We start from the raw sequence: 144,179 nt of genomic DNA on the forward strand, positions 1-144,179 counted from the left end.
TAAATGAAACTCCAAGTGCCACTCATCAGCCCATAGGCCCATCTGATCAAGATCCCATTGTAATCTGAGGTAACCCTCTTTGCTGTCCACCACACCTTCAATTTTGGTGTCATCTGCAAACTTACTAACTATACCTCTTATGCTCACATCCAAATTATTTATATAAATGATGAAAAGTAGTGGACCCAGCAGCGATTCTTGTGGCACTCCACTGGTCACAGGCATCCAGTCTGAAAAACAACCCTCCACCACCACCTCTGTCTTCTTCCTTTGAGCCAGTTCTGTATCCAAATGGCTAGTTTTCCCTGTATTCCATGAGATCTAACCTTGTTAACCAGTCTCCTATGGGGAACCTTATCGAATGCCTCAATGAAATCCATATAGATCATGCCTACCGCTCTGCCCTCATCAATCTTGTTACTTCTTCAGAAAACTCATCAAGTTTGTGAGATATGATTTCCCATGCACAAAGCCATGTTGACTATCCCTAATCAGTCCTTGCCTTTCCAAATATATGTACATCATGTCCTTTAAGATTCCCTCCAACAACTTGCCCACCACCAACGTCAGGCTCACTGGTCGATAGTTTCCTGACTTGTCCTTACCACCTTTCTTAAACAGTGGCATCATGTTAGCTTAACTCCAGTCTTCTGGCACCTCACCTGTGACTATCGATGATACAAATATCTCAGCAAGAGCCCAGCAATCATTTCCCTAGCTTCCCACAGAGTTCAAGGGTACACCTGATCAGGTCCCGGGGATTTATCCACTTTTATGTGTTTCAGCACTTCCTCCTCTGTAATATGGACATTTTTCAAGATGTCACCATCTATTCTCTACACTCTATATCTTCCATGTCCTTTTCCACAGTAAACACTTGCTGGAAATTAGAAACTAAAAACCAGAAATTGCTGGAAAAGCTCAGCAGATCTGGCACCATCTGTGGAGAGAAATCAGGGTTAATATTTCAGGTCCAGTGACTCTTCCTCAGAGGTGGAGATAATGGATAACAGGCCAGGACAATGAAAAATCTATAAAAGAAGAGCTAGAGTGAGAAAGTGGGTTAGGTGTGCTGAATGCAATCTATGCAGTATGATAATGGGCCTTGGAGTATGTGGGAATGGATGACTGTACTAAAAGCAAACCATGTCAAAGCAGGACCGGGTGTGCAGTGGGTAAAACACCTAGAAGGATAGAATCAGACATGGAAGTTATTGAACGCGATGTTGAGTTGTAGAAGCTGCAGGGTCCCCATGTGGGAAGTGATTTGCTGTTTCTCGAGCTTGCACCGAGGCTTCCTGCACCAGTGCAGCATGCTTTCACAATTTCAGTTTTTCTAAATAACAATTGCACTTGTAATCAACAAGGCATGATAGCAAGAAACTGAAATGCGAATAAATATTTCATCAAAATTAATTTATGGTTTAATTAAAGGCTTTGTTTGCTGGTTGAACATATTTTGGATGCATAGTCCCTTCAATTAAAAAAAAGTATAAATACATGAGAAAATAGGTATATACTTCACTAACTCTGGAAAAGTGGCTTGACAAGCAAATGCAACAAAATCAAGCAATGAACACAAAATAAACACACATTGTATGTTTTCAAGGTAACAAATCATTCTAAAGCATTCACAGGGTTAGGCTTACATGTCATGGTTCAAATTCTATTTTCAAGTGAGTTAGTCATGAAAATAACAGTAAAGATATTTCATGGTAATGGATGTCTTGCTGTTTAATACTGTCTCTTTTTTAACTTTGCTTTAAATAAGTGCTACACAAAATCTATGTGTCTTATTAATGTTCGTGATCAAAGTGTTTCTCTGTGAGGTTTGTGTGTTTTCTTACCATCAAAGTGATTTGATCCAATGTAAAAATCAGCAGCAAGCTTATCTGAATTTAAAATAAAGATGTGTATTCATTACTACATATTTTCCCTGGATGTTTAAAATGTAATTTCACATAGTACCACACACAGAGAGATTTACTACAATTAAGAAGTGGTTATATAAAGGAATGACTGTATTTCAGTCACTGTTATAAGAGCTCTGAATTCATGTTATAGCTAGAGTGGAGGTTTGGAAAAGCAGATGATTCTCAGTGAGCGGCAAGGCTTCTTATTGTTAAACTGTCAGGTCAGCCAAGAAGTGAGCTTGAAGTTTAAGTAGATTTGGAGGAGATGGGGTAATTCTTTCTCCCATTTTCTAGAAATAGCTGTTTTATCTAGACTGTGTAGTTGTCTTTCAGATGGCTCAATGCTTTTCAGATATTATCTTCCATGTGTTTGTGTAAGAATAGCTTGTGCTGTTATTTTTAAAATCATGCAACTGACATAGCTACCTTACACGTGCCCTGTTACAAATCCAAAGTCCTTTTCCACGTAAAATGGTGTACTTGGCCACTAAACATCATGTGTTGGAGGTTTTCCCCATTTGAGACAGCCAAAGTGTTTGTGTTTGGGATGAGGCCCATCATAATGCAACAAAGGGCTAATGAAATTCATTTCATAATTGTGCAACATGGCATGACAGCTCAGTGGTTAGTACTGCTGTCTCACAGCACCAGGGACCTGGGTTCCATTCCACTTTTGCGTGACTATGAGGAGTTTGCACATTTTCCTGATATCTGCATGGTTTTCCTCTGGCTGCTGTGGTTTCCTCCCACAGTGCAGAGATGTTCAGGGTAGGTGAATTGCCCAGTGTCCAGGGATGTGCAAAGTAGGTGCATTAGACATGGGAAATGAAGGGTTATAGAGGATGGGCCAAATGGCCTGCTTCCACACTGTAGGGATTCTGTGACTACCCATTGACTTTCAATATCTCTATCATCTATGGTGAAGTAGAAAAAGGAGTCAGCTGATATGTTAGTCTTCCTTGTTGACGGTCTGACATTAACAAATGAATGTGTTAATTTCATAAGTGACTGTAATTGTCCATATGTAATTTGGTTCATATCAGCTGACTGAAATTAATATTGCCAAAGTCACATGACAAGCTATTAGCCATCATAAAAAAAAATTGTGTCTAATTTATACATGCATAGCTTTAAAGTCGGTAATATCTCCACGCTTGTACCAAGTACCACATTTTTAGGACTGTGCATATTTCTACTGCAACTAAAACAAATTGATAGTGCAATGTAAGCCTAGCATCATCTCAGGAGCAACGAGATATCTAAAATATTGAACACTATGACTTCAATAAACAGTAGAAAACACTCTACAATGTAAAAGCAATCTGCAAACAGCTAGTAAAGTAACAAGCATGTGGTGAAAGGGTTAAAATTATGTCCCAATACATGTGTGAATCTTATTATGAATATGTTACCGGAATGGAAGGTGTTGCTTAGTCTTGCCCTGTTGTTCGCATGAATATGTTACTGGAATGGAAGGTGTTGCTTAGTCTTGCCCTGTTGTTCGCATGAATATGTTACCGGAATGGAAGGTGTTGCTTAGTCTTGCCCTGTTGTTCGCATGATTATGTTACCGGAATGGAAGGTGTTGCTTAGTCTTGCCCTGTTGTTCGCATGAATGTTTAGATCTCGAAAGAGTATATAAGCTGGGAAAGTCCCCAGTTCGGTAGAGTCTGCTCCGGGTTACGTTTAACCGCCGAGCGTGGGTTGTTGGCAACCGCTCTACGAGAACTGACGGCTCCCAGTTCCGGTAACATGTAGAGTGAGTATAAACCAGACCCGTTGTAAGTACGAGACCTGGTTGAGGCGACACTGCGGGGAATAAAATACTCATATTCTAGCAAACTCGTCTCTCAGTTCTTTTCTCCTGGTCTGTGTCAGACTACTCTCCTGCGAACCCGATCCTTGAGAATTTATAAAACATTTTGGCGTAGTCGGCAGGATCAATCGCAATTGGGGAGAGATTTTGATACAGAACAATGTTTGGGAAAAGGACTAAGAAACCAGAAGAACAAACTGTGGAGGTCCCAACCGTCCCAGGATGGCAGGGACCGTGGCATGACGTGGCAGTTTGTTTGAGGAATGGTGGGGGGGCGACCGGAAAACTGGGAAGCCGAGGGCGTAGGAACCCCAGTGTTGCTGCTGTCTACCCTTGAGAGGATCCCAGTCCTGCCGAAGAACCCCTTGCCTGGGGTGCAGCGGAGGATGTGGGCATGTGCGGCGGCTTGTAGACAACAGTCAGACAAGCGCCAAAAAGCCGAAGCGGAGTTAGCTCTACTGAAACATGAGCAGGGGCTCAGTTCAGGAGATATCTCTATGTTGAGGCAGGAGATTATGAAATTAAAGGCTGAATTGACAACCTTGACGGAACTGGCGGGACGAACTATTATGTACTTGTCCGCCAAGAAACGGGAAGAGAAAAAGAAGGTCCCTCGAACCCCGGACCCAGTACAAGTGCGGGCATTTGTTGCACAATTAAATAATGGGGATCGATGGGATATCGACCATTGGGACGGAAATATTTGGGGAGATTCAGATGATCAGTATGAAGATGACCCACCCGTACTCCAGGCTAAACCAGTAGTTAGGAGAAAACAAGTCCAGAGACGCCTCCCGGTGCAGCGGGAAGTAATGTTAGATGGGGAAGGGAATCCCATACGGAATGAACAGGGGGAGGCAATTATGCATGAATTACCGCGGGCTCAGCCTCCTGCGGAATTGGGATTTTGGTCCCGGAAATTGCCCCCGGCAGGGGAACGATACACCCCCTTTGAGAAACAATTGTTATCATGTTACTGGAGCTTGGTGGAAACTGAAGCTCTAACTATTGGACATGAAGTGATCATGAGAACAGCTATTCCTATCCTCCCGTGGGTACTCAGTGACCCCACTACCCACAGGATAGGAACCGCCCAAGAGAGCAGCATTATCAAATGGAAATGGTACGTGTCAGAAAGAGTGCAGACTGGACAAAAGGGAGTGTCAGTCCTGCATGAGCAAGTGGCGGAGGCCCCTGAGGAAGGGGAAAAGCGGTTTGAGGTGATTGAGTATAAAGAATCACCCGTCAAGATGGGCAAACGGTATGATGAACTGACCCTGGATGAACAAACCACGGCTTGGTTTGTAGATGGGTCAGCCCAATGGAAGGCAGGACAACGTAGATGGAAAGCTGCCGCTTTTAATCTGAAACAAGGTATAACTCTAGAAGAACTAGGCGAGGGGAAAAGTAGTCAGTGGGCAGAATTAAAAGCAGTACATATGGTGGTCATGCAAGCGGGGGTCATGGGAGTTTATTTGTTTTCTGACTCCTGGTCAGTGGTTAATGGCATGACCCAATGGATGCCAACTTGGCAGGCCAATCAGTGGATGATTCAGAATAGGGAGGTATGGGGTAAACAATTATGGGAAGATATATTGGAGAAGGCTCGACATCTAGATATATATATTACCCATGTAGACGCTCATACATCCCGAAATGATGCGGAAGCTTTACATAACCGATATGTAGACGGCATTGTCCGAGCCATGAGTGTACAAAGGGGCACCTCAGTGGACTTGGCTAGATGGGCACACCTTAAGGCCGGACACTGGGGAGTGCAAGGAACCTTGCAGTGGGCTCGAGATCGGGGAATAGATCTTATGGTAGATGATGTCAAGACTGCAGTAAACCAGTGTGAGCAGTGTCAGCATCAACGGCAGGGAGTGCCCCAACATATGATGGGACATATACACCGAGGAGAGGGACCGGGACAGAGCTGGCAAATGGACTTTGTGGGTCCATTACCTTCCTCACAAGGATGTAACCATATATGTACAGCTGTGGACACTATGTCTGGGGTTTTGGTAGCCCATCCCTTTCGACATAACAACCAACAGGCTACCTTACGGTGTTTAGATTTGATCGAACAATTTTAAGGATTGCCCATACAGGTCCAGAGTGACAATGGCTCCCATTTCACAGGAGGGATGGTGAAGCAGTGGTGTCATGATAACCATGTGGAGTGGATTTATCACGTGCCCTACCATCCGCAAGCTGCGGGACTTATTGAACGAATGAACGGGCTTCTAAAATCCTCCCTGCGAAAGGCAGGAGGATGTAATAATTTAACAGGTTGGAAGAAACAATTGATTCGGGTAGTAAAGCAAATTAATAACCGCCCATTGGGAAACGGGGTGACGCCCTTGAATCGGATGATACGGGTGTGTGATACCCCAAAGGCACAGCCTATTAAAATGTGGAAATTTGCTAAGGAAGCTAATATTCCCGTAAGGGCCACACCGGCTTCGGCTGGACTGGACTTACGAGCGTTAACTACACAGACTTTGGTCCAACAAAAACCTACGGTGATTAAGACCGGATTAGGATTGATTTGTCCCCCTGGAACCTATGGGCATATCCTCCCGCGATCGGGATTGTCACTAAAGGGGATTGATGTAATGGCAGGAGTAATTGACGCGGACTACCAAGGAGAATTGGGAGTAGTCCTGGTCAACATCACATCTGAACCTTATGTGATACAGAAGGGAGACAGAATAGCACAATTAGTTATTAAACCATGTAACCTTACAACGGTGGAAGAGACGGGAGCTCCCGTTAAGGTTACTGAGCGTGGGACGGGGGGATTTGGGTCTACTGACACTAAGGGTGCCAAGGTATGGGTACGCCAGACAACTGGTCCCCCCAAACCGGCAGAGATCATAGCCCAAGGAAAAGACAGTCTGGTCACCATTATGTATCCTGGGGAATCAGTCTGGAGGAGTGTGCCAGCTCAGTCGTTGGTACCCTTATCGAAACAAAATGTAGGTTGGAAAATTAATAGTGAGGAATGACAGCAAGATGATTTTAAGTGCGCGGCAAATCAATGATGTACAATTTTAGATCTCACGAGTGATTGTCAAATGTATACTTGTGTACGATGTTATAAGGGGAGAAATGTAACTTTGATAACCCCTAACTGTACATTGATGTTGAATGCAACGGTGAATATGTGTCATTGGAATATAACCGCTCGTGAATGTGAAAGCTCAAACGGGACACGATGGAACATCACGACTGGAGATGAGGACATCTGGATCAGCAATGGAACAGTTATTCAAAACCGGACTCGAATGTTATGGCTGATCTTGGTGCGCCCTAACGTCTCTGACGCGCACCGCACACAGTTGGCTCCCATTATGTCAACTTGTCAGCAGATGGCCCAGGCAGTACTGCACACTGATGTTCACTGGCAGGTGCGGCTGCCGGCTATCCCAGAATGCCAACATAAGAGGAGGCGGCGTGCATGGTATGACACTCTACTGGGAGGTGCAGGAACTGTCATGGGTATCTCAAATGCTATTGACTCTGAGGTAACCCGTACTAAATTATCCAACACAGGACAGGCTACTTCACAAGGGCTGCACACCATCGGGAGATGGATGCCTTCTGTGATGATGACTCAAGAAGAAACAGCTAAAATATTGATGCAATCCCTACAATGGGAACTGAATGTTTGGAACGCTACTCAACAACTGTTTGAAAACATTACAGCTCAATTAAATTGGACTGCCTGTCATATTAACATGTTGCATGCACAGATGCAGAAAGAACGATTCTTGCGCACGGTAACATCCCCTAATGTACAAGCTTGGAGGGGAATATGGAATGTATCCGAGAAACTGTGGATGATGACACATCTAGAGAAAACATGGTGTAATACAACTATGTGTAGAGGGCATTTTGTTACCATGAATGTAACTCGAACTGTTACGGTCTGTCAATATTATGTATTACCGGTGAGTACGTCTTCTGGATACTATTTCCTGAAAACAAAGGGGCAGTGGTTTAGCCCAGATACCAATATTACCTATGATCTGTCTGCCTGTGAACAGACTGATCAAGGTAAAGCTTGTCTACTGATGGACAGATATCGAGACCCTTGTTTGACTAAGGGAACGGCCCTGTGTGAATGGACTGTTGAAGCTTCAAGGGACATGATGTGGCAGATTGGGCCACACACACTCTGTGTGGCTACCAAAAACCCGCATCCCATGCTCCCCACGGTACCGTTCTCAGGATGTCTCTCGAATGTCTATCAGTGGCAATGGCAGAATCAGACTTACCTGTTGACCAATTATAGCAGTGACCATCAACTTACCAAGGTACAGTGGAAAGTGCTGATAAATCCTTGGAACATTTCCCTGGATCGATTTGAGCAAGCATTGGATCGGTCAGAGGAACTTAAGCAGATATTACGAAAGCATCAAACCAATGTCACCAAGGTTACAGTGTCTACCTTTATACATGGACAGGAGGTAGTACACGCTGCCCATGTAGTGGAAGTAGAGTCAGCTCATCATTGGTGGGATATGTTGAGTGGTATGTCCTCCACTGCGGGGAAGTTCCTATTCCCACCCTTATCGATCCTGGTAGGAGTCCTGGTGATCTTAACATGCTGTAATATCCTGACTTGCTTGTATATTTGGCGTGTACGTAGACGCTTGTTGGAAAAAATATATATGGGCATGATGTAACACATGTATTGGGCCAATCAGTGGAATGTGGTGAAAGGGTTAAAATTATGTCCCAATATATGTGTGAATCTTATTATGAATATGTTACCGGAATGGAAGGTGTTGCTTAGTCTTGCCCTGTTGTTCGCATGAATATGTTACCGGAATGGAAGGTGTTGCTTAGTCTTGCCCTGTTGTTCGCATGAATATGTTACCGGAATGGAAGGTGTTGCTTAGTCTTGCCCTGTTGTTCGCATGAATGTTTAGATCTCGAAAGAGTATATAAGCTGGGAAAGTCCCCAGTTCGGTAGAGTCTGCTCCGGGTTACGTTTAACCGCCGAGCGTGGGTTGTTGGCAACCGCTCTACGAGAACTGACGGCTCCCAGTTCCGGTAACATGTAGAGTGAGTATAAACCAGACCCGTTGTAAGTACGAGACCTGGTTGAGGCGACACTGCGGGGAATAAAATACTCATATTCTAGCAAACTCGTCTCTCAGTTCTTTTCTCCTGGTCTGTGTCAGACTACTCTCCTGCGAACCCGATCCTTGAGAATTTATAAAACAAAGCACAATGTGAACATGAATGAAGGATAGCATTTTTGCACGTGTAAGCAAAATAGACAGATGTGTATATCTGGATCTTAATTTTATTTTGTTTTGGACAGTTGTTACAGCAGTTAATTTATACAGAATACATGTCAGCATACTAAAATGTATCATAAATACTGTGTTATTAAAACGTGAATGAGTGTTAAGACATTTCATTTTTGGGGTAAATAAGACTTTTTTGTTATTGTTTTATCCATTTAAGTATTTAAAAATCAATAAACTTGTTTTCTTACTCATTCTTAATTGATGTTCTATTCACCATTTCAGATTAAAATCATTAATAAGCTGTTTCAAACCCTTCACCAATACTGCTCGGACCTGAGCTGCAAAAAATGTAAGCGTCACTGGGAAATGACTGTTTCTCTGATATAGGCCAGTGATGCCCTATAACTGAAATGGAGACATTAGCAGGTAGCATAAAGCCACAAACAATTCCACAATGCACCAAAACATGGTATAACTTCCTAGACACTACACTTTTCATGGAATCTAGTATTTGTTTTCTTTTTTGCAGAGAATAAGCAGAATAATCACAGGCAGATAAAACTTACAAATGCAGATAATTACACGTTACAATTTAATTGAGATGTAGACATACCACAAAGGTTATTCAATGAAGTGCAAGAAGTCTGGCCTCAGTGTCAGAATGATTTTACTTAGTTGAAAGTGAATTATGGAACGAGCTAGTCACCAAAACTTTAAAGTAATATCATTAATGTGTAAAATGTAGACAATGATACAATTACAAAACATATAAACTAAAAGCACGAATAAGGAAATAAATGTGCTGCTATGAATCGTATCTATTGTAAGATTCACCAAACCAGTCAAAATATTAGATTGCAGGAAAAACAGGAGTTGGTTTCTGCTTACAGCTTCAATAAGACAGAAATGTACAGTGGTTTTATCTAACTTTCCAAAAGAATGGCTTTTTAATAATTTCCTATCTTTCGTCTTTTCAGAAGAATCTGGTAAAATGTTCCATGAACTTGGCACATTAACCATCCCTGAGATAACCTTGACAAATACTAAAACAAGATCAGCTAGCAAGTAAATCATCAGAAAAAACAAACTCTGTCCAACTGTCCATAAAACAAAACTCAAGTTGGCCATCCGGCGGGATACTGGATCTGTGAGAGCCTCAGACACATGCAATAGCAGCCACAAGATCAGAAAGCTCATCAGAAGGAAACCTTGAACTTTTATCCAGTCTTTTACCGATGTCCTCGTCTTCATTATGTAAACACCAACCTGTACACCAGCCATGTAAATGGCTATGTATCCAAACAATGAAAAGAGTCCTTCTCTGTTGGCATTAATGAATCCAAACCTTGTGCCTTTGCCATCACTTCCATGTAATATAAATTGCTTCAGATTTGTAGTTTCAAGGAGCAACTGATAACAGATAGCAATGCTAGCTGACAAGATCCAGGAACTTCGCACAGGGCATAATATTAAAAGAAAAGATGATAAGACCCTAACAATTGCCAGGGTGAAAAAGAAGTTCCAATGTAAACCATATTCGGTTACATGCTCATGATAGTCCACTGTTTTAACACTTATTAAACGAGCTAATCCTAAGAAAACCAAAGGCCAAACTGCTATGATCTGTTTAATCACAAAACTAAATTTGGAATATGATATAGTTTTGTTCTTTTGTCTTGCTTCAGGAGATACAACAGCATTTGCAAATACAAAAGCTGCCACTCCAAAATCCATAATGCCAGTTCCATATGTTTCAGCTTTGGCATAGCGTCTTGGAAATATTGGAAAGTCCACGGCTAGAATGCTGATGCCAGTCTTTATGTTAATGAAAACACGAAACAAAGTGACAAAAGGAATATAATTCACATCTAAGTTGGTTTCCAAAAAAGATTTTATGACTTCTTTTAACTGCTGATGAGAGTGCTGTTTTCGTTGACTGTATATTTTAAATACAAATAATGCAAGTACAGCTGCTAGAACCAACACCAACCAGTGAAGCACATTTGCCAAAACTGTGCAGGACAATATAAGAAATGCCACTAACACAAAAAAATCAATCAGCAGAAGTCTTTTCCACGATGATGTTACACTTTCTCCAACAAAATACATTAATATCAGTCCTCGATAGGTGATACATAATGCAGACAGAATTAAACCCAATAAATTCTCAGCTAGAGTAGTACCACTCAGATTACTGATAAATTCTACTTTCAATTCTTTTTCTGCCATATTAGGAATGTTTATTTTTCTGAACAAGACTCCTTAAAATATGCTGTATTTGGCATTAATAGAATTAAAAAACGATTTAATAAAGACACAAAGACATTGATCAGAAACATTCAGTCTTCCTAGATGTTGCCTGACATGTTGAGTATTTTCAGAATTACAATTGGGATGGTTGTTTCTGTTAAGTTAAATAGATCTTACGAGATCAAACGTGTTTTAAAAGGAATCCAACACGTTATCAGATGATTATTTTGAAGGCATTCTCATTTCCTGACACAGTTTCTAATAGTTTCTAAAAGATGTTACGCCTGATTTGAGAGGAAGGGTCACTGGACTCGAAATGTTAACTCTGATTTCTCTGTACAGCTGCTGCCAGACCTGCTCAGCCTTTCCAGCAAATTCTGTGTGTGTCTGAGATTGTTTTGGTTATGCATTCGCGGCGCTCAGAAATGGGATTGAGCACATCACCCACAACGAGGAAAGTTACTCAATGTCTTCTGTGACAACACAAGCGAAAACAAGCAGTCTACTTTGTCAGGCATGATGTGGAGGTGCCGCTGTTGGACTGGGGTGTACAAAGTCAAAAAGCATCCTTTGTTAGGAACATCGGGGGCATAATCCCCGACCGTCACGGTCTCACAATGTTATCCCCACAAACCCGCTGTTTTGAGGATCCAGTTGAGCCAGTGACAGGGCCACAAGAGGGAATCCATTACCCGAATCATCTCGTCCTTGTCCCTCCAAAGTTATCGAAATATTAAAATCGTTCGGATGAGGATTTATTCATTTGCTCACTCCCGTAACCTTTAACAACCAAGTTCTTCGCGACGGTTCAGGCTGAGGCCTAGGCCTGAGCGGCGGGACTCAGCGTTATGACAGCGCCAGACACCTTCCCAGACACTTGCGGTGCAGGGGCCTCGCGGGAGCAGGGACAGGGTGAAAGGTCACGGCGAACACCAACGGCCGCCAGAGCTCACGAGCTGGGAGACCAGACCAGCTTAGCCGGGCGCGCTCCCGCCAGTCCCCGCGAGCCAGGCGCGCTCCCGTCATAGCCCGCCCGGGGAGGGAGAGCGGGAATGGCAGCTTCCACTGACTACGCTCGGCGAGATCCGAGGGAAGCTCATCGCAAGCGGGGAGCTACCCCCTCGATAGAGGGGAGTCAGGTAAGAAGGAGGGGCTCTGCAAGGTTCGAGATGAGGGGCTGCTGGTCTCTGTAACTGCCTCTAACAGCCCTTCATTAACATGAGGCGGCGAGTTTTATTTATCCCACAGCAAAGAGTGATATTCGTGTGTCTCATTGCACTGCACGCTCTAACTACAGCTCTTCTTCGATTGTGAAGCGAATCGCAGCTTTCTGTTCGAATACTGTATTAAAAATGTGCCAAGGCGATGAGAAATATGTCAAAAGATACTGTGCGCTGGCGGAAAGAAATGCTGCCAGTCTTGGGAATTTCAAATATCATACAATCTCAACCACATTGATAGTCACCAAGCCTGGACTAGATTTGATTTGCTGCAGTGTGTTTGAAGTCGGGAAAGGGATTGTGTAAGTGCACGTTATTTTACTGATCTCACGTCTGGTCACTAAACTCTAAAAGACTCCTGATCTTCAGGGAAACGAGTCTGGATGATTATAATTCGGGGTTTTCCTTTTACTTCTTGGGACAAAACTGGCGTTATCCAAACATTTTTAAGAGGCAAGATTGCTGTGATAGTGGCGCCGTTAATTAAATACTTTTAATTTTTGGTCGTGAGAAGTCTGGACAAAAGAGGGAAATGAATCATCCACGAGTCACAACTGTAATTCGCTTTCCCTGATGTCCAAAAATATGATTGGATTTGAATTTCCATCGTATTTCCAAACCGACTTTCTCAAGCCTTTGTCTGTGAGTGTGTAGGACGGTTAAACGGGCAGGATCAAGCTGGGCTGTGATGCAACCATCGCTGAATAGTTTGCTATCTGAGTTAATGGCTGAGCAATGACAGTTTGTGCTTTATTGTCATGACTCCTAATAATGAAAATACACTCCTGAAAAACTTGCTTATTTTTTTGAAAAAGAGGAAATTCTAAAATGTTTTGTTTTTAAATGGAGAGAAAACTTTGAACCTTAACAGTGACCTGTCACCAAGATCATCAAAATGATAAAGCTGATTGCGTTTCATTAACAGTATCCCAAGAGCACCCCGCCGATTCCTTGAACATCTTAGAATTGTACTTTTTTTATTATTGTGTTGGCTTTCTTTCTGCTTTACTAGACTGGGAGCGATAATCACACGATGTAATGGTATGTTTGAACTTGCATTGCTGGATGTTGAGTAGTTTTATACAGCCTGTTGCAATGCTGATTGATTTCAAATTGACCAATCCCTTACAGCTAAAGAACAGTTTTAAGTTTGGTTGAAAATAACGTACTCTATTAAATTCGACCTTGCCGGGGAATAATACACTAACTGTAAAGGTTGTGTCAGAACATTTATAGGTGTAATTTTCCTAGGCATAATAGTTGAACCATTAAATTCCTAGGTGCACAGCAATAATATTGTTCCTAGGATGTATTCGCTGAGACAGCAAGAACAGGCTTGTGGCCCTTACTGACTTGGATAGAGTAATCTTGCGTCTGACTTTGTGGTAACAGTCAAGCCTTTCACAGATTTTTGTGTTTAACTCCACCCTGTTGAAAAATGCCATGCTGGCATTAGGATTATAGAAATTTACAGTTGGCTGTGGTGTGTTTTGTTACAAAAGTAGCAAGCTAGAAATAACTCACAGCCAAGATGTGTACTGTGAAGTCACCATCCTGGCTTGTGAACAATGCTTGGGCCACAGTGCTTGGATTTCATTATAGCAACTTCCAAGCTGTAACTATTAGTTGTAACTTCTTACATTTTCATATTTGCTTTTTGGGTATGCATTTAGACAATTGTAAAATACTGTTCTTGATAAAACAAATCGCTTTAAAAAATACGCAGATGTTGACAATTTAGTATTTACGGAAAGAATACAACAGTATGGATTATGGTGCGGCAGTGGTAGTGTCCCTAGCTCTAAACCAGGAGACCTGGGTTCAAGTCCCATCTACTCCAGTGGTGTTGGGTATGTGGTGCTGGAAAAGGACAGTCGGTTAGGCAGGATCTGAGAAGCAAGAGAATCACCGTTCTCCTGCTCCTTGGATGTTGCCTGACTGGCTGTGCTTTTCCAGCACCACACTCTCGACTGGTCTCTAGCATCTGCAGTCGTCACTTTCACCTACTCCAGAGGTGAGTTTAATATCTGTGAACAGATTGATTGATTAGAAAATATAGAAAATACAATAGTAAGGACACTTGTGGTGCAGTGGTAGTGTTTCTGCCTCTGAGGAAGGAGGCCTGAGTTCAAGTTCACCTGTTCTAGAAGTGTTCCTGAACAGGTTAGTTAGGAAATATCGAGAATACAGCAGTTCAACTAGAGTCATAGAGATGTACAGCACAGAAACAGACCTCTCGGTCCAACTTGTCCATGCCAACCAGATATCCCAACCTAATCTCGTCCCACTTGCCAGGGCCTGGCCCATATCCCTCCAAAACCTTTCTATTTATATACCCATCCAGATGCCTTTTAAAGGTTTCAATTGTACTAGCCTCCACTGCTTCCTCTGGCAGCTCATTCCATACATGTAACTCATTCTGCGTGAAAAAGGTGCCCTTTAGGTCTCTTTTATATCTTTCCCCTCTCACCCCACGCCAGGAAACAGACTTTGTCCATTTATTCCATCCATACCCCTCATGATTTTATAAACCTCTATAAGGTCTCCTCTCAGCCTCTGATGTTCCAGGGAAAACAGCCCATGCCTGTTCAACCTCTCTGGATAGGTCAAATCCTCCAACCTTGTCAACATCCTTGTAAATCTTTTCTGAGTCCTTTCAAATTTCACAACATATTTCTGATAGGAAGGAGAGCAGAATTGCACACAATATTCCAAAAGTGGCCTAACCAATGTCCTGTAAAGCCACAATATGACCTCCCGACTCCTGTACTCAATACTTTGATCAATGAAGGAAAGCATACCAAATGCCGCCTTCACTATCCTATCAACCTGCGACTCTGCTTTCAAGGAGCTATGAACTTGCACTCCAAGGTCTCTTTGTTCAGCAACACTTCCTAGGACTTTACTAGTAAGTGTATAAGTCCTGCGAAGATTTGCTTTCCCAAAGTACAGCACCTCGCACTTATCTAAATTAAACTTCATCTGCCACTCCTCAGCCCATTGGCTCATCTGATCAAGATCCCATTATAATCTGAAGTAGCCTTCTTCACTGTCCACTACACTTCCAAATTTGGTGTCATCTGCAAACTGACTAACTATACCTCTTATGTTCATATCCAAATCATTTATATAAATGAAGAAAAGTAGTGGATCCAGCACCCATCCTTGTGGCACTCCACTGGTCACAAGCCTCCAGTCTGAAAAACAATCCTCCACCACCACCCTCTGTCTTCTTCCTTTGAGCCAGTTATGTATCCAAATAGCTAGTTTTCCCTGTATTCCATGAGATCTAACCTTGCTAACCAGTTTCCCATGGGGAACCTTGTCAAATGCTTTACTGAAGTCCATATATATCAGGTATATCACTCTGCCCTCATCAAATCTCTTTGTTACTTCTTTAAAAAATTCAATTAAGTTTGTGAGACATGATTTCCCACGCACAAAGCCATGCTGACTGTCCCTAATCTGTCCTTACATTTCCAAATACATGTCCTCATGATTCCCTCCAACAAGTTTCCCACCACTGACGTCAGGTTCACTGGTCTATAGTTCCCTGGCTTGTCCTTATCGCCTTTCAGAAACATAAGGTGAAATTTTTCTGGCACTGGCGGGAACTTTGGAAAAATACGGCAAGAATGGAAAACCCAATTCTTGACATTGAGAAAAACAGTCCCTTAAGTTAAAACAGTGAGTTTTAAATTTAGCTATACTGTAATTGGTGACCACCTTATTTCCAGGTATTTGCATCTCATTATTAGCTAATCTCACCTCATTTAGGTGTAGTTTGTGCTTCTCCCATGCACTGGTGAGAAACTAGACAATGTCAGTTCCTGATGAAGGACTTATGCCTGAAACACCGACTCTCCTGCCACTCGGATGCTGCCTGACCTGCTGTGCTTTTCCAGCACCATACTCTCGACTCTTATCTTCAGCATCTGCAGTCCTCACTTTCTCCGCAATGTCAATTCCCAACTTGAAAGTTAGACCAATACCATTAAAACTTTGCAATGTAAGTTGTCCATGAGTTCCAGTGCCCCTTTCAGGTTGTTCTGTGTGCAGAGACACGGACCTACCATGCATCTGCATTAGATGCATTTTATGGCTTTTAGATTGTTTTTCATTAGTGCTGACTTACTTCATGCTTGCTTGGACACTCAGCATCTGTGGCTACCCTTGCCTTTTAGCTCATTACTGCTTCAAAGAGAATATAGAAAATATTGCTACGTCAATATCACACCAATAGCATGTGCGAGTAGCTTATCTGCCAGCACACACATGTGCTTCAACAAATGGATAGCTCCGAAAGTCAAAGGTGACCAGTCTTTAACGATGTGAAGCTATCAGTCACAAATGTCAATCAAGAGCATCACCATATCTCAGTTTGGGGCTTGGCCACATGTGAGTCATGTATTTGGTGTGAGCAGGGTCTAGGGATCCATGACTTTTCACTCTGAGCCTTGGGCCATGGTCAGTTCTGCAGATCATAAAAGCAGCCTGGGCATCACATATAAGTCATTTGTGGTGTTGTAGAGACATCGGTTTTGGGCCGGACTGTAACATTTCAGTTGAGATCGGCCAAGGTTAGAATTGGGGTTTGGGGCAGTAGACAACAAGGAAGGTTATTAGAGATAACCTGTGCAATGTATTGGAAAGTGGGCAACTCAGGTTTGGGAATGGCATGTATTATGCTCTGATGCAGAAGGGGTATTGACAGTGAAGGAATCAACACAAATATAAAGGTGGATCTGATATATCTCCCTGTGTCTGCGTGGGTTTCCTCCGGGTGCTCCGGTTTCCTCCCACAGTCCAAAGATATGCAGGTCAGGTGAATTGGCCATGCTAAATTGCCCGTAGTGTTAGGTAAGGGGTAAATGTAGGGGTGTGGGTGGGTTGTGCTTCGGCGGGGCGGTGTGGGCTTGTTGGGCCGAAGGGCCTGTTTCCACACTGTAAGTAATGTAATGTAATCTAATCTAATCTAAATAACATCGGAGGGTACTGAGGGGTAATTTCACAAGTATCTACCACTCTGACTTTACTGGGGGGACAATGAATATTGGAACAAGGAAATATGTTATACCAAGGGCTGTGGGGGCAAATTGGGGATATTAACTGTTGAATAAAAGGATTAGATGTGAACGTGAGGAGTCTGTATTCTGGTAGAATTGGCAGGGATAGCAACAAAATATGATGCGTGAAGTGGGGAAGAGGGAAGAGAATTTTACTAGGTAGAGCCTGAAGCCCATTCTTAGGAGCATGACCTAGTATGTCATTAGGTTAGGTTAGATTAGATTAGATTACTTACCGTGTGGAAACAGGCCCTTTGGCCCAACAAGTCCACACCGACCTGCCGAAGCGCAACCCACCCATACATTTACCCCTTCACCTAACACTACGGGTAATTTAGCATAGCCAATTCACCTGGCCTGCACATCTTTGGACTGTGGGAGGAAACCGGAGCACCGGAGGAAACCCACGCAGACACAGGGAAAATGTGCAAACTCCACACAGTCGCCTGAGGTGGGAATTGAATCCAGGTCTCTGGCGCTGTGAGGCAGTAGTGCTAACCACTGTGCCACCATGCCGCCTTTGACCAAATCTCAACAGCACAATAAGGAAGATAAATGGCTGGCAACAAATTTACAGTGGGTGGAATAAAGTTTCCATCTTATTTTGGTCTTTGGGGTGGGGTGTAAATGTTTGCCTTATGAGTTCTTGTTTGGGAGGTAGTTGAGCATTGGTCATTATCTGTGCTTGAACGAGTGTGTGCTGTCTCATTAAGTATGTTGGAATGAATCTTTGCTTCCAGAGAAGAGTGTACTTACAAATGTGTCGTGCACACACAAGGTGCCCATAAATATGGAACATTAGAGGAAGCAAGCCACTATTACAAGACACTTGTTTAGCCTCTGTGATCTCCTTGTTAAAGTGCTAAGTCTTGCACACACACATGAATGTCAGGATTGAAGGATACATAACGTCCACTGCTCAGAGTTGAGCAACGTTCCAATCCTCCTTGGTGTGGATGAAGAGATTGCTGAATTCTGGCCTTGTGGTCACATAACAAGGTCCTTTATCTAAATTGACAGTCAGTGAGATGTGATAATTGAAAGTGCATATATATTTAGAGATGTGAAGGCATATTTCCAATGATGTGTCCCTGTACTACGTTGTGCCCTGGGAGAGTTTTTCCTTGCCCTCTCACTAAGACTTAGTGCAGTCCTGGTGCTTGCAGCTGGGATGGAAGGAACTTTCTCTTTAGTGGACCTTGTTGGCGTGGAGGATTTGGGTAAATGACCAAAGGGGTATTTGCAGCTAGAGGGTTCAGACATGTTGAGAGTGACCTTTCCAAATGTAGGCTCACTCCTGTTGGCTGCAAATTCTGTAGGGTTGGGGATTGCAGGGAGATCAAGGAGTCTGACACCTTTGGAATGTATTGACCCGTAACCTCTGGGGAGTTCTCTGTAGTTCCTCTGTCTGGGTGTCTGCTAGTACCACCACTTCTCCTTGAGAGGAAGGATAATCTGGAATGAGGTTGACATAACTTGGTCCCCTTTTCCCATGCCACTGATGCTGAGCACCAATGGCTAAAGTGATGGGCGCAGATATGCATGCTTTCCATGCAGCTACTGGGTCCTGCTAGCGCTGGCTTTCCACAACACTGTCAACCTGTCCATGGAGGCAGTGATGTGTGTGCATGCCGGTCCCAGCATTGTGATAATATCTGTAGACTTCTCCAAATTTCACTGTGCATCGCTGAGCAAATCTGCCTGCTTTCTGTTCTACATTTATACAATATAATTAATGGCCAGCACTATGGGTCATTTTTTTTACCTGTACTCGAACAGTGCTTGGTCTCCAGCAGTCCACAGTCCTCTGACTGTCAGTGAAAGTGTTAGCAGAGACATTCCAGTGATGTGTTCACCAGCTTGTGCTCTTGATTCTAATTTAGATAGCGAACCCATTGAGGTGAAAGACTCCCAGTGGTCACAGGAGAAAGCCTGCAAGTGCATCCTCAGGTATCTGTGGTTGCTTCCACAGAGGAGGAGGAGCACTTGGGCTGGCATATTTGGAGCAGTGGCTGCATGGGTGTTGCTGTTATATGCCATTAGTTGTGCAATAGAGGTAGCAGTTTGAGAATCTTTGTAAGCGGATAGAGTTGGTAACTTGAGAGTACAGTGCAGCAAATCTTACTGGGTTGCCTTGATGTGAATGTCTTGGCACTTGATGTGAGCAGTTTCTATCATTTCCAGCCATCTTGAGGGGTGAAGAACTGGACGTCGGCCACCATGCCACATGTCTATCTTAGTCATTTCTGCACAGTTAGGAGCCATTTTCTCTGCCGTGAGACAAAGGGAGAGCTTGACTGAGATGAAAGGAAATGGAAGAACTGTTGGTACAGGAACAGCAGAGGTGGTGAGATGACCTGAGTGAATGAGGAGCTGGAAATGTATTGCTGGAAAAGCGCAGCAGGTCAGGCAGCATCCAGGGAACAGGAGAATCGACGTTTCGGGCATAAGCCCTTCTTCCTGAAGAAGGGCTTATGCCCGAAACGTCGATTCTCCTGTTCCCTGGATGCTGCCTGACCTGCTGTGCTTTTCCAGCAACACATTTCCAGCTTTGATCTCCAGCATCTGCAGACCTCACTTTCTCCTGAGTGAATGAGGAGGAGGGGTAGGAAGGGTTTTGGAGGATGAGGTGTATGGGAGATTTTCAGTGGAGCTGCTGCATGCAATATTGAGAATTTTGGACCATTAGCCTTGAAAATATTACTGGCTGGTGGCAGTGTCAGAGTGAGGGTGAGAATGCAGAGAGAAGATGGTAGCACTTGTCCTTGCAGAACATAGAGATTATTAACCTTCCTTTGGCAAGGCTGGGAATTTCTTTTGGTCCACAAAATAGCACTCGCCCTGGCCGCAAAGACCGTTCCCTCCGTGACTACCTGATCGGTCCACGCCCCCCTACAACCCACCCTCCCATCCTGGCACTTTCTCCTGCCACCGCAGGAACTGTAAAACTTGCACCCACACCTCCTCCCTCACCTCTATCCAAGGCCCTAAAGGAGCCTTCCACATCCATCAAAGTTTTACCTGCACATCCACTAATATCATTTATTATATCCGTTGCTCTAGATGCGGTCTCCTCTACATTGGAGAGACTGGGCGCCTCCTAGCAGAGCGCTTTAGGGAACATCTCCGGGACACCCGCACCAATCAACCACACTGCCCCGTGGCCCAACATTTCAACTCCCCCTCCCACTCTGCTGAGGACATGGAGGTCCTGGGCCTCCTTCACCGCCGCTCCCTCACCACCAGACTCCTGGAGGAAGAACGCCTCATCTTCTGCCTCGGAACACTTCAACCCCAGGGCATCAATGTGGACTTCAACAGTTTCCTCATTTCCCCTTCCCCCACCTCACCCTAGTTCCAAACTTCCAGCTCAGCACTGTCCCCATGACTTGTCCGGACTTGTCCTACCTGCCTATCTCCTTTTCCACCTATCCACTCCTCCCTGACCTATCACCTTCATCCCCTCCCCCACTCACCCATTGTACTCTATGCTTCTTTCTCCCCACCCCCACCCTCCTCTAGCTTATCTCTCCACGTTTCAGGCTCACTGCCTTTATTCCTGATGAAGGGCTTTTGCCCGAAACGTCGATTTCGCTGCTCCTTGGATGCTGCCTGAACTGCTGTGCTCTTCCAGCATCTGTAGTCATTGTTTTTACCTACCTGCTATATGAATGCAGGCCGGCTGTGGTCTCCTTTGACGGCTCTTTACCTAGCACTATGTCCATAGTATCTTCAGGTCCCTTCTCTGACGTGGCGTTCCAACATATTTTACGGTGACATCCTGTTGCCAAAGCAAATGGAACAGAGTCGAAAACCGGCGCTAGAAAAAGCACAGGAGTTCAGGCAGCATCCAAGCAGCAGGAGAGTCGACGTTTCTGGTTTAAGCCCTTCATCAGGAATGTGAAAGGGGAGGTGGGCTAAAAGATAAATGCAGGGGTGGGGTAGGGCTGGGGTACAGGAGGGAAGGTGGGTGGGATGGTGATAAGTGGATGCAGGTGGAATTTGATTGTGATAGGTCAGTGGGGAGGGTGGAGCAGATAGGTCAAGTCAAGAGGGCGGTGGTGAGTTGGAGGATTGGATCTGAGATGTGGTGGGGGGTGGGGACATATGGAAATTGGTGAAGTTACTATTGATGCCATGTAGTTGAAGGGTTCTGAGGTGGAAGATGAGCCGTTCTTCCTCCACTTCGCAGGTGGTTTTGATTTGGCAGTGGAGGAGGGCAGAATTTGCTTGTCCTTGGGGGAGTTGAAGTAGTAGTCACAGGGTGGTGGGATTGTTTGGTGTGTGAGGACCAGAGATGTTCCCTGAGCTGCTCCGTGAGTTGGCGCTTGGTCTCCCCGATGTGGAAGAGGCCACGTCGAGAGCAGTGGCTACAGTAAATGAGATGGGTGGATGTGCAGGAAAGTCTCTGCTGGATTTGAAATGACGCTTTAGGGTTCACTATTTTCTATTTCATCTGCATCCACCTATTCCCATCCCACCTACCTTCTCCCCCAGTTCCACCCACCCCAACCAACACCCCCCCCTCCCCCAGTCCACTTCCCCTTCCACACTCCTAAAGGGCTTATGCCCAAAATGTCAACTCACCTGCTGCGTGACCTGCTGTGCTTTTTCCAGTGCCATACTTTTCGACTCTGACTCTCCAGCATCTGCATTCCACTCACCCCTAGTTGCTGAAAAATAATGGAACAGCACTTAGTAGGAGGTTCCTGGCATTCAGTTTTTGAAGTGATGAGTAATTGAGGTTTAAGTATGGCACCATTGGAGCGAACAGCCAAGATACTGGTGGTAGTGAGTACCTCCTGCCTCTACTGCCGTGTCATTGCATGAGAAGGGTGCCGTGGAGCCTGAAAACAAAATAATGAGGTGAATAGCAGAAAACCTTTGAGACAAGTCAGCATAAGGCATGGCGAGAAACCCTCTATGAATCTCCTTAAAAATAGCTGCCAGAAAATAGGACAATTCAGTCAATAGAATCCTTGTCATGTATACCAATCAATGTTTAGTGGTACAAAATCAAATTGTATGGTGATGTCAATTTGGGGGCAATTCACTAAAAAAGCTTTTTAGTATACTGAAACATCAGATTTTAATTTGGCTTAAGTCTGAAGTTAATGCTTGCTGGAATTAAGAATAAATTGTTATTTTTTAGAATTGATTATTTACTCTTATTTGGGAAAATTTCTGGTAGTAATTTGTAAAAAGAGCCTTCATGAGTAGAGCGTGATCTTGCAAATGATTGATAGGGCTATTGAATTGAAACTGAATCTTATGATCTGGTTGTAAATACAAGTGTTTTAGTTTGTGGAGGGAAGTATGTCCAAGAACTGGTCAGAGAACGCCATATTGTTGCCGCACGAAGTGGATAACAACATTTTTTTTGCCTTTTTGGAAATAGAAAAATTTAGTAAAAATTCTGATTTTTTCAAAAATAATTCCAGAGGATTTGTTAAAATGGTCACTGAGTGTACAATTTGCTTTGTTTATGGTATATTTTGCCATCCATGTCATGGTCCATGTCCATTCTTCTAAGAGAAAACAAAATGGTAATTTAACAAAGTGTGCAAGACCTTAAAATGCTTGACCACTTTCTGCCCAGATTGAACTGCAGCAGGGTTTTTATTAAAAAAAATTAGTTACTGTAAAAATTAATATGGTTATTTGATCATACTTCCCAGATGTTTCAATGAATTTTGGGAACAACAATTTTAATGTTGTTTCAATGCACCTTGTTACAATCTGGCAAGAGACTGTTGATGTTTAAATAGAAATTCAAACATCTCATTTTAACTAATAGAACTATGTCACAAGACTTCAGCTTCTTTTAACAAAATAGAAACTTTATTTTCAGGGAGGAAAACAGAAAACAGGGTCAATTAGCTTGCCATCTATCATAGGGAAAAAAGGACCTCCAAACGGACTCCACCACCAAGGATATATTTCCCTCCCCTCCCCTATCAGCATTCCGTAAAGACCACTCCCTCCGTGACTCCCTCGTCAGGTCCACACCCCCCACCAACCCAACCTCCACTCCCGGCACCTTCCCCTGCAACCGCAGGAGGTGCAAGACTTGCGCCCACACCTCCCCCCTCACCTCCCTCCAAGGCCCCAAAGGAAACTTCCATATCCGCCACAGATTCACCTGCACCTCCACACACATCATCTATTGCATCCTCTGCACCCGATGTGGCCTCCTCTATATTGGGGAGACAGGCCGGCTACTTGCGGAGCGTTTCAGAGAACACCTCTGGGACACCCGGACCAACCAACCCAACCACCCTGTGGCTCAACATTTCAATTCCCCCTCCCACTCCACCAAGGATATGCAGGTCTTTGGACTCCTCCATCGCCAGACCACAACAAAACGACGGTTGGAGGAAGAGTGCCTCATCTTCCGCCTAGGAACCCTCCAACCACAAGGGATGAACTCGGATTTCACCAGTTTCCTCATTTCCCCTCCCCCCACCTTGTCTCAGTCTAATCCATCGAATTCAGCACCGCCTTCCTAACCTGAGATCTTCTTCCCGACCTCTCCGCCCCCACCCCAGTCTGACCTATCACCCTCACCTTGACCTCTTTCCACCTATCACATTTCCGATGCCCCTTCCCCAGGTCCGTCCTCCCTATCTTTTATCTTAGCCTGCTGGACAAACTTTCCTCATTCCTGAAGAAGGGCTTATGCCCGAAACGTCGATTCTCCTGTTCCCTGGATGCTGCCCGACCTGCTGCGCTTTTCCAGCAACACATTTTCAGATCTATCATAGGGAAGCTGTTAAAAGCTAATATTAAAGTCATGATTTTGTGAAAGGGAAATCATGTTTAACCAATTTATTTGGTTTTTTTTTTGAGATATAAACATGCGCTGTGGATAAAGGGGAACTGGGAGGTGTACTCTACTTAGATTACCGGAAGGCATTTAAAAATGTGCCAGATCATCGGTTATTGCAGAAAACCTAAGCTCATGATGTAGCAAGTAACATATTGACACAAATAAAAGATTGGCAAGCTCATAGGGAACAGTAGTATGAATGGATTGGTTCTCTGGTTGGCAAACAATGTTCCATAGAGACCAGTGTTGGGGCCATAACAGTTTACAATTTTATGTAAATGACTTGGATGAAGAGATCAATGACTCAAAGATGGGTAGAAAAATAAGCAGTGAAAAGGACATTAGGTGACAAATTGATAGAGATGGATTAAATGGGTGGAAAAAATTTTGCAAATGTGAGAAAATGTGAAATTGTCCATTTTGGCATGGAGAATATAAAAGAAGCATATTATCTAATTGGGTGAGAAATTGTAAAAAAACCCTAAGATGCTGAAAAATCTGAGTATCCTAATGCAAGAATCTCAACAGGTTTGTGTGCAGAATCAGGAAGTAATTAAGAGTTAATAATGTTATTTATGATGAGGGAAATTGAGTACTTAAATAGGGAAGTTATGCTTCATAAAAAAGGGCACAGGTGAGACCTCACCTGGCGGCATGATGGCTCGGTGGTTAGCAATGCTGCCTCACAGCACCAGGGACCCAGGTTCGATTCCAGCCTCAGGTGACTGTCTGTGTGGTGTTTGCACATTCTCCCTATATCTGTGTGGGTTTCCTCCAGGTATTATGCGCACTATTGGTCTCTTTATTGAAGGAAATATGTAAGTGTATTGGAAGCAGTTCAGATGTTTACTTGACTAATACCTGAAATGGGTGGGTTGTCTTATGAGGAAAGATTAGACAGATTAGATTTGTATCAGCTGGAGTTCAGAAGAGTAAGAGGTGACTTGAGAAGGATCTTGGCAGGGTAGATGCGGAAAGTGTGTTTCCTCTTGCGGAGAAATCTAGAATCGGGGGTCATTTTACAAATAAGCTGTTCCCTATTTAAGATAGAGATGAGGAGTTTTCTTTTCGCTCATGGTTGTGAGTCTTTGACAATATCTTTCTTAAAGGCACTGGAAAATATCTTTGAATATTTTTTGGTCAGAGGTAAATTCGTAAGCAAAATGGTAAAGATTATTGGGGGAAGGTTAGATGACAATAAGGAGTAACCAAATCTTATCAAATGGCAGAACATGCTCAGGACCAAAAAAGTGGCCCACTTCTTCTACTAATTCGTATGTTCATATGTATGTGGAATGTGTTAGAGAAGAATATTTGAGGAAGTTAACATTATTAATACTATAGCTCCTAACTATGTGTGTTTTGCACTCAGGTTTACTTAAAATCACCCTCCAAAGTCTCTAATAAGACAAATAAACCATTAATCTGTAGAGACCACGCAAAGATGTGCTACAGCCCTCTGAAGAATCCTCCTCAGCTCCAATTATTCCAGAGGAAATACTTTCATTTGCCATTTCTTGACTGTGGATTCCTGCAGACTATCCTTTATTCTGGTTACTTTTCAATCCTTCCAAGCTAATTCAGCTGATTACTTTCTTTTTATAAGAGGTATTAGGCAAGAACTTTCGAAAGCTGATTGGAGGCAGATGTTCGCAGGTAAAGGGCCGGCTGGAAAATGGGAAGCCTTCAGCAATGAGATAACAAGAATCCAGAAAAAGTATATTCCTGTCAGGGTGAAAGGAAAGGCTGGTAGGTATAGGGAATAAAGAAATTGAGGGTTTGTTCAAGAAAAAGAAGGAAGCATATGTAAGGTAGAGACAGGATAGATTGAGTGAATCCTTAGAAGAGTATAAAGGAAGTAGGAGTATACTTAAGAGGGAAAGCAGGAGGGCAAAAAGGGAACATGAGAGAGCTTTGGTAAAAAGAATTAAGGAGAAGCCAAAGGGCTTTTACAAATACATTAAGGACAAAAGGATAACTAGGGAGAGAGTAGGGCCCCTCAAAGATCAGCAAGGCGGCCTTTGTGTGGAGCCGCAGAAAATGGGGGAGATACTAAATGAGTATTTTGCATCAGTATTTACTGTGGAAAAGGATATGGAAGATATAGACTGTAGGGAAATAGATGGTGACATCTTGCAAAATGTCCAGATTACAGAGGAGGAAGTGCTGGATGTCTTGAAATGGGTAAAGGTGGATAAATCCCCAGGACCTGATCAGGTGTACCCAAGAACTCTGTGGGAAGCTAGAGCAGTGATTGCTGGGCCTCTTGCTGAGATATTTGTATCATCGATAGTCACAGGTGAGGTGCCGGACGACTGGAGGTTGGCAAACGTGGTGCCACTATTTAAGAAGGGCGGTAAGGACAAGCCAGGGAACTATAGATCAGTGAGCCTAATGTCAGTGGTGGGCAAGTTGTTGGAGGGAATTCTGAGGGACAGGATGTTCATGTATTTGGAAAGGCAAGGACTGATTCGGGATAGTCAACATGGCTTTGTGCATGGGAATTAATGTCTCACAAATGTGATTGAGTTTTTTGAAGAAGTAACAAAGAGGATTGATGAGGGCAGAGCGGTAGATGTGATCTATATGGACTTCAGTAAGGTGTTCGACAAGGTTCCCCATGAGAGACTGATTAGCAAGGTTAGATCTCATGGAATACAGGGAGAACTAGTCATTTGGATACAGAACTGGCTCAAAGTTAGAAGACAGAGGGTGGTGGAGGGTTGTTTTTCAGACTGGAGGCCTGTGACCAGTGAAGTGCCACAAGGATCGGTGCTGGGTCCTCTACTTTTTGTCATTTACATAAATGATTTGGATGCGAGCATAAGAGGTACAGTTAGTAAGTTTGCAGATGACACCAAAATTGGAGGTGTAGTGGACAGCGAAGAGGGTTACCTCAGATTACAACAGGATCTTGACCAGATGGGTCAATGGGCTGAGAAGTGGAGATGGGGTTTAATTCGAATAAATGCGAGGTGCTGCATTTTGGGAAAGCAAATCTTAGCAGGACTTATACAGTTAATGGCAAGGTCCTAGGGAGTGTTGCTGAACAAAGAGACCTTGGAGTGCAGGTACATCTCTATGACTCTAAGAGATAGCATTACCACCGTAAGGCTACCTATTTCCAGGTAGCTTCAAATTTTGACTGTCTTTCAGGTTCTGTTCCCTCACAAGATTCAAATTGAGATTAAGCTTCACCTACCTTCCACACTTTCATGATGAAGTGGTATTTTACTTTGCTTACAGTACAGGTTAAGCTAACTACCATTTCCTTTGGCTGTTGTTCTTTTGTGAGCTGCAAACTACCCACACTGCTAATTCCAAGCTGCTACTAACTCTCAGCAAATATCCAGATAAATTGAAAGCAAATAATGCCCCAACACTCCACCGATCACCATGGTGACATAGTCAGCTCTGGAGTGTGCTCTTACTAACCTTTAGATTAATTATCTATTATTTACAATTTTTTTCTGTGATCTGAGGAAATAAATGGACTTACAACCTTTCAGGGGTATTGAATATTTTCAAAACACAAAATGTCTGCAGAATGCACTGCGGCACAAGGAAAGCAGACATAATGCCACAGGCTTTCTGTTTTAAAAAAAAAGCCTATTGGCTGCTTTCTGATCTTACCTTTCTAGCTGTGAGCCTCTTAATTCAACATGATCCCAACCTTTTAAGGGTGATAGATTGCAAATTTGTATTAATTGCATTAATCCTATTTTCTATAGTCATGACTTTAATTCCTAAAACCAAAAGCTATTCTTCAAAACACAGTGAACCATGAACGAGAGACTTGCAGCAATCACCTGAGTCCTAAATATGTATATAATCTACAGAAATATCTACAGGAAGATATTTTTGGAATAAAACATGCTGGATGTGTTCCTAATTATCCTCTTGCCCAATTTGTAGTTAATGCCACATATGATGAGAAGTTTTATCACCTCACAACCAGTGGCAAAAAAAGAAGATAGGCTTATTGAGCTCATAATATTTTGAGAGAAAACTTCTGATTGTTGCTGTGTTTGCAACACCTTTCTAATTCTTGCTCTTCTGGAAGGTGTTGTCTCCTTACTTCAAAATAGTCCTTTAGATGCTAGTTGATTTCCACTGCATTAAAGCTCGCGCTCCAAATTCATGAGATTTACTAGCGATTCTCTGCAGGCTATTGAGGCTGAACTGTTTATTGCAGCTGCGTGTGTTCTTCTTAGAACATAGAACATTGCAGCACAGTACAGGCCCTGGCCCTCGATATTTTGCCGACCTGTGAAAATAATTTGATGCCCATATAACCTACAGTGTTCCATTATTATCCATATGTATATCCAACGCCCATTTAAATGTCCTTTAACATCAGTGAGTGTACTGCTGTTGCAGGCAAGCCTAATACTCTCTGAGTTAAGAAACTACCCCTAATATCTGTCCTAAATCTCTCAATTTAAAGCTGTGTCCCCTCATGTTAGCCTTCACCATCCAAGGAAAAAGGCTGTCATTGTCCACCCTATCTAATCCTCTGATGATCTTATAGGTCTCTGTTAAGTTACCTCTCAACCTTCTCTCCAATGAAAACAGCCTCAGTTCTCTCAGGCTTTCCATGTAAGACCTTCCTTCCATACCAGGCAACAGTCTTGTAAATCTCTTCTGATCCCTTTCCAAAGCTTCCACATCCTATAATGTGGTGACCAGAACTGCAGGCAATACTCCAGGTGCAGTGTTACCAGTGTTTTGTACAGCTGAAGCATGACCTCGTGGCTCCTAAACTCAATCCCCCTACCAATAACGCCAACACACCATGTGCTTTCTTAACAGCCCTATCAACCTGGGTGGCAACTTTCAGGGATTTATGCACCAAGACACTGAGATCTCTCTGTTCATCTACACTGCCAAGAATTTTACCATTAGCCCAATACTTGGCATTCCTCTTATTTCTTCTGAAGTGAACTACCTCACACTTTTCCACATTAAACTCCATTTGCCAGTTCTCAGCCCAGCTCTCCATCTTATCTATGTCCCTCTGTTACCCACAACATACTTCGGCACTATCCACAACTCTGCCTACTTTAGTGCCATCTGCAAATTTACTAACCCATCCTTCTACGCCCACATCCAGATCATTTATAAAAATGACAAACAGCAATGGCCCCAAAACAGCACACCGCTGGTAACTGAACTCCAGGATGAACATTTCTCATCAATCTCCACAATTTGTCTTCTTTCAGCTAGCCAATTTCTAATCCAAACAACTAAAATCACCTTCAATCCAGAAACTCCGTATTTTGTGCAATAGCTACTGTGTGGAACCTTATCCAGTCATCTGGCACTACTCCTCTCGACAATGATGACGTAAAGATGAAGCCAAAGGCTCTGCAATATCCTCCCTGGATTCCCAGAGAATCTGACCCCATCTGGCACAGGGGTCTTATCTATTTTCAGATCTTCCAAAATTTCTAAAACTTCCTCTTTGTCAACCTTAATCCCATATAATCTTGTAGCCTCCATCTCCGTATTCTCACTAACATTGCCCTTTTCCAATGTGAATACTGACGAAAAGTATTCATTAAGCGCTTCCCCCATGTCCTCAGATTCCACACACAACTTTCCATTATTATCTTTGATTGGCACTAATCTTACTATAGTCATTTAAAAAAAAAAATACTGATATAACTATAGAATGCCTTAGGGTTTTCCTTGATCCTATCTGCCAACAACTTCTCATGTCCCTTCCTGGCTCTTCTTAGCCCTCTGTTTAGATCTTTTCTGGCTAACTTATAACTTTCTCGCCTTCATGCCACACGTAAGTCTTCTTCTTCCTTTTGACAAGTGCTTCAACTTCTTTAGTAAATGATGGTTCCCTCTCTCGACAAATGTGAATGACCTCCACATTTCAAGTATGTCCATCCCCTACAGTTTTCTTCCCCAACCTAAATCTTGCCTAATCACATCATAATTGCCTTTCCCCCAGTTATACCTCTTTCCCTGCCTATTGCTATTGTAAATGTAACCGAATTATGGTCACTATTGCCAAAGTGCTCACCTACCTACAAATCTCCAGTACCAAATCCAATATGGCAGCACCCCTTGTTGGCCTGTCTACATTCTGTGTCAGAAAACTTTCAATGCACAAAGTGAACAAAAACTGACCAATCTAAATTACTTGAACTATAGTATTCCCAGTCAATATTGGGGAAGTTAAAGTTCCCCCATAGCAACTACCTATTACTCTCGCTCCTATTGAGAACCATCTTTGCTATCTATCCCTTCTTGTACATCCCTGGAACAATTCGGAGGCCTATAGAAAACTCCCAACATGGTGACCCCCCTCATTTCCTGTTTCTAATCTCAGCCCAAACTGCCTCAGTGGGTGAGTCCTCAAACATTCTCTCAGCTGTTGTAATACTCCCCTTGATTGACAATGCCTCTTCTACCCCCCCCCCGCCTTTTACCACCATCTCTGTTCTTGCTGAAATATCTAAGTCCCGGAATCTGTAACAACCATTCTGTCCCTCTTCTAGCCATGTCTCTGAAATGGCCACAACATCGAAATCCCCGGTACCAACCCATGCTGCAAGTTCACCCACCTTTATTCCTGATGCTCCTGGCATTGAAGTATACACATTTCAAACCAACATCCTGGTTGCTGGTGCCCTTTCATGACCCTGTAAACCTATCCCTGACCTCACTCCTCTCAACCTCCTGTACATTGGTTGCTTGAAGTTCACTTAATTGGTCCTAGCAGTAGTTTTTGGTTAATGATTGGGAGAGATCAAGAACTATAGCTAATTTCAGTTGCTTTTTCACTTTTCATAAGCCAGTATGATCAAGTAAATTGCAGTACTGCCTCCCAAACGAAGATCAGCCAGCAGAGCACCAACTCGTAATTTTTTAAAGCCAAGCCAGATCTATGTAGTTCAGTTCTTCCTATATTTATCATTGATAAAGTTTGATTCTGACTTTAGAAGTAGTGTACTTTCCTTACCTGTTTACAAAGCAAACCGAAGATGTTAATCGAGGTAAAATCTCACAGTAACTTCAAAAATTCATTTCTGGATTTCTCAAGATGAAAAAAGTTGCTAGAGCCGTTTATAGTAGATGGATCAAAAGAAGGTGAACACAAATACAGATTTTTTTTAATTGTAAGGCTAAATGATATGGATGGGGGGTGAATTAACGTTTTGGTTTCATCAAACATGGGAGAGTTAAAGCAAGTGTGGAACTGATGGTTAATAGAAAATTGGCTCAACATCCAGCAAAAACCACTTTTTGTCATCTTTGGTCAGCATTGCAATAAACACATCTTCACTTTTTCATTTCGTTAGAATGAGGAATGCTTGATTCTGAGAAAGAGAAGTGAATTTCATCTTTCATAATGAGTGCAAACATCTGTTGGTGTTGATCTTGGGAGTTTCATAAGTTCAATGTAGATGATTGTCTTACCAAGAAGAATTGGATGTTTTGTTGGCTGGGTTTCCTACTAGTACATCGTGCAGGTCAAATGTTTTTATTTTTAGTGTAATTTGTCCCTTATGTTCTACATTAAGACATTTTAAATTCAGGCAAAGAAACAGTATGATCATTTTAGGTACCTGAAAGCCACATCTCCAGCTCCAAGTTTATTTGTTGATCCCTTTTAGTTATATCTTAACTCCAACTCAGAATAATACTCAAACAAAAACAGAAATTGCTGGAGAAATTCAGCAAGCCTGGCAGCATCTATGCAGAGAAAACAAAGTTGATGTTTCAAGTCCAGTGACCCTTCTTCACTGGACTCAAAATGTTAACTCTGTTTCTTTTTTTTATGTAGAGTCACAGAGATGTACAGCATAGAAACAGACCGTTTGGTCCAACTTGTCTATGCTGACCACAGATGCTGACAGACTTGCTGAGTTTCTTTAATTTCTGCTTTTGGTTCAGATTCCAGCATCTGCAGTTCTTTGTTTTATATCAGAATATTACTCGCTGTACTAGTTTGATCATCCTCATTAGTTCATACACCAGCCGTCCTATACCTCCTTGGAAGAGTTTGCTGACAGGGGCAATTTATTGTTGTGGTCCCACCTAGAATCCTTACAACTGATATATGGAGGAGTCTTTTGTTTGAATGGGGACTTCAACTGAGACATCAGAATTGAAAAGTAATGTTGTATCTTTTTGGGCCACCCTCCAGGCCCCTAATCTCTAAACACAGTCAGTTCTGTCGTAACGTGTGTTTCTTTGAGCAATTGAAGAATTTAGACCATTATGTGTAGAATGCGAACTGTCCTTACCTACATTGACTATAGTCTGATTCTGGCCCCACTAGTTTAAATAGTGCAGCTATTGTGCAAACTGGACTATTGCATTTATTAGAACTGCCTGTATGTTGTGATGAAGGTTCTAATAAATTATCAAGTTTTGGAACTTTGGGTTCTCAAGTGGAGGTGAATGGGTTTTTGGTCTTCAGTTCTAAGAGGATGACTTTGTTGGAAATGTTATTTTTCATTGGGACAAAACAGCATTTCCAAGAAATGTGACTTAAGCTAAATGACTAAATAAATAAATTAATTGGTGAGATAATTTAAGTGTTTACTAAGTTGAGCTTTTATGATCGAGAAAAAGAGATGCCAGAGGACAGAAGCAGGGTCAGTTCTGAAGAAAAGATCTATACCAGCAAATGTACTGTTTGACAGCCTCAAAAATATTCAAAGTAACAGGAAAAAGGCCTGATTTTCTTTCCTTGGATTTCAATAAGAAAAATCAATGAACTAACTTGTGTTGGAGTATTTCAAGGAACAACAGAGAGAATCTCACATTGTGGATGTGCAGCGGGTTTTTGAAGGGAAACACTTGCAACCTCATCATCAGAATAAAATATTAAAATGTGAAGATAGGAGGGGTTGAATGTCTATAAAGGATATTTGCTGGGGAAGAGTTGAATCTTTCTGCTGTTCTTTATATTAAATTTTCTATTACTATAAAGCTTTGGTTTTTACTTTTCTATAATAATCTGGTGCTCTTTTGTTAAAAGTACATTGGCAGCCTTGTGTGAATACGTTTAGTGACTCATCACCAAGGTAAACAAATTGCAGAAATAAAACTAATGGCCTATCAAACTAAGTTTGTCTCTGGCCTGTGCTACCATCAGCTGGGGTCATAATATTGCAAAGACCAGATGCAGAGATCAGTGCTTTCTGCACTCTAATATTCTAACTTGCTTTTTTCTTTTTATGGAATTCTGTTACCAGATTTATTAAACCTAAAAACATAATGCAACATTTTTTGTATATTTTAGATCATGTGCCACTGATCTATGTCTCATGAAAAAGAGAATGAATAAATAATTAGTGCTGAGATTACAAGTTCAGTTCAACAATATTTTCAAGTGTGTTGCACGCTCACTTCAGCAGCACATACACTAAATGATATAGAGAGAACAAAGAAAAGTATTAATGGACCAATATCTGTAATGATATCCATTCTGTAAAAACAAACATTGTATATTAAAAAAGCTGGCTCTGAGGGAGCTGGACCAGTGTGAGAAAAAAATAAACAGGAGTGTCAGAAGTTAAAAAAAAAGGAGTGTCAGAGATTCTGTTCACTCTGAGAGCTGGCTCTGAGGGAGCTGGATTAGCGTCAAGGACTTTGTGTGTAAATGAAGCATGACTTAGTAACAGGATTTTAGCCTCTGTGGAGTTTTTTTTTATATAGGCCGTTGTCTAGCACTTTCTGTTTTTGTTTCAAATTTCCAGCATCTTCAGTTCCTATTGTTTACTTTCATTTGCTAGAGAAAAAATATAATAAAAAGAGTCCCTTCTTCCGTATATACGTTTGGGCCCGGGTGTCCTTGGAGAAGGAGCATGCGGTGTCTACTAACACCCTCAAGGTTTTCAGGGTGACGTAGGCACCACAGGTGTGGAGTGTTTTATCTCCCCCTCCGACCCTATTTTGATTTAAACCCTGACCCTCTTTCACTTTTGATCACTGAGCATTGCCCTTCGTTGAGGAGGGCACTGCTTGTCACTGGCCACTCAGGTTTTCCTTTCTTCCTGGTGGTGGAATATGAAAAAGATTTATGCACTTCTTGTTTTTCACTGTGTCTTACATCTACACCCACACATGAAAAAGGAAAGAAAAAAAAAATATAAAATAAGGAGATTCCCCTCTGGTGATGTCCAGGCCCGGGTGTCCCTGGAGAAGGAACACGCAGTGTATACGCACAACCTCGAGGTTTTCAGGGGGAGGTGGGCACTGCAGGGAGTGGAAGTGTTTTATTTCCCCCTCTATTTTTATTTAGTCCCTGCCCTCCCTTTCACCTTTTTGATCACTTAGCATTGCCCTTTGTTGAGAAGGACTCTGCCAGTCACTGGCTAGTCAGGTGTTTCCTTTCTTCCTGGTGTTGAAATATGAATAAAGTTTTCTGCGCTTTTCGTTTTTTTCACTGTGTCCTATATCTGCACACACACATTGGTGCTGGTGAAAATAAGCACTATAGCTGTTTGGCGGTAGTGTCGGGGTTTATTTGAAAATATATAATAAGGAGATTAGAATCTCCTCAGGTCAGGTGACTGATTCCAAACTGGCGGGCCTCTCAGCCAATGTACTGTGGGGGAAAGAGAGTTACCTTGACTGGGAGACATTGCCTTTGTTTTTCTTTTTTTTGTGCATGTTTTTGGTTTTCTGTCCTTTCATTAGGGGGACAAAAATCTTTAAAAATATGAAAAAATATAATAAGGTGATTAGAATCTCCTCAGGTCAGACAACTGACTCCAAGTTGGCTGGCCATAGTCAATGTGCTGTGGGGAGAAGTTCCTTTGACTAGGAGATATTGCCTTCTGTGTTTGTTCTCATTAAAAAAATAAAAAATATATAATCAGGAGATTAGAATCTCCTCAGTTCAGGCGACTGACTGAGCTGACTGGCCATAGCTAGTGTGTTGTGCACAAGTGAATAAAGACTGACTTGGTGACGGGATACCAGCCTCTGTACAGTTATTTCATTAAGCAAGTGGTTTTGTACTCTAGCAAAAGTACATGCTGACTATTTTATGATTCTATTTATAGAGTAATTGTTTCAACAAGTTCCACAAAGCTTCAGATCACTCTATATTAAATCGTACTCTTGAAGAAGTAAAAGCTTTTCTCATCAATGAAGAGGAGTTACACCAGTTCGATGACCTCACTAAAGTCAACCCAGTGACAACTGCCACAGGTAACTACTTAACTGGTTACTTATCTGATATATGCAGCATAGCTGTTTTTAAAATATTGGGTGTTTGAATATGATTCTGGTATTTTGTGCATTTTTAATGGTTAGACAAAGCACATGTTAAAGTGAGTGTGATTGCAGTTGACATTAACACTGCATTTGACTACATATGGTGTCAATACCTAGCACAAAGGAAGATGGTTGAGTTATTGTAGATCAGTCATCTCATCTCCAGGATATCTCAGCATGAATTCCATGGGGTAATGTCCAACTATGTTCAGCTGCTTCATTAATGAATTTTTCTTTATCATAAGATCAGAAGTAGGGACATGTACCAATAATTCACAATGTTCAGAACATTTGTGACTCCTCCGATACTGAAGTTGTCTATGTCCAAATGCAGTAAGACCTGGAGACAATGTCTAGGTTTGGGCTGGAAAATGGCAAATAACATTCATGCCACACAAGTGTCAAGCAATGGCCATCTCCGACAAGAAAGGATGTAACCATTGGCCCTTGCATTCAGTCGCAATACCGTCACTAAATCTCCCCCATCAATGCCCTGGGAGGTGACCAGAAATTGGACTGGCCTCGCTGTATAAATATTGTGTCATCAGAGGCTAGGAATCCTGCAACAAGCAATTCACCTTCAGATTCCCAAAGCTGTCCACAATCTACAAGGTACAAATCAAGATTGAGATGGAATACTCCCCATTTTCCTAGAGGAATGCAACTCCAGCAACATTCAGGAAGCTCAACACCATTTAGGACAAAGTAGCCCACTTGATTGGCGCCACATCGACAAATATTCACGCACTCACCACTGACAGACACTAGTAAAAGTGCACTATACGATGCATTGAAGAAATTATCAAGACTCCATAGACACTGCCATTCAAACCCGTGACCAAACCATCTACAAGGACAAGGGCACCAGTTGTGTTGGAACATCTCCACCTTCAAGTTCCCTTGGAGTCACGCCATCCTGACTTGGAAAAATATCGCTGTTCCTTCAGTGTTGCTGGCTCAAAATCTTGGAACTTACTCCGCACACCAAATTAACTACAGTGGTTCAGGAAGGCAGCTCACCACCATAATGACCTGGATGGCATTTGGGACTGATTAATAAATGCTGGCCCTGTCAGTGAAGTCTACTTCCAATGAATAAATTTAAAAAACATTGAGTGATGTTAAACTATCAATGTGAAATAAGATGTCACTGGAAATACATCTCCGTACCCGTTATGTTTAGTAAAATAACTCTGATTTAAAAAAAAGAGGTGCGTCTCCACCAAAAGTACATTTACAAGAATGGGCTGATTTGATGGATTTCAAGGGACGCTTCTCCCCATGTTCATTGTCCAAGGTTGAGGAATTATTACATTATTGTAGTCTGATTGTTCTAACTTTAAAAATGCCAAACAACATTCTGGTAGAGATGTTGGGTGAACATGGGGATCTAATGTTAAATGTACATATTCTTTACAAATATTGTATTATAATTAAAATAATTTTGATTAACAGATTACTGTACAAAACAAAATACAATAGATCATTCAGCATTACAGTATTCAAAAACCTGCATAAATTCATGTCCTCCTTCTGTCTCCTAGTTTTAAAATGCCTACAAGCAAGGTATGCGGCCGGTATATTTTATACCAGTGCTGGGTGTACACTGGTGGCTCTTAACCCATTCCAGCCTGTGCCTAACTTGTATTCCCTAGACATTATGAAGGCGTACCACTCTGCGTCTCGACCGCAGGTAACTCTAGTATAGAATTCTGCTTGGATGATAAAAGGGGTTTTGAAACAATTAATTAATTTAATGCTATTCTTGATAATTCTGTAACCTAGATAATCAAAATATTAACATCCTAATTGTGCCTAGTTTATTCTAACCATTTATTAAATATAACATACACTGTAGCTACACCACAAATTGACAGAGACTGCATAAAGTAGTCTTTAAAGTTAAGTAAATGAGAAAAAAAATCCCTCTGGTACCCTGGCTATATGGGTTGAGAATTTATGAAAAACTGCTTAATTAATTTATCTAATGATGGTTATGTGATCAGAAAACTAATTTTAATCTCTACACAGACACATTAGCAGCATCTAGTTTACATTTGTACTGGCTTAAACTTTCCAGCTTTACATCATTAATAATCAAATACGTTTTGCTGTTTTTGTTGCTTTTGTGCCTATATGGATAGATAAAACCTTTTGAGAGATTAAATCTTTGTTTTTTTAGGAATTGAAGCCGCACATCTTCACGATGGCTGAGGAAGCATTCAGGAATGTGCAAAGCCACGTTGAACCAGTTAACCAGTCACTTATAGTCAGTGGGGAGAGTGGTGCTGGAAAGGTAAGAACTCAGCATGTGAAATGTAGGAAGAATTAATAAATCTACCTTGTCCAGAAGGTAACTGCTGTGGTTATAGAAAACTATGAAAAGCACCTAATCATTAAAACTGATTAAAATAATAAGATTCCATTTAATTTTCTTTATTGATCTGTCTCTCCTTTTAATAATGAGGCACATTCATGAAACAGTTGAAGGGTGTGGTGCTGGAAAAGCATAACTGGTTAGGCAGCATTCGAGGAACAGGAGAGTTGACTCTCTTGTTCCTCAGATGCTGCCTGACTAGCTGTGCTTTTCCAGCACCACGCTCTTAACTTTGATCTCCAGCATCTGCAGTCCTCACTTTCTCCTACATTCATGAATCAGTAAGTTCAAAGCATTGTGTTATATTTTTCAGTAGTGGTTTAATGGCAAATCTTATTAAAACTGATGAAGTGGGAGATGGCACAGGGCAGGGTGACATTAGGCACACAGACACACAAGATGGCTGTTGAGTCATCAGTTGGCCACTTGACACATAAGATGGCCGCCGGTCCACAATATGGAGAGAGACAGCAGTGCAAATACAGACACTGCCTGGGGCCACCAGAATGCCAGCACAATGCAGTCACAGCCTAGTTGATTAATTTGTGGCGGATGGGGGAGAGAATACACGAGTAACGTAGACTGCCCACTGAAGTGTCTAGGTCCACCCAACACCTTTGATAGAAATGCTAACAGCTTGATACGGACTCAATACAAATTGCTCATGGCCAGGGCTGCAGTAATCGTCCTTCTCGGGAAGAGCAGTTAGCGCCTATTACTACGGCAATGGACTTCTATGCAGACATTGAAACTGACAATGTCTGTATTGAAACTAACAACAACCATGCTGAAATTAACAATGCTGCACTGGAACTGACTGCATGTGGTGGCACGGTGGCTCAACAGTTAGCACTGCTACCTCAGTCAGGCAACTGTCTGTGTGGAGTTTGCACATTCTCCCCGTGCCTGCGTGGGTTTCCTCCGGGTGCTCCTGTTTCCTCCCACCGTCCAAAGATGTGCAGGTCAGGTGAATTGGCCATGCTAAATTGCCCATAGTGTTAGGTGCATTAGTCCGAGGGAAATGTGTCTGGGTGAGTTACTTTTCGGAGGGTCAGTGTGTACTTGTTGGGCTGAAGGGCCTGTTTCCACACTAGGGAATCTAATCTAATCTGACAATGACTGTATCAAAACTATCAACGATTCTGCAATGATTGCCATAAGCAAATCATGTTACAAAGACAATAATCTCATCACTGACCTATTGTATCACAAGATGTATAAAAGTATCTTGACATACTCCATCAAGAAGAATTGCTGACCACTGTGCTGTTGGTGTCTTTCTCTCCCCGGATCTCTGATATTTCCTTGAACAATAAACTCTGTCATTGAACCCTGATTCTGACTCCGAGACTGGTGATTTTCCCCATAACACTGGTATTTTAAGAGCTCCAGGATTTGGGAACACACTTTTTCTGTTGAACTTAAAGGCAGCAAAATGAGCAAGATACAACCAAGTATACTTGCTTACTTGTTATGAATGACTAAGTTTAACAATGTGAAGATTGAACTTTTGTATCATACCTTTTGGTAATATTTTCCTTTTGCAGACCTGGACATCTCGGTGCCTTATGAACTACTTTGCCACAGTTGCTACCTCATCCATTTCTGTTAAGTGCCAGGAAAACGTGGAAAGAATAGAAAAGAGAGTATTAGACTCCAATCCTGTGATGGAGGCATTTGGTAACAAAGCTTTCTGCTTTTATGTCTATGCTTGAGTAATTAATCAAATATTTTGCCCTCTCAAACCAGTATTCACATCATATTGTACATATTAGCTAACCAACATACCAGTTTCTGCACAGCAAATTCTTTGATATGGCCAGTGTTGTCTGAGGTAATTTGAAATCACTAAATATTAGTGCTGCAGTGACCTTCACTCACCACTGGCAGTGCAGTCATTGTAATCAGTGTTTGTACCTCAGTATGAAATCATAGAATCCCTACAGTGCAGAAAGAGGCCATTCAGCTTATAAAATCAGTACTGACTCTCTGAAGATCATTCCACCCAGACCCACACCCCGTAGCCTCATAACCCTGCAATCCACCTAGCCTATACATCCCTGGACACCAAGGGCCAATTTGGCATGGCCAATCCACTTAACCTGCACACGTTCAGAATGTGGGAGGAAACTGGAGAACCTGGTAGAAACCCACAGACGTGGGGAGAATGTGCAAATTCCAAGGCTAGTTTCGAACGCAGGTCCCTGGAGCTGGGAAGCAACAGTACTAACCACTGTGTCACACTCCAGCAGGAATCATAACTGCAAATGAATTCAAGGATCTGAGATGTATCAGGGTCACATGCAACTGTGTGGTTGATCAAAGAAAACCTGTACTTCTGCATTGCTGCTTTCTTCCTCCTGTATAAAATTGAACAGAAACATCCATGGCAGTTTCCAAAATCAGAATTTAGTTTCCAACAATTGAAATACCACTTTAAATACTTGCATTCTTAGAAAAGCAAAATATTACTTGCTTTTATCATTAATTTAAATGGACAAGCCAAGCATATGACAGGTTCCTTGTGAAGGATTTGGGAATCCTCATTTGAGTTTGCTTACATTTTACTTCTGTGATATTTATCATACAAATTGGTAGTAGCTCATTCTGTGCAAGTGTGATTTAAGTTAATCAAAAGCCATCATTTTAGAAGTTCAAGAACTTCTGTAATGTTACAGAATAATCAGGAGATAGAACTATATGATCTGAAGAGATTTCAATCGTCGATTTATTTGAAATCAAAGGCTTTGTCAGTACTTTTTGAAAATGGGATTTAGACAGCGTGTCTTTTAGCAATCTATGTGCTAAAACTAATGGAGATCACAAAAGTTGTGTCCACGATTTATAATATGGTGAGTTACCATCTCAGCTGAACCATTTGAGCAGAACAAACAAGTGCTTCTCCAGTAGAATTTGTAAGAAAAATATTAACAAATCCCAGATTGACAATTCTGCACCACCTAGTGGGCTACTGTAGGAAATTACTGGTTTAAGTATTGGAACAGACCACATATACTCACTCTTGTGCTCAAATTAATAATAAGGTATGTCACAGAAAGAATGATAGATAGTTGGAGTTGGGGAACAGACAGGAAGAAAACAAAATGGGGAAAGAGGAAAAGTTATTTAAAAGAATGCTAATATTTGAATTCAACTAATCTTACATGTTAGGAAACCATATTTAGCTGTAATATTTTTTGGTTAAGTCTGGATTTATGTTTTAACATGCAGATAAAAGGACATGGGAAGCAAGTTAATGAAAGTATTGGAAGCCATTATGGATGAAAAGCTGCTTATTTGAATATATATCACTGCACAAAAATTGGCAATTAAACAAAAATAAGATCAAGAATTAAATACTAGAGAATTTTTGATGTTTTAAAAACAACTTTTGGAGGAATTTTGTCTTAAATAGAAAGTGCCAGATAACAGACACTGAGCTATAAGGAAGTATTAAGTCATTTTAGCTGGGATAGCAGAACATTTTCCATTGATTGGCTTCAGCCATCTAGATTTTAACTATGACCAGAGTTTGAACAACATGTAGGCCAGCTTGAGATACAGTCATAGAGATGTACAGCACAGAAACAGACCCTTCAGTCCAACTCGTCTGTGCCAACCAGATATCCTAAAATAATCTAGTCCCATTTGCACTTCGCCCATATCCCTCTAATGCTTCCTATTCATATAACCATCCAAATGCCTTTTGAATGTTGTAATTGTACCAGCCTCCACCACTTTCTCTGCAGCTCGTTCCATACACGCACCACCCTCTGTGGGAAAATGTTGTCCCTTAGGTGCCTTTTACCGTTTTTCCCTCTCATCCTAAACCTGTGCACTCTAGATCTGGACTCCCCCACCCAAAGAAAAAGACCTTGTCTATTTACCCTATCCATGTCTCTCATGATTTTATAAACCTGTATAAGGTCTCCCCTCAGCTTCTGATGCTCCAGGGAAAGTAGTCCCAGCCTATTCAGCCTCTGTCTATAGCTCAAATTCTCCAACCCTCGCAACATCCTTGTAAATCTTTTCTCAGCCTTTTCAAGTTTCAGAACATCCTTCCGATGGGAGGGAGACCAGATATTCAGTTAATGGTCTGATCTGCTGAGCGACATGGTTTTTGAGGCATAGCCTTCGCAATTGAAGGTGTTGAATTTGTGTACTGTTGGATATTTGAAATTCAACCTGCAATCAGTGATTTTTGAGGAAAATAAAGCCTTGCTCCATTTCTTTATGTTAAATTTACACATGAAACTGAAACTTGCTAAAGACAACATAAATGATGAAGTCATTGATTATCAACAGATTTACTCTTTCATAGGAAATGCTTGTACACTACGGAATCACAATAGCAGTCGATTTGGAAAATACATCCAATTGCAGTTCAACAGGTAGCTTTTTTTTTATAGGTCAGCTGTGTGTGCATTTATTCAATTTCTTAAAAATTGTTTTCAAAAAGCTAATACGTTTTGTGACTTAAGCCAATTATCTAGTGTCTGTTGATGCATGCTTATAATATAAATTTAGAATCACTGCCTCACCTGATAAATGGCAAATCACAATTACCACTTCCCTGATGCAGGTTAGTATTAGAAGATGCTGGGGATACTGGAACAAAGTTAGACCATTTCACCCTTTTATGTCTGCTTCATCATACACTGAGATTGTGACCTAACACTGATTATCTTTCCTTTTTCCCATGTCTCTTAAGACATTTTTAAAATCAAATATTTTATCACTCCCCACTGTAAATGTAAAAACTGGTGTATAGTTAAATTGCCATTTGTGGAAGAGAGTTCCAAGGCTCTACACCTTTTTGTGTGTAGAGGCATGTTCTAGTTTCACTCTTGAAAGTTATGGCTCATATCATTAACCTATGCCCGCATATCCTAGACTCCTAAGCCAGTACAAATTGTTTTCTCAATATACTCTATTTTTTCCCCTTATTATCTTGGCAACTTTGACCAAATCATCTCTTAACTTTCTAAATTCCAGGCAATAGTTAGGAATCTCTCCTCAATCTTAACTTTTGAAGTTGAGGTGTAATCTGCTAAATTCATGTTGTGCTCCCTCAAGGCACATATATCCTTCCTAAGGTGTGACCCACACCAATCAAGAAAGTTCACCGTTTGATCCTTTTCTGTGCTAAACTAACTGATCCATTTAGTTGGATGGAAATTGACTTCTTCTGCAAATGGGTCACTCTCTAGGTAGAACAGATCTTCATGAAATTACATTTTGGCAGAAATAATTTGAAGGCAGGATTTACTTTGGCCATGATTCCTTTGTAAAAATGTTTTCTGCTTAACATTGTTTCTTTTGAAGCTTGTGCATAAAGAATGATCACTTGGGAAGAATAAATTTTAGAATTTCTGTACGCAAAACAGCTTGTTAACTTATCCTAGGTACTGTATATACTGTGGAGTTAGGTAGCTGTGAACAGAAATTGAAGACCTTTCATAAAAACTTCATGAAATCACCAATAGTATTTTGCTTTTATTGAGGACACTGCTTATTTTAGTCCTTTCTTGTGCAGCCAAAACTTTTATAATTTTGTCCTCTTTTTTCCAGACAGTCAGTTCTAACAGTTGCTTGCTTTACTTTCCAGATCACAGCAACTGGAGGGAGCATCTGTGCAGACTTACCTTTTGGAGAAAACACGGGTTGCCAATCAAGCTCCTTTAGAAAGAAATTTTCACGTTTTTTATCAGGTGAGGCAGTGATTCTAAATAAAGGTGGTTTTCACATTTACTGGATACTAATGCAAGTTTGAATTTGTACTGAAGATGTTGGACATAGCAGGTTATTGGATCCAGGGTTCATAAACTGATAGAAGCATCAATTGAACTTGATATTAAACTTTGACAAAGCCAGTATGGATTTATGAAAAGCAAATCACACTTAACTAATCTGCTTGAGTTTTTTTGAGGATGTAACTAGTAAAATAGATAAGGGGGAAACAGTAGATGTGGAGTAGTTGGATTTTCAGAAGGCTTTTAATATAGTCCCTGAAGAGGTTAATGGGATGTGGGTGCTGCTGGCTTGTCAGCATTTGTTGCCCATCGCTAGTTGTCTTTAGATTTTAAAGGCAGCGATCATACTGAATGACAGAGCAGGATCGAAGGGCCAAATGGCCTACTACTTCTGATTTCCCTTTCTATACCACACTTCACACAATAAGCGAAAAGGAAAAATGTCAATTTTTGAAGTGGTGATTCTTGTTTGAGTGGTGCACACTTTTGAGACCTATGTTGATGCAATAAAAATAATATTTTGAAACCTTTAACAGAGATTCTTAGAGCATCTGTGGATCAAATAGAGAAATTAATGTTTCAGAATATTGATGATGTATTCACATCTACCCCATTAACTTATCTGTTTGCTCCACAAATATTGTCTGACTATCTGACTGTTTTCACTTTCTTCTGTTTTGATTCAGATTCGGTTTCCATTTTGATTTTTTCATACAAATTGATGATAATCTGCAATTGGTTTATTTTAAAACAACTGATTTAGGTTAATTTTGAAAGTTTATACTGGAACCTTGGAAATACACTAATATGTGAGGTTTTGGGTTGCAATTTCTTTTTATCAAAAAAGTTAATTTGTATTTGTCACTAATGCCAAACAAAGCCCACTTACAGATGGAAATATACTGTTATTTATAAAGATTCCGAGATTGACGCCATTTGCTATGTTTAAAACCAAGCTCACATGGTCTATGATATGTTCAAGTATTTGCATATCACTACCTGTAAACATTGATGGAAAAATTGACTTTTATTTTGGAATCTGTGCTTCTAGTTTAATAATCCACATGCTGTTCTAATTCAAAAAAGCCCATATACTTGTTGGTCCATTGGAAATGATGGCCAAGTTTCTTTTACGAACACTGCAGACATTCAGTGCTCTTTTCACATCCAGTTTCTGCGCTTCTACCATAGACCTGTTTAAAAAGCTAATGAGACATTCTCCTTTCAAAGATTGCATTTGAGCATTTGATAGAGCTTTTGAATTATAATACTGGCAAACCAGAACTTTATTGCCAATGTACAATAAGGTTTGTGATCAATGTTCTTTCCAACTGCACAAGAAGACAGTCACGTAGCAATTAAAAATGTGCAATGCAGGAAACAAACCGGTCTCACACAATCTATGGTTTCTTTTTGAGATGCACCAGTACACAGCCATGCAGCAATCTTAGAAGCACTGCACAGCTAGCCATGCACAACAAAGAGCAGTTAGAGGAACCATTGGTTGTAGTGGGAGATATTCAAAAGTGAAACTAGTAGGAATATTGAAACACTTTGCTGTTTTCTTGAATATTTTGTTTTGTTTTGTTAAATCATTGCTTTAGCAAAATTTTGAATGTTGTAACCTAGCAGAGTAATTGTTCTTCAGGTAATGAAAGGAGCCACTGAGGAGCAGAGACTGGAATGGGGTCTTTCTGAAAAGGAAGAATTCTTCTGGTTACCAAATGCTGACAAAATATTAGAAGGTTAGCAAGATTTTTGAACTCTGACCAGTTTTGCATTTGCAAGTAAGGAATCCAAGAATGCACTCATTATTTTAGTACAATATACTTAACTCCTAGATCTTCTCACACATTTCTCATTGTATTGAAAGATACTCTGCTTTATCATTGTACAGCTATGTAATACATGATGTGATATATGTAATATTATGCAATATATGATTGAAGCTGATGATGTAGAGGTGTGTTTAAGCTATCCTGTTCATTTTCACATCAGAGCCAAATCCTTTGCATATTCCTGGCCTGAGATCATTCATTAAATCTTTCGCTCGGCAAGTCAGACATGAAAGAAAATTATTTATCAGGCACATTTCATGTCTGTGGCTCTAGCGAATTTTGAATACATTTTTTATTATTTTCTATACCAATTATTTTCACTTTTGTCATTTGCTTGCAATATTGATTTCTTGCTTAAATACTGACATCCTTTGGGGAGAATCAAAGGTTCTTGAGCTTTCGGCAGTGTACCCGACTAAGAAGGCGTTGTTACTTTTGAGGATTTTCAACTGGGGTATCTTGAGAGCAATCGGGTGTGAATGCCTGAATTTTCATTCCTCCTTAACTCAGTCTTTGATGTTGACACCAGTGTTATCACCTGGATTGCTGGCACTCCTCAGTGAAGCTGATACCAGAGATTCAGGAATGAACATGAAACTTTCTTATTCTTTTTGGCTTTCAGTTTCTATTTTAATGAAATATGTGAAACTGGTGCTCTTTTTGTTTTTATGTACTATGTGATAAGTTACAGAATTCTTTCACATATACCTCTGAAACAGATCTGTCATTTGAAAAGTGTTATCTTTGCCTAATGTTGCACTGAGGTTTTTGAAGGTCAGCATCTATCTTGTTTGTCTGTCTTACTGTGTAGTGATTCTGTCAGTTAATTCATGGAACAAATTTCTAAGTAACATTTTTGAACAGTTTAGTAACCAAATGACCTGAGTAAGAAGGGGAATAGAGTAATGAAGTGTGGAAGAAATTGAAGATATGAATGTTTTATGGTTTATGTGGAGAGCCTGGTTAGCTATTGAAATGACAGTCAAATTGTTTTTATTTTTTCCACCTGTGTAGAGGATCAATTTGAAGAAACCAAAGATGCGATGCTACACCTGGGTATTGACAGTTGCACACAAGACCAGGTATTCAGGGTAAGTGAACCATTAACCTTTACAATTTCTACCTTTCTAAGTTAACCAGTGACACACTAATCACTGTATTATTTGTATGTGTCATAATTATTTCTGGACTTTATAAAAAATACTTATTATGAAGTTAAAAATTTAACTTTTATAGATCCCAGTCCAACACCAGCACCTCCAAATCATGACTTATTATGAAATTAGAGATGGATGCTGCCCCTTATCCAAGACGAGTTTAATTGTTCTCTCTTAGTAATAGCTATTCAAATCTGTACACTGAAGACAAATTCATTTAAAATATTCATTGGAGTCTTGAGTCATACACCATGGAAACAGACCTGTCGGTCCAACTAGACCATGTCGATCATAATCCCAAACTAAACTAGTCCCACCTGCCTGCCCCTGGCCCATATGCCTCCAAACCTTTCCTATTCATGTACCTATCCAAATGTCTTTAAATGTTGTAATTGTACCCTAATCCACCACTTTCACAGGAAGTTCATTCCACACTCGAACCACCTGATATACAAAAAGAAATTGCCCCTCATGTCTTTTTAAAATCTCTCTCTTCACATCTTAAACTTTTGCCCCCTAGTCTTGAAATCCTCCATCCTAGGGAAAAGACAAATACCATTAGCTCAATCTATACCTCTCATTATTTTATAAACTTCTGGGTGAGTTGAAGTAGAATAGTTTAATAAAATGTAGTATCAGGTTGATTCGTAAAGTGAGAAGCTATGGTCCAACATCAGAAAGTAGCCAGGCAACGTTTTCACAAAGAGGGTGGTGCGTATATGGAATGAGTTGCTAGAGGAAGTGGTAGAGGCAGGTACGATTAGAATATTTCAAAGACATTTGGACAGTTACGTTTGCCAAACTCCGGAGAATGGGACTACTTCAGTTTAGGAAACCTGGTAAGCATGCATGAGTTGTTTCCATGCTGTATGACTCTATTACTCTGTGTACCATGCAGGGAACTATTACATCAGATTAAGGAATTGAAAATTGGGCAGAATAAATAACTGTGTTTAAAAGTAGAAAGAAGAAAAAAATACTAGAATTTGAGGACAGTTTTCATAATATTAAAATATGGGTAATATAGCCCTGTAGATTTTTTTTTCCTTGTTCACAGAATGAAAAGGAATCCAAATCAGGAGATGCAGGTGAGGAAAATGGGTCAGGAGAACTGGACATTTAGTGATAGAATTGTATTTTGAATCGAAGTGGGAAGGCATCTTAAGTTCTGAGGAAGAAACCTTTGAAGGGTGACAAAAACAAAAAAAAATGAAGGTGAATTAAAGCCTCAACAATGAATAGGAGTGTACATAAAAATCCAAAGGTACTAAAATATATAAAAGTGAATTTTAATTAATTGGATTGTGTATTTCTTGTGGTTCATTCTGTCAAACATTTTAAATATATTTAGCATGAATGTGGGAGAACTGCTTGTCAGCACAGTTCTTGTTATTCTTCCATTTGTTTTGTGCTTTTCCATTAGATTCTAGCGGGTCTTCTACATCTTGGAAATGTGCGATTTAGCTCTCCTACAGATGAGTCTCACCCTTGTGATCTTAAAGAAAAAGCAAAGTGTAAGAGATGTGAAGTGGATTATTATTTTTAAAAATGCTTCTTTAAATTCTGAAGAGGTTATACTTGGGAGAAATTTCCTGGAGTATTGAGGCCAGTATCTTGACCTTTTTTAAAAAATTTTATTATTCAATGACAAAGAAATCCAGGACGGTGTGCTTTCTGTTGGCCTTAGTTTTTTTTTCGAAACTGCAAATAGTCCGTATGTGTTCTTCTGATTTAGGCTTATCTTTGCACCAGTGTATTAATCAGAATCTATTTCCTTTAGACTTTCTTAAGAGAACTGCAAATCTACTCAAAGTTTCTGAGGACAGCCTTTTGGAAGAGCTCAGAGTCCGGACTATTATAGCAGGCAGACAGCAACAAGTGTTCAAAAAGCCGTGCTCCAAAATAGAGTGTGGCATGAGAAGGGACTGTGTGGCTAAAGTCATCTATGCAAAGTAGGTTTTTTTTTTAAACTGAGAACTTAAAGTAATGCTGTTTTCTCATTCAGTTGAGCAAAGTACTTTTCCTCTGTGAAAAGTGGAGCATTAGTAAAGTAAAAATGTTGATATTCTTCTGCAATTATCTGTGATTCCTTGATAGTTTCCCTGTTGACTTTGTAAATAGTTATAATGTCCTATGAAAACTAGATGGATCGTAGGCATTAGAACAGATGTAAATTAAACTAGGATGTTGCAAAGTGAAACATTAAGTGTATCTTTTTGTCAGAGGTGCCATCTTTTTGTTAATGACACTATTTCAGGAAAAACATAAAACTCCAAAAGGTCTTGGTCAATATTCTGCCTCATTTAACAAGAGTTAACAAGAGCCATTTATTTCATTTTCTATTTGAGAGATCTTGCTGTTGGCAAATAGGCTAGAGCAAATGTAATTAATTATAAGTATAGAACTTTGGAATATTCTGATACTTTGGATAATGCATATCTTCACTTTGCAAAGAAGAATATTGAGAAAGTGCTTGTATTTAAATCACACTGTATCACATTCTTAATATATGACAATGTTTTTCAGCCGATGGGTGACATTTGGAAAGTCATCACTTCTGGCAACTTTGGTGACCAACTTTTACTGTCAATCATGTTAATAGGCAAAACACTGGGACAACTCTTCACAGCATTCAATAATGCTAAGAGATGCTTTGCATCACCTGAGCTGGAAGATGGGTTGATAGTACTTCATTACAGCACTGAACATCTATTGACTGAGATGAACTTACATGTGTAAACTGTCACAGTATTTTGTTTTGTTTCCTTGTTATTGTTTGTTTAAATGTTTTTGTTTTGGGTATTTTGCAGATTGTTTGACTGGCTGGTAAAAATTATAAATGGTTCCATATGCTCAGATTCATTCAAGTGGACAAATTTTATAGGTAATTATGATAGTTTTATAATATTTAAATTTGGAATAGTCACTTATCTGCTCCTTTCCATGACTGTTCTAAGAGAATAGAACAGGGTGATATTCCAGATGAATTTTCAGTCATAAGGTGGATCTGGCAGGAGAATAGAAGAGGAAGAGTACTTCCTGGAAGTACACTCATTTAACAGGGAACAATATTTCACAAATTTTCTTGATTTTTAAAAACACATCATTTGTGTCTAATCTAACTTATGGAGAATGAATTTTATATTTTTTTCTTTGAGTCTAAGCACGGAGGTAAGGTTGGGGCAAGTGTCCACGGAATCAAATTGCCTCCTGAACTTTTTTTAAAGAGAAAATTTGTTATGCATTACAAGTAAGTTAAGATGCAAGCATTTTGTATAGACAATGGTAATCAGTCATAGGCTTTTGTGCTTTGCCACCTTGGCATCCCTTGCATTGCACTTTATTTATAAATTAAACATTAATTCTACAAACCTGATGGATTGCACAAGAACAGAAAAAAAACCATCTCTCAAGGGACAAGTGTTTGTAGAAATTGAAGTAAAAAGAACAAATTGAATGTTTATCTTAGAATGTTTATTGGGCCACTTTTAATTTTTAAAATGACTTCAGTCATGCATTGTTGTAAATATTTACTGCAATTGAGCAAAACAGAGTGATGCTTAATATTTTCTTGTTTGTGCAGGTCTGTTGGATGTGTATGGATTTGAGTCATTTCTACAAAATAACCTGGAACAGCTTTGTATTAACTATGCAAATGAAAAGCTCCAGCAGCATTTTGTGGCACATTATCTCAAAGCACAGCAAGTATGCATGCTTGATGATCCAATGTATCTTTAACATGATGCAACACAGATGGTTCATGTGGAATTGTATTTCCACCTATGAAGTATTACAACTAAATCTTCAATTAATCACAATGAATCAGCAAAGTTTGTTGGAATTCAATATGAAACTTGAAACTTATGATGCATTAACATAAGATGCAGGATTCCAGTTATTACCATGCAGAAAAATCTGTTTAAAGCTCAGTGATAAACTGTTGTAGGATTCAACCTTTATTTGTGTGTACCATTTTTTTTTCATAATCCCCTCTTTTAGGGTCAAGTATCTCTCAAAAGCAGTACAGAAACCTGAAGAAACTAAGTGTTTAATTGCCTGTTAGAAATGTAAGATTGTTATTCCTAAACTCAGTAATATTGAATGTATTCAGTTAAGCTTAGTACAATGAAGTCTATTACAAGTAGCTGTAATTCTGTTAATTCCACACATGAAGAGACCAGGGAAGTAGCAATAGGCTAGCAATAACATATGCAAACAACAGTTGTTACAAATGAGATTTGGCTCATTTTCAAGAGAACTTGCTATAGTTTGTACTTGATGTTTTCATCCCCTGCTGTTCTTTAGGAGGAATACACCGCAGAAGATCTGGAGTGGTCCTTTGTTACTTACCAGGATAACCAGAGCTGTTTAGATCTGATTGAAGGAAATCCCACCAGCATCTTTTCCCTTTTAAATGAGGTTGGTTGTTTCTCAAACTTGTTGTTTGTAAGCATAAGCTAAATAGAAAGTGCAGATTTAAAGGTCACAGTAGTTTGGATCTTTGTTAGTTGATTTGAATTTCTTGCCTTTGGTGAAAGTAGGAAGTAGAAAATGGAAATCTTTTGAGAATTTTCAGTGAACTAATTACCTACCATTGTACAGGACATCTCCTAATCCTTTAACACAGCTGGCATTGTCTACTTCTGAAATGAAATCTCAAGAATTTTCTAATCTTTCTTTCCCATTACCTCAAAAATTTGTTATTTCTCACTTCTTTAAATCTTTCATTTTGCCCTAAGTCTTCATACATGCAAAATTGGTGTAACCTAATAAATAACTTGTAATTTGTCCTCTTTTGCATTTCAATTTTGGTACTGCATAGGACTTGTTTAGTTCAGCAATAGTTCTTTCATCCAAGTTGGAAGGTCGATGTTCAAATCCTTTGGGATTTGAGTGCATTGAAAATTAAATACAGTGCTGAATTGTCAGTGATGCAGCTGTACAATGGAATGTTAGATGAAGATCATATGTGCCCAGATATGATCGATAGTGTTATTTCAGAAGCAACATCTCCACTGATATCTTTACATAAAATTTGTTTCAGGGAAATAGCATAACTGGTTGATTTCAATGTTCACTATCTATATGACCCCCATATTGGATGTCTTCTTGCCCTACTTCATCTAAGCATTTCTATGTAAACTTTTATTCCCTTCACCCTTCTGGTACACTCATTCAGCAGCCTTATAAAGGCATTTATACTACTTGCCTGAAGTACCCCATATGGTACAAAGCTCTGCATTCCATATTTATACACCAAACAACAACACAAAAAAAAAGATTATTGGTTTATAATACCTTGCTGTGTGCAAACTGGCTGGCCTGCTTACCTAGAAACAGTGATTGCACTTCAAAGAGTTATCCGCAGATTGCCTAATTTTCTGAGTCTCCTGAGGATGCGTGCAAAAGGGATTTTAGAAATGGAAAGAAAAATTCTGAAGAAGGGTCATTGGAGCTGAAACATTAAATCTGATTTCTCTCCAAAGATGCTGCGAGACCTGCTGAGTTTCTTCAATTTCTGTTTTTGTTTTACAAATGGAAGATGATTTTTTTTCTTTGTTTCTCTTGATTATTGAATTTCAATTTTTTTTGCACTTGCCTTTTGGTTTCTGAAAAGTTGCACAAGCTTATTTTGTACATGTTATTTGAAATTGGGAATGAAATGCTCATACCTGTATAACGTGTCAGTGCACAGACATAGGATTAATAAAATAATTTGAGGTACTGAGTTACTAGTTTACTTTTTTACTAGAATCCCAGGAAAGTATTTACACCAACAATCTAACTCTGGTAGCTATGAGGAAATGTAGACTGCACGTTATCAACTATTGTCAGGTGAAATTTCTTTCTTGAACTGAAAAGATTGTCTTTCAAATTTAGTTCCACCAATTTCACTAACTTTACTAATTCCAAGATCAGTGTTACATTTTACTACACTGACATGGTGTACAAATACCTTTTGCCTTAACTGGTCCTTGGTGGTATTCGTGTTCCCGACAGCCCCTTCCCATTCTCCTTTGCCTAACACTCCAAATATAATCTTCTAATCCTTCCTTTCTCAAGTGCTTATCTGACTTCCTCTTAAATGCAACTGTGCTTTTTACCTCAATTTGTTTTTGTGGTAATGAGTTCCACATCCTATCTGCTGTGTGCCTTTGTTTCAGAATGTTGCTCCAGTTTCCCTCGTGAATTTGTTAGTGACTATCTTATAGCATTTACTCCAAGGTTTACTCCAAGTAGAAACACTTTTATCTCAAACTCCTTCATTATCTATTGTTACAACACAATGACAGATAGCTAAACCAAATTTTACCTCTGCATTTGCAACACTGTAAAATTAAAATTTTCAAATGATCTCAAAATTTATCTCAATGGTTCCTAATCAGGCTTTTGAATAACAATCTCAGACAAAGTTGTTTAACGGTCTGTGCTTTAAACCCAAAGGCCTTTGCCTTCAGCTCCATTCACAAAAAAGAGGATAGATAAACAAATGCAGTTAAGGGATAAATAATACAAAATAACAAAACTGGCCAGGTTACTTAAGTTGTTTTTGTGATACATTGTTTCACTCACATAGATGATGGCTTCTTGGTTGATTTTCTGAAGATGTCGATCAGGGTCATCTTTACAGTTCACTCAGATACACACAGTTAAAAATCACACAACACCAGGTTATAGTCCAACAGGTTTAATTGGAAGCACACGAGCTTTCGGAGCAACAGTAATTCTTGAAACTTGGTTCTCTATTCTCTGAGCTTCCAAGAATTGATAAGGGTTAGCTTTCAAATCTTCAAGCTGTAGCAGCAACAACCTGATTTTTTTTCACAGAAAACACAGTCTAAAACTGAATTCAAACTTTGACCAATCCCTGACGCGCACACACTGTTTATTCCAAAATATCCCAATTACCATTCAACTGCCAATCTAGTTGACTATATGGTCTTTTCCGGACTTGTTGGTCCCAGTTCCCAGGTACTGACCTTGTTAGTAACCAATTTCTGTTAACTGTTTAAATATAATGCTTTCCTTGGTGTTGAAGTGTCTGCAGAACATTTTGGTTTAATAGTAAACTTAGAGTTAGAAATAGGCAGACTTTGTGACAGCATGAATGTGGTCAAAAACTCAACTCAGATTTGACACCATGATTACCACAGACTGGTTTGGTCAGTTTATCATGCAAAATAGCATTGTTTTCAGTCCTTGCTTCATTTCCTACTGCATCTTTCTCCTTGGTAACAGTATGAGATTAAACCAAATAATTGTTTATTTCCACCACTGTAACTTTAGCCCTACTGCATTCCTCATTTTTTGCCTTAATTGCATCTAGAAAATTCTCTGTACACTTGTAAAGTCAAACAAACAGCTGACTGTTCTCTCACATTCTAACCTCCATAAACTTGAATTCATCTAAAACTCTGCTGCCCTAATCTTAACTTGCACTAAGTCCCATTACATTCCATTCTTGTACTTCTCGACTTACTTTAGCTTCCAGTCAAGCAAAGTCCTAGTTTACTACATTATTGCCCTTAGTTTAGTATCTTCCATGGCTTTCTATCTTTGTAATCTCCTTCAGCCTCACAGCCCTCTTCAATATCTCCAATCACCTAATTCTTGCTTCTTGAACATTTCTAATTTTAATCATCCCACCATTAGTGGCAATGTCTTTGGTTTCGTATGGTTTTGAATTCCTTCCCAATGGCTTTTTGCCTCTCTACCTTGCTTTTCTCAGTTAAAACACTGTAATATCTACCTCTGGCCAAACTTCAATCAACATTTCCTAATTTGACTTAATATTTTGTTTTTATCTTGCTCGTGTGAAGTAGCTTGACACCTTTTGTTATATTAAAGGTACTTTATAAATCCTCGTTAACGCTCTCAGCCTCTTTTTCCAGAAAAAAAAGGCTTCAGCCTTCTCTCATCTCTATCCTCTCAGATCTGGTATCATCCCTGCAGCTTTTGCATCTTTTCCAATTCTGCATCCTTTTTTATAACATGAAGACCAGAACTACTAAGAATGTCTCTTAAATCTATTTCCTCTTGACTGGCTGGCTGCACAAAGTGTGAGATGGCTGCTGTGCAAAGGCACTCAACATTGATCATAGAATTTGAATTGAGCATCAGAACTGACCCAAAGTGCTGAACAGCCAATAAAGATTTCTAAGTGTAGTCTCTGCTGTGGTGTAGAAAATATGCTGTTTACCAAAGTACATTTGAACACAATTTGTACAAAGCGCATAATTCCTGATTTACCAAAATTCACTCAAATTGTATGTGGTGAAACTCATGTTGTTGAAAACGTTAACAAAATGATACTGCTTAAATTAAAGTTTATATCATTGTTACCAACCAGCTTAAATCTTCTCCTGCACAAACATTGATCCACTTCATTAATTCATGCTGTACATGAGTTAATGGAGGAGGAATTATTTAAAATAATGATTTTGTGAAATAAAACTTGTCTTCATACTTTCAAAACTGACTTGAATTTTTTTACCTGATTACTGCAGTTTTGTTAATCTCCGCTGCTATAAACACAGATGGATTGAGATTCATTTACCTAATAAATTGTAGTGATGGATTGTGTGAATGGTTAGTAAATGCTCAATGATTCTTCATTTAAATTTATTCAGAATCTCTCTTCCTGTAGGAGAGCCGCCTGAACCGATTTTCTGATGCAAATCAATTTAAAACTCGCCTTCAGACAGTTTTGGCAAGTAATCACTGTCTGAGCTGGAATGTGTTTAGCAAGGTTCCCAATTTTGTAGTGGCTCATTATGCAGGAAAGGTTAATTACCAGATTGAGGGAATGATGGAAAAGAATAAGGTAAGAAAAATTGAACACTTCGAAGACATTCACTAAGACTGAGTTAATGAAGTATGATGGTTTTCACACGCCATTATTATTGCACTGAAATGTCAGCCTATATTATATGAACAAAGTTCCTGTTTGGGCCTTGAACCCCACTGCCTTTTCACTTAAAATAGTGCCAGATGAATGTAATATTTGTCTTATCTTGGCTATTTTCTTTAGTAGTTCACCTAAACCATGCTTACACTGAGTTTTAAAACAAATATGTTGTGTGACAATAGTTGGGAATGATTTCCCTGGTTCACTAATCTTTTTCATCGAGGCCACTACAGGGAAGTGATGAGCAAAAGTGAGGGACTTATCCATTGTGAGGAGAACATAGAGTAGTATCCGTTAATATTATTCAATCTGTTTTGGTTTATAGTAATTGTGTGGTTGAAGGGACAGAGAAAGAATTCACTTTTACTTGTATTCAGCAAATTACTGGATTTGTTATATTTAGTAGATGATATGATACTTAACCTTTGATAGCTGAGGCATACAATACAAGAGTAAAGTGATAATGCTGGAACTATGTAAAATGCTAATTAGGCCACAACTGGTATATTGCTTGAAGTACTGGTGACCACATGTTAGAAAATATATTGCTGTCCTAGAGAGCACGCAAAGGAGATTTATCAGAATGCTGCTTGGGCTGAAGGGTCAGAGCTCTGAGGGAAGTTTGGATATACTTCAGTTGTTATGAGGGGCATCGGTAGGGTGGATAGAAGGCCCTTTATCGATAAGTGGGGAGGTCAATAAACAGGAGGTGTGGATTTAGGGTAAGAGAACAGTTGAGAATGTATTTCATTCAGAGAGTGGTCAGAGTCTGGAACTTATTGACTGAAAGACTGGTTGAATCAGAAATTCTTTTAATATTTTAGATCCTCAGTTGTAGGAGCAGATGTACGCCATTCAGCCCATCAAGTCTGCACTGACATTCAAGGAAATCATGGTTGATCTGTTGTTTGTCAACTACATTTTTCTGCCTTTTCCCCATAATTCTCGATTCCTTTAATTATTAAAAACGTGTCTGTCTCAGCCCTGAATATATACTTAACCACACAGCCTCGACATTGCTCTGATTCACAACTGCCTGAGAGAAGAAATTCCTCCTCATCTCTGTCTTTAAAGGGTCAGTATTTAGATATTTACATGCTCCAGTGGCTTCCAGCTAAAAGAGTCTTAGAGATGTATAGCACGGAAACAGGCCCTTTGGTCCAACCCGTCCATGCCAACTATATCCCAACCCAATCTAGTTCCACCTGCCAGCACCCGGCCATGTCCTTCCTATTCATATACCCACCCAAATGCCTCTTAAATGTTGCAATTGTACCAGCCTCTACCACTTCCTCTGGCAGCTCATTCCACTCTGTGTGAAAAAGTTGCCCCTTAGGTCTCTTTTATATCTTGCCCCCCTCAGTCTAAACCTATGCCCTCTAGTTCTGGACTCCCCAACCCAGGGATAAGACTTTGTCTGTTTACCCTATCCATGCCCCTCATGATTTTTTAAACCTCTATAAGGTCAACCCTCAGCCTCTGAAGCTCCAGTGAAAACAGTCCCACCCTGTTCAGCCTCTCCCTATAGCTCAAATCCTCCAACCTTGGCAGCATTCTTGTAAATCTTTTCTGAACTCTTTCAAGTTTCACAACTTCTTTGTGATAGGAAGGAGACCAGAATTGCACGCAATATTCCAACAGTGGCCTAACCAATGTCCTGTACAGCTGCAATATGACCTCCCAACTCCTGTACTCACTACTCTGACCAATAAAAGAAAGCATACCAAACGCCTTCTTCACTATCCTATCTACCTGCGACTCCACTTTCAAGGAGCTATGAACCTGCACTCCATGATCTCTTTTTTCAGCAACACTCCCTAGGATCTTGCCATTAAGTGTATAAGTCCTGCTAAGGTTTGCTTTCCCAAACTGCAGCACCTCACATTTATCTGAATTAAACTCCATCTGCCACTTCTCAGCCCATTGGCCCATCTGGTCAGGATCCTGTTGTAATCTGAGGTAACCCTCTTCACTGTCCACTACACCTCCAATTTTGGTGTCATTTGCAAACTTACTAACTGTACCTCTTATGCTTGCATCCAAATCATTTATGTAAATGACAAAAAGTAGAGGACCCAGCACCGATCCTTGTGGTACTCCACTGGTCACAGGCCTCCAGTCTGAAAAACAACCCTCCACCACCACCCTTCTACCTTTGAGCAAGTTCTGTATCCAAATGGCTAGTTCTCCCTGTATTCTGTGAGATCTAACCTTGCTAACCAGTCTCCCATGGGGAACCTTGTCAAACGCCTTACTGAAGTCCATATAGATCACATCTACCATTCTGCCCTCATCAATCCTCTTTGTTACTTCTTCAAAAAACTCAGTCAAGTTTGTGAGATATGATTTCCCACACACAAAGCCATGTTGACTGTCCCCAATCAGTCCTTGCCTTTCCAAATACATGTACATCCTGTCCCTCAGGATTCCCTCCAACAACTTGCCCACCATCAACGTCAGGCTCACTGGTCTACAGTTCCCTGGCTTGTCCTTACCACCCTTCTTAAATAGTGGCACCACATTAGCCAACCTCCAGTCTTCCGGCACCCCACCTGTGACTATCAATGATACAAATATCTCAGCAAGAGGCCCTGCAATCACTTCTCTAGCTTCCCACAGAGTTCTAGAGTACACCTGATCAGGTCCTGGGGATTTATCCACCTTTATGCATTTCAAAACATCCAGCACTTCCTCCTCTGTAATATGGACATTTGTCAAGGTGTCACCATCTATTTCCCTACAGTCTATATATTCCATGTCCTTTTCTACAGTAAATACTGATGCAAAATACTCATTTAGTATCTCCCCCTTTTTCTGCGGCTCCACACAAAGGCCGCCTTGCTGATCTTTGAGAGGCCCTATTCTCTCCCTTGTTACCCTTTTGTCCTTAATGTATTTCTAAAAACCCTTAGAATTAAGGAGAAGCCAATTTGCCAAAGCTATCTCATGTCCCCTTTTTGCCCTCCTGATTTCCCTCTTAAGTTTACTCCTCCTGCCTTTATACTCTTCTCAGGATTCACTCGATATATCCTGTCCATACCTTACATATGCTTCCTTCTTTTTCTTAACCAAACCCCTAATTTCTTTAGTCATCCAGCATTCCCTATACCTATCAGCCTTTCCTTTCACCCTAACAGGAATATACTGTCTCTGGATTCTCATTATCTCATTTCTGAAGGTTTCCCATTTTCCAGCCGTTCCTTTACCTGTGAACATCTGCCCCCAATCAGCTTTCGAAAGTTCTTGCCTAATGCCGTCAAAATTGGCCTTTCTCCAATTAAGAGCTAGAAAAGAAGCTGATTGTTGCCAGATCTTCATTTCTAGGTGCAGACATGATAGGCTGAATGACTTCCTTTGGTGTTCTAAATGTTTGCGTCATTGTTGGCATTATACAATATTATTTACACAAGATATACCGTGCAAAAATCTAAGAAACTATAGTGTTTTTGTAACTTCAAAATATATTTTTTACAATGGTGCCAGCAACTTACACACGTACTTGTGTTATTTATTTTAAAAATTAATGTAATATGGATGGCTTAATTAAAATCCATAAAATACTCATGAAATGCTTTTTTTATCTAACCATGAAAAATTGTGCATTAATGGCATAATTATATGTATAAACGTAAACACAGCATCGCACCACAACTAACAATTTAATTATTAGAATGTTGCACTAAGTTCTATTTTAATAGAACTATAGTTTTTTTTTAAGAGCTTTGCTGTTTACCTTGCTATGACACTATGCAGCAGATGGACCATTATATATCTTGTAAGTCATTTATGTTCTTGTCGTAGGATCCTGTTCCACCAGAGCTGGTGCAGTTATTAGAGAAATCTCAGGATACCTTATTGAAGGAGCTATTTCCTGTTGGAGATAAAGAACACAATGATAGTAAAGCTCAAAACAAAGCAGTCACTGTGGTCTCCAAATTTAAGGTCTGTTTGCATTAACACTGCATTGCTCTTTCTGCCAAATTCAAGATGAGTTTCAACACGTGGGCGGCACGGTGGCACAGTAGTTAGCACTGTTGCCTCACAGCGCAAGAGATCCGGGTTCAATTCCCGCCTGAGGCGACTGACTGTGTGGAGTTTGCACGTTCTCCCCGTGTCTGCGTGGGTTTCCTCCGGGTGCTCCGGTTTCCTCCCACAGTCCAAAGATGTGCACGGTCAGGTGAATTGGCCATACTAAATTACCCGTAGTGTTAGGTAAGGGGTAAATGTAGGGGTATGGGTGGGTTCGCTTCGGCGGGTCGGTGTGGACTTGTTGGGCCGAAGGGCCTGTTTCCACACTGTAATGTAATCTGTAAATCTGTATTACTGTCCTCCAATGTTTCACCATCCCTCTCTTTTCCTGCAGGGTTCACTGGAAAACTTAATGTGTATATTAAACAGCACCACACCTCATTATATCAGATGCATCAAGCCTAACATGGACTGCAAATCTCTCCTTTTCAGATCAGAGGAGGTACTGTCATAAAACAAGAAGAAAATGTTTCTGTTGGTGAAGATACAAGCAATAAATTAGTTTCATTTATTCACATTAAGGTGATAGAATTTGGATTAGTTTGATTTAGGATTGATTATCTCTATATAGGCACATCTGCTTTCAGAAGCTGTAAAATAGAGTTTTGATTTAATAAAAAGTTTTTAACCTTGCCTTGCGTTTAGAATGATGGTTTAATAAATTACTTTTGTTAATAGTTTGAAAATATAAACAATTTTAAATGGAGATTTATTTAGAATATGCTCAAGCTTTAGATGTTATGTAATCTTTAATACAGTAGTATTTCTGAGTTTAATATTTTTGTACAACTATTACTCCGCAATATTTAAAATCAATGCATTGTCTTTGTGTACAGTTTTACTGTAGGTGCACCATCCTTTTGGAACTTGTCCATGGTATAGCTAGAAGGAAATTTATATCAAATATTTGCGAGTACTTAAGCTTATTTTCATGAGTGACCTATTTGCTTTAGATTCTCAGCCAGCTAGAAGCTTGTGGTATAATTGAAACAATCAACATCAGTGCAGCTGGATTCCCCATTAGGTATGTTAGTCTATTCTAAGTTATCTTGTTCAAATGAAAAGAACTCATAACTCTTTATGTGCCAGGCATTATTAATTGCTTGTTAAGTGGAATAATGGATCTTCAATGAATTCTAGTTCTTGATGTATACCTAAGCATGATGAAACATAGTATATAGTAATTATGACTTATTTGTTCCTGATGGTTATGAATAACTAATTGTGGAAACTGTATGCTCAAGAAGCTACAAATTGGGCCAGTTATGCACAAAATACTGATTGATTTGACAGGCGATTCCTGTGGAGAAGACCTGGTGTAACATTTACATTTCAATTGACATGGATTAAAAACCTAATTTTTAATGATATGTATTGTAAACTATATTATTGTCCTCACAGGATATCTAAAGGTATTTTATTTTTTAGGATCCTATTCCAGCCTTTTGTGGAGCGCTATGAACTTCTGAAAACAGATTGGAAACTTAATTTTAAAACTGCAGCTAGCTTTAATGGATGCTGTCCTGCAAAAAAGAGGAAAGGTTTGTCATAAAGTTTTTATTAGTAACCCGAGTCATAACATTTACAATGTTAACTGTAATTGAACTGGTTTAATACTGTATTGATAATGTTGCTTTACTTAAAACATGAGTACTTATTTTTGTACTGTTGTTAGGTTTAATGTCCATACTGTTTCTACCTAGTGCTGTATTATGCGTTCTGTTAATTTTTTCTTTTCTTTCCTTTGTTTTTCCCTTCTGTCTTCTTCCAGTATTTTTGGATTTGAATTCACCAATTCCTACACTTTCTGTTTGCTGCCTTCAGTTTGCTAACTGACTCAACTTTGTGTGGTATTTCTGATGCTTTCTTACATCTGCCTGTTATGAAGGTGCTGTTGCCATGGAAATGGATATCGTTTGACTTTGCAGGTTCTTCTTCAGGTGGCAGCACTGAAGCTTTGAACATCACTGTACAAGGCATACTCACTAATGTATTAGCTGGCCAAACTGTCGTCTCATCCTTTAAGCCAACTGAGAACAGGTCATGTAGCTCATTAGTACACTGTGGCAAAACAAGAGTGTTCATGACTCACAGTATGGTAAGTTGCCTAAATTATCTTGAAAAAAATCTGATTAGAAATTTGATTTTTAATTTTCATTAAAGTAGTAGACTATTCACCTCTTCAAGGCTGTCAGCCATTCAAATCATGCAGAACAGCCATGATCTCAAACTTAATTTCCATGTCCTGGTTTCAGATTGCTTAACACCTTTGGCTAGCATAAATCTATTGATCTTAGATTTAAAATTACTAATTGAGCTTCTTTATTGCTTTTATCGGGAGCATTCATCACTTGTGTTCTCTCCTGGCACAGTGGTTAGCACTGCTGCCTCACAGCGCCAGAGACCCGGGTTCAATTCCCGCCTCAGGCGACTGACTGTGTGGAGTTTGCACGTTCTCCCCGTGTCTGTGTGGGTTTCCTCCGGGTGCTCCGGTTTCCTCCCACAGTCCAAAGATGTGCAGGTCAGGTGAATTGGCCAAGCTAAATTGCCCGTAGTGTTAGGTAAGGGGTAAATGTAGGGGTTTGGGTGGGTTGCGCTTTGGCGGGGCGGTGTGGACTTGTTGGGCCGAAGGGCCTGTTTCCACACTGTAAGTAATCTAATCTAATCTAATCTACTTTACCAATTTCTTTCAAAATTACTCAATCAAATCACCTCCTCTCAGCCTTCTAAATGCCAGAAGATCTCAAATCCAACTTGTGTATTCTGTCCTCACAATCTCTTCAGAACTTCTGCACAGCATACCAGTGGATAGGAATAAAATAAAATGGTAGATGGCAGGCGATTGTGGCTGGGAGAGCTGCTCTTAGTTTTGAGTTTTTTTTCAGTGCTGAGCTGGATTTACTCACTTCCTTGCGGCAATAATTGCTGTTTTTTACGAGTTTTGCATTGTTTTTGAAACTTGTTAAAAAAAATCAAAAACAATGAAACTTTAAAAGGGAGGAAGGAAAGGAAGCTTCGGGAGAACGACCACTTGGCAAGGTCGAAGTCCGAGGAATTGCATAAAATTCAGAGATCGGCTTTTATGATGTGGAGGTGCCAGTGATGGACTGCAGTGCACAAGGTCAGAAGTCACATGACACCAGGTTATAGTCCAACAGGTTTATTTGAAATCAAAAGCTTTCGGAGTGCTGCCCCTTTGTCAGGTGACAAGGTGATGTTTGCCTAATGAAGGGCCAGACCTCCAAAAACTTATGATTTCAAATAAACCAAATATAATGTGACTTCTGGCTTTTTATGAAGCAGCTAGAAAGTGTAGTTTCACAGATGTCAGATGAGAAGTTGCACAAGGACTCTGGATGATGGGTTTCACTGAAATAACAAACAAGCAGTGCAGTTTCATAGCCGACCTGGGAGGTTTAATATGGAGCTTTAGTACATCTGCAGAGGTATCAGTGATTTAGAAAAACAAATCAGTGCTTGAACTACAGGAGAAGAGGACAACCTTTGGTTTTTGAGCCTGATCAGCTAAGTTTTTTTATTTTTAAGACTTGTAGAACTTCTAAATCTTAGATTTTTTCTGTATGTCTATAATAGTGAGTAATGTGAGGGCATTTTATTCTTACATTTATACTGTGATCTGTCTCTTAATTGACTTTTATGTTATGGATTGATATTAAGTTATCCCAGAGCAATGTTTTTGAGCAGTAAGACTAGACTAATGCTGCATTTTGAGCAAAATATGTTCTGTTTGTTTTTATGTTATTTTTGGGTCTGTAGATTGTTAAAGGGGCAGAAGCGGCTTTTAGTAGGGTGATGTGCTTTGCCTAGTAGACGTGAGAGATCAGGGAAAATTTGAATGTTTCTGGAGACTGTGTCTGCAGGAAATATGTTTGGTGGTGAATCCTATCGGACTGCATGGATAGTTGGAGTGGCAGTTAGACGAGTTCACAAAAGCAAAGGGGTGTGCTAGATGGCAGTTTCAGAAAGATAGAAAAACCAAAGATGTAGTCAGATACATGGTTAACCGCTAGGAGTGGTTTGAGATGTAGCCAGGTAGTGCAGAAGATTCCTGTGTCCCCATTTCAAACAGATAAGGTGTTTTGGATACACTCGCAGGGGAGGGCCTATCAGAGATTGCACTGACAGCCAGGTTTTTGGTCCCCTAACTGGCTCTACTGAATGAGAGGTATGTCACGTTCCACACAATCGATTATAATTGGGGACTCTCTAGTCTAGGGTACATACAGATGTTTCTCCAGCTGTCAGCAAGGCATCAGGATGGTGTGTTGCCTTCCTGGTGCCACGGTCAAGAACATCTCCGAGAGCGTGTCTCCTCTACATTGGGGAGACAGGCCGCCTACTTGCGGAACATTTCAGGGAACACCTCTGGGACACCCGCACCAACCAACCCAACCGCCCCGTGGCTGAACTCTTTAACTCCCCCTCCCACTCCGCCAAGGACATGCAAGTCCTTGGCCTCCTCCATCGCCAGATCATGGCAACACGACGCCTGGAGGAAGGGCGCCTCATCTTCTGCCTCGGAACCCTCCAACCACAAGGGATGAATGCAGATTTCTCCAGCTTCCGCATTTCCCCTCCCCCCACCTTATCTCAGTCCCAACCCTCGGACTCAGCACCGCCTTCTTGATCTGCAATCTTCTTCCCGACCTCCCCGCCCACACCCCCTCTCCAGCCTATCACCCTCACCTTAACCTGCTTCCACCTATCGCATTCCCAATGCCCCTCGCCCAAGTCCCTCCTCCCTACCTTTTATGTTAGCCTGCTTGGCACACCTTCCTCATTCCTGAAGAAGGGCTTATGCCCGAAACATCGATTCTCCTGCTCCTTGGATGCTGCCTGACCTGCTGCACTTTTCCAGCAACACATTTTTCAGTCATTGTCTGGTGTCAATCTACCTTGTTTAAAATGTAAACCAAACTTAGCAGCTAACTATCAGTCAATATTAGCTGGTACATTCTCCCTGTCAACTTCTCTGTCAATCAGAATTCACATACTAACCAATCAACACTCCTCTCTCATACAGTATAAGTATTGTTTCCCCTTTGGAGTTTCTTGTGAATTATCCTAATGAATGCAAATGTTCTTTTTTTCCAGCAATACTTAAGTTCAGTACTACCAAATGACTAGATTTCTCGATTTTAAACATATCAGGGGATATGGGTCCAGTTCAATAAAATAAGGTAGAAGATAAGCCATGCTGTAGTTGAATGTCAGAGCAGACTTGAGGGTCTGAATGGCCTACTCTTCCTCTGAATTCTTTGTGTTCCTTTGCCAGGGGAGGTGATGACCTATCGCTATTATCGATTATTGATAAATCAGACTATTAATCTAGAGGCATGGATAATGTTTGGTCACCTCAGTTTGAATTCTGCCATGGTAAATGGTGGAATCTGATTTCAATTAAAATCTGGAATTAAGAATCAAATAATGACCAGCTAAGTGGGGAGAAATCCACCCTCTTCACTAAAGTTCTTTAGGGAGAGAATTTGCCATCCTTACCTGGTCTGAGCTACATGTGAGTGCAGACCCACAGCAATGTCACTGAATCTTAATTGGCCTCTGAGTAATTAGGGATAGACAATAAATTGCTGGCCTAGCCAGCGATACCCACAACCCATGAACAAAGATAATCTGGAAATATTCTGCCATCTACTACTGGTGCAATGTACTCACTGTTGCATTGGTAGATTGGATGTGAATGTTTAAAATGGTTAATAAATGTCTACATTATTAAATCTCTTTTAGCTCGAATTGCTCGAAAGGGCAAGACGTCAAACTCTTTCCAAGAAAGCACTTTACATTCAATCTAGCTGGCGAAGATATCGTCAAAGAAAATTAGCACGATCAAGGCGAGCAGCGACCATCATTCAAGCAGGCTAGTATTGTACCTTTATGGCTCATGTTAGCAAAGATTTTAATGATGGAATGAAACACTTTTGTGTTTGTCTTGAGCGTTTCCAACTCTGGTTTTATAATGAATACGTACAAAGGAAATCTCAAATAAAAGTAAAATACTGCAAATGCTTGAAATCTAAAACCAACACAGAAAATTCTACAATGATTGCACAATGTTCACCACCATTTGTGACTACTCAGATGCATGAGTATTCCATGACAAAATGCAACAGAATCTGGACAATATCTAAGCTTGGACTGAAAAATAGAATATATAATTCACACGATACAAATGGCAGACAATAACCATTTCCAATAAGAGATAATCTAACCACAGTCCCTGGATATTCAGTAGCATTACATCACTGAATACCCCACTATCAACATCCTGGGGGTTACTATTGACCAGAAGCTGAATTGGATTTGCCATATAAATACAAGAACAGGTCAGAGGTTAGGAATCCTGCAGCGAGTACGTCTCCTCCTAACTCTTCCAAGCCTATCCACCATTTACAAGTCTGGAATGTAATGGAATACTCCCCAACTATCTGGATGAATGCATTTCCAACAACACTGAAAAAGCTTGACACCATCCAGAACAAAGCAGTTTGCTTCATTAGCACCACATCCACAAATATTCAGTCACTCCACCACACTTGCTCAGTACACAATACTACTATCTACATGATGTACTGTGGAAATTCACTAAGGATCCTTAGGCAGCACCTTCCAAACCTATGACCACTACTATCTCGAAGGACAAGACAGCAGATATATGGAAACAATGTCATCTGCAATTCTCCTCTTAAGCCACTCACCATCCTGTCTTGGAAACCTGTTGTTTTTCCGTCAGTATTGTCAGGTCACACTCTTGGAATTCCTTCCCTGACAACATTGTGGATCTACAGATGGCACATGGTTTGCAGCAGTTCGAGAAGCCAGCTCAGCAATACCTTTTCAAGGGCAGCAGGGAGGGCAGCATAAAATGCTGGTCTGGCCAACATTTCCATGAGTCAATAAATAAAAAGAAACTCAGTAGGTTTGGCAGTGTCTTTGGAGAGAGAGAGAGAAACATAGTCAACATTTCAAATCCAATATGATTTCTGAAGACTAGATCTCTCCTTCTGCTCAATCTCTGAAAAATTATAATGACAATGAGTTAAAATTTTCAATTGATCCAGCATTCATATCCTTCTAGGAGACTGCATTCCATACTTCGCTACTTTTTTGTCTAAAATAGTGCTTTCTGACTTGACCCCTTCATGACCTAGTTCTAATCTGAAGATTGCACCCTCTTATTCCTCATGGAGAAATATTTCCTTTGTGCCTTATCCATTTGATGTTCTAAACACCGAGAAACTACCTGTCTTCTAAATTCAAGGAATTTATTAGCTAAAAGTATGCAAACATTTATCACAATTTAACCTTGTTAGGTTGGTATGATTCTGGTCTATTTGAGGTGTAGTTCTCCAAGACAAATATATCCTTATTATTACTGAGTTACCATGCCAGTAACACATATAGTATTCCTATTGAGGTGCATTGTGTGTAGAACAGAAGTATAATTTTCATCCTTTAATCAATTAGCCACCTTAATTCCTTTTTGTACATGTGCACTGCCTTTTAATATTTGTGTACATGGACATCTAAATACATGCAACATTTCCATAGTTTTTTAATGACCAGCTTTTTTTTAAAAAATTCTAATTTTTATTTGTACAATCCATTCAAGGTGACAATTTAGACTCAACTCCAGCTGCCATAATTTTTTCCCACTCACATAATCTGTCTTTGCCTCTTTTGGAATTTGCTCATCTGTCTTCACAATTTAGGATACATAGTAAATTAGATTGTGGGTAAAGTAGATTGTACAACACTCTGTTTCCTCACTGATGATAAATTGCACTAATTGCCCTACTGGTAATCTGAACCTGGCAGGTCTGAAGTGGTTCTCTCCTCCCCTTCTTCTGCACCCCCCCCCCCCCCCCCACCCATGTCTTAAATCCTGGAATCATATTGCAGCTTTTCAGTTTAAAAACAAAATTTCTTAATGTAGAGAGCTATGGAAAGTTATGATTTTTGTAATTTGCTCACCTCACCTATTTCTTTGAATAAGTTTTGGAAATTTATTAATTTAGTCTGTAATTCTGTTAAGTCAGTTTCATCATGGTCATTGCAGCAACAAAGGATCATTAATCCTGCAATAACTTCCATATGATTCTGGCTTGAGTGGTTTCAAACTAACCACTTGAGTGTCGTCAACAGCAATCACTCACTAACGGGAATAATTGTCTGCCCAGGGAATTCCAAATCACTGGTGATGCGTTCTGTGGTCCTTGTCTGGCTGATGACTCCAGTTCCAGAGTCACATATTTGGCAGGTGTTTCCAGGCGGTCAAAGTAGTCCTTGGCTTTGAGATCCTTCCTTGGTTCATTTTCTGTATTTTCTCTTGCCGAAGGGTATCCTCGAAGATTTGTGACCCTTCATAAAGGAGATTCGTCGAAGACCATTTATTCTGAATGAGGGGCTTCCATGCATTTTTGTTGCATTTTTTGAGGGAAGCCTTCAGGGAGCCTTTGAAAGGCTTCCTTTGTCTTCCTCTTGTTCGTGCCTTCCTTGAACCGGCTGAAGACTTGTTTTGGGAGTTGGAACTTGGACATTCTAAGCATATGGCCAGACCAGCAGAGTTGATTTCGGATGACCATGGCCTCTATGCTGGTACAATTGGCTGCTTCAAAGACACTGAAGCTAGTGTGCCTGTCCTGACAGCTGATGCAGACAATCTGTCTCAAATAACTTTGCTGGTACCTGTCAAGGTCTTAAGATGGCGACTATACATTGTCCAAATTTCGGAGCCATTGTAAAGAGTCAGAAGGATGACTGCCTTGTACACAAGGATCTTGGTGTCAGCCTGGATGTCTTCGTCATTGAACGTTCTCATTCTTAGGTGCTTGCAGGTCAGGTGCGATGTTAAAACTCCGCAATGGTGTCAGCCTTAGATGAGAAGTAGCTTCCCAGGTAAGGGAAATGTTTCATGTTTGGGAGGATTTCTTTCTGACCTTAATGTAGGATGGACCACAACTTGTATAATACTGCTCTGTTGAAATGTCTCTTCGGAAAGAGAAACAGTTTACATTTTAGAACTCAACATCACAGATGCTGCCAAACCTTCTGAGTATTTCCAGCTTCTGCTATTTTTATTTCAGATTTCTAGTTTTCACTAACTTGTTTCTCTGTAGGTTTCAATTTATATTAACTAAAGTGTTGCTGTTGTACTTCTATTTTTAATACAAGTAAAAAGAAGACAGACAACTCATACAACCTGGTTCCTCAACTAGAGTAATCAGTTTCAGCTGTCCAAACCAAAAACAATGCACTTAGCTGGCCATATTAGACATTTGTGTATTTGCGTCCCTCACTTCCTCCACCCTAACTTCCAAGTTTAAATTTCATTCTTTCCTTCCCCACTTCAGTTCCATCCTCAAACTAGCTCCCCCACAGTTAAACCTATTCCAGCTATTACTAACTCAATTCAATATTTTGACTGTCTCTTCTGCTGATCATAGAACTAAAGAAGAATATCAAGGTATGTAACTTCTGGTCAACTCAACAACAAACTGATTATCTTAAAAATATCCTATGCAATGCATTCAGTTTCTGTAACATATTGTGTCTTAAGATAGTGTAGAAATAATTTGATCTATCACTTAATAAAACCATTTTTAATTTGTTAGAAAATTGGAAGTAGCAGCTATAAATTTTTCTACAAATGTTCCTTGTTCAACAGAAATAGTCTTCTGCGCCTCATGCTGACATATGTACAAGTAGAACGCAATGTTAGTTTCCAATTGAATTCAAGAGGACTTTTTAAAAATATATGTAATGAAGCTAGATCAAAAGGCATTAGTTTAAAGCTTTACATACATACAGATGGTAGCACTGTATTTACAAACAGCATATTCTTTCTCATTTACAGTTCTTTTATTTGTTTCTCTACAGCAATCAGATCATGGTTGACCAGACGGTGGATTAAAAAACTTCATCATGCTGCAATGGTGCTGCAACGAGCATGGAAAACCTGGAAAGTGAGTTAGAGTATTGAACTCAAAAATGCTACTATGCCTAGTTTAAATGAATAATTTAATACAATTCATGGAAACATAGAAAATGGGAGCAGAAAGAGTCCTTTCAGTCCTCTGAGTCTGATTAGTCATTCAATATGATAATGGTTGATCATCCAATTCAGAACCCTATTCCTGCTTTATCCTCAGACACTTTGACCCTTTCAGCACTAAGAACAACATCTAACTCTTTGAAAATATTCAATAAATTGGCCTCAACTGCTTTTTATGGCACTCTCAGAGTGAAGACATTTGTCCTTATCTCTGTCCTAAATGGCGTATTCCATATCCTTAGACAGTGATCCCTTGTTTTGGACATCCTGGTCATCGAGAACATCCTTCCTACATTTACCCTGTCTTGTCCTGTTAGAATTTTATAGGTTTCTGAGTGAACTTCCCTCGTTCTTTTAAACTGCAGTGAATATAGTCCTGATCCAGTGTCATACATCGAACAAAGAACAAAACATTTACAGTCCAGGGACAGGCCTTTTGGCCCTCCAAGCCTGAGCTGATCCAAATCTACTGTCTAAACCTGTCACCCAATTCCTAAGCATCTATATCCCTCTGCTCCCCACCTACTTATGCATCTGTCCAGACACATCTTAAATGAATCTGCTGTGCCTGCCTCTACCACCTCTGCTGGCAACGCGTTCCAGATACCCACCATCCTCTGTAAAGTACTTGCCCGCTTGTATCTCCCTTAAACTTTTCACCTGTCACCTTGAAAGTGTGACCTCTCGTTATTAAATCCTTCACCCTGGGAAAAACCTTATCTCTATCTACCCTGTCTACGCCGTTCATGATTTTGTAAACCTTATTCAGGTCCCCCCCTCAATCACCTTTTTATAATGAAAACAAACCTAACCTACTCAACCTCGCTTCATAGCTAGCACCTTCTATACCAGGCAACATCCTCGTAAACCTTCTCTGCGCCCTCTCCAAAGCGTTCACATCCTTTTGGTAACGTGGCGACCAGAACTGTACACAGTATTCTAAATGTGGCCGAACCAATGTCTTGTACAATTTTAACATGACCTGCTAGCCCTTATACTCAATACCCCGTCCAATGAAGCCAAGCATATCATATGCCTTCTTGATACTCTATCCACCTGTGCAGGAACTTTCAGTGTACAATGGACCTGCTCTCCCAGATCTCTCTGCTCATCAACTTTTCTCAAGGTTCTTTCGTTCATTGTATAATTCGCTCTAGAATTAGACTTGCTGAAATGCATCACCTCACATTTGTCTGGATTGGAATTCATCTGCCACTTTTCCACCCAACTCCCCAGTCTATCTATATTCTCCTGTATTCTTTGACAGTCCCTTATGCTTTCTGCTACTCCACCAATCTTTGTGTCATCTGCATACTTGCTGATCATACCAACAGTGCCCTCTTCCAGATCAGTTATGTATAGCACAAACAACATTGCCCCAACATTGACCCCTTTGGGACACCACTGGTCATCTTTCTCATTTCGAAAAACTCTCTTCAACTACTACTTCTCTATCTCCTGTTGCTCAACCAGTTCTTTATACACCTAGCTAGAACACCCTGCACACCATGTGATTTAACTTACTCTATTAGTTTATCATGGAGAACTTTACGAAACGCCTTACTAAAGTCAATGTATATGACATCAACAGCCCTTCCTTCATCTATCAGTTTGGTCACTTCCTCAAAGAACACTAAGTTGGTAAGGCACGATCTCCCCCATACAAAACCATGTTGCTTATCACTGATAAGCTCACTTTTTTCTAAATATAAGTTGATTCTATCTCTCAGTACCTTCTCCAGCAACTTTCCCACCACTGACATCAGGCTCACTGGTCTTTAGTTACCCAGAATATCCCTACTATCCTTCTTGTACAGGGGGACAACATGAACAACCCTCCAGTCCCCTGGCACTTCACCTTTGTTTAAAGATGCAACAAAGTTATCTGTCAGGGCCCCAGCTATTTCCTGTCTCGCCTCCTTCAGCAACCTGGGATAGATCCCATCCGGTCCTGGGGATTTGTCTAGCCAACCCAACATATCTTCCCTACTTATGTCAACGTGATCTAGCCTAATCAAACTACTGTCTTTAATCTCAACATTCACCATATTCCTCTCCTCAGTGAACACTGATGCAAAGTAATCATTCAGAATCTCACCCGTTCTCTCAGATTCGACACACAGCCTTCCTTCATTATCCTTTAGTGGACCAAACCTTTCTCTAGTTACCCGCTTGCTTCTTATATAAGAATAAAATGCTTTGAGATTCTCTTTAATTCTGTTCGCTAACGCTCTTTCATGACCCCTTTTAGCCTGCTTGATTCCTCTTTTAAGACTGGTCCTACTCTTCCGATATTCCTCCAGGGCCCATTCTGTTCTTAGCTGCCTGGACCTTATGTATGCTTCCCTTTTCCTCTTGGCTAGTCGTACGATTTCTCCTGTCATTCACGGTTCACGAATCTTGCCTTTCCTATCCTTTGCCTTCAACCGCACATGCCTATCCTGCCCTATCTTTAACCTATCTTTGAAAGCCTCCCACATATCAATTGTGGACTTCCCATCACATAGCTGTATCCAATCCACATTTCACAGCTCCTGCCTAATTTTGATATAGTTGGCCTTGGCCTAGTTTAGAACTCTTCCCTTAGGACCACTGTCATCTTTGTATACGAGTATTCTAAAACTTTCTAAATTGTGGTCACTGTTCCCAAAGAAATCCCCCACCACAACTCCTACCATTTGTCCTGGCTAATTCTCCAATACCAGGTCCAATAGGACCCCTTCTCTCGTCAGACTATTGACATACTGCTCTAGAAGATTCCTGGACGCTTCTTACGAATTCTACCCCATCCAGACCTCTGACGCTAAGTGTATACCAGTCAATCTCCCATCACCACTACCCTATTGCCTCTACCTCTTTCCATAATCTGTTTACCTATTTGTTCTTCTACCTCATGCTCACTGTTGGGAGGCCTGTAATACAGCCCCAACAATGTAACTGCACCCTTATTTCTCAGCTTCACCCATAATGCCTCACTACCCAAGCCCTCCATAGTGTCCTCCTTTAGCACAGCCGTGATATCATCCCTAACCAGCAATGCAACTGCCCCCCCACACCACCCCGCCCCCCCCAACCTCTTACTTCCCTCCCTGTTCTTCCCTCCGTATATCAGTCTTAGCATTCCAGGACTGATCCTAGCAAACCTTTATTGCATTTCCTCCATAGTCAGAACATCCTTCTTTTTATTAGGAAACCAAAACTGCAAACAATACTCCACGTATGGTTTCAGCAAGGCCCTGTATAATTGAAGCAAGACATCCCTGCTCCTGTGTTCAAATCTTCTCACTATGGAGGCCAATATACCATTTGCCACCACCTCCGCCTATACACCTGTATGCTGATTTTCAGCAACTGGTGTACAAGGACATCCAGGTCTCATTGCACCTCCCCCTTTCCCAATCTATCTCCATTCAGATAATATCTTGCCTCCCTGTTTTTGCTACCAAAATGGATTATTGACATCTATCCACATTATACTTCACCCACCATGCATTTGCCCACTCATTCAACTTGTCTAGATCACATTGAAGCATCTCTGCATCCTCCTCACAGCTCATCCACCCACCCAACTTTGTGTCATCTGAAAACCAGAAGGTATTGTATTTAGTTCCCTCATCGAAATCATTAGTATATCTTGTGAAAAGCTGGGGCCCAAGCACTGATGTCTATAGTATCCCAGTAATTGTTGTCTGGCCATATCAGTACATTAGCTACTGCAATCCAATGCACTTTAATTTTACATGCTCATCTCTTATAATTCAGTAACTATTCAGTGAAATTGTGTTACTGCACTGAATAGCTAAACCTTATCAGATTTTAAAATTTGCATACATTTTCTAAATCTAGTTTCTTAATCTAGAAGTATTGCATTACAGTTGCAGATATTGGATGAGTCTTCTCTAAAAAGAACAATTCAAATTTTGGAATATTCTTATATTGGTACAGATTATAGGGAAGTTTAAAAATTTTAGTAATTAGATTTGGATATATTGAACAAAGAATTTTTTTTTAAAGTCTTTAATTTTATAGAATTTATTACATCTTTTAGCTTCTCATGGGTTTTCACATTTGCTGATTTCTTCTCTCTAAAGTCACTTTATAGAATCATTGAATCATTACAGTGTGGAAACAGGCCATTCAGCCCAACAAGTCCACACTGACCCTCCGAAGAGTAACCCACCCAGACCCATTCCCTGACCCTATTACTCTACATTTACCCCTAACGAATGCACCTAGCCTTTTCATCCCTGAACACTATGGGTAATTTAACATGGCCAATTCACCTAACCTGCACATCTTTGGATTGTGGGAGGAAACCGGAACACCCAGAGGAAATCCATGCAGAAACGGGGAGAATATGCAAACTCCATGCACACAGTCGCCCGAGGCTGGAATCGAACCTGGGTCCTTGGTGCTGTGAGACAGCAGTGCTAACCACTAAACCTGTTCGGTTAAAGCAGCAATTGATTTATTCCATAGAAGATCCCATTCATGATATATAAAATTAATGAGCAGTTAATCTACTTGTGGGTTGTTGGCTCGGATATATTGAGAACTTTGTTTTCTTTTTGTCTACATTAGAACAATGAATCCATTACAAAACTGACCCTTAGTTATAAAGTGTGTTGCAATGCCCTGAGAACATTATGATATGTAAATACACTATTGTCCTTTTGCTTTTTATGGAGTCATTTCACCTTTTTCCATGCACTAAAGATTTTAAAGTCCATTCAGAAAGACAGCATCTTCCCTACAGTACTACATTGCAATGAAGATTTATATTTCATACTATGATCTGGAAGTAGGTCAATCCTGTATCCTCTCTGACTCGAGTGTATTATCAAATGAACTAAGCGGGCACTTAAATTCAAATATTCAACTAATCTATGCTTTTTAATTGCAAACATCTTCAGATTAAAATGGAAGTCTTGGCAGCAAAGGAATTGGATGATACAACAGATTTTGAAGAAATGGAATATGTTCCGGATTCTCCTATTTGCTCACCTTCATATCAGTCAAAATATGAACCACCGAACAAGCTTTTCCAAGGTATTCAATTCAGAGATCTAACGTTACGTGCCTGGCCGCTGGGTCTGATCCTTTCGTCTGCTTACATTACTGGAATGACTCCATCCATATCTGAAGCACTTAAGGCCTTTACTCGATTGGCTGCCTTGAAGGTGAAATGGAGAAGCAACTATAAGGTGGAACATAATCAGTTTGATCAGGGTATTGCTTCTATTAGAGCATTACCTGAGGTAAGGATTTTTTGTATAAATTATATTTGTATCCATCTTAAACATTAGTGATGCTCAATACAGTGTGCATTGATGATTTTGTGTAATTGTAACTAAATTTTGTTATTTTTCCAGGTGCAAGTAAAGTTTCATTGCAGACGTTCACCATTGCTTTTTGCTGATATTTATCCTGAACACACACACTGCACAATCATTGGCCTTAACCAGATTTTATTGGAAAAAAAGGAAGATTAATAATTTTATTTAGATGCCATGTCCCTGTAATCTTTTTTAATAGAAGTTTGTTACCACAGGTATCTTGGGAGACCTTACTGAATTGCATTGAATTGAATGATTTATTGTCACTTTAGTTTTACAGTGAATAACAGTAGTGAAAAGTTTCAATTTCAATCTCTCATGCTGATTGAAGCCACAGCTAGAAATGTGGATCAAATCTTTATTAGATTAGTCCCTGATCAACATTACTAATGGACCAAATCAGGTTTGGGATAAACTGCATTTATAATTCAAAAAGATATTAAGACAAGATAGGTTTGGTATTTATGCTATCACCAGAAATTGATTTTGCACCTATTGAACAGAATTCACATAATCTCTTAAGTTTTATTGAATCTTTATTATTCAGCAAAATGACATTTTAAAGAAAGCAATACCAGAACAGTGCATTATGGCAACTGCCCAGAGGATCTCAACCTGAGACAGAGATTAGCAATGTTCTGCCTGTTACACGACACTAAACTTTGTGTTTATTCTACCTTTCTGATCAGAATAACTCAATCGAAAATTCATGGATTTTTCCAAATATTGGAATAGCAAAGTTATAATTAAGTGCCTTACCTCACGACATTTGAATTGAACAAAATCTTACAATGCATATGAATTCATAGGAGCACTATTTTTTTTAATTCAGAGATTTCTTGAAATTGGAGGAATGTAAAGCATTTATTTTTCTAAATGTGACATGTTTTAAACCTGACTCTTGTCTTGGGAAACTTGACCGTTTTGCTTTACTAATACCACAACTGTGTTTTTGTTTATGATTCGTGCGATGACATTCTTTAGGACCAAACCAAGAAAAACTACTTTACTGACTTAATACTGGATACTGATTGTATAATAGCACTGAGACTCTTGGGTTTTTGTGTAGAATTTGCTGTCTTGTCTTGATAAATCCCTAAAGACATATCAGACACTAAAGTTGTCACATGCTATATTAAGTTTAGATTACTATCTTTCCAACTTGCTAAGCGATTCATATTTTTGGTTTAAAAAAAAAGGATGTAGCTTCTCCACATTTTGTCATCAATATTGCTTTGCCTCAGCCAGCTGCAATCCCTGTTTAAGCAGGGTATGGATAATTGAATGTAGGTTTATATCAAGAACAAAAAAACTTTTATTGGCGGCGAGTGGTGTTTAGTTTAAGGAAATGGATTGAAATGCGAAGAAAAACATGATTAAGGTCAAGCACCTACGTTCTCTCACAAAGTAACCATACTTTTTTTAAAAAAAGTGTTACCTTTGCTTCCACTTCCTGCCACTTGTTGCCATTTCCTGATGGTCATATCTGAAACCCCTCACTAAGAATTGAACAGCGTTTTAAAATCAAACCAGTCACTTTTTCTAGACAGTCCAACTGAGGTCAGGAACGCACTATGTTAAGAGTATTGGGTTCTGCACCCCTCCAGACTGCTGCTATGTTCTGTATCACTGGGGTGCTAGAGTATATTTCTTTGTTGAAACTACATCTAAGGACTAACTGATTTTTCATTTCAATTCATCACAACACTCATTCTTGAAAGTAACTTAAATTTAGTTATGAGCTTTGAATGTCAGACGAGGGGTGCAGATTTTTAACTGGACAATAAAATTGCACTAAGTAGTAACCTTTGTGTTGATAAATGAAAATGTTTAGATTTAAAAATATTTTGCCAAATTGGCATCTTTTGTTTTTTAAAAAAAAGTCCATGTTACTGAACTCTCCCTTTCCTGATGAAAAGGATTGCTACATTCCTGTCCTCCTGAACAGTAGTAATAATTTTTATTTCTTGAGCAGGGTGATCTCAAGCAGGAGTTTCTTTTTCCATTCTGTAATTGCTTCAAATCAGGGGTCGTTACTAAACAAAAATATGGGATGATGTAATATTCTTTCAAAATAACACTAATTATAAAAGAATGATGTATTTATGTGTTAACTATTTACTCAATGAAAGTAAATTGTATACAGATGAGAAGCTGATCTATATAACAATAAACATATATCCTTAAAGAAGTTGATATTCATTCTTTTTAACTAGGTAAGGGAAGGCTTTTAGACATCGTGCTTAACTCTGTGCTTTTTTTTTAGGAGTGGTAATCGCATTTTTTCGCAGTTATATTATTTGTAAACACTTTGATCCTTAAATTGACTTCTATCCTTCCAATTCTGTACAGTTTTATGTAGCAAAACCTGAACGTGTAAAATGAAGCTTAATTGTTTTCAAAGAATGAGAATTATCTCATAACTGCAACACCAGTTTCTTCATCAGTACTTCTAGTTTCTAGGAACTGCTGGTGAATTCAGCACTCATGAATTTGGAGTCAATCATATTAGACAGATCTGATTTTTGTCTAGGTTAAACTAGTGATTACAATTTATGCAAGCTCTTGTCACATAATTACATCTCCCATAGAACAGCACTTTTAAAATGACGCCAAAAGAAACAGCTTCCTTTCAAGACATCAGCATCCAATCACAGGAGCACTTCCATCCTAAAGCCACAGCACATTCCTGCAGAAGATCTTCAGGATCTTTTCTTATTTATTTTAAGAAATATGGCCAGGGCACATGGGTCTTGACTCTGGTCCAGAGATAGGGATACCACCATTGTGCATCAAGAGCCCTCTTGCTGAGGACCTTAATGTTCTTAGCTTCCTTGACAGTATCTCCCAAACCCATGATCTCTACCCTTTACAACAAGGGCAGCAGACACGTCAAAAACATCCTGCAGGTTCCCCAAGTCACCCACTGTTGTGAAATAGAATAATTACAATTTCAAGTCTTGTAATTTCCCTCCACAAAACATTATGGGTGAACATACACAACATGCACTGTGACATTTCATATCAGCTCACTAGACCAAGGATAATTAGGGATGGGCAATAAGTATTGATCTTGCTAGGGATGGCTATGTACTGTGAATTTTTTTAAATAAACTAATGTTTTTCATAATAAACTCAGTGATCTGAATACTTTTTTAGTCATTCACAGGATGTGGATGTCACTGCGTAGGCCAGGATTTATTGCCCACAGGGCAGTTCAGAATCACCCACATTGCTGGGGGTCTGGAATCCTATGAAGCCTAGATTCCGTAAGCACAGGTTTTCTTCCCTAAAGGACATTAATGAACCAGATGGGTTTTTCCAACAATTGACAAATGGAATTCACAGTCATCATTAGATTCTTAAATTCAGATTTTTATTCGATTCAAATTCCACTATCTGCAGTGGCAGGATTTGAACCCAGGTCCCCAGTACAGCAGTGGGATCTTTGGATTAACAGCTTAGTGATAATATCACAAAGCCATCATCTTCCCCCAAATAGCCCAGTACAAGTCATTCTGCTCTAACATGCATTTCATTAACACAATTGACAAATTTGGAGACACTTTCTATAGCACAAACTTGTAAAGTGGGTATTGATTATAACCCTTCATTTTAATAGTGCTGCTATTAGGCAAGTTTTTTTATGTGGTTGCACAGTGATTCATTCATTATTAAAAGGTATAAACTAGTTAATAACCCACAAAGCAAGCAAATATGGCAAGTCTTTTAGTACTTTCAAGACAATGTGACAGAATTACATAGAAAAACAGGATTAGTTAGAACTGGGGTAAACTGATATTTTTGTGGTACTGGTGACATGCAGATGGTATTTCACTTATTTTCAAATTATAGGGACATAAGCTCAGAAGGGATGCGTAGTGGAGGGAGGAAGAGAGCTTCTTCAAGGAAGGCATCCTTGCACGAGGATTCGCAGTTTTAAGGAAGGCATCCTTGTAAGTTTGCAAGGATCCTGAAGAAGGGCTCATGCCCGAAACGTCGATTCTCCTGCTCCTTGGATGCTGCCTGACTTGCTGCGCTTTTCCAGCAACACATTTTCAGCCCACATAAGCTCAGAAATCAAATCAGACAAAAACTATGAGCTCGGGTAGAAATAAAAATGAAATGGAGTAACAGATTCTTAGTGTACAAGGAATTGAGAAAATTGAATTGTTATTTTATTTGGTAATGGCATAGAAAAGCAAGACTATTTATTTCAGGTCATTGGGTAGGTACCAGTATTGGATTGTTTGTTTTTCTGAACAGCTTAAGAAAAATATTTTAATAAAACACTGCAAAATAATACGTCAAAGTACTGGCATCACAGCCCAGTCACTGAACACCCAAGATGTTTATTTTTCAATCCAGTGGATAAACCTAATTAAAATCAGAATAGCTATATATCTTACAAAGTAATTACAAAAGTATTTACTCAAAGGTCGGAGAGTTTATACTAGGAGACAACAATTTCATTTTCTTTCTCTGGGGGTTCAACTATTTGTAAACACTGATCTGCAAATTCCACGAAAATTGGTTCCTGCATAGCTATCTTCATGATGCTTTCTTTATCCTCCGCCTTGTCTACTGTCAACAGCAACTGTTTAAGGTGTGGGTTGCAAAGTAGACCCTTTAACTTCTCTGATCCTGCTGTTGGAATGACAGAAATTGAATGAATCGGAATGCAAGAACTTATTGAAACAAACATCATAAACCTCAGGCCACTCCATCAGGAACATTCCGGAGAATGTGGTTGGCAGTGTGAAAGGGTGTTTCAGAAACATTTGCCCTGGTACCACGGGTAAAAAAAAAACTGTATTACCTCAAGGTGGTTTTCAGAGATTAGATTAGATTAGATTACAGTGTGGAAACAGGCCCTTCGGCCCAACAAGTCCACACCGACCCGCCAAAGCGAAACCCACCCCATACCCCTACATTTACCCCTTACCTAACACTACGGGCAATTTAGTATGGCCAATTCACCTGACCCTGCACATCTTTGGACTGTGGGAGGAAACCGGAACACCCGGAGGAAACCCATGCAGACACGGGGAGAACGTGCAAACTCCACACAGTCAGTCGCCTGAGGCGGGAATTGAATCCAGCAAGGACTAAGGCTGCTTCCATACATACAATTAGTTGAGAGGTAATTGATCTCCTATGATCTGGGAACAGTGTTGGCTGGAGTCCACTGACCATTACAAGGAGTCAATTATTTTTCCCTGGTGGAGAGCAATAGTTCAGGATTGCCTATTGATTTTTTGGGACTACTTCTATTTCGGAGCTCCTTTCTCATTCTTAAAAATCCGTATATTAACAGATGCAATCAATCACTCAGCTAACATTACCATCTGTACCTTTGTTGACATATAGGGTATTTGGACTCATGCTGAAACAGAATTAGAAGAATTCAACAATATCCTCAATTGATTATCAAATTTCCCTTAAACTTAGAGCCACAATACACAAAGAAAGCATTAATTTCTTACTGAAATCAGTATTTTATATTGGCACAAAACAGGCATAAGTATTTCCCCCCCCCCCAAAAATTAAATGACAATTCTATATCAAAAAAGTTATGACTTTAAACATAGCTGAAGCAGACTTATGCCAATGTGCATCTATATCTAGAAGGGAAAGAACTTTTAAAAAATATATATAGTGAAGTAATGACAAACGTTCAACGTCCGTCGGTTCATGGCAGGTCCAGTAATCAGTAACTAATGCTAAGTGAAAGGGGAGACCAAACCTATGATTTCTGATTTACAAGTACTTCTCCACAAGGCCACCACACACAAAAAAAATTAGGATATCTGGTTGGCATGGATGAGTTGGACCAAATGATCTGTTTCTGTGCTATACTCTTATGTCTCTGTACCACAAATGCAGAGGGGTGATGTGAGCAACCACTACTGGCAGAAAAAGCCTATTGTACCTGGTATTCTCAGACAGTTTCCCACCTAAATAGTAATCAGGCCTGAGTCCTCTTAGCTTCTGAAATCGGGCATTTTCAGACTAGTATTACTGTAAGCCAACATACTTCTATAGCATAATGCTAGAATATTTTAACGAGGTAATTGCAACCTAGTTACTGCATATCAGTGCTCAATTCTCCGATTTAAATATAACAATTGATGCGGTGTTCATTACAATAGCATCCACTGCATTTTCCCCCTAATTGTAGTTCCTAAGCATTGGAACCTTAAGCTAGAGAGTCCACTTTTTTTTTGGGAGGGCAGTCATCCTCTATATCAAACTTTTCCAGCTTCCAGTTCACTTAGCAATCCCTTGTTGATGGATTTAAAAGTTTACTCCCTGGTCTGAAACTTCCTTCCATTCACTTCTTGCAGCCTCTCCCCAGCCCAGAGCCTTTTTGAAGCAGACTTCATTCAGCTCCCCACCTTTGTAGCTGCCTCCTCCTTCCCCTGGCAGATACAATCTACCTCCATCACCTCCCTCCCCACCAAAAGACTATGGCGCACAGCTTACAGCTTCCTCACTGACAAATGCCTAACTGCTTATTGCTCCTTTTCAACTCTTGTCAATTTTGTTTATGGACCACTTTTCTTGGATTGTTGCCCTGTAACTGAAGGTTACTCAAGTGTTTTGGGGGAAAATTTACTCACCATCTGTGTATTTTGAGCCCTGGCCACTACAAATACTGTTACACAATAAGCAGTGCAAATTAAAATTCCCCTTTAACCCAAGGGAGAATGGTACCATCATGCTGCATTAAGGCAGAGGTAGTAAATTTGTATTAACACCACTGAATCAGTAATCCACAGGTCAAGACTAATACTTGTCAATCAAAACCCATCTGGTAGAGTTGAAATGCAACTGATACATCTGGAATATACAAATTGTCTCAGTAAAGGGGCCATGAAACTATAGTTGTGAAAACCTATCTGGTTCACAATATCCTTTATGCAAGCTGCCAGTGTTACATGGCATAGCTGACATGCTGACTCCATATTTACAGCAATAGGGTCGAATCTTAACTATTACCTGCAATGGTTTAGCAAGTCACTCGTTTTAAGGGCAATCAACAGTTAGTAATGTTCAAATCCAATGCAAGAATAAAAAGGAGACAATTTGCAGTCAAACGCATTTCAAATGATTGTTGTGCAAGAATTAAATTGTGAAACTCAAGTACATAAACACCAAATATTAAATCAACTAATTCTAACCACTATTTCCCAACTGCAATATTAGAAAAACAGTTTGTGTTTTCAGAGTCAGTTTTTTCTTTTGTCTACATACCCAGTCGTCTCAGTTTCTCGAGTGGTACACGATCAGAATCTTCACCATCATCCAAGATTTCATTTGTGCCGGAGTAGTGTCCTACTAACATAACAAAAGGTTTTCAACAGATCTCAAATGATAGAGTTGAAAGGTAGCTCCTGAATTATGAGCGATTACAGAGACCCTGAAAAATGGTTAATTTCTCCAGAAACATTGACTTTAAGCACCTGAAGTTTTAAGTACAGTAGTGCCTCGACTTACAAACTTAATCCGTTCCAGGACCCGGTTCACGAACTGAATCAATTTTCCTCATTGTTCGGATAGCGTAAGAATGCTTGGGCGTAGCAACGAACGCTGTTCACAGCGCACGCGCCAAAGACGAACTGAATGAGATCACGCAAGGCCTGAGAGCTTTTGCGTTCAACAAGCGCATAGCAAAGCAGAACAATGAAACCACGTGGTCGCACACGGGCTTTTTGCGTTCGTACCTTGAATTTCGTATGTAATTTGAAGCAAAATTTTATGTACAATCCTATTTGTAAACCAATTTGTTCATGAACGAGGTCGTTCGTATGTCGAGGTGCTACTGTATAACTGAAATCTAGAAAATGCTTAAAACACAGCATAGATGGTATTTTAAGGGGAGAGATTGATTGGTGTTGTGTGTATATGAAATTTTAATCTATTTCACCACCTTTGAATGCTGCTTATCAATGTTTTATTGTCCTTTCCTGTGTGCATTTTGAGACGGTGGTGGTGAGCTGCCTTCTTGAACCGTCGCAGCCCATTTGGTGCAGGTAAATCTACAATATTGTTAGGGTGGGAGTTCCATGGGTAGTGTTGTACAATAGAGAGACCTAGGGATTTAGGTACATAATTCTTTGAAATTTGCATCACAGGTAGATAGGGTAGTTAAGGTGGCGTTAGATTTGTCTTCATTGCACAGAAATTTGAGTTGTCGTCAGGATGTCGTGTTGAGGTTGTACAGGACAATTGAGGCGTCTTCTGAAGTATTCTGTGCAGTTCTGGTTCCCTGCTATAGGAAGGATATTAAACTGGAGAAGGTTCAGAAAATATTTACCAGAATGTTGCCAGGAATGGAAGATTGAAGTTATGAATATAGGCTGGATCTTTTTCACTGCAGGATAGGTGGTTTAGAGGTGACTTTACAGAGAATTATAAAATCATGAGGGACATAGATGAGCTGAATAGCCAAGGTCTCCCCCACAAGGTGGGAGAGTTCAAAAGTAAAGGTGCATATTTTAATGGTGAGGAGAAAGATTCAACAAAAAAAAAAGCAATTTTTAAAAAAAAAAAATACACAAAGAACTATGTGGGGAAGTGGTGGGTGCAAGTACAATTAAAACATTTAAAAAATATTTGGATAAGTACATGATTAGAAAATGTTTGGAGGGATATGGGCCAAATGCAGGCAGTTGAGACAATAATTTGGGAACATGCTCGGTGTAGACTAGTTGGACCAAAAGGTCTGTTTCCATGCTACATTGCTTGACTATGACTATTTTCATCCAGCCCCGGTGTTCATTAGAACTTTAGCAAAAGAACAAAGTTTGTGACTCAGACAAAAGTGTGCAGCTCAGAACAGAGAATATTGCAGGTTAAGAAATTTGTGTTTAATACAGTCGATAGAGAAAATCCTCTCTATTGGCTATTTTTATTGCAAGTACCATATATTTGTATTAGCATGGTATAGCTGCAGTAAAACTCATTCAATGGAACTGGTGTTCATGGCTCAAAATATTTTGAAAAACACGAACTCAAACAGTTCAAGCCTTGTAGATACTTTTTTAATTACCATAGTCAACAGCATATCTTACCATTACGGTCTTGCTGTATAGGTTCCTTTAATGCTGGGGAAATCTCTGAACCAGACTCCTGGGGTTTACAATCATCTACTAAAATAAAGTGCTGAATTTAGTTATTTTACAGTAAGTACACGCTAAAGCTTTGGTCCAACTGTTAAAACTCGTCCATGCCAACCAGATATCCCAAATAAATCTGGTCCCATTTTCCAGCATTTCGCCCATATCTCTCTAAACCCTTCCTGTTCATGTACCCATCCAGGTGCCTTTTAAATGCTGTAATTGTACCAGCCTTCACCACTTGCTCTGGCAGCTCATTTCATACATACATGACTCTGCGTGAAAACGTTGCACCTTTAGGTCCATTTTAAATCTTTCCCCTTTAACCCTAAACCTATACTGTCTAGTTTTGGACTCCCCATGCCAGGGAAAAACCTTGGCTATTTACCATACCCATGCCCCTCATGACTTCATAAACCTCTAATGTCACCTCTCTGCCTCTGATGCTCCAGGGAAAAAGCCTCTCCCTTTAGCTCAAACCCTCCAACTCTGGCAACATCCTTGAAAACCTTTTCTGAATCGTTTCAAGTTTCACAGCATCCTTACTATAGTCGGGAGACTAGATTATATATGATATTCCAAAAGTGGCCTAACCAACATCCTGTACAGCTACAACATGCCCTCCCAACTCCTGTACTCCGTGCACTGGCCAATAAGGCAAACATACAAAATGCCTCCTTCACCATCCTGTTTACCTATGTAGACCTGTCTACGCCTATGGAGAATAAGGTTGAATCCATTTGGGTGGAAATTAAAATTTCAAAGAAAAAGTCACTAATAGATCCAGTCTATATGCCACCAAATAACAACATCACATTGGGGCAGGCAATATTGGTCAGAGAATGGAGTGCAGGAGTTGGGAGGTCATGTTGCAACTGTACAGGACATTGGTTAGGCCACTGTTGGAATATTGCATGCAATTCTGGCCTCGCAAAGATGTTGTGAAATTTGAAAGGGTTCAGAAAAGATTTACAAGGATGTTGCCAGAGTTGGAGGATTTGAGCTGTAGGAAGAGGTTGAATAGTCTAGGGCTGTTTTTCCTAGAGGGTTGGAGGCTGAGGGGTGACCTTATAGAGCTTTATAAAATAATGAGGGGCATGAATAGGATAAATAGACAAAGTCTTTTCTGTGGGGTGGGGGAGTCCAGAACTAGAGGGCATAGGTTTAGGGCAAGAGGGGCAAGATATAAAAGAGACCGAAGGGGGAAACCTTTTCACTCAGGGTGGTACGTGTATGGAATGAGCTGCCAGAGGAAGTGGTGGAGGCTGGTACAATTGCAACATTTAAAAGGCATCTGGATGGGTATACGAATAGGAAGGATGTGGAGGGATATGGGCCAGGTGCTGGCAGGTGGGACTAGATTAGGCTGGGATATCTGGTTGGCATGGACAGGTTGGATTGAAGAGTCTGTTTCCGTGCTCTAAATCTCTACGACTATGACTCTAAATAACTAATGCCTGTAAAAATGGTATGGCAATTATCATGGGGGATTTTAATCTACATGTCAATTGGTCGAAACAGCTTAGTCAGGGTAGCCTTGAAGAGGAGTTCTGGATCAGTGGTGCTGGAAGAGCACAGCAATTCAGGCAGCATCCAATGAGCAGCGAAAGGCTTTTGCCCGAAACGTCGATTTCGCTGTTCGTTGGATGCTGCCTGAATTGCTGTGCTCTTCCAGCACCACTGATCCAGAATCTGGTTTCCAGCATCTGCAGTTATTGTTTTTACCACCTTGAAGAGGAGTTCGTTGAGTGTATCCGCGATAGCTTTCTTGAACAGTATGTAATGGAACCTATGAGGGAGCAAGCTGTCCTAGATCTGGTCCTTTGTAATGAGACAGGAATAATTCATAGTTAGGGATCCTCTTGGAAGGAGTGATCACAGTATAGTTGAATTTTTAATACAGATGGAAAGTGTGAAGATAAAATCCAATACTAGGGGCCCGTGCTTAAACAAGGGAGACTACAATAGGATGAGGGAGGACTTGGCTAAAGTAGACTGGAAACAAATACTTTGATGGGACAGTTGACGATCAGTGGAGGTCTTTCAAAGCAATTTTTCCAAAGTGCTCAGTAAAAGTATATTCCACTGAAAAGGAAGGACTGTAAAAAAAAAAAGGGATAACTGCCACAGGAGTCTAAGGAAATAAGGGAGGCTATCGAATTGAAAAAAGGCATACAAACTGGCCAAGATCAACAGGAAACTAGAAGATTGGGAAAGATTTAAAAGCCAACAGAAAGCTATAAAAAGAGCTATAAAGAAAAGTAAGGTCGAACATGAGAAAAAAAACTAGCACAGAATATAAAAACAGATAGCAAACATTTCTATAAATAAATAAAACAAAAATAAAGAGTGGCTAAAATAAATGTTGGTCCTTTAGAGGATGAGAAGGGGCATTTAGTCATGGGATATGATGAAACAGCCAAGGCATTGAACAGGTATTTTATGTTGGTCTTCACAGTAGAGGCAGTAATAACATGCCAGTAATTGACAAAGAGGTGACGGTAGGCGAGGACCTGGAAACAATCATTACTATGGAAGAGGTAGTATTGGACAAGCTAATGGAGCTAAGGATAGACAAAGTCTCCTGGCCCTGATGGATTGCATCCTAGGGTACTAAAATAGATGGCAGGAGAAATAGCAAGTGCGCTTGTAATTTTCCTAAATTTGCTGGGCTCTAGGACAGTTCCAGCAAATTGGAAAATGGTAAATGTGATGCCACTGTTTAAAAAGGGAGGTAGGCAAAAGATGGGGAATTATAGACCGGTTAGCTTAACTTCTGTAGTGGCGAAGATGCTTTGAGTCTATTATCAAGGAAGAAACAGCAAGGCAGCTAGATAGAAATTATCCTGTTGTGCAGACAGCATGGGTTCATGAAGGGCAGAGCTGAAAATGTGTTGCTGGAAAAGTGCAGGTCAGGCAGCATCCAAGGAGCAGGAGCATGAGCCCTTCTTCAGGAATGAGGAGAGCGTGCCAAGCAGGCTAAGCTAAAAGGTAGGGAGGAGGGACTTGGGGGAGGGGCGTTGGAAATGCGATAGGTGGAAGGAGGTTAAGGTGTGGGTGATAGGCCGGTGTGGGGGTGGGGCCGGAGAGGTCAGGAAGAAGATTGCAGGTTAGGAAGGTGGTGCTGAGTTCGAGGGTTAGGACTGAGACAAGGTGGGGGAGGGGAAATGAGGAAACTGGAGAAATCTGAGTTCGTTCCTTGTGGTTGGAGGGTTCCTAGGCGGAAGATGAGGCGCTCTTCCCCAGCCGTCGTGTTGCTATGGTCTGGCGATGGAGGAGTCCAAGGACCTGCATGTCCTTGGTGGAGCGGGAGGGGGAAGTTGCATAACTAATCTTTTGTAATTCTATGAAGACATTACGAGCACGGTGGACAATGGGGACCCAGTAGATGTAGTGTACTTAGATTTCCAAAGGCCTTAAGCAAGAGGCTGCTGCATAAGGTAAAGATGCATGGAGTTACGAGTAAAGTATTAGCATGGATAGAGGATTGGTTAACTAACGGGAAGCAAAGAGTGGGGATAAACAAGTGTTATTCTGGTGGGCAATCAGTCACTAGTGGTGTGCCTCAGATATCAGTGTTGGGACTACAATTATTCACACTTTATATAGATGATTTGGAGTTGGGGATCATGTGTAGTGTATTAAACTTTGCGGATGACATTAAGAGGAGAGGCAGAGCAAAGCATACAGAGGACTGTTAAACTTTGCAGAGAAACACAGGTACTTTAAGTGAGTAGGCAAAGGTCTGGCAGATGGAATACAATGTTAATAAATGTGAAGTCATCCATTTTGGTGGGAGTAACAGTTAAAAAGGATTACTACTTGAATGGTAAAAAGTTGCAACATGCTGCTGTGCAGAGGGCCCTGGGTGTCCTTGTGCATAGAAGCACAGAAGGTTGGTCTGCAAATAGAACAGGTAATTAGGAAGGCAAATAGGATTTTGTCCTTCATTACTCAAGGGATTGAGTTTAAAAACAGGGAGGTTATATTGCAGCTGTACAGGGTACAGGTGAGGCCACACCTGGAGTATTGTGTGCAGTTTTAGTCTCCTTACTTGAGAAAGGATGTACTGGCATTACAGATGATGCAGAGGGTGTTCACTAGATTGATTCCAGATTTGAGGGGGTTGGCAACTGAGGAGAGACTGAGTAGACTGTGATTATATTCATTAGAATTTAGAAGAATGAGGGAGGGATCATATAGAAACATTTAAAATTATGAATAGAATAGATAAGATAAATGTAGAGAGGATGAAACTCAGACAAGAGGACATAGTCTCAAAATTCAGGCAAGCAGATTTAGGACTGAATTGAGAAGGAACTTCTTCACCCAGAAGATTGTGAATCTATGGAATTTCCTACCCAGTGAAGTAGTTAGCACTAGTTCCGTCACTGTTCAAATTAAAATCTACTTTAGCTTTAAAAACAATGAAGGAATTAAGGGTTATGGTGAGAGGGTGGGTAAGTGGAGCTGAGACCAGAGAAAGATCAATGATCTTATTGAATGGTACAGCAGGCTCAATGAGCCAGATAGGAGAAAATGAGGACTGCAGATGCTGGAGATCAGAGCCAAAAATGTGTTGCTGGAAAAGCGCAGCAGGTCAGGCAGCATCCAAGGAGCAGGAGAATCGATGTTTCGGGCATAAGCCCTTCTTCAGGAATGGCAAATTACAAGTTACACCTGTAAATTTATCCACTAGTGTGTCTATTTTGTTAGATTATCCCTAAGTATTCTTCCAATGTCATTACACTATGTCCAAATTTAAAATGGCCATAAAACATTGAAACAATTGGGACCCAAGGTAATACAAAATCCACACCAGGATATTTGAATTAATTGAATTACTATTTAAGCACATTAAAGTCAATGGGTTCAGAAGTTCCAATTGGAGAAGCTGTGCTGTGTAAGAATGCATTAATCCAGAAAGTACAAGGGCAGGAAAGTAGATGTGAGGAATGTCGGATCAGCCATGAATCATGACCACGATCATCAACCATGATCCTACTGAAAGGTCGAGCAGGCTCAAATCACTTACTCCTGTTCCTATTCATTATGCTTTTATAGTCTAAAAGTCAGATAAAATCACCAAGTACAGACTTGTCAGACACTAATATTTCACACTAAAGAACAACTAGTGTAATTTGAACAATAATATCTTTCAAAAGGTCAAGGCTCCAAACAATAATACAGTTTGGACACAGGACATCTAAATGCAGATTTTAATTTGGCCTTGTAATTTGCTGTACTGTACATGGACACTGCATGCACTACTCTTACAAATGAAGGTGACATAATATCTCAATTTAAAATCAGAACAAAGTGAGACAAAGAATGTTAATAAGTTAAAGATGAAAGTCTTCTATTCATGACCTACTTTTAATAACGATGCAGAGGTGCCGGTATTGGATTGGAGTGGACAAGGTCAGAAGTCACATGATACCAGGTTATAGTCCAACAAGTTTATTTGAAATCACAAGCTTTTGGAGCACTCCTACTTCGTCAGGGAACCTGGTGTCATGTGACTTCTGACCTTCTTTTAATAAAGCAGGCCCTAGATAACAATTGACATTTCTGGAATTCTTTGCTACACCTGTGGACATCCAACCTGATGGCTACTGGATATCATTTCCATCCCCCACCTACCTAAGGGAAGCACTAATCTTAGAGGTTTACAATCTACTCTTCAAACACTAGAACTGATGTTATACTAGCAGCTTTGGAAATTTGAATATTTCACAACAACGACTCATCAAGTAATTTCAGCCTCACCTCCATAAGCAAAATATACATATATGGATGTCTGAAATTCCATATTTTATGACCCTACAAATTAAGAACAGACATATCTGTTAAAACTTCAGTCAATATGGAGAAGGATATGGAAGCTGTAGAAGGTAGGAAAATAGACGGTGACATCTTGAAAAATATCCACATTACAGAGAAGGTCCTGGATGTCTTGAAACAAAAAAGGTGGATAAATCCCTAAGACCTAATTAGGTATACCCTAGAACTCTGTGGGAAGCTAGGGAAGTGATTGCTGGGCCCCTTGCTGAGTTATTTATACACAGGTAAGGTGCTGGAAGACGAGAGGGTGGCTAACATGGTGCCACTATTTAAGAAAAGGTGGTAAGGACAAGCCAGGGAACAATAAACCGGTGAGCCTGACATCGGTGGTGGGCAAGTTGTTGGAGGAAATCCTGAGGGACAGGATTTAGATGTATTTAGAAAGGCAAGGACTGATTAGAGATAGTCAACATGGCTTTGTGCATGGGAGGTCATGTCTCACAAACTTGATTGAGGTTTTTTGAAGAAGTAAAAAAAAAAAGAGGATTGATGAGGGCAGAGCGGTGGATGTGATCTATATGGACTTCAGTAAGGCGTTCGACAAGGTTCCCCATGGGAAACTCATGAGCAAGGTTAGATCTCATGGAATACAGGGAGAACTAGCCACTTGAATACAGAACTGACTCAAAGGGAGAAGACAGAGGGTGGTGATGGAGGGTTGTTTTTCAGGCTGGAAGTCTGACCAGTGGAGTGCGACAAGGATCAGTGCTGGGTGCACTTATTAATGATTTGGATGATAGCATAGGGAGGTATAGTTAGTAAATTTGCATATGATACCAGAATTGGAGGTGTAGTGGACAGCGCAGGAGGTTACCTCAAAGTATAATGGGATCTTGATTAGATTGGCCAATGGGCTGAGTGGCAGATGGAGTTTAATTTATGTAATTGTGAGGTGCTGCATTTTGGAAAAGCAAATCAGAGCAGGACTTATACACTGAATGGTAAGGTCCTGAGGCTTGTTGCTTGGACTGCAGATTCATAGCTCCTTAAAAGTAGAGTCACAGGTAGATAGGCTAGTGAGAAGGCATTTGGTATGCTTTCTTTCATTGGTCAGCGCATTGAGTATAGGAGTTGGGAGGTCGTGCTGAGACTGTACAGGACAGTGGTTAGGCCACTTTTGGAATATTGTGCACAATTCTGATCTCCTTTCTATCAGAAGGATGTTGTGAAACCTGAAAGGGTTCAGAAAAGATTTACAAGATGTTGCCAGGGTTGGAAGATTTGAGCTATAAGGAGAGGATGAATAGGCTGGGGCTGACTTTAGAGGTTTATAAAATCATGAGGGCCCCAGATAGGTAAATAAACAAAGTATTTTCCCTGGGGTGAGGGGAGTCCAGAACAAGAGGGCATAGGTTTAGGGTGAAAGGGGAAAGATATAAAAAGGGACCAAAGAGGCAACTTTTTCCCCACACAGAGTGGTGTGTGCATGAAATGTGCTGCCAGACGAAGTGGTGAAGGTTGGTACAATTGCAACATTTAAAAGGCATCTGGATAGGTATATGAATAGGAAGGGTTTGGAGGGATAAGGGGCAAATATAGGTAAATGGGACTAGATTAGGATATCTGGTTGACATGGATGAGTTGGACCGAAGTATTAAGTAACTACTGAGAACAGAACCAGTTAATATTTCAGGTTGAAGAAAGATCATTGACTTAACTGTTCCTTTCCATATATACTGTTTGACCAGTGTAGTTTGCCCAATAATTTTGTTCTTTCTTATTATAATTTGAAGAACATTTTTAGGTAATCAAAGAACAATTCATACCTTTGTGTTTCTTGTAGCATCCTACAGAACAACTGAAAATAAATAAAAAACAGTATTACAATTACAATACTTATTAGGTGGTTGTAAGCATCTAGGAGAAAGTTGGGACTGCAAGTGCTGGAGATCAGTCAAGAGTGTGGTGCTGGAAAAGCCTGGAGGTCAGGCAACATTCTAGGAGCAGGAGATTTGACGTTTCAGAAATAAGCCCTTCATCAGGTTGTAAGCATCACCATTGTTCACTTCAGAAATCTGTTGTCGGTTGCTGCCCATTATTCTATATTCGTTGTTCAAGTTCTCTTTTTGTGGTTGCGCACAAGACCCACACAGTAAGATTTAGACTGCACAGCCACAGAACCTCACAGGAACATTGGATCCAAAGTTATACAACAGTTTGCAAAATTTAAGCCCATGACAATAATAGGGCACTAGTAGCATCAATGAAAACAATAGCCTAAGAACAAGAACTACAACAGTGGTGGTGAGACTTGTTTCTCAAGCCAGAGGGAAGTAACCAGTGATGGTCCCCAGGTATTGGTGTCAATCCCCTGCACATTTTAAAAATAATGTTTGATCCCTTAGACTTTGGTATACAAGACAGATTCTGCACTTTGTACAAGTTTCCAACGTTGTAAACAATGAGAAGGAGAATAGCAGATTGCAGGAGGTAATGGACTGACAATAACTAATTATTTCAAAGTTAAAAATCACACAACACCAGGTTATAGTCCAACAGGTTTAATTGGAAGCACTTTAGCTTTCGGAGCTATGCTCCTTCATCAGGTGATCTCACAATCAGCTGTTGGACTATAACCTGGTGTTGTGAGATTTTTAACTTTGTACACCCCAGTCCAACACCGGCATCTCCGAATCATAATTATTTCAACTGCAAGAAATGTAAAATCGATACAGTACTCAAAACAATGAGGCTGCAGGGGGATACAGAGGAAAATCCCTGATCTCAGCTGGATCTTGTGTTCAGGGACCCAGCTATTTGACCACTGAGACCATCACAGCGAGGCCCAGGCCACATGGGCTGTAGGTTTCTCCCCTCAGCGAGTACCTCCACATGGCCCGGCCCGGCTCGACTCAGGGAGGGCTGTACGCCAGTCACAGGAGCAGGCCGCAGGGCAGCCGCGGGCTCGAGTTGTAAACAACACCGGGCAGCACTCACTAACGCAGGCCGCAGCGCGGACACCGATATTTCGGCGGCACCTCCTCACACACTCGGCAGGTCACCATCCCGCTCTTCAACAGCAAACCCTGACAGGAGGGACAGCCCCACCTCCGGGACAGCCCCTCTAACCCCACCCCCCACTAACCCCACCCCCCACTAACCCCACCCCCCACTAACCCCACCCCATTCCCTCTGACCCCATCACCTCTAACCCCAAACACTAACCCCACCCCCTCTTATACCCCACCTGCAACCCCGTCCCTTTAACTCCAACCCCAAACCTTACCCCTCTAACTCCACCCCCCCACTCATTCATCCCTACCCCTCGCACATCCACCCTCTAACTCCACCCCTGTCCCAACTCTCTCTAATACAGTACACTCCTGACCTCACCCACTCTAACTCCACTGACCCCATCCCTCCCTAACCCACCCTCTAACTCCACCCGTGGACACACCGCTCTCTAACCCTACACCTAACTCCACCCCCTCTCATTCAACCGCCTGACCCACCCTCTCCAACCCAACCCTGCTTCTCTCTAATCATCCCCAAACCCACTACCTCTAACTCCACCCGTCTCTAACCCCACCCATAACCCACTCCTCTCTAACAACCTCCTGACCAAGACCCTCTCTAACTCCACCACCTATAACTCCACACCTGACCCAACCCTAACTCTACCCCCTGACCACACCCCTCTCTCATCCATTCCCTGACCCCACTACATCTAACTCCACCCTGAACCACTTCTAACCCTGCCCTTGACCCCACCCCTTTCTAACACCACCCCAACACACCCCATCTAACCCCACCCCTCTCTAACTCTGTCCCCCACTTCCCCCTCTCTAACTCCACCCCAGACCCCTCCCCTCTCTGACTCTTCCCCTTGACCTACACTGTCTAGCTTCTCTTTGACCCAACCCTTCTGACTCCTCCTCTCTCAGACCCTACACCCCTCTAAACTTGCCCCTTGACCCTTCTATGATGTCACACCTCTCTGACATCACCTTCTCTGACATTATTGCCTCCCAGACCTACTCCTCTAATGATCCCCTCTTGTCCCTGTGGAGTGCTATTTGACTCAATGATTTACTATCTATATGAATAACTTTAAAGAAGGGGCAGAGGGTAATGTATCCACATTTTCTGGCAATACAAATACAGGTAGGTGGATATGGGGACATCAGGAATCTAAGAAGGGATGTGGATAGGTTAGGGGCACATTACTGCAGACATTGGAATTTGAATTGAAAAAATGCTGGAGGTCACAAAAGGTCGGGCAAGCAGCAAGCTAAGATTTTAAATCTAAATACTCTTCATCATAACTTTGATAAAGAGTCATCTAGACTCGAAATGTTAGCTTGCTTTCTCTGATATGGTTAGGCTGTTTAGATTAGATTCGATTCCCTACAGTGTGGAAACAGGCCCTTCGGCCTAACAAGTCTACACCGACCCTCCGAAACGTAACCCACCCAGATCCAATTCCCTTTGACTAATGTACTTATCACTATGGGCAATTTAGCATGGCCAGTCTACCTAACCTGCACATCTTTGGACTGTGGGAGGAAACCAGAGCATCCGGAGGAAACCCACGCAGACACGGGGAAAATGTGCAAACTCCATATAGATAATTGCCCGGGCTGGAATCAAACCTGGGACCCTGGTGCTGTGAGGCAGCAGTGCTAACCACTGAGCCACCCCGAAAAATTCATGTTTGTTATTAGACTCCTACTGCCAGATTTTTACTGAGTTCAAATGCCATGGTTGGATTCAAGCCCAGGTCCCCAGAACTTTACCCAGGTCTCTGCATTAACAATCCAGCGATAATACCACTCGGCCATTGCCTCCCATTAAGTGTGCAAAAATTTGGCAGATGGAATTTAATGTAGTGAATTGTGTAACCATTATAGTGGGAGGAAGAATCACGTAAATTTTATATGATTTAAATGGAAAGAGATTCCAAAGAAGTGCAGCAGAGAGGGAACTAGTGCCCTTGTGCACAAAACCTAAATATGCAGGTACAACAGATAATTAAGAATACAAATTAATTTTTTTGCCTTTATTGCTGGGTGTTTAGGGTTTCAGAATAAGGAAGTCTTATTACAATAGGTTAGGCCTTATTTTGTTAGAGTTTAGACGAATGGGAGTGATCTTATTGAAACATACAACATTCAGGGGGGCTTGACAGGATAGACTTTGAAAAGATGTTTCCGCCAGTGGGGGAGTCTCAAGCTAGAGGACATTATTACAAAATAAGAGGGCGCTTATTTAAATGTAAGATGTGAAGGAATTGCTTCTCTCCGACAGTTAACAAATGTTGGGTTTTCTCTGTCCCAGAGAGTTATGGGGGCGACATCATTGAATGTTTTTAAAGAGTAGGTGATAAATATTTGAAATGTTGAGGAATTGAGGGCCATGAAGATTGCAACAAAAGAAGAGTTGAAGCCTAGTGCAGAGCAATCATAATTTAAGAGAATGGTGGGACAGGTCTGTGAAACGGTTTGGCCTGCTCCCGCTTGCTTTCTTATGGTCTTGTGTTCTTATAGAAATGAGCAAAATGTGGAGGTGCCCTTGTTGGACTGGGGTGGACAAAGTTAAAAATCACATAACACCAGGTAATAGTCCAACAGATTTATTTGAAAGTACAAGCTTTCGGAGTGCTGCTCCTTCATCAGGTAGCTAGTGGGTCAGGATCATAGGACACAGAATTTAGAGTAAAAGATCAAAGTGTCATGCAACTGGTGTAATGTATTGAACAAACCTAGATTGCTATTGTCTTTCATCACTCAGAATGGGGATGCAGGTTTCAATTGATTAATATGTAAATCCTAAAACTTGTTTCAAATCACAGTCCCGAGATAACTTAAGGTTTTATCAATATATATATTTTAAAAAGTGACATTGTCTGAGCAGAGAAAGTATTCCTAAAGTGTTCCATTATTTGTGTATACTAATACAAATACGCAGTAATCTCGCTGTAGCTGTAGCACAATTCAAGTATCAGCCCTTTAATTTGTTAGTTGGTGATGCAAAGCCAGGTGGAAAATTGGAGCTGTGGGAGATTATAAAGGGTATGCTAAGGAAGATATAGTCAGTTAAGTAAGAAGAGGAAAAAAGGAAGATCCTAGACGAGATATAATGTGAAGTATGAGGTTTCATTTTCGTGGGATGTCAAAAAGATGTGTTAAATGATAAACAAGTAAATGTTCTGTATGATTTGATGTTAATTACCCTTTATGGGGTGCTTCAATGATTTTTTTTTGAAAATCCAAACATAATAAATCTATTCATTTCCTTTTGTCTACTCCACTAGTTACATTGATGAAGACATTCTTCATTGATGAAGAAATAGGTTTGCCAGCAAGTTTCCTTTTCACAACAACAGGTTGATTTTGAATAACAATATTATGGTTTCCTTGATATGGATTTCAGTATTTTCCCAAAGGATAACTGGCTTGTAGTATTCTCTTTTTCTCACTCTCTCGCCAATCTTGATTGATGATGATACATTTGGGTGCACCTTCCACTGGGACTATTCCACGATATAAGGTATTTGAGATGATCCTGACAGTGTAGCTATATCTTTTAGAATTGTTGGATGAAGGCTTTCAGATTCGGGGGGTTTGATAGCAGTTCTCATGAAAGGTCATGGGACTCAAAACATCAATTCTGTTTTCTCTCCACTGGTGAGTTTCTCTAGCAAGTTCTAGTTTTGTTTCAGATTTCACCAGTCCCTTTTCCTTTCCGAATATTAACTGCCTTTACGTTTCCTCCTCTCATTAGATTATTGATTCCTCCTATCTTTAGCATGATTTTTCCTTTTCCTTTATCCTTGTGATAATATCTGTCTGAAAATCTAAAGAATCCACGTTTGCTTTTATGATTCTCTTCCTTTTTAAATACTTTTAGAGGGAAGATGAAACAAAGGGGTTGATGAGGGCAGAGCAGTAGATGTGATCTATATGGACTTCAGTATGGTATTTGGCAGGGTTCCTCATGGTAGATTGGTTAGCAAGGTTAGATCAGATGGAATACAGGGAGAAGTAGCCATTTGTATACAGACGAGGCTCAAAGGTAGGACTGAAAGGGTGGTGGTGGAGGGTTGCTTTTCAGACTGGAGGCCTGTGACCAGTATTGTGCCACAAGGATCAGTGCTGGGTCCACTGGTTTTCGTCATTTATATACATGATTTGGATGTGAACATAGGAGGTATGGTTAATGAGTTTGCAGATGTTATCAAAATTGAAAGTGTAGTGGACAACAAAGAAGGTTATCTCAGAGTACAAGATGACTTTGATCAGATGGGCCAAAGGGCCGAGGAGTGGCAGATGGAGTTTAATTAGATAAACGCGAGGTGCTGCATTTTGGAAAGGCAAATAAGGGCAGGACTTATACACTTAATAGTAAGGTCCTGGGGAGCATCGCTGAACAAAGAAACCTTGGAGTGCAGGTTCATAGTTCTTTGAAAGTGGAGTTGCAGGTGGACAGGATAATGAAGAAGGCATTTTGTATGCTTGCTTTTAGTGATCAGTGCACTGAGTATAGGAATCTTCTCCCCTCCCCAAAATCCTATCCACTGAGCAGTGGGACTTGGGGAAACTCATACTAAAAGGGAACCCGTTCATTTTCGTATGAATTCTGTTGAAGCCGATTTGGAGTGTAGAGCAAAGGAAGCAAAGGCAAAGTCAGTGTTGGTTAAAAGTAAAGCCTTAGCTCAATCCCAGTCCTACCTGCTTTTTAGATAATTAGAACTTAAGACTGACACAGTCTCTCTAGCTCTGCACTTAATGAAAAGAAAGAAAAAAATGTTACTAGTTAATTCTGCTGTTTGTCACTTTTTAATGGTCATTTTTAAAAAAAAATATGAATTTTATTGAATTATCAATTTATTATATCCATACAGCAAGGAAACTGACCCTTCGGTTCAACTACTCCATTCAAACTAGTCACACCTGACTTCCCTTGGCCCATATACCTCCAAACCTTTCTTGTTCATGAACTTATCTAAATGTGTTTTAATTGGTGCAACTGTACCCCCATCCACTACTTTCCCTGGAAAGTCATTCCACAATCGAACCACTTTTTTTGTAAAAAAAATTGCCCCCGTGTCTTTTTTTAAATCTTTCCACTTTCACCTTTCCCCAGGTCTTGAATATGCTTCCCACCCTAGGGAAAAGACACCTGCTGTCGTTCACCTCATCAGTATCCCTTATGATCTTAAAGACCTCTATAAGGTCACTCCTCAATCTCCTATGTTCCAGTGAAAAAGTCCCAGTCTATCCAGCCTCTCCTTTAAATCAAGCCCTCCATTCCCAGCAACATTCTGGTAAATCTCTTCTGAACCATTTCCAGCTTAATAACATGCTTTCTATAACAGGGTGACCAGAACTGGACATAGTACTCTAGAAGAAGACTAACCAATGTCCTGTACAACTTCAAGAATAACGTCCCAACTACTGTACCCAAAGGTCTAAGCAATGAAGGCAAGTGTGCAAAATGCTTTCTTAAACACCCGATCTACTTATGACTTCAAAGCAAACTTCAAAGAATTATATACCTGAACCCCTGGGTCTTTCTGTTCTACAGCAGTACTCAAGGCCCTACTTTTAGTTGTATGACCCTACCCTTGCTTGTTTTAACAAAATGGAATACCTCACATTTATCCAAATTAAACTCCATCTGTCATTCTTCAGCCCAATGATCAAGATCTCTTTGTAATCCTAGATAACCTTCTTTGCTCTCCACTACACCACCAATTTTGATGTCATCCGCAAACTTACCACTGTTCTCATATTTCTTTGAAATTCACATATAATGTCATGCTAGTCCTTATCTTTCCAAATTTGCTTATTTGCCACTTAAAGAAATTGAAATGTGGCCTTACATGTGAAAAGGTTAGACAAACCTGGTCCAGTGTATTGGATCTAATGCAAGGTCCTTCTCATTAATGTGAAATATACTTTTATTAATGTTAACTAATTAAGTTTGCAAATAAACAAGTTTTGATGTGGCTTTTGAGAATAATATTTTATGATCAAATGAAATGTCTTTTTCTAACAAATACAATTAACATTTTGTCTATTAAATGTTTTGGAGTGCAACGAAGGTATCTTACAACTCTGCTAATGTTTGAAAGGTTGCTATTTGTTTTAACTAATTGCTAAATATTTTAGTTCCTATATACCAAAACTCAATTAATGTTTATAATAATTGAAAACCATAGTTAAATCCCTTTAATGCCTGTGTCCTAAAGTATGAACACACTGTTTCAATCCCCCAAATGTTGCTGTGTGCTATAAAACCAGCTCTGTAAAATCTACTGTGCCATCTGTGAAGCTAAAATGCACAAATTGGAGAGTATTTCAAATATGGGGCAGCAGAACTAATTGAAAAGTAAACAGTTTTATGATGGTTCTCCTTAGTAACCCTAATTTAATTATATACTCGAGAGTAATTTGATTTTATCACATTATGAAACATTTGTTGATGATAAGTAATTTCTGAAAAGGTAATGACATTATATGGCTTCATTTAAAAATGAAATTTGTTTTATAGATATGTCCTAACTCTACAATAATGTGCTTATTTTGTTTTGCTGATTTGCCTCACTGTATTTAAGTTGAAAAAGCCTGACTATGTATATAATGCAGTGTCTGTTTGTTCCACACAATCATATGAAACAACTTTGCTTGTCTATTTCCTTTTCAGTAAAATTGTCCTATTGTATACTTAACTAATATTCAAATAAACATAAAATCCACAAATGCTATATTTACCCACCCTTTTCTCTGACAGGAAAGGATTAAAGAGTTTTGTGTAAGTAGGGCAACGTTCTTGGCTATCAGTTAGGGACTGCAGCTCTCCTCCCAAATAAAACACAAAGTTCGGATTTTGGTCAAACAATTGGAGAAAGGCTAATTTTGACGGTATTAGGCAAGAACTTTCCAAAGCTGATTGGGGTCAAGTATAGACTGGATAGATCGAGTGATTCCTGAGAAAAGTATAAAGGCAGTAGGAGTATACTTAAGAGGGAAATCAGGAGGGCAAAAAGGGGACATGAGATAGCTTTGGCAAATAGAATTAAGGAGAATCCAAAGGGTTTTTACAAATACATTAAGGACAAAAGGGTAATAAGGGGGAGAATAGGGCCCCTCAAAGATCAGCAAGGCGGCCTTTGTGTGGAGCCACAGAAAAAGGGGGAGATACTAAATGAGTATTTTGCATCAGTATTTACTGTGGAAAAGGACATGGAAGATATAGACTGTAGGGAAATAGATGGTGACACCTTGCAAAATGTCCATATTACAGAGGAGGATGTCTTGAAACGCATAAAGGTGGATAAATCCTCAGGACCTGAGCAGGTGTACTCTAGAACTCTGTGGGAAGCTAGAGAAGTGTTTGCTGGGTCTCTTGCTGAGATTCTTGTATCATCGATAGTCACAGGTGAGGTGCCGGAAGAGTGGAGGTTGGCTCACATGGTACCACTGTTTAAGAAGGTAAGGACAAGCCAGGGAACTGTAGACCAGTGAGCCTGACCTCGGTGGTGGGCAAGTTGTCGGAGGGATTCCTGAGGGACAGGATGTACATGTATTTGGAAAGGCAAGGACTGATTAGGGATAGTCAACATGGCTTTCTGCATGGGAAATCATGTCTCATAAACTTGATTGCGTTTTTTGAAGAAATAACAAAGAGAATTGATGAGGGAAGAGTAGTAGATGTGATCTATATGGACTTCAGTAAGGTGTTCGACAAGGTTCCCCATGGGAGACTGATTAGCAAGTTTAGACCTCACGGAATACAGGGAGAACTAGCCATTTGGCTACAGAACTGGCTCAAAGTTAGAAGACAGAGGGTAGTTGTGGAGGGTTGTTTTTTAGACTGGAGGCCTGTGACCAGTGGAGTGCTACAAGAATTGGTGCTGGGCCCACTACTTTTTGTCATTTATATAAATGATTTGGATGTGAGCATAAGAGGTACAGTTAGTAAGTTTGCAGATGATACCAAAATTGGAGGTGTAGTGGACAGCGAAGAGGGTTACCTCAGATTACAACAGGATCTTGACCAGATGGGCCAATGGGCTGAGAAGTGGCAGATGGAGTTTAATTCAGATAAATGCAAGATGCTGCATTTTGGGAAAGCAAATCTTAGCAGGACTTATACAATGAATGTTAAGGTCCTAGGGAATTTTGCTGAACAAAGAGACCTTGGAGTGCAGGTTCATAACTCAAGTGAAGTTGCAGGTAGATATGATAGTGAAGAAGGCGTTTGGTTTGCTTTCTTTTATTGGTCAGAGTATTGAGTACAGGAGTTAGGCGGTCATGTTTCGGCTGTACAGGACATTGGTTAGGCCACTGTTGGAATATTGTGTGCAATTCTGGTCTCCTTCCTATTGCAAAGATGTTGTGAAACTTGTAAGGGTTCAGAAAATTTATACAAGGATGTTGCCAGGGTTGGAGGATTTGAGCGATAGGGAGAGGCTGAACAGGCTGGGGCTGTTTTCCCTGGCGTGTCGGAGGTTGAGCGGTGACCTTATAGAGGTTTAAAAAATTATGAGGGGCATGGATAGGATAAATAAACAAAGTCTTATCCCTGGGGTAGGGGAGTCCAGAACTAGAGGGCATAGGTTTAGCGTGAGAGGGGTAAGATATAAAAGAGACCTAAGGGGCAGCCTTTTCACACAGAGGGTGGTACATGTATGGAATGAGCTACCAGAGGAAATGGCAGAGGCTGGTACAATTGCAACATTTAAGAGGTATTTGGATGAGTATATGAATAGGAAGGGATATGGGCCGGGTGCTGGCAGATGGGACTAGATTGGGTTGGGATATCTGGTCGGCATGGACGGGTCGGACCGAAGGGTCTGTTTCCATGCTGTCCATCTCTATGACTCTAACCAACTCTTGAAGCAGACTGAGTTATATTTTATTTTCCAAGTGTGATTAATTTTAACAAATTATCTTTTAAAATAAAATGTGCCTTTGAGACACTTGATAAAAAGAAAATTTGCAAAATGGTGACATGCAAGTTGTTTCCCGTTAAAATTTAATGTTTAGAATGAGTATTAAAGATCAGACAACACCAGGTTATAGTCCAACAGGTTTATTTGGAAGCACTAGCTTTCAAAGTGCTGCTCCTTCATCAGGTAACTAGTGGGACAGGATCGTAAGACACAGAATGTATAGCAAAAGATCACAGTGTCGTGTAGTAAACCTGTTGGACTAAAACTTGGTGTTGTGTGATTTTTAACTTTGTCCATCCTAGTCCAACACCAGCACCTCCACATCATAGAAAGAATGTGTCGACTCTAATCTATCAACTCTTCTGGAGTTAATTGAAAATGGTTTTTGCTCTACCACAGAGAAATGAGTTAATTTTTGGTGTGTATTTGGTAAGTAGTCACACTCATTTCCATTCTTAAGTTTTAACATAGTATACAAATTGGTGGTAAAGTTAATAAAATACACAAATAAGTGAATAATATAATTAAATAATTAATTGCAACTTTATCAGCACTGGCGAGACAGGTGATGCGTCAAAGCTGCAGCATATGAAAACTCCTAGATATCATTGTGATCCAGAGCAAACATGTCTGCAGTATTTGCTTGAAATTTGACCAGCTTTAGCTCAGACGTTACGAGCTGAAGGCTGATCAGCAGACATTGAAAAGTATCAGGGAGGGGTAAAGGTACCTGCATTATTTATTCTGAGAGGTGGTCACCACTTAGGGTACAGTCTTCTAATTTGGTAAGGGACAGGAGAGTGTGACTATCAATTAGAAGGACCCAGTGAGCAAGAGTGCAAAAGTGACAGCCCCTGCAATTGTCCAATAGGCTTGAAATGCATTCACTCTATTTGGATGAGAGTGACAGCTGTAGGGTAGATGAATAAAGTACCACTGTAGTACAGGAAGCTACTTTCAAGTCACAGTGGGAATAAGGAATGCAGTAGGTGCAGGGGATACTATAGTGAGGGGAGGGTTGACTCTGTTCTCTGCAGCAAACAGTGCAAACCATTGTGTTGTTGACCAGTGCCAGGGTTCAGGACATCTGCTCAAGACTGGAACATAACTTGTAGTGGGAAATGATAGAGCAAGTGGTCTTGAAGTTTATCGATACCAATGTCATTGGTAGAACTAGGAAAGAGGTTCTGCATAGCAGGTATTAAGAGCTACGCAATAAATTAGAATGTAGAACCTCAAAAACATAATCATCTTTAGATTATTACCTGAGCCGCATGCATTTTGCATAGGGTATGTAAAATTAGCAATGAATACTCAAGAACTGGCATAGGAACAGTAAATTTTGTACTGGGAAGGGTGGGGACTGAACCATTGGGATAGCTGATACTTGAACCTTGCTGTGGCATTGTTACTGCGAGTTACAAAAGTAGGGAGGAAATAGAGAGGGCTTTAAACTAAATGGCAGAAGATCAGGCTTGGAAACGTATGTGAAAAGGTAGGGACAAGATAATAGAAGAAAATATAATATGGTAAATAGGTCAGGAAGAGTCAGAGCCCAGGTAGCCACCTTGGAATATGCCTACATTGAAGACAAACACAACAAAAGGACCATTGAATATCATAGAGCAGTCATTTGAGTTTCTCTTATTGGTGATGATCATAGTCTGGCATTTGTGTCGCACAAATGTTACTTGCTGCTTGTTAGCCTGAACCTGGATATTGTCCCAATCTTTCTGCATTTGATCATGGACTGCTTCAGTATCTGAGGAGCCGTGAATGGTGCTGAACATTGTGCAATCATCAATGAACATCCTCATTTCTGACCTTATGATGGAGGGAAGGTCATTGATGAATAGCTGAAAATGACCAAGGCCTAGGCCACTACCCTGAGGAACTCCCACAGAGATGTCCTGGAGCTGAGATGACTGATCTTCAACAATCAGAATCATCTTCCTAAGTGTCAGGTATGACTCCAATCAGCAGAGAGTTTGCCCCTGATTCCCATTGATTCCAGTTTTGCTAGGGTTCCTGATGCCACACTCAGTTGAATGCAGCCTGATGTCAAGGGCGGTCACTCTCACCTCACCTCTGGAATTCAGCTCTTTTGTCTATGTTTGAATTAAGGCTGTAATGAGGTCAGGAGCTGTATGGCCCTGGCAAAACCCAAACTGGACCTCACTGAGCAGGTTGTTGCTGAGCAGATGCTGCTTGATAGCTCTGTTTATGAGATGGAAATGTGTTGCTGGAGAAGCGCAGCAGGTCAGGCAGCATCTAGGGAACAGAAGAATCGACGTTTCGGGCATTAGCCCTTCTTCAGGAATGAGGAAAGTTGGTCCAGCAGGCTAAGACAAAAGATAGGGAGGAGGGACTTGGGGGAGGGGCACCGGAAATGTGATAGGTGGAAAAAGGTCAAGGTGAGGGTGATAGGACATATTGGGGTGGGGGCGGAGAGGTCGGGAAGAAGATTGCAGGTTAGGGAGGTGGTGCTGAATTTGATGGATTTGACTGAGACAGGCTGGGGGGAGGGGAAATGAGGAAACTGGTGAAATCCGAGTTCATCCCTTGTGGTTGGAGGGTTCCTAGCCGGAAGATGAGGCGTTCTTCCTCCAACCGTCGTTTCGCTGTGGTCTGACGATGGAGGAGTCCAAAGACCTGCATATCCTTGGTGGAGTGGGAGGGGGAATTGAAATGTTGAGCTACAGGGTGGTTGGGTTGGTTGGTCCGGGTGTCCCAGAGGTGTTCTCTGAAACGCTCCGCAAGTAGGCGGCCTGTCTCCCCGATATAGAGGAGGCCACATCGGGTACAGAGGATGCAATAGATGATATGTGTGGAGGTACAGGTGAATCTGTGGCGGATATGGAAGTTTCCTTTGGGGCCTTGGAGGGAGGTGAGAGGGGAGGTGTGGGCGCAAGTCTTGCACCTCCTGCGGTTGCAGGGGAAGGTGCTGGGAATGGAGGTTGGGTTGGTGGGGGGTGTGGATCTGACGAGGGAGTCACGGAGGGAGTGGTCTTTACGGAATGCTGATAGGGGAGGGGAGGGAAATATATCCTTGGTGGTGGGGTCCGTTTGGAGGTGGCGGAAATGACGGCGGATGATGCGCTGTACATGGAGGTTAGTGGGGTGGTAGGTGAGGACCAGTGGGGTTCTGTCCTGGTGGCGGTTGGAGGGGCGGGGTTCAAGGGCGGAGGATCGGGAAGTGGAAGAGATGCGGTGGAGGGCATCGTCGATCACGTCAGGGGGGAAATTGCGGTCCTTGAAGAAGGAGGTCGTCTGGGATGTGCGTTTTTGGAACTGATCCTCCTGGGAGCAGATGCGGCGGAGTCGAAGTAATTGGGAGAATGGGATGGCGTTTTTGCAGGGGGCAGGATGGGAGGAGGTGTAGTCCAGGTAGCTGTGGGAGTCGGTCGGTTTGTAGTAGATGTCCGTGTTGATCCGGTCGCCTGAGATGGAAATAGAAAGGTCGAGGAAGGACACCATTCATCACTTTACTGATGATCGAGAGTATCCTGATGGGGTAGTAATTGGCTGGGTTGGATTTGTCCTGCTTTTTAAGTATAGGACATACCTGGGCAAATTTCCACATTGTTGGTTGGACGCCAGGATTGTAACTGTACTCGAATAGCTAGGGGAGCAGCAAGTTCTGGAGCACAAGTCTTCAGTATTATCACAGGAATGTTATCAGAACCTTTAGCTTTTGCAGTATCCAAAGTCTCCAACCATTTCTTGATATTACATTTTTGATTAGATTCCCTCCTCTATTCAAGAAGTGAAGAAGGCAGAAAACAGCAATGATTTGGAGGAGCCGATGTTGGACTGGGGTATACAAAGTTAAAAATCACACAACACCAGGTTATAGTCCAACTGGTTTATTTGGAAGCACTAGCTTTTGGAGCGCTGCTCATCAATCAGGTGGTTGTGGAGCATAAGATCATAAGACAGTATTTATAGCAAAGATTTACAGTGTGATGCAACTGAAATTATATAATGAAAAAGATCTGGATTGTTTGTTTTATATAAAACCTGGTGTTGTGTAATTTTTAACAGAAAACAGCAAACAATGGCATAGTTTGGGGATGTGTGGCATACTGATATCACTGGACTAGTAATCCAAAACTTTGGTCTAATGTTTTGGGGATATGGGTTCAAATCTCACCAAATTTGATGGTGAAATTTAAATTCAATAAAAATCTGGGGGAAGGCTAGCCTAACTGTGTCCACATTGTTGTAAAAACCCATCTGGTTCACTAATGTCCTTTAGGAATGGGAATCTGCCATTCTTAACTGGTCTGGCTGCAAGTCACTTCAGATCCATGGTAATGTGATTGACTTTTAACTAGGCAATAGGAATGGGCTATAAAGACTGGACTACGCAGAAGTGCAAACATCCCCTGACAGAATCAAGGAAAAAGCTAATTTGATACATGTCATGGGAGCGTGTTAGAATTGATTATTAAAGATATTATAGCTGTGTATTAAGGAAAATTCAAAGTAATCAGGAAGAATCAGCAAGATTTCATCAAAAGAATTGTGGACTGAATCTCAATATTTTTGGCTAGGTCCAAGTTGCATCAAGTTTTTTGGAGTGTTTCTCATCACAAGGCCTAGCACATTCTCTCACCCTATCTTACCAAACTTGTCTCTTTAATTACCTACTCCACACCTACCTCTATCCATATGCGATTTCCACCCCATCTTACCCTGTGTCCTACCTTGAACAACTCGTCACTCTTGTCACCAGCATACCATGTGTACGTGCTATCTTTGAAAAACTGCTATCCACTTGGATAAATATTGGCAATCCAGTGATGGCTGTCACTAGCAGCCTTATGGCATAGCAGTCACAAAGCCACACTGTCCTCACACATACAAGCCCCATTCTCGCACCATTATCACTGTTTAATGACCATTCCACACACTTTAACCTGTCCTTAGCTCCATCCTGGCTGAACATCCACAATGTCAGCACTATACAGTGTGATCCTCAATTTCTCATTGTCCAGTACAGAAACATCACATACAGGCAAGCAATAGCACAGAAACTAAGACAAAGGTAAGTTTTTACTTACAGAAAGGAAATTGGCAAACAAAGAAAGCCAATCGAGGCTGAACTTTGCCCCATAATCACAACCAGGTTTTGGTATTATGTCCATAGAACATTTTACAGCAAACAATTGCCTTCTGTACTCTCATGTGTTAGAATCAGTTGCAAATCAGGTTTTGTCTGGCTTGTATCATCTGTCACAACTGAGCTCTGTCATGTCAGTGACAGTTTCCTCCTCCCCATTGTCTTCACCTTCCCCCTTGAAAGATTACTTCCATTCTCTAGTTCCTCAATATCCAGCACCTCACCCTCATTGCTTGCTCCAATTGTGCAGAGCACAGCTCTCCAGAATGATACAGCAGACTCAGTCCAGACTGTACTGGAGGGCCACCCCCAGACCAGTCCAAAGCAGGAAATCTGCATCTTCAAAATACCTATACTCTGCTCCAACACAGCCCCAATCAATGCATGGGTGGCATTATATCTGAGCTCTGCATCAGTCAGAGGGTTGTGCAAAGTTGGTATGAGCCATGTTCACAGTGGGTTGCCTCTGTTCCCCAGTACCCAGCCTCATAATGCCCCTGAAATTGAAATAATTACATGACAATGCTCCAGAATGTACAACTGATGGCAGCTGCCAGGGCAGTGGGCACACACCTCCAGGAAGTTGTAACAGTGATCACAGGTCACCTAGACATTAATTGAATGGAAGGCCTTTCTGTCGATGAGTTCAGAATTCTGCAGTATTGTGATACTGCTTTCTCTGTGCCATGTGTGTGCAGTCGATGGGGAAACTAATTATATACCTGAATCCTACTGCCTGGACTATGGCACTGACCTCATCATGGGGCAAACAACACAAACAGCTGTGGTCTTATAAAGAAGCTTCAGTCACTGTCCTGAAGCAGCTGTGTGTGCAAGACAGAGAGATCCCACATAGGTCACCCTTCGCTCTGTGGAAGGAGCCTATTGCATTGAAGTTCAAAGCATTTGTCACCATCACAGTCACTGAGAGAGAGTGGTTTCCATTCCTGCAGCTCTCAGGTTCCTCTCCAGCATCCAGCACAGTTCTGTCACCATGTCTCAGGAGACATAGAGCCTGCCTTAGCACTGTGCCTTACTCATCCTAGAAGTGTCAGAAAACACTTTCCTCCTGCATATCACATGCATCCCGAGGGGACCTGTGGGTGGACACTCTGCTTAAGCTGATTGGTCCTTATCTTCTACACCAGCTGCTGCTACTTCTCCAGAGCTTACCATCAGCCCTGCACCTCCTGCACCTGTCTTTGCCATCTTAGGTAGGTAGCCACAGTGTCCAACATCCCACCAGTGACAGGTCCCATCACCCTTAGTGGAAAGGAGCCAAGTAGGACTCAGAGGAGTAAAAGAGTTCCTTAGTCCTCAGAACAGGTATTGGTGGCATACCCTCCACTTGAGAGCTGAGGACACTTCACCACACAGTGAGGCATGCTACACGCAGATGGGCATGTCTGAATTCACATCTCCACATCCAAGCTCAACAAGTGCAACATCTTGGTGCAGGTGCTGCACCTGCTCAGTAACCAGCCAAGGTCATTAAGAAGGGAGGTCCTGCAGCAGAACACCACTGCTCCAACCCTGGCACACAGCACACAGCATTCAGTGTAAGTCATGGTTGCCATAAGCCATGATAGATGAGGAGCTGAGGTGGTGTGGTTGACGAAGTACCCTTGGAATTTGAATGAATACTGATTTCCCTTCAGCCAGCAGTGGCCTTTGTACCATTATTGATGATAAATTCAATATTATTGAGATACTCTAGGACAATTTCCAAACGTCAATGGCATTGTCCAGCATCTTACCCCTAAGCACCCTCACTCTGCATGCAAATGGGTGATAGAATGATTGCATGTGTAGTGTGTAACTGCACTTAGCAAATGGCTGCTTCATATTTTTGTTGCTACAATATTGTGGCATTCATGCTTTTGCCCATTAATCTGACACTTTCTGCCCAACCTGGGCATTGTTCCAGCCACTTTCTGGTGGCACTTCACATCTAGAGATTGGAAGATAATGACTGAGAATGCAGCTTGTGTCGACACTGTAAGTACTGAGCACAATCTGCTTGCCAGGTACCTATATCCCCCCCCCCCCCCCCCCCAAGTCTCCATGTCCCCTAATACCTTACACTCATTTCCACTCATTTCCCCAATGTGGAGACCCACCACATTGAATACTGGCAACAACTATCCTCCATTTGTCTAAAGCCCCAATATTGAACTTTAATAATGTCCATCCTGCTCTTTTGTGTGCAAACCCTGCACCCACCCCCTGAAGGTCATGGTGGTGATCACAGTCAATAATTGCCTACCCATAACATACTGTACCCTCCAATCCCACCATTCACCTTGAGCTAATTCCAATCACAGTCCATATCTGCATTTCCAGAAATGCTCTGCTTTCTCTCCCAGCCTTGACTCCCCCACCCCTTTTGTTTTGATCTCCCCACTATCCATATAGGAGTACCATTTGAACCGTATTGAAAGATCAGTGGATGGACAGTTAGGATTGTAATTGCTCCAGATCTCTGACCAACCTCAAAAAAACAGCCCTTAGACATAACTGACCAGACTGCTGCCACTCTATTTGCAGCTTCCTCACTGACAGTGCATGATTCCTCTGACTGCTTGACCTGGCACTTCAGGACTGACCACCAAATGCTCCTAGGCTGGGATAGTTTCTGTGATTGCAACCATCACCATGCAAGTGAGGGACTGTAGGGAGGTTCCTGTACTGTGTACAAATGTACCCATTATTGACAATACTGGGGGATCCTAACCAAGAGTGCCTTCCTTGAGTACAGCTTGACAGTGCTGGCTTCTGACTTGATTATTCGCTTAAATGCATTGGGGGTGTTTGTGAGACAAGCAGCTGGCACATGCTGTAGATGTTAGATTGATGTCTTAGTTTGCTGATCATCAAAATGTCCACCACCCATTCCAGAAAAATCCCCACTGACAAGCAAAGCAAGCAACCTCTCAGCATGTCTGTCCTGCAAAACATCTCAAAATGGCAGTAGTGAAAGTCTTTGGTTGAAGTACCAAATATGCCAACAGGCATGGCAAGGCAAGGAAAGGACTGACAGGGCAAGGTACTGTGAGCGTGCTAAGTGAGAGAGTGTTAAGAGAGTGAGCAAGCAACTCTGGGATGCAGCTTGGTTCAATCCATGAACTGGGTGCCTGTACCTGCAGCAAGTGTCCCTACAGTGGCCTTCTTAATACTATTTGCTGGTGCACCATGAAATGCAAGGTTGTGGTGCCTAAGTGACCTACCAATGTTTTGGAGAGGTGCCATGATAGTCATGATGGGTTGTCAGATGCCAATGTCTGGATTAATTGTGTACGTGGTTGGTGATCATGGAGTCTGTCCTGCACTGTTGTTGCCCAGTATCCAACATGGAGGTCATTTAGAGAAAGCAGTAAGCTGAATCCACCAGGTGCCTGCTTTGGTTCCTTTTCAAATTTTTCTAACATTGACCCTGTTGATGGGTTTGGTAATTGGGAATTAGAATATTAAGGAAGTGTAGTGAGACAAGGCATTTAAAAATCAATAATGACCATCAATTAGCAACTCGCCATTGCCTAGCAAGAATCTTGCCACACCACTTGTGAAAAGCATAAAAGATGGAGCAAGATTACCTCGATATCGAGATGGGACTTGCTGCTCTTGTTGCCCAATTCTGCAACACATCTCACCTTAGCCCAAAATGTTCAGATCCCAATAAGATTTCACCCCATATTTAACCAATGTCTTAGAGTTCTATGAAGAAGTAAGATGTGCTGTGATTAAAGGGAAACCTATACTTGCATTTAAGATAGACATTTGATTGGGGGTTACATCAAAGATTATCATGGAAAATAAAATCTAATGTAATAAAGGGTGAGATTATCATAAATATAAGGTTTTGGCTGGCACAGTACGCATAAATAGGTCTTTGTCAGAATAGCAGGAAATGATAAGTGGAGTCCTGTGGCATTTGCTACTGGGATGTCAATGTTTTACTTACATCAATGATTTAGATGAGAGGAGCAAAGATATGGTCAGTAAATTCACATATGACACCAAGATAAGGAGAAAAGTGTGTTACGAAGAAGACATAAGGATTTTGCAGACAGATGCAGATACATAGAATGAATGGTCAAAATCTGTAGGTTGAATATAATATGGAGAATTGTGAAGTTGTTCACTCTGGCAGAAAGTATGCAGAAGCAGAGTACAGCATTACTTAAACAGAGAACAATTGCAGATTTCCAAAGTACAGAGGAACTTAAGTGTTCTAGTGCATGAGTCACAACATGTTAATATTCAGGTCCATAGCAAGAAAGCTATGGGATGCTATCCTTTTTAAGGAGAGGAATTGAATATAAAAGTAAGGATATTATGCTTCAGTTGCACGGAATATTGGTGAGACCTCAACTTGAATACTGTGCAGTTATTTTTTAAGGAAGACAATAAATAAATTTGAGGCTGTGCAGTTCAGAGTAGCTTTATAAATTGGAACCTGGAATGAGTGGGCAGTCTTCTGAAGATAGATTTGGTCGGCTCGACTTGTTTGCACTGGAAGTGACTTGATTGATATATATAAGATCCTGAATAGTCTTGACAAGGTGGATATGGAAAGGATCCTTTTTTTTGTGAGTCAGTCCAATAAGGGGCACTATTTTACAACTAAAGATCACTCTTTTGGGACAAAGATGAGGAACTACTTTTCTCTCAGAAACTTGTGTCATGTTGGAAATGTCTGCTTCTGGAGGTGGTGGAGGTGGGGTCACCGAATATTTTAGGGCAGATGTAGGTAGATTCTTTTTAGGCAAAGGAATCAAAGGTCATCAGTTGTACAGGGAAATGTAGAAACATCCTAAAAACTGCAGAGTTTTAAGAAAGATGCACACCATCACCTACTCCTGGGCAATTAGGGATAAAGCAATAAATGTTGGTCTAGCCAGCGACACCTACATCCATATTTATTCTTAGGATGTGGGTGGACTCTGCACAAAGGAAGTAACCTATCATTATTGGACGTCAACTCTTAGCATCACAGAGAGGTATTTACATTGTTGTGGTGTCCAGGCTCACTGGTTACTGCTGATCCTCAAACACATAATATTCCTGCCCTGTGAATTTAAGTTGGTTTGTGTTAGCCTGTCAAAGTTGACTTGTAACTCTTTAAAGCAGATTATACCATTTACTTACCTGAGACTATTTTATGCACTACTTATTTCTTTCTCCTTGTACATGCTGAGCTACACCAGTTGAAAGCTCACCCAATGAAATCCCTGCCACTCAAATTTGAGATTAAATTTGCAATAATCAACATTTACAGTTCAATCTCTTTTGATTTTGCTCATGCTAATGTGGAGTGTGGGTTCTGATATTTATTAAAGCTCCACTGCAGCCTAAGAATGACTTCACCACAATACAACCATTTTACTGAAGTAAATGATTGAGGTAGATAATGTTACAAGGAAGCAAGAAATGTCAGTAATGGTTAAAATATAGAGGTTTATGTTCGTCTTGAACTCAAACAACAAAATAAAAAAACTGAAAGAATTATGGATGCTGGAAATCAGAAACGAAAACATTAGTTGCCAGAAAAGGTCTGTAGGCCCGGCAGAATCAGTAGAGAGAAGTCAGAGTTAATGTTTCAGGTACAGTGACCTTTCCTCAGAACTGTTTTTGTTTGTTGCAGCTTGAACAAGGAACCCGGGAAAGAGGTGAAGGTAAGAAAGAAGTAGGAACATCATGAAAGGAGGTAAATATAAAGGCTCTGACCTTCCTGTATTCAATTAGAGTATGTTTTGGCCCGTCCACAATCCATAGCTTTATATGGAATAACCAATTTGACAGCATAGAAATGATAGTGGAGTTGAGGGTAGCAGTGGAGAGCTATAGCACTCGTTCAAAATGTCACAAGTAATTTGGCTAAAGAGACGTTATGGTAGTTATTTCTAACTAATAACTAATTATTTGTTCAAAATTAACTTTTTCCAGAATGACATGTTTTATGCTTGTTAAATAACATTAGTGCTTGGATTACTATATCCACTAACCTACATGAAGAAGGAAAACCAGCAGAAAGTAAGATAACGAGATAGTCCATTGGTCAGATAGTTGATACTTCAATCACAAAAACAAAAATTGCTGGAAAAACTCAACAGGGTTGGCAGGATCTATGGAGAGAAATCAAAATGAACGTTTCGGGGATCCAGTGACAATTCTTCAAACCCTTAGCGTCATTGAACCTGAAATATTAACTGATTTGTCCCCACAGATGCTGCCAGACCTGCTGAGCTTTTCCAGCAATTTCTGCTTTGTTTTTGTTTCTGGTTTCCAGCATCTTTCAGTTTTCTGATATTTCAGTCACTTGTCCTACACGTCAACACCAACTGCATGCCATTGTCCCGTGTATTCCCAATCTACAAACATTCTGTTTAAAATAGGTGTGTTGCGGCATTATTTTTTGCTATACTGGGTGTTTGACTTTGATTAGTGACTCTTTCCAATGGAGATTTGGAAAGAACCCGGGAAACTGCAGCTTGTTCTATGAAAAGAGTAAAGCGAAGATCATTGGAAAGAGAGCGACATCTGGAAAATTCAGGCAAAAGGGAACATTTATTTGTATTTCATCACTACATTTCCTGTGAAAGTTAAGGTACAGGACTAGAAATTCCCATCGCCGGCTATCCGTGGGAGCAGCGCAGATACATCTGGAATCCCAGGTGCAGTAAACCCTGTGTGAATTGTTCAGTAAATGGAAGTTTCCGCTGAATAGTTCCCCTGTATGTGGGAACCCCCCCCCCCCCCCTCCCGCCCCACCGCCCCATACCAAACATTTAACATAAGAGAGTTCCGAGCGTTCGGCTTCTATTATACTGCCTACCACCCGAGGCCAACTCCTGGGTAACTATTAAACGGAAGCCTCAACTTACCACCCACTAGCCCAACTCTAGTTAACCAATTCCATTATACCCCTGCAAACTACTGCCCTTGACTAGACTCATTCAACACAACATGGTTCCACACCACCTCCCCCACCCCGCCCCCAGGACCCAATACTCCCCCGGCCCCCTACCACTGAACCCCTCCTTATATCCCCCCCACCACCCCGTTGTCTCCAAATAACCTGCCCAAGCAATTTATTATTTACTTGGCCCTTTACCGACCTGGGACCCTTATACCTGGCCATTTACCCACCTGGCACCCTACTTGCCTGGCCCTTTACCCACCTGGCACGCTTATACCTGACCCTTTACCCACCTGGAATCCTACTTGCTTGGCATCTTACCCAGCTGGCGCCAGCACTATGACCATCTGGCACCCTAACCCTACACTGACCTTTACATATCTGTCCTTTGACAACAGCTGTCAAAGTGCCTAGTTGCGCAGTTGAAGATTAAAATCTGAGACTACGCTGGCTACCGCAGAGGCGGGCGCGGTTTGATGTCCCGACTATCCTCCTCCAGGAATTCCCAGAAACAAATGCAGAGCCCGGTAAGAGTGGAAAAGAAACTGAGCATGACCACTCCTCCGGTGTTTTGAAGCGAATGCAAATCCCCAAAGCGAGCGATAATCTTCTCCTTCGCGCATTGAAGGTGTTTGGTCCTCCACTTCGTCTGAAGAGGAGACACCCGATGGCAATGAGCTGCTCTATGCCCCCCACCCCCAAATAAATGCAGGAGGCATCAGCCGCGGTGGTGCGATGTGCAGGGGTTCTATTCTGAACAATTCTCACCAAAAGAGGTCTGGACTGTCCAGGAGAAACATGGAGACGCGGACTGCAGGACTGGGATGTATGTATTTAGTGCACACATCTACTGCCTTACAACAGTGGGTTTGTTTTTACAAGCAGACTATCCATAGCAAAGACCACACAATGAAAAATGAAATACTTTCTGAAATTAATATCAACAATGGCTCCAATATGATCATACAGTGTGGAGGTAGGCCCAACATGTCCACACCAACCCTCCGAAGAGTAACCCACCCACTCCCCTACATTTATCCTAACTCATGCACCTAACCTACACATCCCTGAACACTATGGGCAATTTAACATGGCCAATTCACTTAACCTGCACATTTTCGGACTGTGGGAGGAAACCAGAGCACCTGGAGGAAACCCACGCAGACACGGGGAGAATATGCAAACTGCACACAGACAGTCACCCGAGGTTGGAATCGTACCTGGCTCTCTGGTGCTGTGAGGCAGCAGTGCTAAACGCTGAGCCACCATGCCACCCCAGCAGATAATTGATCTGCTGTTGGAAACTGGTTAAAAACTGGCAGCTAGGACTGTGACTTATAGTTTCACAGAAAAGCAGCAGAATAGTTGTGTTGTCAAGTTTTGAATATCATTTATTTGATGGAGGTTGCAAAATATGACAACTTTACTGAAAGGAGATCCAGCTGCTTTGTGGAAAGCGGTTGGCACCAGCAGGAGATATAACAAACAATGAGTATTACTTTCAATTACAATCCATTATCTATATCGTGATAGACTTTTCTTTAGGATTCTATACTCTTGCCAAATGGCCCTGGTTTCAGCTTCATTTAAAGACTGAACGAACTAGGGGTGAAGCATGACTTTATCCAGTTCCCGTAAACCTTGGTGAACAATAACAATTGCAATATGATGGCTGCTTTAACCTTTAGATTTAAAAATCGCACAAAAACAGGTTATAGTCCAACAGGTTTATATGAAAGTACCGCACAACACTAGGTTATAATCTGCTGCAGGTATTTCCCAGTCCCGTGTGTCGCTGTCCTTGGTCCTGAAACGCAGCTCCGCTTCCAATTGCGCGGAATCTCTCTCCCGGGAGGCTTTCCTTCTCCAGGGTCAGGTAAGGAAATCCGGGTAACCGCGATAAGTTCATGAATCCCTTACTGTCTGTAAGTGGATGCTGTTATTAACCGGACATCTGAAGGAAACGCCGCTTTTTTCCAATCTGTGAGTATAGACGATGGGATTAACTAAAGAGTTCAGCGTTATCATGATTGCGGTGAGGTTTCTGAAAATGTAAACGTGGATTTGAAGCTCCGGGAGGGAGGAATGATCGAGAGCATCCCAGAGCACACCAGAAAAGAATGGGCAGTAGGAGACCACGGTCATAATCCATATGATCACACTCGTCCTTGCTACACGGGCTTCAGCCACTCTGTACCTGGGACTAACGTGTCCTTGGGCTGCAATGATGCATTTCTGTCTCTTTAAAATGACAATGATGGCAACGTAGGTGACCAGTAAACACGTGAAAGTGAGTACGCAGTTGGGGATGGTGACAAAAACCAAATAATCGATGCAGAGCGGCCGGTAGAGAGCAGACGAGGCTTCGTCTCTGTCCAAACAATTCCAACCCATCAGAGGCAGTCCACCAAACAGGCCAGCCACCAGCCAACTGCCTGTAGCTGCCAGCCCGGTTTGCCAATGGCAGATGGTACACCTGGCTCTCAGACAGTCCGCCACTGTTAGGTAACGCTCAACGCCGATGGCCATCAGATTGTAGACGGTAGACAGGATGGAGATGCCAAGGATTGTGTAGGCATATAGCAACTCCTTCGAGCCGAAAACCGTCTCCTGCGGCTCCTGGATGAACAGCAGCGCGATCCAAAAGGAAGATGAGCTTAACAGGAGGTCGGACAAGGCTAGGCTCCCGAACAGGGTGGAGATGGGTTTGTGCTGATGTCTAGCAGAGATAATGGTGAGGATCACCGAACAGTTACAAACCACGGAAACTAGATTGATAGCTAACTGCGGGATTCCTAACGACAGGACTAACCAGGAGCTCCAGGTCACAGACGTATTGCCGTGTCCCAACGAATTATTGAAGAGCGGGTTCATGTTGCTGAGTGTCCGGGAGTTCAGCTAGTAATATCCAGGATCATTAAATCACACTCCGCAAACCGTGCTTCAGTGGATGAGTCGATATTTCATTGTCCACCTCGGTCTGAAGGAATCGGAAGGAAGAGGGCAGAGAATAGAATTTCCTTTCCCAGTCTCCTCCGTGTGGCTAACTAAATCCTCAGCACCGTTTGTCTGATTTTCATGTGGACGGTGGAAGCTTCATTGTGTGGCAGCTGAACATACCCTCCCGAAAGTGAACAGCACCTGCTCAGGATCTCTCCAGAGTTGGGAGGAGTTGAGATTGTACAAGGCAGGGAGTATATTTCAACAGCTATACCTTCCTCACGAGTTGGTCCGTGGCATTAATGATTAACAGACAGTTAGACATTGGAAAACATATTTTTCTGAAAGTGTAGTTTGCTTATTGGAGTAATGATGCATCTGAGAGTGAAATGTTGACTTTGATGTATACAAATATGCATGCAAAAATCGAATTATAAATCTAAATGTAGCGTTAGATTTTGCTCTAGTTTTCAGCAGTGTTCCCATATAAACACAGATGTGCACAAATCTTCCACTACAATTCATCAACTGCCTACAAATATAAACACACCCTATATAGACAAACTCAAAGATATCCATTAACAGGAACAGTGCTTGCATGCCCAATTCCAAACTTCCAATGAACTTTCATTTTTAAGACTGGGCAACAAAAAAAAATCTTGAGGGTCACCTCCCCCTTCTTTTGCTGATTCGCACCACACCCCTGTTTTAAGGGTGACAAAGACTTTCCAGTCTGTTGTGAGTCAATGCCATTTCTTAAACACAATCAAAAGTGTACTATTAGATTGACTGGGTAATTCTAAAACAAAGGCACTATCTGCAATCATCAGAGGTATTAGCCCACAGTTTAGGAATATGTAAAGAACAAGAACACCCCAGCTTATTTGGAAAGAAAATATTGAACTAAGGAGAAGTTATTTGAGGTAGCTTTATTGTCTTTGTATGTTTAAAAGATCAGCTAAATGCTGTTTACTGGCAGTTCTACTGAACATATCACTCCAGGCAGTCTTTCAGACATATTTAGATGCAAGTTGCAAGGAAGCAGATGAGCACCTGTGAGGCAATCTCCTAGGAATTTGACTACAAAAGATCTCACAACATGCTGTCAACTCTTCACTTTAGAAAACCTTCACAGTAATGCATCAGAACCATCTAAGAAACTATAGGTCTGCCATGTGTGAGACTGGAAATCATAAATCAGAGCCTGAAATAATCAGAATCTGTACAAGTGCAATACCATCACTTCTTTTTTTGTCTTAGTGTGTAATAGTGTATGAATAGGAATTTGTGACATACATTACACAGATCTATACATCCCAAGCAAAATACATACATGTACTCAGACGTAAATAATTGTTATAAGGGTTTTTTAAAATGTCTCAGTCCCTGAAAAAATCTTTGTTAAAAGTAATTCATAATCCTACCTCTCTCCTTACTTTTAAAAGCTTCCTAATATATGCATCTGAGTCCTTTATGTCAATCTTCTCCTCATCTCAACTTTTTTCTCTGTATGCTATGTACATTCCTCCATTTAAAGACCACGAACAAAAGAATTATGTGATGAATGCCATGCAAGTGTAAGCTACTGATATATAAAATAATTTGGAGGATTATTGTCCTGCTTTTTGTCTCTCCCCCATTCTAAGATGCTCTCTTTGCTTCTGATCATGCTTCGTTTGTGGAACGAGTGGAATGAGAATTGCCACTGCTAAATCACTGCCCACATTTTAGTGTGGATGAAATGGAAGTCCATGAATCAGAATGCAATTTATGCTTGTGCTACAGAAATTCTGCTTCTGGTTCAGATGACCCAGGTGTACATTATAAGAAGTTCTTAGTTTGAGTCTGAAGTCCATAATCAAACTGTCAAATGGATTTATGAGCAACTCCATACCAACATGTCACTGACAAACTTGCAAAGAGGTAAACTTTTTATTATTATTTTTTAGTTTGTTTACACAAGTAGACAAAAGTAAATTGCTGCAAATGGTAGAAATCTGAAGTAGAGACAGTAAAACTGTAAACAATCAGCAGGTCAGACAGTATTTATGGAAAGGCAAAAGAGATTTGTAAAAGTCTGAAATAAGATTTGAAATATATTCCTGTTTCCCTCTCCATAGATGTGTGTGTCTGACTTGCTGAGGATCTCTGGAATTTTCTGTTTGTACACATGAAGCTTTATAAATAATTGCTTGATGGCACAGAATTTACATATTACTCAAAGGAGACAAGATATCAAAGCATTTTTTTACACGTATCAGGACTAAGACTCAAAAAAATACTTGAAGAAAGGGTGACCGATTTATAGAACAAAGAAAAGGGAACTGATTGGTTTGGCCATTGTTGACATGGACTGCAGCAAGAACAATTAACTGTCAATCTTAGTTTTCAGACCAAACAGATAGATTCTGATTGATTGTGGTGCTGCAATAGGAATACAATTAAGAATGGCAGTCAACATGATCCCTGTTGTTTAAGAAAAAATATGCAAATCCTTTTGCTTATATAAAACAGTGTTCTGTGTGTTCATACATCTAGCGAATAACACACTAGGAGCCTGACTAATACTTCTAAATTGGCTTCTGCTGTAATTCGTAGCACAGGTTTACAAGCATGGGGAGCTTGAACATGATCAGCAAGCTATCTGCTGCACATATTCAATGGAACACGTTATAGAGTCATAGAGATGTACATCACGGAAACAGACTTTTCAGTCCAACTTGTCCATGCCGACCAGATATCCAAAATTAACCTAGTCCCATTTGCCAACACTTGGCCTATATCCCTCCAAACCCATCTGATTCACATACCCATCCAGGTGTCTTTTACATGTTGTCATTGTACCAGCCTCCCTCCACCACTTCCTCTGGCAGCTCATTCCATACATGTACCACCTCCTGCATGAAAAAGTTGCCCCTTAGGTCCCTTTTAAATTTTTTCCCTCTCACCCTAAACCTATGCCCTCTAGCTCTGGACTCCTCCACCCCAGGGAAAAGACCTTGTCTATTTATCCTATCCTTGCTCCTCATGATTTTATAAACCTCTATAAGATCACTCCTTGGCCTCTGATGCTCCAGGGAAAACAGCCTCAGCCTACTCAGCCTCAGCCTTTGACTCAATCCCTCCAGCCCTGGCAACATCCTTGTTAATCTTTGATGTGGTCTGCCATTCACTAGGACATGCAGCTTACATATCTGGCATCACATTGGCACTGAAGCTCATTTCTCACATTACTGATTTCCCTGTATGCAAAATATATTTTTGGCTTGATGTCAGCATTGTGTTGGCATCATGAAAACACTCTGAGTTTACTGCAAAGTGAAATAGGTCTAACCAGTTTGATGCCATCTTTCCAATGCACTTTGAGATTGTTGGTGATAAGTAGAAAATAGAAATTATTCTATTCTTAACCTATTCATTGTATTTTTGTGTATTAAATTTGAAAATTGATCTGATTGTATTTCCTTTGGTACCCTTATCTTCAGCATTGTACTAACTTTTCCACTACCATTTTTACAGCAATGTTTTTCCCCTGAAAAGCATTAATTAAGGAAATCTTGATGAAACATCATAACTGTGAAGTCATACATTTTAGTAGGAGTAACAGCAAAATGGATTATTACTTGAATGATAAAAAGTTGCAGCATGCTGCTGTGCAGAGGGCCTTGAGTGTCCTTGTGCATGAATTGCAGAGGTTGGTGTGCAGGTACACAAGTAATTAGGAAGGCAAATGGAATTTTGTCCTTCATTGCTAAAGAGGTTGAGTTTAAAAGCAGAGAGGTAATGTTACAGCTGTACAAGGTGCTGGTGAGGCCACACCTGGAGTACTGTGTGCAGATTTAATCTCCTTACTTATGAAAGGATGTACTGGCACTGGAGGGGGTGCAGAGGAGGTTCACTAGGTTGATTCTGGAGTTGAGGGGGTTGGCTTATGAGGAGATGCTCAGTAGATTGGGATTATATTCATTGTAATTCAGAAGAATGAGGGGGGGCATATTAAATAGAAAGAGTTGGGATGTTTCCACTGGTAGGTGAAATTAGGACAAGAGGGCATGGCCTTAAGATTAGAAGAAGCAGGTTTAGAACTGAACTGAGAAGGAACTTCTTCACTCAGAGGGTTGTTAATCTATGGAATTCTTTGCCCAGGGCAGTAATTGATGCTACTTCGGTAATCGTTTTTTCAAGCTAAGGTAGATAGTTTATTGAAAAATAAAGGAATGAAGGAATATGGTGAAAAATCTGGGTAAGCGGAGCTGAGTCCATGAAAAGATTAGCCATTGAGTGGCGGAGCAGGCTCGAAGGGCCAGACGGCCTACTCCTGCTCTGAGTTCTATCCTGTAACATCTATTATTGTTAAAACATATGGATGCTCATTATTGGTTTTAGGTAGGAGTTCTACACAATCTGGTCAGACCTAGTTGAATGGTTCAGAAGCTGGTATTGGGATTGAGAGTGACGGTTGGAGTTCCCCACTACCTATCATGTACAGTATGTGCAAAATGAGCGTATTTTTATGTCGTCCTGGCTTATAGCAATGTTTCAGTATTTTATGTTTTCCTAATACCTAAGTGCCCTGCCACTGGAATATTGTGAGCAGAGCAACAATTTACTACACAAATAATAAATAAAAGCAAGCTATCTAAATATATAACTCAGTTAGAAAGCTATTAAAACATGCAACCCATTTCCCAATAGAATTCATTTATAGAGATTCTAAGCTAGAGAAATTATATCCCATCTTGCAAATCCTTATGGTTCCACTTAATTGACCCTTGACAGTTTCTTTGTCATGGAGAATGGAGACAATTTGCTAAGTCTTTCCCAAATCGGCCCTACATGTTCTTTTCCATGACTCTGTGAGGCAGATTTCCTCAGTTCTAATAACCTACAAATTTCTATTCAAACTATCCTGGTTTGGAAGTAGCACAACCTAAATGTTTCTACTGAGATAACCTATTTCCTAACCAGTCCTCACCCCAGTGAGAAAAGAGAGAAAACTGAATTTGCTTGTGACCCCAGTACAATCTTCTCTGAGTGACCTTTAAAAGGTTCAATCGCTGGGTTTTCTTAACTAACATCAATTTTTGATTATTCTGAAATGAAAACACACTGATAGCATTTAATGTTTATCTACCCATGGTAAACCGCCACCAAATAAATAAAGGGTCACTTGACCTGAAACGTTAACTCTGATTTATCTCCACACATGATGCCAGACCTGCTGAGCTCTTCCAGCAGTATCAGTTTGTGTTCCTGATTTACAGCTTCTGTAGTTCGTCCAGGTTTTTTTTTTCATCGAATAAACCCATTTTATTAACATTGTAGGCGTCCACAGCCATTTCTCTCAATACAGAATGGAGACTCTTCTGGATGGACTTTTTTTAAAGAAACCCCTTTGTGGGGAGATCCAAGATGGTGGAGTCCTGTTAGGATCGTGTTTGCTGGGCTCCGTGCTGCAACACTGACCCAACAGAGACAGGACCCATCCCTAACACTTTACTGTGAGTAAAAACACAATAAAGGAGCTAGAAACCTGAAAAAATTCAACTTGCCTTTGCCCTTGCAGCTGGAGGATGCCGAAGAAAGGAGGAAGCTCACCCGGGGCAGGGTCCACGGCCCAGCCCTCTGAAGCAGTGGGCTCGCTTACTCACCAGACCCTGGATGAGGGGCTGGCCAAATCTCACGAGGTCCTGGGGAGGCAGATCCAGGAAAAAAATTGAGGAGAAGCTATCTCCTGTATCTACTATGCTGCGAGACCTGGGAAAAAGGACCTTTGAGCTAGAGCGTTGGGCTGCAGGGGTAGAGGCAGAGACCGACTCCTCCAAAGGCTGGATTGAAGCCCTGGAAACACAGGTCCAGGGTATGTTGGCTATAGAAGACAATCTCGAAAATAGAGGCGGAAGAAAGAACCTGCAGGTTGTTGGTATACCGGAGGGGACGGAAGGTGAGTGGCTGGTGGAGTTGTTCGAGAAGTGGTTCCCAGAGTTCCTTGGTTTGGGGGTTGAGAAGGGAAGGCTAACAGTTGAAAGAGCCTACCGGATTGTGGCACAAAAGCCAGGTATGGATCAGCGCCCACACCCTGTCCTAGTGAGGTTTCATCATTATAAAGACAAGCAGAGGGTCATAGAAGCCTCTAGAGCCCAGGGGAGGGATGTGAGGGCATTGGTATGTGATGGCTCCAAGGTCATTTTTTTTAAGACATCGGCGGCAGTGGTCTGGAAAAGGAAGTCCTACAATGGCGTCAAGATGAGATTGTGAGAACTTGGGATCCAGTATTCTTTAAGATATCCAGCAGTGCTTTAGGTCAATCATAATGGATCAGCGAAGAACTTTGTGGACATGTCAAACAGCTGAATCGGCATCAAAAACAGACTGTTCAGGTTTGGTCTTCTTTAAAAAGGACTTGGTGGAGTCTCCTTTCTGGTAATAAGTTGCGTGAAATGATGTCCAGGATGGATAGAGTATTTATCTTTAATCTCTAAGTTATGTTAAGGGATGGGTGACATATTTATTTTTATTTTACTTGTTTATAGTACGAACCTTGCCTTTCGGTGTTTTTTTTCTCTACCAGGTGGTCGGTGTATGTGGTGCAACCCAAGCTGGTAGGGAGTTGAGAGGGTGGTTGGGATGATTAGTAGGGTTGTAGGATGTGTAGGTCCCCCCTTTGAATGGGGGGTAAATTCCTCCAAACAGTGCCTTTGGCTATCTTTTGTTTTTTCGGTTTTTGCTGCACATAGTTTTTGTAAGTTTTGCAGATTTGTTGGCAGTAGTTATTTTAGCTGAAAATGTGTTGCTGGAAAAGCGCTGCAGGTCAGACAGCATCCAAGGAGCAGGAGAATTGACGTTTCGGGCATGAACCCTTCTTCAGGACTCTCCTCATTCCTGAAGAAGGGCTTATGCCCGAAACGTCGATTCTCCTGTTCCTTGGATGCTGTCTGACCTGCAGCGCTTTTCCAGCAACACATTTTCAGCTCTGATCTCCAGCATCTGCAGTCCTCACTTTCTCCTCGAAGTAGTTATTTTAATCTGTGTAGTTTTTGGGTTTTGTGGATCCTTTTGCATTAAAGCTCAGCGATCTGTAGTTCGGGTTCTTCCTCTCTGGAATCTAAATGTTGCTGTAGAGAGTTAGGGCTAAGGATGTTTTTAAGTGGTGCACCTGGAGTATTAAGGGGAGTCATTCACCCGTCAAGAAGAAGAAGGTATTTTTCAGCCTGAAAGGAAGAGGGTGGATGTTGCCTTATTACAAGAAATATGCTTGGATGATGCAGAGCATTTGAAGCTGCAACAGAATGGGAATGAACAGGTTAATTTTTCATCATTCAATACGAGGAGTAGGGGGTGGCCATTTAAGTTATTAGAGCGCATTAAAGACACACATGGGAGATTTATAATCCTTAAAGCTTTGATACATGGGGAAGAACACGGGATCTTAAATGTTTACTGTCCCCCGGCCCATCCCCAAAATTCTTGACAGACGCACTTTCTAGACTGGTTAACCTTATCTTAACATAACATCGTAGGAGGGGATTTCAATTGCCTCATTGACCCTACGGTAGACAGATTTCTCAAAGGCCCTCTTTGCAATCTGAACAGCTAAGGGATCTGTGTGCTGAATTGGGGTTGGCAGATGTTTGGAGGCACCTTCACCATGCTGACAAGGACTTCACATTCTTTTTGAACCCACATAAATGCCATACCAGGACTGATCTTTTTCTGACCCCTGCAGCACATCTGGGCTCGGTGGGATCATGATCATGTACAATTGGCAATATCACTATTTTCGAACATGCCCCAATGTATTTAATCGTTAAGAGCAAGGATATGGTGGTGGGACCCATTCATCCTCAAGGATAGCAAGTTTATAGAATTCTTTTCTACTGAGTTCAGGGCTTTATTAGATATTAATTCAGACTCAGCCAGTAACCCATCCATCCTTTGGGAAACAGCTAAAGCTTGTGCTAGGGGATTGGTTATTCCCTATTCAGCCAGTAAGAAGCAACGGACTGGTGAGCAGCAACGCTTGCTTGAGACATGGCTGAAAGTAGCTGAAAAAGCATAATTTGACAGGTCCTGACTGGTTAAACTGCAGAGGATCACGGTGCTCCAGTCTATGCTGAACTCCATGCTCACACGGACAAGCAAGAAGGAGCTTGTATTTGCAAGTCAAAGGCTTAGTGAGTTTTGAGAAGATTTGTAGCTCAGGTTGAGGTTTTGGACGTAGGTTTGCTCGCTGAGCTGCAAGGTTCATTTCCAGATGTTTCGTTACCCTAGTAGGTAACATCTTCAGTGGGCCTCAGGCGAAGCAATGCTGAAACTTCCTGCTTTCTATTTATACGTTTGGGTTTCTTTGAGTTGGAGATGTCATTTCCTGTGGTGATGTTATTTCCTGTGGTGAAGTCACTTCTTATTCCTTTTTCTCAGGGGGTGGTAGATGGGGTCTAACTCGATGTGTTTGTTGATAGAGTTCCGGTTGAAATGCCATGCTTCTAGGAATTCTCATGCATGTCTTTGTTTGGTTTATCCTAGGATGGATGTGTTGTCCCAGTCGAAGTGGTGTCCTTCCTCATCTGTATGTGAGGATACTAGTGAGAGAGGGTCATGTCTTTTTGTGGTTAGTTGGTGTTCATGTATCCTGGTGGCTAGTTTTCTGCCTGTTTGTCCAATGTAGTGTTTGTTACAGTCCTTGCATGCTATTTTGTAAATGACATTAGTTTTGCTCGTTGTCTGTATAGGATCTTTCAAGTTCATTAGCTGCTGTTTTAGTGTGTTGGTGGGTTTGTGGGCTACCATGATGCCCAGGGGTCTGAGTAATCTGGCAGTCATTTCCAAAATGTCTTTGATGTAGGGGAGAGTGGCTAGAGTTTCTGGACGTGTTTTGTCTGCTTGTTTGGGTTTGTTGCTGAGAACTCGGTGGTCTGTGTTCATTGGGTACCCATTCTTTTTGAATATACGGTATAGGTGATTTTCCTCTGCTCTGCGTAGTTCCTCTGTGCTGCAGTGTGTGTTGGCTCATTGAAATAATGTTCTGATGCAGCTTCATTCATGGGTGTTGGGATGATTGCTTCTGTCGTTCAATATTTGGTCCGTATGTGTTGTTTTCCTGTAGACACTGGTTTGAAGTTCCCCATTGGCTGTTCACTCTACTGTGACATCTAGGAATGGCAGTTTGTTGTTGTTTTCCTCCTCTTTAGTGAATTTTATGCCAGAAAGGGTATTATTGTGTATTGAGTGTGTTCCCTTCCTTTTTTCTGCTTAATGTTGGTGCGATTACCTGTCTGATGGTTTGCTGGGTTTCTTCTGTGAGTTAGTTGTCTTTTAGTGTTGTTTCTAATGCTGCTAAGAACTCTTTCTTGTCCGCATCCTGGCATTTAATTTAATGCTCTTACTAAGACGGCTTTTTCCGTGTCTATTAAGGCTCGGTCAGATAAATTTTTTATCCATGCTTCTGTGTTGTCAGTGTTGTTACTTTGTGTAAGTTTGTCTAGTTTTTTTCCGCAGGTCTAGTTTTTTAATTTTCTGTGTTTGTCGCTGTCTAATATCTATGGCTTGTTGTACTGTGTCTATCCATTCATCGTCTGTTGCATGACTGAGTAAAGATTTTTGATGAAAACTTTCATGGTTGTATTTACGGAATCTGTTATGGGCATCTTTAATCATTTCTCTAAGCATCCTGTGGCCATTTTGCTCTGCTATTCTTATGGCTAGTGGGGTGTTAAGGGGAGGTTTGTATTTTAGGCATTTAGGTAGTACCTGTTTCCTGTTTCAAAGACTGTTTGCGCATGGGAGTAAGCCGAGCAAATAGCTAGCATAACTTGCTAGGAAAAAAAGTGCCTCACCAAGCCATTACCTCGATTGGAGAGGACACTGAAAATTTGGATGTATGATTCTAAAAGGATTAATGCAGCATTCTGGAAATTTTACTCTGAATTATACCAATCTGAAAACTGTGAGATTGGGTGGGTTAGGATGGAATCTTTTTTTAAGAATTTGGACTGACTGGGAGTGATCCCTGAACAAGAGTCTTTCCTCAATGCCCCATTGTTAGAGCAAAAGGTGCAGGAGGCTGTAAGGCAGCTCCAGAATGGGAAGATGCCGGATCCTGACGGGCTCCCCAGTGAGTTCTATAAGGAATTTATAAATATACTGTCAGAGCCAATGCTTAGTATGTTTAATGACTCACATAGTTGTGGCCTCCACCCACCAGCTCTAAGAGAGGCAAGCATCTCTCTCATTCTTAAAAAAGGGAAGGCCCTGGAGGACTGTGCTTCCTGTAGGCCCATTTCACTCCTGAGTGTCGACTTCAAAATCCTATCCAAGACTCTGGCATTAAGGCTAGAAACTGTACTGCCCTCCATTAAGGAGGACCAGAGGGGGTTCATAAAAGGTCGTAGATCGATAGATAATGTCAGGAGATTACCTAACATGATCCAAGTAAGTCACCAGGGATTAGTGATCTCCTTAGATGAGGAAAAGGCATTTGACAGGGTTGCGTGGCCATATCTTTTTCATACTTTGAAGCGGTTTGGTCTGGGAGAGACCTTCATCGGGTGGGTGGGGGTTTTGTATAATGATCCTCTTGCCATTGAGGGTGTTGCGTGCTGAGGGAAATGATCAAGCAATTTTAATATCGGTAAGGGCAGTCAACAGGGCTGTCCCTTATCACCGTTGCTTTTCACATTGGTGATCAAACCACTGGCGGAGGCAATACATAGGGATCCCATTATAACCGCTCAAGAAGTAGGGACGAAGTCACAGAAGATCATATTGTATGCGGATGATGTTCTTGTCTTCTTATCAAACCCAGCGGTCTCAGTGTCACACCTGATACAATGCATCAATCTATTTGGTGGCTTCTTGAGTTATAAGATCAATTTTGTGAAATCATGGGTGGTCTCCCGAGGGTGCCTGATCCTGAGGGAGGATCTCGGTTCCCCTTTAGATAGTCGCAGGAGGGCTTTCTTTACTTAGGTATATTTATTACTCCCATTTTTGATCAGCTATTTAAAGCAGTGTTGGACAGGGTTTAGGTAGGTGGGGTGGGTGGGGGGGCAGTGTTTGACGGGTTTCGGTGGGTGGGGGCGGGTGGGGGGGTGGTGTTTGTCGGGGTTTGGGTGAGTGGGGGCAGTGTTGGATGGGGTTTGGGTGGATGGAGGCGGGTGGGGGCCGTTGGGGGACGGTGTTGGACGGGGTTTGGGTGGATGGGTCAGGTGGGGGACGGTGTTTGGCAGGGTTTGGGTGGGTGGGGGCGTGTGGGGGGGTGATGTTCGGTGGGGTTTGGGTGGGTGGGGGCAGTGTTCGGTGGGGTTTGGGGCGTGGGTAGGGGCGGTGTTTTCCTCGGGCGTGGGGGTGGGAGCGGTGTCAGATGGGGCGGGGATGGGAGCAGGCGTGGGGGCAGGTTTGGGGCAGACGGGGGGGCGGTGTTGGATGGGGGTGGGGGTGGGGGCAGTGTTGGACGGGGTGTGGTCTAGGGGTGGGTGGGGGAAGGTGTTTGATGGGGCCAGTCTGGGGGTCGGTGAGGGGCAGTGTTGGAGAGGGGTGGGGGTGGATGGGGGGACAGTGTTGGATAGGGGTGGAGGTGGACGGGGGAGCGGGCGCTCGCACACGGTGAGCTGCTGCCTCTTCACCTGGACGGGGAGCAGACTTAACAGAAAACTCCGAACCCCAGAATTGCCCATTTGGGACCTCTTTTATTTCTTTCAAATTAGAAACTTCACACAAAAAGAGACCACACTTCTAATTGACCCTTATAAGTCTGGAAGGAGAAGAGGGTGTTGAGTGCTGAGAGTAAATTATCTGTTAGCAACACTTATAATCTATTGGGAGAGGGTCCCTCAGACATGACTGAATGTCTTTGTAGGATTTAGGAGAGGAAGTTGGACTTCAGAAATATGGGAGGATATCTGGGAAAATGCAAGAAGGATCTCGATTTGCAACTGGACCCATGTCTTGCAATTGAAGATTCTCCACAGGGTCCATCTGGCCCCAGACCGCCTCGTTAAATCTCCAGTGTGTCCGAAATGTAAAATGAGCATGGGCACGTTTGCTCATTGTCTTTGGTCCTGCCACAGACTGCGGGAGTACTGGAGCACTGTGGTAGGAGAAATAGAGAAGGCCTTGGGGATAGAGGTGGAGATGAACCTGGTATCTCTTCTTCTTGGCTTTGTTAATTAACTTTCATTAGATGCACACAAAAAAAGGTTTTTCGATATCCTCACTTTTTGTACCAGAAAGAACATTCTAATTAGGTGGGTGTCGGAAAATCCCTTGGGGCTGGCGGACTGGCGTAAGCTAGTCATGGAGCACATCCTCTTGGACCTTCTTATGAGTATGGTGCATTTCTATAAGACGTTGCAGCCCTTGTACAGATGTACAAGGACTACCCATGTACAGATTTGTCCACCATACTAATAAGAGTCTTTATATAACCATGGCAATTCTATGTAATGAACCCGGTATCCAGAGGGAAAGAACTATGAACATATGAATATGTATAAACTTGTGCATTCAATAATCAAGGACTAGTGCTTTGTTTTACTGAGCTGCAAATGGTTATTATCATTATTATTATTGTTAAGACTTTTTTGTTAGCTTAGTTATTAGTTGATATTTATTTACATATTTAGCAGGTTTGTTTTTTTAATATCAGTTTGAATTGTTTGGTTTTGTATTTGTTTTAATATTCAAAAGTAAATATTCCTTTTTTTAATAAAAATATATTTCAAAAGAAGAAACCCCTTTGCAAATATAACCTACACCCATATGCCACTATTTTAAATTCCAAACCCCAAATATAAAAAATATTTAAAAAATTAAACACCTTTCATCCTACATGAACTCTTAATGTACTCAGATCACATTCAACTGTTTCTACAAATCTACCTCTCACCAACTCTGTTAATAGCCTCTCCCGTCCCCAGTCCCAGCACCACACCTGGTTTGCACTTGACAGTAAATGGCAATTTGGTCCAAAGGTTACAACACAAAACCCAGGTCATTGCTTTGCTTTTGCTACGCATTTTCATAGGTCATGGCAGTCAAATCACCTTTTAACTTGTTGTCGTTATTGAAGATTTCTTAGTTTTAAGAAAGCAAAATTACTCTCTAATGTTTTAGTTTAAATAAGTGCCCTTTGCAATCCCCTATCCAAGCTCACTCTCACTCCTGGGAACTGAGGAAGGGACCATCCCACTGGGGGGGGAGCTGAATGTGAAATGCCTTCAGTGTAGCCCCAGTACCCAGAACTGAGAGCACTCACCCCTCCCGCATTGAGCCTTGTTACCGGCTCCATTCGGAGGGAATCTGCTGAGAGGTGGATCCAGGGGGAGGAGCTCGGCATCCTGTGGCAGCTCTGACTGTCCGGGCCAGACATTAAAAAGCCCCAGGCGAGAGCCAGCGCTCAGTTCCTGCAAATCCACTGCATCCCTCACTTTTGGCACAGGAGGAACTTGCAGAGAAGGGGAAAGGGGCGAGAGAATGTACTCCCTTGTCTTGTTGGTCCTGAGCTTTTGTTTGCCCTTCCCCAGTTTGGGAGCAGGTAAGTCTCCAGTCCGGGGTGATGTTTCTGTTGGAGAATTTTTCCATCAGAATCTGCTTAGCTTCGGGAGTTAGTAAGTAACCTAGTCAGAGTCAGAATGGTTTGCATCCTGCATCACTAATGGAGGTTGGAGGGGAAATAGATCTTCAAATCTGTCCTGGATAGTGGGAGAAGTACCAAACCTGACAACCCTCCCCCAACTTCAAAATAGGCAGAAAGGACATTCCCATAATAACTGCAGGTTGAGCAGTTTAACACCAGTTTTCTCATAATGTAGAGTTAATTAAAGCAAGCCCCCGGATTGTATGAAAACCAGATTGTTTTTTGACTGACTGAATTGACATTTTGCTGAAGTAGCAGCAAAGATGGATGAGATTGCAGTGGATGTTGTTTATGTGGATTTGAGAAAGCTTTTGGCAAGCTATCACATAAAATGCATTAACAAGAATTGTTGGAGGAAGCTAGCAGGTCTGGAGGGAAAGCAGAGTGAAAGTTTCGAGTCCAGTGACCCTTCTTTAGAACACTCGACCCAAATGTTAACTCTCTCCACACAGATACTCCCAGACCAACTGAGTTTCTCCAGCAACTTTTGCTTTTGTTTTAGATTTCTAGCATCCAGAGTTCTTTGTTTTATCACCTAAAAAGCTGGTTAATCAAATTGACGCTCATAGAATAGGATGGCCAATGTCAGTCCAGACAAAGAAAAAGTTGGTTTATGGATGGAAAACAGCAATTGTCTTACTTACTGGAGGATGGTAGGTAGTAATATTGGACAGTTGGCTGGACAGTTGGTCTGTTCATACCAAAGTATGGGTTCAATCCCACACCAGCAGAGTCTACCATGAAGGACTCTACTTCTCAACCTCTCCCCTCACTGAAGGTATGGTGACCCTCAGGTTAAATGACCACCAGTCATTTCTCTAATGATCCAGTAGAGCTATGATGACTTTACCCTTACAATGTTCTTGAAGTATAGCGGAATACATAAGGACAAGTGGGTGGCACAGTGGTTAGCACTGCTGCCTCACAGCACCAGAGACCCGGGTTCAATTCCCACCTCAGGTGACTGATTGATTGTGTGGTGTTTGCACGTTCTCCCTGTATCTGCGTGGGTTTCCTCCGGGTGCTCCGGTTTCCTCCCACAGTCCAAAAATATGCAGGTTAGGTGAATTGGCCGAGCTAAATTGCTCGTAGTGTTAGGCGAAGGGGTAAATGTAGGAGAATGGGGTCTGTGTGGGTTGCGCGTCAGTGTGGATTTGTTGGGCCGAAGGGCCTGTTTCCACACTGTATCTAATCTAAGTCTATATGCCATGTCTCCATTAACCAATGCATTGTATTTTAATTTTACAGGAAGTTTATATTAATATGCATCTCTGACCCAAAACTTTGGTTGAACATTTTAGTAAATTTGATCAGGTTTCCACGGTGGTGGGTGAGGGAGCAGGTAGTTGAAGGTAGCTTTAAATAAAATGGGGGAAAAAAACCCTAAAAGTAATGTTGAATCTTTCAGAAGTACTGCCCTGCAGAATGTATTGGAGGCAAGTTAAGACGGAAACTACTTTTATTTTATTTTGTCCAGCAAATTGGTGCTATGATGTCCAAAACACCAGCTGCGGTAGGGATTAAAGTAATTGTATTTGATGGTAGCCTGGATGTAGAACTGAATATTTCCTATTACAAACATGTTAACTATGTAACTATAATTTTAGTTTCGGGCAAAAGCCCTTCATCAGGAATTCCTGATGAAGGGCTTTTACCCGAAACATCGATTTTACTGCTCCTCAGATGCTGCCTGAACTGCTGTGTTTTTCCAGCACCACTCTAATCTAGACTCTGTTTTCCAGCATCTGCAGTCATTGTTTTTACCTTAGTAATTCAGAGTCCTGGGCTAGTGTTTCGCAGGCATGGGTTGTCTCTCACAATTGCAGATGGTGATTTTGTGAATTCACAAATCTGAAATTAAATGAGAGCCTAAAAGTGACCAAATAACCAATGTCGTAAAGATCCAATTGGTTTGCTACTGCTTTTTAGAGAAGGAAAACTGCCATTTTAACCTGGTTTGGCCTTCATCTGACTTCAGAGCCACAGCAATGTTTTAATTGTCCTCTAGCTTAGTAAGCCACTCAGTTGCAACACTCAGCTATGGGGGCATTTAAAGGAACATGATCCTAGTTGACAAGTTGGTGGATAGTAGGATGGCTCTTTTTCTTTGGGACACTGATGGGACCATGGTGCTATGATCTTTTTTCCCTAGGTCGGAGTGGTGTCCATAGTCCCTCAGTTATTCCTACTCCCTCCCCACCAAATAACTAACTTTTCTTGCCCTCTGTGTATCCTGGTCATTTACTCGGGACACCTCACCACCATTTCCCTGCCCAGCACCAATGTGTGCCAACCACTTCTATCTCATTCATTCCCTGCCCTTGTTTCAGTGCAAGATAAAATAGCCCACAGTAGGACATAAGACCAGGGTTGGTATTGAAGCGCTTGATATTGGTCTGCTTACCTCCTATGAAGAGAGAATGTTCACCTTTGCAGGAGAAGACAATGGCCACACATGTGGTGATCCTGAAACCTTCATGTCCTGACAATAAAGTAAGATTGGCTGTTACGTGCTGCACTGCTAACTGCAACTGTGCATATATTCTTATCTTAGCTAAACTCTGTCCTATTTTGCAATTCATTTTCTCTTTTGCCTTCTGAGAATATGAGTTGCTTCCACACAGACAGTAGCATGAAATCCCGCCCCTAGTCAAAACCACCTCATCCGCCTCTGAGGAGGAAGTCACAGATCCTTTAGAGGATGCACCAGCAAGGCTGTCTTTAGATCCCTCCACCTACTCAGATACTAACACACCTCTGGCTACTTTAGCTAGATTAAAGATGAGAGCACATTCTGGTGAACACATTCCCACAGCTGGCTGAGGAGGAAATGTGCCAGGCCTCTGGTTGGCAGAGGGCTGTCAGAGACCAGGTACTAGCATAGCCCCAGATAGGAGAGGACCCTTGTCCATTTGTAAGTTCCTAAAAAGGCACAAATGGACACAGAAGCAGCACTCAGGTTTGCCAGATGCATTCTGTAAACTAAATCGAAGTAAACAGTTTGGAAGAATCCACCATGATGTTGATACCATGCTACCTCTGGCATGCATACATCTGGCTGTCTCAATGGACAGGCTGGCAGCTGCCATGGACAGTCAGGTCCAGCAGAACCCTCAGTTTTCTACTCCTGACTGAAGAATAGCTGTTCTTTACTTCGTGCCGATACTAATATAAAACTTTGTCATTATTGAATGAGATAGCATCAGATGCTGCAAAGGCTTCCATCAGTTTGTAATATTAATTTGTTTCAAACAACAGGAAAAGTGATGAACAAACAACCATAATGCTGCATTTGCGGGTTTAAACAGAGGTGCTCTCATCAATACATTTAAACTTAATGAGTAATGACTTCACCCAACACCATTCCATTGAAAGTGGCTGCCACAGGAGTCCTGTCTCGAGCGTGGTATAGGATGCTGCAGGATGTTTCTTCTGATGAACATTATTTTCCTACTCTGTACCATGCTGTGTCTATTACAGATTCTAATCATTCATCATGAAGATCTAGACCCCCAAAGAGGGGTCTCTTGGCTCTGAGATCTGTCAAAAGAATCACTATTTCAGCAAGGTTCACCATTTATTACGATGTCGGGCACAGGTTTGTCCAGCAACACAGAGATTAACAGCTTCTGTGTTCCTTGGAGAAAACTGCGCAATTGAATTTGAACAATAAGCCATTTTTATGTTTCTTAAGATATAGTACAACCTTAATTACAAAGGAAAACCAATCAAATAACAAGGTGACATAATGGACAACAGGTTAATCCAATGATATTTCCTGGGAAACAGTATTGTCTCGCACACATTATGTCTCATGCTTGCAAGTTCAAGGTTAGACAGAGTGGTCAGTTAATGTCTTCAGATTCATTTTATGAAGACTTCATTGTCTGCTTTATCTTTTTAATTCAGCCAGTTCAGCAAAGCAAGAATGCAGCTTTCAACCATTTCAGCACAGTATTAATCCTGAAACCATTTTGTTAGGTTATTTTATATTAAAACTCCATTATATTATTAATAAAAGCTTGCATATATTTGTTGCTCCTGACAATAGCTTAAATTCAAATTTCAAATCCTCAATCACATTCCCTTGTTGGGTGTTCCAGTTGACAACAGCAGTGTGCTTGGGTTATATGGCACACAAGCAAAGCAGCATTGTATAAAAGGTAATGGTGAAGAAATATTATAGTCCAACATGTAAAATGGACAGCTCCCGGATTTTCTGCAGACTATGAGAGGTGTTGGAATGTGTTTGTGACTTGTGGAATGTTGGTGCAACTTTGTAGCTTGCCTGACATTACTTCTGCTTCATTGCTATTATTTTGATCAGTTCAAATTGATCCATGACATGGTTAAGAATGTTAGTGGCCAGGATTTTTAGTTGATGCAGTTGGTTACTGCATGAGATTCATGTGCAGAATTCAGTGGCTACAGACCTCTTTGTAACTGAGACTGTGTAAGTGCCCAATTAATGCATTTGCCCCTTAGAGGGCCTTATGTTGCACTCAAGTAAAGCCTGCTCCCTCAGACAAAAGCCCTACTTACTCTACTCTTGCTGGTGGCGACCATTTTTTTATTTCTATTGTACATTTACAATCGGACATTGCAGGTGGACAAGGATCGAAGGTACCATGGGTGTGTTTTCATGGATTGAGTTGCAGGCTCCACTTGCCAATCTAGATGAGCTCACAAACTGTCATGTTCCTTTCTGTCTTGCACTCCCTGTCAACCTTTGAGGCTCCCCACTTCCCACCAAACTGTTTTATTCAACTCTTAATCTCCCCGCTTTACTCCTTGAGCCCCATGCCACAACTGAGTTTTGCCAAACATCATGATGGAATGTGCCCCCATCAAAGCCATGATGGCGGTGACAGTCAATTGCCCCCATCACTCCTATGGTATCCTATCTCTCCCACACTTATGTCCCACACTCGTATGTTAATATGTTAGCTACCTCCCTTCACAATTATCATCCCCTCCACATCCCAGCATGCTGCCTCCAATCCCCAAAACTGACTTCCCCAACACTGAAATGCCTCCTGGTAACGTCCCTTGACTTTCAGCGAACAGACTGCCAGTAGCCCACTGGTTTTGGTGCACTCCCTTGATCAACTTGGAAGGACCACTCTGCCTGCTGACTGACAGTACAGCTCACTGACTGACTTACTGCTAACCCCCAGATTTGTTGGATGTATCCTGTAGGACTAATCATGGCCCATTTAGTGAACTTAATGACCCAAGAAGCCAAATGACCATGTCCTAGCATTTGGACAGTTATCGTATAATGTCCTTCACTGATTGTGCTAGTGTCTGCTAACTGACCACAGATCCCCTTGACCTGAATGGCCTTAACGAGTACTCCCCTTTGAGTCATGGCCATTTGAATGAAGCACATTCAGTCTGTTTGCTACTGGTACACACTGCAGATACATCATGTTGGAGTATGGCACCATGCTACATGTCCACCCCACTGACTGATCATTTCTGGCAAAAATGACATTGTACCTGTGCTAATAGACAAAGCAAGTCTGAATCTTTGTGAGCCTGTAAATTCTGAATGAGATGACAATGTGCAAAAAAGCAAGGAAGAGATGCTGTGAGCATCCAAGTCAGTGAGCATTAAGAAAGCACGTTAAAAGCCCCGATCTCCAACCTGTTCTGATGTATGAGATGGATGTCTATCCCTGTGGGTAAAATGACCTAGCAACAGCATTGCAATGAATCGTGCCAGTGAACTCCAAAGTGCCAGATTGAAGTAAACTGTATTATGAATGAGTTGGAAACGTGCCATGATGATGTGGTGAGGCTAGTGCCTGGGAGATACCAATCTTCATGGATGGAGTGGCATGTAGTGACTATTGAATGCTGGCCAGGATAGGTGCCTGGAGAAGATGCCAGTAAGCTGCAGCCACCAAATATCTGCTCTGAATTTCTCTCCCCTGCTTCTTACTAGCAAGATTCTCATCAGGCTTTTAAAACCTTATGTGGAAATTTGGACATTTTCTTGCCATCTTGAATCTCACATTTCCACGATTGCTGTATTATCCTATCCATATCACTATTTCCTACATCGTTCAGGACCTGGGAAAATTCCACCCTGAGTCCGTAGACAACCAATCCAGCTGTCTCCTCCTTTGTGTCCAAATGTCAACATGTGCACCTTCTTTTCAATAAACCTGGATTTAAGTTTCTGTTGCAATTAGAAGCAGGTCAGTTGTGTTTATCTTGGAGTAAATTTATTATGAGGATTATAATCACTAATTCAATGATACTTTACTTTACAGACCGTTTAAAATATAACTGTTTCATAAAGATCAACGATAATAGCAAGGTTTGTCTCAAAGTCAATTTAAAGTTAATATCTTTTCAAATAAACTGCAAGAACTGGTGCTGCTTTGAAAGTGATGAATGAAATATAAAACTCTGTCTCCAGTGCAACATCATGTTAAAACAACTATCATCAATTATAACATACTTTTCCACATCTTTTCCTATTTTGTTAAAATGAAGACTATCGACAGGCTCTTCCGTATGGTTGCAGTCATGGTCTGATTACTCCTCCCCTCCTACTTTGTCTTACAAGGACAAGCTTTGCATTGCAGCTGGAAGTTTCAAACTGGCCTCATGAGAAACCTGTACCATACCTGATGTTGATGTCTTTCTTTATAATGTTGAATGGTTAGGAGGAACGAAACAGGCTCTTGTTTTGTGGCATTGAATGGCAAATGTACTAACTAACACAAACTGAAAACCTTTGAAATAGTTAAACAGCTTTTCAGTGTGTTAGTGTGTCAGTGTATCAGTGAATAGATGATTGAGTGAAAGTGTTGGGTGGCTGAGGTAAGGCGATTGGGTGGCAGCTGGATGGTGGTCACCTGGATGGGCAGTTATCGAGTCTGGGCAGGAGACGGTCTAATTGTTGGGGGCTGATTTGAGTGGTGGGGGTTGTGGAAAAGACAGTGGTTGGGCATGTTGGGGGGGTCAAAGATGAAGTCAAGAGCTGAGGTCTAGTCAGCCCAGGGAGAGAGGAGGAGAATTGGGGGGTCAAAGGTTTGCTTGGGGCTCAGGGTGAGATTGAGCTGACTGAGTTATATGGTTACCCAGAAGTTAGACATGGTGATAAGCTGTTAATTTTTTTTTTGACCCTCTCTCACACATACACTCTCTCTCAAACATGCACACTCTCACACACACACAAGCGCATACACACTCTCACATACACACTCTCTCTCTGCCCCTTTCTCTTTCAGACACACTCACACACATGTTTGCAGATGCATTCTAGTTTATTTGAAAAACAAACAACTTGTAGAAACAGTCAGTCAGTGTGGTATTTTATAAAATCCTGCTTTGTAAACAAAGCCAGTCTGACTCTAGATTAAGACACAGACAAATTCTAAACAAGGCCTCACACCAAAAATGTATTATCTGACCTGAGATATCACCTCTTTTATACATTGATAAAACCTTGAGTTCTCTTGGGGCAATGACTTCAGATAAATTCTGGGATTTGCATTTTATTCAATCAAAACCAGTATCTCCTTTCTAACTGATTAAAGATTTAACAGGAGGGAGTCGAGAGTGTGGTGCTTGAAAAGCATAGCAGGTCAGTCAGGCAGCATTCAAGGAGCAGGAGAATCAACGTTTCGGGCAAAAGTCCTTCATCAGCCCTTCATCCTTTCTAGAACCCAGCATCTGGAAAAATGGTTAGCCAACATGTGGAAAGCTCAAGCAGTCTCCCATTGATATTGTAACCGCTGATGCTCAAGTTGATACGAGACTGGTTCCCATTGTATTTGAGGGCTATAATAAAGCCAATACATCTCAAATGTGGATTATCAAAAATGATGGCCACACATTAAATCCTAGAAGTTCAAAACAAAAACTGAAATTTCTGGGAAAACTCAGTAGGTCTGTGGAGAAAAGGCAGAGTAATGTTTTGGGTCCAGTGACTGTTCTTCAGAACGGCTTGCAGCTAGGAGAAGGTAGTATTTATGCTGAAGACCAGGGTAATGAGGAAAGGGAAGGGGGAGGGAGTGAATGATAGGTAGAGGTGGATTCCAGAGCGACAGAACAGCAGTTGAACAGCCAAAGGAATGGATACTGGTAAGACTGAGGGAAAGAAAAGCTGCTAATGAGGACCATCAATTGGGTGGCATGGTGGCTCAGTGGTTAGCACTGCTGCCTCACAATGCCAAGGACCTGGATTTGATTCTACCCTCGAGTGACTGTCTGTCTGGAGTCTGCACATTCTCCCCATGTCTGGGTGGGTTTCCTCCGGGTGTTCTGATTTCCTCCCACAATCCAAAGATGTGCAGGTCAGGTGAATTGGCCATGCCCAATTACCCATAACGTTCAAGGATGTGTAGGTTAGGTGCATTAGTCAGGGGTAAATATTGAATAATAGGGTAGGGGAATGGGTCTGGGTGGGTTACTCTGCGGAGGGTCAATGTGGACGTGTTGGGCCAAAGGGCCTGTTTCTACACTGTAGGGAATCTATGATTTTCTATTAGCAGGTGAAAATGGGTTGACTGTGTAGAAAGCACCCATGACAGGGCCTAGCCCGCAGAGGTGTGTAAAGGACATAGAGGAAGGTGCTCAGGTTCTAAAACGATTGAACTTGATATTGAGTCCTGAATGCTGCAGAGTCGCTGAGCAGAAAATGGGATGTTCTTCCAGCTTGCACTGAGGCTCGCTGGAGCCCTGCAGTAAGTTCAAGGCAGAGATGTTGGCCAGGGAGCACAGTGGTGTGTTGAAGTGGCAAGCAGCCAGTAGCTCCATGTCATTTTAGATTAGATTAGATTAGATTACTTACAGTGTGGAAACAGGCCCTTCGGCCCAACAAGTCCACACCGACCCGCCGAAGCGCACCCACCCAGACCCATTCCCCTACATTTACCCCTTACCTAACACTACAGGCAATTTAGCGTGGCCAATTCACCTGACCGGCACATTTTTGGAGTGTGGGAGGAAACCGGAGCACCCGGAGGAAACCCACGCAGACACGGGGAGAATGTGCAAACTCCACACAGTCGGTCGCCTGAGGCGGGAATTGAACCCGGATCTCTGGCGCTGTGAGGCAGCAGTGCTAACCACTGTGCCACCGTGCCGCCCACTAATTGGAGAGAAACATAGGTGTCCCACAAAGTGGTCAATGTAATGCTTTGCTTCCCCAGTGTAGAACAGAGCACAATATGAGCAGTGAATAAAATAGACTAGATTGAGTGAAGTGCAGGTGATTGCTGATTCACCTGGAAGGTGTGTTTGGAGCCTTTGATAGTGAGGAAGGAGTAAGTAATTGAGCAGATCTTACACCTTCAGCGGTTACCCAGGTAGATGCTATGGGAGTGTAGGGAGGTTAGTGGACCGAGTGTCCTTTCAGGGAATGGATACTGCAGAAGACTGACAACGGAGGGGAGGGGAATGTGTGTGTAGCAGTGGCATCCCACTGGTGGTAGTGGAAATGGCAGCTAATGATGTTTTGGATGTGGATGCTGGTGGAGTGGTAAATGAGGATCAGGGGAACCCAATTGCTGTTTTAAAAGGAGTGAGGAGATGAGTCGGACACGGCTGAGAATCCTGTCAACCACAGTCGTGGGGAATCTTCGATTGAAAGGTGGATATTCCCCCAACTGTAGAAGGTGATGTTGTTTCATGGTCCCATTGGAGTTGGCGGGATTGCAAACTCATAAACTACATGGAACTTATTGCCAGAGAGCTCAGTCTTGTGCAAGTTACTTTATGTATATGCAAAATACCAGAAGCTAGAACACCAAAAGGTCTGCTTCTTGCCTTGTTGTCACTGATGTGGAAATTTGGTCTTTTTCAATCCTAACCTGTTTCTGTACTTTGCATTGCATTCGGCCCAACAGGTCTGATATCACATAAGCCAAGTCTTCATCTAAGATTATGACCAAGAAAGGAGAGGGAATGGACTACCATTTTTCTAAGCATGTTTTGGGCAGTCCTAATAAATATTTTTATTTCTTTTAGTAAGTGGCATGTCAACTGAAGATGAAATTAATTGAATTATAATGGAGTAACCACTCGCAGTATTTTCTTGAGTGAAGGGACATTTTATTTAGTAAACCCAAGAAATAATTTAAAAAATTTGTCATCAAATATACATCAACAGCTAATAAATTTAAGCAGGGTAAAAACAATGACTGCAGATGCTGGAAACCAGATTCTGGATTAGTGCTGCTGTGCTCTTCCAGCACCACTAATAAATTTAAGCAGACAAGTTTTAAAGACCTTAAGGTGTTAGAATGTTTAACCTGAGACCACAGTTGTTTACTTTTTGTCTGGTATGTTCAATAATGGTACAGTTGGTAGACAGCCTTTAGATTTCAGTGAATGGTTGGTTTTCAAATTTACCTTTCCATTAAGCTCTGTTTTTTGAGGCACAGAAAAAGAGAGACGGAGAGTTTCAGTCCTTTCTGTTACCAGTACAGATTCTTTCTCTCTGTGCTGCTCAAAAGCAGCTGTTGAAATATAGTCTAATGTATAATCATGAGTCTGGTTCCATCGTCTTTCAAAACTGGCCAACTGACAGGTGAGATTTTAATTTAGTAATATATAATACAAGTATACAATTGTAAATTAAACAGAACATGGGAATTCATTGACACTGACTCAGTTGCTTAGTTTCCTTGTCTTTAGATAAAATTTGCAAGTTCAGTGCTAATGGTTTTGTTAATCAGACATGGTTCTGATGATGTTTGCCTCAATCTTTGAGAGCTGACTACTGTAGTCATTTCAGCTTCATGTTTTGTACTTTCTGGAATCCATTTTAGTCCATGAAAAGTTTCAGGTATTATAAGTAGATGATGAAATCGAATTTTGAACACATCTATCATCTTGTATTCCTTTGGCCCTCATACATTTATCCAGTATTCCCTTAAATATATCAGTTTGGGTTCCATCAGGGTCACTCAGCTCCTGATCTCAATACATTCTTGGTTCAATCATGGCCAAAAGAGCTAAATCCCACAGGAAATATGAAAGTGACAGCCTTTGACATCAAGGACACATTTGACTGAGTGTGACATTAAGGAGCCTGGGCAAAACTTGAATCAATGGATATCAGGAAAGACTCTCAGCTGATTAGAGTCATACCAAGCACTTATGAAAGTAGTTTTGGTTGTTGGAGGTCAGTCATCTCATTCCAGGACTCCTCTGCAAGAGTTCCGCAGCATAGTGTCCTTGGCCCAACTATCTTCAACTGCTTCATCAATTACCATTCTTCCATTATAAAGTCAGAAGTGGGATGAATCCACAATGTTCAGCACCATTTGCAACTCCTTAGATACTGAAGCAATGCATGGTTCAAATGCAATAATATCCAGGCTTAGGCTGACAAGTGGTAACTAATATTCACTCCACACAAATGCCAGCCAATGACCACCTCCAATAAGAGACAATCTAGTGAGGGCCCCTTGATATTCAATCATGTTACCATCTCTGAATTCCTCATCATCAACATCTGGATGCTACCACTAATCAAATACTTAACTGGACTCACCAAATAAACACAGTCATTCCAAGAGCATGTCAGAGGCTACGAATACTGTGGCAAATAATTTACCTCCTCACTCCCCAAAGTCATGTACAAGGCTCAAGTCAGGAGTGTGTTGCAATACATTCCACCTGCCTAATTGCATGCAACTCCAACAAATGTCAAGAAGCTTGATTCCATCCAGGAGAAAGCAGCTCACTTGATTGGCACCACATCCACAAACACTGTATGGACTCCCTCCACCCCCGACTCCCAGAAGCAGCAGTGTGTACTGTCTACAAGATGCAGTGCAGAAATTCACCAAAGATCCTTAGATAGTACCTTCCAACCCTACAGACATAGAGTTGTAGAGTCATGGTGATGTACAGCATGGAAACAGACTCTTTGGTCCAACTTGTCCATGCTGACCAGATATCCTAACTTAATCTAGTTCCATTTTCCAGCACTTGGCCCATATCCCACTAAACTCTTCCTATTCAAATACCCATCCAGATGCCTTTTACATATTGTAATTGTACCAGCCTCCACCACTTCCTTTGGCAGGTCATTCCATACACATACCATCCTCTGTGTGAAAAAGTTGCCCCTTAGGTTCCTTCTAAATCTTTCCACTCTCACCTTAAACTTATACCCTCTAGTTCTGCCCCCCCCCCCATCCCAGGGATGTTTATTTACCCTATCCATGCCCCACATGATTTTATAAACCTTGATAAAGTCACCCCTCAGCCTCCAACACTCCAGGGAAAACATCCCTGGTCTATTCAGCCTCTCCCTATAGCTCAAATCCTCCTATCTTGGCAACATGCATGTAAATATTTTCTGAACCCTTTCAAGTTTCCCAGCATCTTTCCAATAGGAGGGAGATCAGAATTGCACACAATATTCCAACAGTGGCCTAATCAATGTCCTGTACAGCCACAATATGACCTCCCAACTCCTGTACTCAATACCCTGATCAATATAGGAAAGCATACCAAACTCCTTCTTCACTATCCTATCGAACTGTGACTTTACTTTCAAGGAGCTACAAACCTGCACCCTAAGGTCTCTTTGTTCAGCAACACTCCCAAGGGCCTTACCATTATAAGTCCTGCCCTGATTTGCCTTTCCAAATTGCAGCATCTCACATTTATCTAAATTAAACTCCATTTGCCACTCATTGGTCCATTGGCCCATTAAGATCCTGTTGTACTCTGAGGTAATCTTCACTCTCCATTGCACTTCTAATTTTGCTTTTATTTGCAAACTTTCTAACTATACCTCCTGTGTTCACAACCACATCATTTGTATAAATGATAAAAAGCAGTGGACCCAGCACTGATCCTTGTGGCACACCACTGGTCACAAGCCTCCAGTCTGAAAAGCAATCCTCCATCACCACCCTCTGTATTCTACCTTTGAACTAGTTCTGTGTTCAAATGGCTAGTTCTCCCTGTATTCCCATGTAATCTAACCTTGCTCACCAGTCTACCATGAGGAATCTTGTTGAATGCCTTACTGAAGTCCATAGAGATTATATCCACTGCTCTTCCCTCATCCATCCTCTTTGTTACTTCTTCAAAACACCCAATCAAGTTAGTGAGACATGATTTCCCACGCACAAAGCCATGTTGACTATTCCTAATCAGTCCTTGTCTTTCCAAAGATTCCTTCCAGGCTCACTAGTCTATAGTTGCCTGGATTTTCTATTTAGAAGGACAAGACCAGCAGATACATGGGAACACCACTACCTACAAATTCTCTTCCATGCTACTCACCACGCCAACGTGGAAATGTATCACTGTTCCTTCACTATCACTGGATCAAAAAATCCTGGAATTCCCTCCTTCAGGGCATTGAATGTAACCCTACACCAAGAGGACTGCATCAATTCAAGAAGGCAGCTTACCAGAGATCCAGGATGGTGGCGACCCAGTAGGTCTGAGTCTGCTGAGCTCTGCCCAGTACCCAGGCAAAGTGAGGTATTCACCCTCACCTCACTTGCTAAATTATTTACAATAGCTTTTTCCCAGCAGCTTTGGTCATTCTGCATCAAACTTTAGCAGTTTGATGCATTTTAAAATGACCAAAGGCATAG

At 41.3% G+C, this 144,179-nt stretch overlaps 4 protein-coding genes across 16 annotated transcripts; 2 read left to right on the top strand and 2 right to left on the bottom strand.

Moving 5' to 3' along the window:
• Nucleotides 1-3,265: 3,265 nt before the first annotated feature.
• LOC148141877 (uncharacterized) lies at nt 3,266-8,905 on the top strand. Its single transcript, XM_087977087.1, is given in 4 exon segments — nt 3,266-3,336; nt 3,496-3,997; nt 3,999-5,753; nt 6,786-8,905. Coding segments are annotated over 3 exon segments (3,501 nt in total). The 5' UTR covers nt 3,266-3,336; nt 3,496-3,889; the 3' UTR covers nt 8,424-8,905.
• A 128-nt stretch (nt 8,906-9,033) lies between these two features.
• pigw (phosphatidylinositol glycan anchor biosynthesis, class W) lies at nt 9,034-12,175 on the bottom strand. Its single transcript, XM_043718564.2, has one exon. The coding sequence runs from the start codon at nt 11,223-11,225 to the stop codon at nt 9,699-9,701; it is 1,527 nt and encodes a 508-aa protein (XP_043574499.2). The 5' UTR covers nt 11,226-12,175; the 3' UTR covers nt 9,034-9,698.
• A 73-nt stretch (nt 12,176-12,248) lies between these two features.
• On the top strand, nt 12,249-77,271 carry myo19 (myosin XIX). Of its 4 annotated transcripts, none has more exons than XM_043718561.2 (24): nt 12,249-12,385; nt 35,401-35,548; nt 37,159-37,307; nt 37,797-37,910; nt 39,539-39,671; nt 42,313-42,382; nt 43,600-43,702; nt 45,393-45,489; nt 46,597-46,673; nt 48,163-48,253; nt 48,520-48,691; nt 49,550-49,623; nt 50,323-50,444; nt 51,045-51,158; nt 55,387-55,563; nt 59,449-59,589; nt 60,011-60,118; nt 60,630-60,700; nt 61,105-61,217; nt 61,605-61,774; nt 65,443-65,572; nt 69,592-69,677; nt 74,680-75,024; nt 75,139-77,271. In XM_043718561.2, exons 1-24 carry the CDS (start codon nt 12,299-12,301, stop codon nt 75,256-75,258), a joined length of 3,012 nt encoding a protein of 1,003 aa, XP_043574496.2. In that variant the 5' UTR covers nt 12,249-12,298; the 3' UTR covers nt 75,259-77,271. The 4 variants fall into 4 exon arrangements, with proteins under 4 accessions (XP_043574496.2, XP_043574497.2, XP_087833527.1 ...); XM_043718562.2 differs by having other exon boundaries at nt 61,617-61,774; XM_087977401.1 differs by lacking the exon at nt 12,249-12,385 and adding an exon at nt 12,631-12,768.
• Nucleotides 77,272-79,258: 1,987 nt separating this feature from the next.
• Nucleotides 79,259-93,116, bottom strand: znhit3 (zinc finger, HIT-type containing 3). Of its 10 annotated transcripts, none has more exons than XM_087977404.1 (5): nt 93,006-93,116; nt 91,835-91,866; nt 84,180-84,257; nt 82,360-82,440; nt 79,259-79,746 (listed from the first exon to the last, which is right to left on the bottom strand). In XM_087977404.1, exons 1-5 carry the CDS (start codon nt 93,071-93,073, stop codon nt 79,556-79,558), a joined length of 450 nt encoding a protein of 149 aa, XP_087833530.1. In that variant the 5' UTR covers nt 93,074-93,116; the 3' UTR covers nt 79,259-79,555. The 10 variants fall into 10 exon arrangements, with proteins under 10 accessions (XP_087833530.1, XP_043574502.1, XP_043574504.1 ...); XM_043718567.2 differs by having other exon boundaries at nt 79,259-79,749; XM_043718569.2 differs by having other exon boundaries at nt 82,360-82,443.
• Nucleotides 93,117-144,179: the final 51,063 nt, after the last annotated feature.

Source organism: Chiloscyllium plagiosum, unplaced genomic scaffold (genome assembly GCF_037043375.1).
Source record: "Chiloscyllium plagiosum isolate Xiang-an unplaced genomic scaffold, Cpla_swu_hap1 HiC_scaffold_31, whole genome shotgun sequence".
NCBI classification, from domain to species: domain Eukaryota; kingdom Metazoa; phylum Chordata; class Chondrichthyes; order Orectolobiformes; family Hemiscylliidae; genus Chiloscyllium; species Chiloscyllium plagiosum.

Excerpts from the sequence above, each read along its gene's own strand:
- znhit3 (XM_043718566.2), bottom strand. The coding sequence starts at position 93,073 with ATGGTGACCTGCCGAGTGTGTGAGGAGGTGCCGCCGAAATATCGGTGT. Across the intron at positions 82,444-84,179 it reads TATACAGCAAGACCGTAATG|TAGGACACTACTCCGGCACA; the intron begins GTAAGATATGCT and ends TTGTTATGTTAG. Across the intron at positions 79,750-82,359 it reads CGAGAAACTGAGACGACTGG|CAGGATCAGAGAAGTTAAAG; the intron begins GTATGTAGACAA and ends TCATTCCAACAG.
- myo19 (XM_043718561.2), top strand. The coding sequence starts at position 12,299 with ATGGCAGCTTCCACTGACTACGCTCGGCGAGATCCGAGGGAAGCTCAT. Across the intron at positions 39,672-42,312 it reads TCCTGTGATGGAGGCATTTG|GAAATGCTTGTACACTACGG; the intron begins GTAACAAAGCTT and ends ACTCTTTCATAG. Across the intron at positions 69,678-74,679 it reads GAGCATGGAAAACCTGGAAA|ATTAAAATGGAAGTCTTGGC; the intron begins GTGAGTTAGAGT and ends AAACATCTTCAG.
- pigw (XM_043718564.2), bottom strand. The coding sequence starts at position 11,225 with ATGGCAGAAAAAGAATTGAAAGTAGAATTTATCAGTAATCTGAGTGGT.